Source organism: Aedes albopictus, chromosome 2 (genome assembly GCF_035046485.1).
Source record: "Aedes albopictus strain Foshan chromosome 2, AalbF5, whole genome shotgun sequence".
Lineage (NCBI taxonomy): Eukaryota > Metazoa > Arthropoda > Insecta > Diptera > Culicidae > Aedes > Aedes albopictus.
The window spans coordinates 76,092,884-76,237,062 of record NC_085137.1 but is presented as its reverse complement, the minus strand read 5'-3'; the positions used below and the strand labels follow the sequence as shown (position 1 = coordinate 76,237,062).

The 144,179-nt window shown below is 41.3% G+C and overlaps 4 protein-coding genes and 2 long non-coding RNA genes across 15 annotated transcripts; 2 read left to right on the top strand and 4 right to left on the bottom strand.

The window, feature by feature from the left end:
* Window positions 1-2,173: 2,173 nt before the first annotated feature.
* LOC109430154 (serine/threonine-protein phosphatase PP2A 65 kDa regulatory subunit) lies at window positions 2,174-17,543 on the top strand. Of its 2 annotated transcripts, none has more exons than XM_019706186.3 (6): window positions 2,174-2,374; window positions 2,588-2,703; window positions 15,015-15,662; window positions 15,718-16,483; window positions 16,598-16,867; window positions 16,933-17,543. In XM_019706186.3, exons 2-6 carry the CDS (start codon window positions 2,611-2,613, stop codon window positions 16,938-16,940), a joined length of 1,785 nt encoding a protein of 594 aa, XP_019561731.1. In that variant the 5' UTR covers window positions 2,174-2,374; window positions 2,588-2,610; the 3' UTR covers window positions 16,941-17,543. The 2 variants fall into 2 exon arrangements, with proteins under 2 accessions (XP_019561731.1, XP_019561732.1); XM_019706187.3 differs by having other exon boundaries at window positions 2,208-2,374; window positions 2,593-2,703; window positions 16,933-17,021.
* A 12,821-nt stretch (window positions 17,544-30,364) lies between these two features.
* Window positions 30,365-37,415, bottom strand: LOC109428619 (uncharacterized). 2 transcript variants are annotated; one of them, XM_062849974.1, is made up of 5 exons: window positions 37,275-37,415; window positions 37,138-37,208; window positions 30,779-37,082; window positions 30,642-30,712; window positions 30,365-30,586 (listed from the first exon to the last, which is right to left on the bottom strand). In XM_062849974.1, exon 3 carries the CDS (start codon window positions 36,962-36,964, stop codon window positions 30,983-30,985), a length of 5,982 nt encoding a protein of 1,993 aa, XP_062705958.1. In that variant the 5' UTR covers window positions 36,965-37,082; window positions 37,138-37,208; window positions 37,275-37,415; the 3' UTR covers window positions 30,365-30,586; window positions 30,642-30,712; window positions 30,779-30,982. The 2 variants fall into 2 exon arrangements, with proteins under 2 accessions (XP_062705958.1, XP_062705959.1); XM_062849975.1 differs by lacking the exon at window positions 37,275-37,415 and having other exon boundaries at window positions 30,779-37,249.
* A 14,279-nt stretch (window positions 37,416-51,694) lies between these two features.
* LOC109430157 (lipase member H-A) lies at window positions 51,695-128,973 on the top strand. Of its 8 annotated transcripts, none has more exons than XM_019706194.3 (8): window positions 79,219-79,359; window positions 103,848-104,068; window positions 127,406-127,472; window positions 127,552-127,801; window positions 127,865-128,022; window positions 128,087-128,304; window positions 128,586-128,751; window positions 128,817-128,973. In XM_019706194.3, exons 2-8 carry the CDS (start codon window positions 104,047-104,049, stop codon window positions 128,893-128,895), a joined length of 960 nt encoding a protein of 319 aa, XP_019561739.3. In that variant the 5' UTR covers window positions 79,219-79,359; window positions 103,848-104,046; the 3' UTR covers window positions 128,896-128,973. The 8 variants fall into 8 exon arrangements, with proteins under 8 accessions (XP_029718246.2, XP_019561739.3, XP_019561740.3 ...); XM_019706195.3 differs by having other exon boundaries at window positions 79,254-79,363; XM_019706191.3 differs by having other exon boundaries at window positions 79,284-79,480.
* LOC109407647 (uncharacterized) lies at window positions 60,540-61,275 on the bottom strand. Its single transcript, XR_009998185.1, has 3 exons — window positions 61,208-61,275; window positions 61,038-61,136; window positions 60,540-60,980 (listed from the first exon to the last, which is right to left on the bottom strand). It is a non-coding gene; the product is annotated as an uncharacterized LOC109407647 (long non-coding RNA).
* LOC115255723 (uncharacterized) lies at window positions 67,588-70,993 on the bottom strand. Its single transcript, XM_062849972.1, has 3 exons — window positions 70,910-70,993; window positions 70,740-70,838; window positions 67,588-70,682 (listed from the first exon to the last, which is right to left on the bottom strand). Exon 3 carries the CDS (start codon window positions 69,789-69,791, stop codon window positions 67,599-67,601), a length of 2,193 nt encoding a protein of 730 aa, XP_062705956.1. The 5' UTR covers window positions 69,792-70,682; window positions 70,740-70,838; window positions 70,910-70,993; the 3' UTR covers window positions 67,588-67,598.
* Window positions 122,714-123,421, bottom strand: LOC115265653 (uncharacterized). The gene is made up of 3 exons (XR_003896815.2): window positions 123,212-123,421; window positions 123,027-123,143; window positions 122,714-122,962 (listed from the first exon to the last, which is right to left on the bottom strand). It is a non-coding gene; the product is annotated as an uncharacterized LOC115265653 (long non-coding RNA).
* Window positions 128,974-144,179: the final 15,206 nt, after the last annotated feature.

The window sequence follows — 144,179 nt, the reverse complement described above, 5'->3', positions numbered from 1 at the left end:
TCCACCCAGTACAAACTGCGATGAGGGGTGATTCGACAAATCGCTCCCATACAAACTTCAAATTGATTTTTAAATAGGTTCCCGGGCTCCAAAATTCATGAAAATTTGGATTTCGGCTCAGTTTGACATGCAGATTCAGAATATCGAATTATTTCAACACAGTTAAAGAAGCCAATTGGCTTCTTTAGCGGTGTTGAGATAATTCCATATTCAGAATCTGCATGCAAAACTGAGCCGAAATCCAAATTTTCATGAATTTTGGTGCCTGGAAACCTATTTAAAAATCAGTTTGAAGTTTGCATGGGAGCGATTTCAGGCCAAGCATTTCAATAGGTCCTATCTGCATTTGAGAGGCTCTCTTTGTTCACTTTCTCTTTCAATTATTGCAATGTAATGGTACACTTTTCAACTATTTTTGCAGTACAACTCAAAAGACGATTGGTTTGACTATCGTTCAATGCAAGGAGACAATAATAATACAAATAAACAGCTGAGATATTAACGAAAGAGAGGGAAACCAAAGAGAGCCTCTCTTCTGCAGATAGGACCTTTAGACATGTTTGGCCTGATTTGTCGAATCACCCCTCGACGCATTTTGTACTGGACGGAGCTGTCAAGCAGTTGGCCAGCTGTCAAAAGGTGATTTCGAAAAATCTCTTCGAAAGCGATTTTAGGTACCAAAATGAAGTTCTAAAAATCTGTAAAAAACAAGGTAAAAAATCATAGCGGTTCAGAAAAAGGTGCTCTTTCGTTAAAAATAAAAAAAAAATCAATACATTTTTCTTTATTTAAAAACCCAATTGGCCTTTTAAACGATGTTGAGATAATTCGGGTTCATTCACAAATGTCATAACGCCAAAATTGGCCTGATTTGACACCCACCCACCCCTTCGTAACACTGTTTGTATGGGAAGAAAAAATATTTGTTCGGGTTGTAACACCATGAAGGACACCCACCCACCCCCTCCAGCGTTATGACATTTGTGAACAAGCCCTTCCATATTCTGAATCTGCATGCAAAACTGAGTCGAAATCCAAATTTTCATGAATTTTGGTGCTCGGGAACCTATTTTAAAATCCATTTGAAGTTTGTATGGGAGCGATTTGTCGAATCACCCCTCGTCGCATTTTGTACTGGGCGGAGCTGTCAAGCAGTTGTCTAGCTGTCAAAAGGTGATTTCGAAAAATCTATTTGAAATTGTTTTTAGGTACCAAAATAAAGTTCAAAAAACCTAAAAAAATCATAGTGGTTCAGAAAAAGGTGCTCTTTCGTATAAAATTAAAATTAAAAACCCAATTGATTTTCAAATAGGTTCCCAGGCACCAAAATTCGGATTTCGACACAGTTTGGCATGCAGATTCAGAATATGGAATTGGGTTCTTTAGGGGTATACGGATTATTTCATAATCGGATTCTCCGCCCAAAAATTATTCGAAATCCAAAATTTCATAATTTTTGGAGTCCGGAAACTATTTTTAAAATGCATTCAAAGTTTGTATGGGGAAATTTTTTTGTTCGGGTCGAACTGTCACTTTATCGATTGAACTGTCATTCTATCCACGAAAATTAAAATTGTTTTGTTAATTTAACCATCAAAACAAAGGTATTAAAATCCAATAAAATCACATTATGCTCAGAAAAATGAGCTCTTTCGATTAGGCTATAGAAAATAGCAATATTTTATTCACTAAACAACCCAATTATCTCAACACCGCTATAGAAGCCAATTGATAGGCCTGAGCAATGTGTTTTACACATACTCATATAAACGTAAAATGTTTATAAGGGAACGTTCATAAATTACGTCCAACATTTGGGGGAGGGGGGGGGGGTCTACAAAAGTGTGACAGTACGTGTATTAGGTATAGGGAAAATGCGTGACAAAGGGGGAGGGGGGGGGTCTGAAATCCCGAAAAATGATGGACGTAATATTTGAATCTTCCCTAAGGCCTAGCTCATGAAACGGCATTTGATGGATTTGCAGTAAAATAATTATTAATCGTTCCGGAAAAACGGGAACATCAACATATTTTACCGGTTCCAAAATAACCTTTGCAGAAACCCTGTTCCCCCAGTTGTCAGCGTTCTGTGCTGCCAACCTTGCGGCACAAAAAGTTTATCAAATCTTTTTACGCCTGTGTGTGTGAGATCACAATCTAGTCCGAACCGTTTGTCCATCGAAATCGGCGGACTCGAAAAGTGACATTTTTCATTCATCTCTTGTGTGCGCTGCACCACACACTCCTTTCTATCGGTTGCGCGATTTCAGGGAAGAGCGAAGGCAGGAGAAAAAAGTTTTATCACCGTGTGAAATTCCGTCGGAAAAAGTAGCGGAAACGTTCCGGAACCAGTGCGAAAACCAAACCCCAACAGGTGAGACGGTGCGGGTGGTGTTTTTGAGCCGCGGTGTGCGTTTTTTCGGGTGAAAAAAGTGGAATTTCTGGTGCGATTTTGAGGATTTCTTGCGTGGATTGATTCGGATACGAGGAAGAAGAAGAAGAAACGGCGGTGTCTTGCGTTGCGATTGCTGGCGAAGCAAACGAGAACCTTTTTTCTCATCGACGTTTTCTCGTGTGTATTTTGCAGAACAGCGAGCGCACATACAAAACATGGCTGCCAGTACGAGCGGTGATAAAGCGGCGGATGATTCACTTTACCCGATCGCGGTGCTAATCGATGAGCTCAAGAACGAGGATATTCAGGTGAGTTTTGCTGGGATTTTGGGCAGGAAGCTGCCAGGCGGCGATGCGACCCGAGGGAAGGTCACGGCGGTGGCACGGGTCAAGGTACTTCCGAGGGAGAGACAGATCGAGTGTGCAGAAAGTGCGTTTCGGATGGTGCTGATGATTTATTTTTATTTTCAAACGCAGCAAGGGAATGTCCACAAATTACGTCACGTAAAAATTGTTTATTTCCAACCTCCCTCTCGCCATATGTCCCAGATTTGGAATAAGACCTCTGAACTTTATGTATAGGTCTTTTACTCTGTTGAATCTTTCTGCCACCCCCTCAAAGCAGAGCATTATTTATGGGTGATCCCGAAACGTCGATTCGAAAGGCTACTTCGTTTCTCGGATGAGCTTTCGATTGATTATTGGCGCAGTTAAATTGGTTTAGGTCACGCAATCCATTATGTTGACCGCTTGCTTGCATTCGCACGGGAATTTTCCCTTATCTGTTTTATATGTTGATTCAAATTACAGTATTACATACTTTAAAAGGAGGGTGTACAAATACAAAGTACCCAAGTAACCACGAAGCCGTATATAAGTGCATCAATTTTGCCATATATTGATAATTAAAATTATGAATATAATGCTGCATTACTTTAAACACCCCATTGAAGCAATATTAAAGTCGAAAAGGGCCCCACTAAAATCAAATTAGTGCCACATATTGCAGCACGCTGACAGCCATTGCTAAAGTAATATAAATGCATGTGCTGTACATTTGCATTTGACATGCTTGATACGTGCAACACGAAAAACCAAAACAAAAATCTATTTTTAGCACCGTTTCGTTATCGACGGTACTGATGCCCTCACACATTAATGTTTTAACCATTATTTTTTTGTAGTCGGATCGGGAGTCGAACCAGAAGTGTTGATGACCGCTAGATGAGTTCCATACGCGCTGGCACCTTGGACCGTTTCTGCTGCAGTGATAACAACAGATATTTCATTAACTAAAAGGAAAATGTTCTTCTATCTCAATCATTGTAGTAGAGGGTAAAACGACTATGTCATATGTAATAGAATACAGTAAACTATCACATTCCGATAAATTACTGAAAATTACATAATGCATTTTAGAAGATATTTAATCAACATAAGAAAATAAAAACCTCGACTAAAACACCCTTCGCACATTGCTCATATGCTAATTGTGTTTTCTATCGTTATTGGCATGTGATTGCAGCCTACAGAAAAGAGAAAAATTCATCTCTAAATAGCTTTTGCTGTCGTCGATCGGTGGCTCAAACGGGGATTAAGTTGGTCGGGAGTCGAACCAGAAATGTTGAAGACCGCTAGAGTTGACCGTAAAGTTGTTCAATCTTCTTGATTTCATTTGTTTACCATTAGAGTCAAGCTTTTATAATTGTATTGTTAGAGCAAACTTTGCTAGTTTGTACATTGCATTTATTCAGTTTTTGCAGTGTTGAATTATTGGATTATCTTATATCACCTTTTAATAAACCCGAATGTAAAGAAAAATGCAATGCATCATCACATTGATAATGCCAATCTAAAGGATTATTGCATGACAAGTGTGGAATTACTGCATTTCGCATTGCAAAGGTTGATATTCAGTCTAATTCGTGCAATGTTATAATGCTTGTGGTTACTTGGGTAGTTTGGGTACCTTTGTTTATATTTTTATATCTTTTTGAAAAAAAAACATCGTAGGGTGACGAAGGGTATTATCGGCAGGTTTGTTCTCTTCGTCATAAGGAATTTTTGTAGGCCCAACTGCCTGAAGTTTGGAAATTTAACTCAGCTTGATTGGGAAGCATTTGTTGCCAGCTCTGCTCAACAAGTTTTAAAAACCCCTCCATGACGTGTTCTCTTCGTCGTTACCGCCGAAAATACGTAAGTTCCCCTATAACAATTGAAGATAATGTAGCATGAAAAGGTTTTTGTTAGGCGTTCTCAAACAAGACATTGCATACTGCAATTCTAAAGATCTTCTGCTAATTGTTGGCAGTGATGCTATTGCTAATTTTGAAGAAGCTTGGCCTCTGCGGTCTGTGAAGACCCCAAGGGGAGCCCCTGGATGGAACCTTGGTCTGGCCAAGCTCAAAAAACAATATAGAAAGAGTTGGAACAAACGACGTTCGGCTGGATCGGAGAAAGCTCTTCGGTCTGCTGAACGATCCGGCTGGAAAAACCTTTGTACAAATGTTTGCAGTTTGAGTGAAGTCAGTCCTTTGAACAAAATCCTAATAAAATCTAAGGATTTCCTAGTAAACGAACTTCGTTTGCCAAATGGTTATTTCACTTCCTCTGATGAGGAAGTTATGGAATGCTTATTCAGCACACACATCCCCGGTCCCCGGATGGGTGGATATTACATCTTCGGATGAACCTGAAGTCTTTTCTTGTAGTTATGATTCCCTGGCTTCGGCCCGAAGTAATGTAACCATAGAATCGATTGAGTGGGCACTAAATAACTTTGCTCATTTCAAATGTCCTGGGGCAGATGGGATTTACCTTCAGAAAGGATCTGATTATTTTAAACATATTTTGAAAAAAACTACTCGTTTGCAGTTTTGCTGCAGGGTATGTTCTCAAATCTTGACGGAATATTTATGTAAAGTTTATTCCGAAAGTTGGTCGTGCGTCGTATGAAGAAGAGAAAAGACTTTCAGACCGATCAATTTGGCCTCTTTTCTTCTGAAATGCTTGGGACGCATTGTGGATCATCATATTCGTGATGTTCATCAGGACAACGTGCCTCTTCATGTGAACCAACATGCTTACCAATCTGGAAAGCCCACTGTGACTCTTTTACACAAAGTTAAGTTGTTTACGATATCAAGAAGGCATTCGCTCAAAAGCAATAGGAGTCCTATTATAGGACAGATCGGTGAAGTACTAGATTTGTAGTAATGAGCTGAATTTTAGTATGATGAGAAGGTCAATAGGAGGCAATCAGTGAAGTACTAGATTGAAAGTAGTGAGCTGGATTTTTGTATGGTGAGATGATCAATTCTCCATTTCTGCAATGAAATGGTGCAAACAGCGTGGGTTATATGATTTATTGGCTAATTTGATGCTGTTTGAGCAAAAGTTTGTATAACTGTGTTGCTGTATTATTTTTTCTTGCAACTTCAACAACACAGTTATCCAAACTTTTGCTCAAACAGCATCAAATTAGTCAAGAAATCATATAACCCACGCTGTTTGCACCATTTCATAGCAGAAATGGAGAATTGATCATCTCACCATACAAAAATCCAGCTCACTACTTTCAATCTAGTACTTCACTGATTGCCTCCTATAGGAAGCAATCAGTGAAGTACTAGATTGAAAGTAGTGAGCTGGATTTTTGTATGGCGAGATGATCTGTTCAGTTCTCCGTTTCTGTAATAAAATGGTGCAAACAGCTTGGGTTATATGATTTCTTGCCTAATTTGATGCTGTTTGAGCAAAAGTTTGGGTAACTGTGTTGTTGTATTATTTATTTCTTGCAACTTCAACAACACAGTTACCCAAACTTTTGCTCAAACAACATCAAATTAAGCAAGGAATCATATAACCCACGCTGTTTGCACCATTTCATTGCAGAAACGGAGAACTGATCATCTCACCATACAAAAATCCAGCTCACTACTTTCAATCTAGTACTTCACTGATTGCTTCCTATTCTCCATTTCTAATTTGATGCTGTTTAAACAAAACATTGGGCAACAGCATCAAGTTAGGCAAGATATCATAATACCCACGCTTTTTGTACCATTTCATTGCAGAACCGGAGAATTGACCTTCTCACCATACAAAAATTCAGCTCATTACTACAAATCTAGTACTACACCGAACGTGCCCCATTCTGCTTGGATTTTTCTTTTTAGATATCGAGGATGTTTTCTTTGCCAACGTGCCTTTCGATGCCGTATTGAAAGCCGCACGGAGTCATGATATATCTCCAATGATTGCCAATTGGATTTACCAAATGCTCAGAAACCGATATCTCTTCTCGACATTACGTCAATCAGTAATCATGAAATTGAGTGTTTGTGGTTGCCTCCAAGGGGGAGTTTTGTCACCACTTTTGTGGAATCTCGTAGCAGATACGCCATTGAGGCAACTCAATAATAGCGGTTTTTCCTACTTATGGTTTTGCCGACGACTATCAAACATTGTTAGTTGGTATGTGCATCAGCACTCTTTTCCACCTGATGCAAAGCGCCCTTCAGATAGTTGGAAGGTAGGTGTCGCTAATCTGGCCTTTCCGTTAATCCGAGTAAAACATCTATTGTTTTTTTTACGGAAATGCAAAACCATAATGGCGTTCGACTTTTGCGTCTCTTTGATTCTGAAATCGATGTGATTGAACAGGTAAAGTACGTTGGAGTTATTCTTGATTCCAAGCTTTCCTGGATACCTCACATTGAGTTCAGAATCAAGAAAGCTGGTATGGCCTCCGGGCAATGCCGGCAAACCTTTTATACAACTTGGGGTCTAAAATCCACGTATATCAAATGGATCTACTACACAACTGTTGTTCGGCGAATATTGGCCTATGGATGTCTTGTTTGGTGGCAAAAGGGCGAAGTGAGAACGATCCAATGAAAATTAGTACATATCCAATTGATGGGCTATGCTATGCTATGCTATATCCAATTAATGGGCTTAATGGCGACGTCTGGGGCGTTCATTTCAACTGCCTCGGTAGCTCTCGAAGCTCTCTTTGACGTTTCCCCACTACACATGCATCTCACACAAGAGGCCCTTACCTACGGGTATTCGGATTACTAGAGAGAACTCTTGTGAATCGCAGATCAATACATATGTTTTCATTATTGATGAATTGGGACAAAGTGGTCCTTGCTCCAAGTGATCTTACAATTGCTTGTAATTTTCCATATAGGACATATTCCACGAAATTCCCTCCCCGAGAAGAGTAAACATCTGGTTATCTGGAAATAAGTATTTCGGACGGCATAGCATGTTACACTGATGGCTCTCTACTCGAAGACCGGTGTCTACTCTTGTGAAATAAGGCTTCACTTGGTAGGCACTGTACCGTTTTTCAGGCCGAAATCTTTACTCTTATGTGCAGAGTGCTATCAACACTTCAACAACACGTAATGGGCAAAGCAATATACTTCTGTTAAGATAGCCAGGCTGCTATTAATGCACTTCCCTAATATACCAACACCATACACGAACCGTAATGCAGATGGTTCAACAATAGCGCATACTGTTCGAATTGTATCCCGAATGGGTGGTTAAGCACATCTTATGGTTATCGTTTATGCAGGTGTCTTTGGCCAACTCTAGGTCGAAGTTAGTTATCGCTTGTCGAACTCAAATCAAGGAACTGAATTCAGCAAATGCTGTTTACCTTGTATGGGTACAATTCGTCCACTGCTGGAAATGACATGGCTGTTGAGTTAGCTCGCACTGGAGCATCACATGACTTTATTGGCCCTGAGCCAGCTATTCCGGTACAAGTTCCGGTATCAAAGTGTTGGGTAAAGCTTCAGATTGACACCTGGGCTGCTACTCAACACAAACTCTACTGGAATAGTTTGAGTCGTGTCGTCAAACGAAATTGTATTGTACTGAGCCATCTTCAAGAAGGGTGGCGAAGTATCTTATCAAAGCACAGGCCACTGCCGACTCAGTTATTGTTGTCGTAGTAGCAATCGGTTGCGATACATACCTAGTTACAGCACCTAGTGATCCTAGGTAACCAGTTTGTTTGTTACTGTAAAAAACTTATTCCCTAACCAGAACTCCTACAAGCTAGTCGTATTTTTAATAAAGCTCTTATTACTTGTTCAAGTCTGCCCAAGTTATTCCTGTCCTCAAACCCGAAACTCAACAGGTCATGGGCTCAACACCGAAGGATTTGGCGTTTGGAATTCCACAATTCCGAGGACACGGGGATCAGTACGAGAACTGGAGCTACAGAGTTCGATTATTTCTGGAAGCGGCTGGTGTTTCGGAAGTGCTAACTGGAGTAGCCCCGAGTGTAGCTGCCGAAAAAGCGAAGTTTGAGGAGTTGGACCGAAGAGCGAAATCGATGCTGGTGAGCTGTCTGGCTGATGAATGCCTGGAAGTTGTTCGAGAGCGAAAAACGGCAAGAGAAATGTGGACTAGTCTCGAAACGACATTCGCGAAGAAATCAGTGGTCAACCAGACGCTCGTGAGGAAGCAATTGTCAAGATTAAGAATGGAAGACGGATCAGACATGCGAAATCACCTTTTGGAATTCGACGGGCTGGTGCGCAAGCTAAAGACGGCTGGAGCTACGTTGACAGAGGGGGATTTGGTGTCGCAGTTGTTCCTGACGTTGCCCGAATCATACGACCCGTTAGTCACCGCCTTGGAGAATGTACCGGAAAAGGAACTGACACTGGAAATGGTGAAGCAACGACTATTGTCCGAAGAATCCAAGCGATCCGATCGACAAGGCAGTTTTGGTGAAGACAGTCCCGCGGCCTTCACAGGAAGATTCCAGGAGCTGAAGAAAAAGTTTACTGGAAAATGCCACAAGTGCGGAAGACGTGGACATGTCATGAAGGATTGCTGGAGACGTTCGGAAGAAGATGATGTATATGAAGAAAAGGGAAGTTCAAATGCTGCGGTAAGTTTTGTAGCTGATGCGACCAAAACATGTCTGAAGATGAAGCTTGATTCCGGGTGCAGCGACCACCTAGTGTGTGACAAGTCGGTCTTCACTAGTATCCGCAAGTTGGCAAGACCGGTGGATATCCAGGTAGCGAAAGATGGACAATGTATGAAAGCAAAAATGATTGGAGAAATTACGGGATTGAGAAGCAACAAAGGAATTGAAATGAATTTGAAGAACGTTCTCTACGTGCCAGATCTTCGGGAGAATCTCATCTCAGTGCGCAAAATGACGAAAGCAGGCATCAACGTTGTATTCAAGAAATCCGAGGCCCTGATGGAGAAAGATGGTGTAGTACTAGCGACGGGGAAGCTCAAAGGAGGTCTTTATGAGCTGGAGCTGTCAAAAAGCCAAAACAGAGCCTACTATTGTAAATCGGAAAGCTATGTTCAAGGTAAGTTGGTTCGAACAAAGCCGAATGAAGCAGGTGTACGCAAGAAAAACGTGCCTAAAGTTTCTGGAAAGGTTGTAACGAAAGAACCGCCATCGAAGCCAAGAGAACGCGCAAACACTCAGCGGAACATACGGTGCAGGACAATGCAGGAAGGATGGCGCACAACTACCAAAATGGCGATGCACACCAAAGTTTTGCGGGAAAGGAATCGTGCTGAAGTCGGGTTGCCGGTTCGTAACAAGGTCTCAAGACTTGAAGACAACTTGGAGAAAACCACGGATGCTCGATTGAGAGGGGGTGTTGTCGTAGTAGCAATCGGTTGCGTTACATACCTAGTTACAGCACCTAGTGATCCTAGGTAACCAGTTTGTTTGTTACTGTAAAAAACTTATTCCCTAACCAGAACTCCTACAAGCTAGTCGTATTTTTAATAAAGCTCTTATTACTTGTTCAAGTCTGCCCAAGTTATTCCTGTCCTCAAACCCGAAACTCAACAGTTATCATATGGCAGCAAGCTGATTCATTTGGAAAATAGACGTGTGCGCCGCCGTTCCGATGAGAAATCGGAGTGCGGCTCCCCAAGTCAACCAGAATCAAATACACTATATTTTTTAAACGGGGATTGTTAAAGGGGTGTTATACCCATGTACTGGTGGAAAAAGTTTATGGTTATGTTGTTTGAATCTGATCCAGGAAGCATCGGCGTGTCGGCGTGGCAATCGGCGGCGGCGGCGTGAAAACCACACTCCGATCGGCGTATCCCTTCTCAGAAAGGCTATCATCATCAAAACCAGACAATTTCTGCTGCAGCACATAGCTAGATGTCCACTTGTTGTTATCCAATCATTAGAAAGTAGTTAACTTTGTTCATAATTGTTTAGGAAGCCCCACGCCGAGTTCACGCCGAATATTCGGCGCACACGTCTATTGGAGAATTTACGACTGACAGCATCAGCGATGTTTCTCAGAAGCAGCATTGCTACATCACTTCGGTCGAAGATGTCAACGTATCAGTAGGTCGTCTCCAGAGGCACGTTCTCCTCCATTTGGGGAATTGGTGCCATCGTGATCAACGTGACCGAATTAGATTGGATGGACGAATTTGATCTGTGGTCAAAACCGCTCGCAGCCCATTGCAAAAGGGTGAATTTGACGAAGTTTCCTCGTTACTATCAGCACTTCGTTACGAGGTTTCCGGAAGTCTTCCAGAATGGGTTGGGTAACTGCACGAGAAAACGAAAATCAGTCTAACCCTGAGACCAGATGTACAGCCAGTTTTTCGGCTAAAGCGACCAATACAATTTCATGCCATTCAAAAATCCGAAGAGGAACTCGACAGACTCTATAGCGGCTCAGATTGTTGTAGTCAAGAAGCCTGTCAGAAAGGTCCGTATTTGCGCCGATTATTCCATCGGACTCAATGATGCACTACCACTACCCTCTACCAACCAAACGTGTTTTCAGTATCATCATAGATCGTTCCGACTCCTATCTACAAGTGGAGGTTGCTGATGATTCTAAAAAGCTCCTTACAATCATCACCTATCGTGGATTGTACAGATTCAACCGTTTGGCATTTGGAGACACCTGAAGAGAGACCCCGAATTCATCCGGAGCAAGGAGTATCAGCAAGCGTTTGGGGACATCATACGAAGTTTACAATCAAATCCGCTTCTCACCCATTACAAGCCAGAGTTGGACATCATTGTCGCTGGTGACACGTGCAAGACAGGTATCGGTGCAGTGTTAATGTATCAAAGCGGTTTCACATGCATCCAAATCGCTCAATCAAATTGATCAGAACTTCAGCCAGAGTCACTGCTGAGACGGTCCGAGATGCTTCATCAAAAGATACAGTTTTGTAGAAGTTAATATAGGGTGGGGCGGGGCAAGATGGGTCACCTAAGGATGGATCACCATAACTTTATAAATACAAATCGTATTGGTTTTTATTCGTCCGCTACTCTTTGATACACTAGTTAGCTATGCTAAAAGTCGATAAAAAGTTCATTGAATACAAAATATGATGTTAAACAAGCAGTTTTAAAAAGTGATCGATTTTGAGCCGTGAAAAAAGTGCGGGGCAAGATGGGTCACCTTTTAAGTAATCCACATTTTCTCAACGAAAATCGTCAAAATATAATATTTGTTCCGCATTCATATATGCTCCATATCCATACTGAGTAAACAAGAGGTACTAGTAAACATTTTATAAATTTATTTGGAATATAAAAAACTTTACGATTTGAGTGGTCCTAAAGCGATTTGAAAATCGATGTTTTCACTAAAAAATTATCATAATTTTATGTTATAATTTTGAGCGTTCATTCCGCTTGATTAAAGTCATTTATGAGTTAGTCTTGTAATAAAAAATAAATAACTTTTGAATGCTCCAAAACTACGTTCAAAATTGAAGGTGACCCATCTTGCCCCGCGGCCGTTTATATGGAGATTATATGGAATGTATCGCATAAGAAAAATGGCTAAAAACCACTTTATTTTTTATTTCCAATGAGAGTGAATAATTTTTCCATCAATGCTCCAAACTTTTGTATATTCATGCTGGTCATCTAACAAAATTATTAACATAATCGAAACATGAGTAATGCGCCCGAAAATGGCACTGACCCATCTTGCCCCGCGACCCATCTTGCCCCGCCCCACCCTACTACATCCAAACTTGTCGGTCATTGCGCGCTGAAGCTACCTGTGAAGCTGAAGTTAAACCATTCTACACTCACCAATAATCCATAGTTATGGATATGCGAGATGATGATGGATCGAATGATTATTACAAAATGCCTCCAAAATCGTATTCTGAAGCGAATTCATCAAGGTCATCCTGGAATGGAGATCAAAGGCAATTGCCCGAGGGATTGTTTTCTAGCCAAGTTCCCACCTCAAGCTAAATCTCAACCCTGGCCGAGAGCAAATGGTCAATGACAACGGCTTCATCTGCATTTTACTGGTCCCTTGGAAAGATATCATTACCTGGTTGTGGTGGACTCTTACAAGCAAATGACCAGAAATTCAGCAGACGTGATCACCAACAATTTCCTTCTTTCGTGAATGTTTTGCTCGATTCGATATACCAACGATGATTGTAACAGACAATGGAAGCCGTACTGAGTCGTAAGTACTGAGTTCAGATCATTTTGCGAAAAATCAGGAGTCGTTCTTTTGCGCACTGCGCCATTTCATCCGCAATATAACGAGCAGGCAAAACGGTTTGTAAATATCCTTGAGCGCTCCGAAAATTATTGGGGGTGGAGAAACGTCAAGACTTCAACTGATTTTGAAACGTTCCTGCACATCCGTTCAACACAATCCGCCGTTCTGAACGGAGAATCAGGATGCTCGGGCGTTCTATTCTCTGGATCAGTCAGTTAGTCAGAAACCAAAGCTCAACCGGGATTTCGAAGCTGGATCGTTAGTGTACACTCAGCCAAATACACTTAAGATTTCCATAAGACCTAACTTATGAAACGGCCTTTAAATTATTCATAATGATTAGAATTAATTTCATGAGGTCGTTCTATGACGCAAAATCGTTCCAGAGCTTGGCTTTTATATATGTTTAGCAACATGGTATTCTCAAGCGTCTGTAGCCATGGGGATTTAACACGAGCTTAGTGATTCCGACGTCCATGGATTGAATCAAGTTTGCATCATTTTAAGATTTTTTTTTTGCTTTTTTCAAAAGTGTATCTTATGAAATTTGTCATAAAAAGCACGATCAATTTTCATAAGTTCATAAGTTATGGATGTCATAAGATTCATAAGAATACCTTATAGCAAAAATTCATAAGGTATTTTGATGAATTTCATTAGTTTTTTTCGTTGTGTGTACACCAAAGTTTATTCAAGCAAGAATCTCTGGAAATGGATGCCAGGTGTTGTCCTCCAAACAATCGGAAACGTGAATTACAATATCCTTTTGGATCATCAAATCGGCCAGCAAAAGGTACTCTGATCTTAATCAGTTGAAGATTCGTTCCGACGATGTACCTGTTGTTTCAAAGGAACAAATGCCGTTGAGTATTCTCTTGCAAGATTTTGGTCTGCAGCGACAAACAGTTCCAGAACCACTATACTGTACGGTTAAGTGGCGGAACTACAGCATTTACCGTTCCTGTTCAACAATCATTAGAAACTGTACAGCAGCACGAACTTCCTGGTCCAAATTAACATGCAGTCCTATCAGCAGAGGATAGCAACAGTAATGCCGATGAAGATACTGATAAAACATTTCCAGCAGATGAAGGACCTGCCGTACGATAAACCCTAATATACCAACACCATACACGAACCGTAATGCAGATGGTTCAACAATAGCGCATACTGTTCGAATTGTATCCCGAATGGGTGGTTAAGCACATCTTATGGTTATCGTTTATGCGGGAACATACATAATTTCCTTGCACTCCGCTTCATGCAGGCGGCGTTTTCCCTCGTGAAGGCGGGTCTGCTATTTCCGCTTCTGTTTTCATTCTGTCGGGTTCCTTGCTGTCATGACCTTCATTATTCTTTCGTTATAAGGTCAAACTCTGCACTTTTCTGGTATTTCTACTCCTAGGAAGGATTAGATTTGTTCACCTGCTTACTTCGCTGTCTTTGGCCGTGTCTACAGATTCAAAGGTTTTTGCCGGCTTCATCGCTGTAACGCACCATAGATCCTTGATTTCCATGACATTCCTGTACATCGAACATCCAATCCCAACTATCAAAAATAGCAGCTTTTAAGTAGAGTAAACACTTTTGTATGAGCGCTTTATAAACCCTTGTGCAGCAAAATGTAGCTGGGGTAATCAATTAGAGTACAATAAAAACGATTCGTTGAGACAGTAGGTAGTAGTCGTCGGACTTGATTATCTGTAGGGCATCGTACACAAATTACGTAACGCTATAGGGTGAGGGGGAGAGTCGAGCTTAGCGTTACGATCCATACAAAACATTTTGGCTTTTCATACAAAAAGCAATACATGGGGGGACGGAGGGGGTCTAAAATGGACTGTTTTTGCGTTACGTAATTAGTGTACCATGCCTAGTTAACTGATAAGAAATCAGTCAAAATCTTAGATTTGTGCATCATTCCGATACTATGTAGATATACTTATGTTTGAAAAGTTCCAGAATGCAACTCCGGATAATCGTAATAAATATACTTTTCGATAAAAAAAAACTTTCCTTCGGAGAAACAACCTCAATCAATAATCTGTTATTCGAGGTAATTCTAAAATGTTTTATTCTTCCCTGCAGCTGCGCCTAAACTCCATCAAGAAGCTGTCGACTATTGCCCTGGCCCTGGGCGAAGAGCGCACCCGCACTGAGTTGATCCCGTTCCTGACGGAAACCATCTACGATGAGGATGAAGTGCTTCTGGCGCTGGCGGAGCAGTTGGGCAACTTTACCGCCCTGGTCGGCGGTCCTGACTACGCCATGTATCTGATTCCTCCGCTGGAATCGTTGGCCACCGTTGAGGAAACCGTAGTCCGCGATAAGGCCGTCGAATCGCTGCGGATTGTGGCCGCTCAGCACAGTGCCCAGGATTTGGAAGTGCACGTTGTCCCAACGCTGCAGCGACTGGTTTCGGGAGATTGGTTCACATCCCGCACCTCGGCCTGCGGACTGTTCTCGGTTTGCTACCCAAGGGTGTCGGCCGCGGTCAAAGCCGAACTGAGGAACAACTTCCGGCAGCTGTGCCAGGACGAAACACCCATGGTTCGACGGGCTGCCGCTGGAAAGCTGGGTGAATTCGCCAAGGTCGTCGAGCTGGAGTATCTGAAATCGGACTTGATTCCCATGTTTGTGCAGATGGCCCAGGACGATCAGGATTCAGTTCGTCTGTTGGCCGTGGAGGCTTGCGTCAGCATTGCCCAGCTGCTGCCCCAGGATGATGTTGAACACGTGAGTGGAAGATTGTAATACCGTCGGGACAGTTTATCAATTTATTTTATTTCAGAGCGTCATGCCAACTTTGCGCCAGTGCGTCAATGATTCTTCGTGGCGAGTTCGGTACATGGTGGCGGAGAAGTTCACCGGCTTGCAGAAGGCTGTTGGACCGGAAATCACTAAAACCGATCTTGTTCCGGCATTCCAATACCTGCTGAAGGACACTGAAGCTGAAGTTCGCGCTTCGGCTGCAACCAAGGTGACCGAATTCTGCGCCAACCTGGAGAAGAGCAGCCAAGAGCAGATCATCATGACTTCGATTTTGCCCTACGTCAAAGAGCTGGTGGCCGACCCAAACCAACACGTCAAATCGGCACTCGCTTCGGTCATCATGGGGCTCAGCCCGATTTTGGGCCGCAACAACACCATCGAGCATCTGCTGCAACTGTTCCTGATCCAGCTCAAGGACGAGTGGCCAGAAGTTCGACTTAACATCATTTCCACACTGGACTGCATCAACGATGTCATCGGAATTCAACAATTGTCGCAATCGCTGCTGCCGGCCATCGTCGAGCTGGCCGAGGATTCCAAGTGGCGCGTCAGGCTGGCAATCATCGAGTACATGCCGCTCTTGGCCGGACAGCTCGGGCAGGAATACTTCAATCAGAAACTGCGCGATCTCTGCTTCAACTGGTTGAATGACCACGTGTACGCCATTCGCGAAGCCGCCACACTGAACATGAAGAAGATCGTACAGACGTTCGGGACGCAGTGGGCCGAAACCAACATCATCAACCAGATTTTGGTCATGTACAAGAACAACAACTATCTGCACAGTAAGTTTAGATTTATTGATTTCCGCCCGTTGAGGCCCAAGGCTTCTTACATCTTTAATGACTAGCGCATATCTATACGCATTCAATAAAAAAAATGTGTTGTCCCTCTTCTAGGAATGACCTGCCTGTTCTGCATCAACGCCCTGGCCGACGTCGTCGGAGCGGACATCATCATGCGGCTGTTCCTGCCAACGATCAAGGTCCTCTCGACGGATCCGGTCGCGAACGTGCGCTTCAATGTGGCCAAGACGCTGCAAAAGTTGTCCCCATTCCTGGACCAGGCCGCCATCGATGAGCACGTCAAACCGATCCTGGAGAAGCTGAACACCGACACGGACGTCGATGTCAAGTATTTCGCCTCGGAGGCGATGGTTGGAATTGCTGGTAAGTGTTTGGCGCGTTGACGGCCGTCGGCTATAAGTTACTGACGTTTTTTAATTCCTTTCCAGCCGCCTAAATAGTGAATCCGGGATGAATTTTGTATGCATTGTTAATGTGTAAGCTAGGAGGAAATAAATCCATTATTAATTCAGCGATATACCTTCAGCAGACTACTTATCCAACTAGACAAAGGTGAGAAATCAATTGCAAATTGGAAATTGTGTTTAGATAAAGAAAAACGTCGTACATGGAAAATGAAAATTCTAAACTATTTTGAACCCAAAATGCTTGACATGGGCGTAGTTTTATACTCACATTAAAAATTACACAATGAATCATTTCGCATTGCTGAGAAAACATTGAAACACTGATAGCAGGTAGTATCTGCCATCAAAGTGGACGCATTTTTTGGAATCATCACTAAGTTACGTGGTTATTAAAACATCCTTTTTTCATTTGTCGATTTTCGGGACGAAAGTTTATTGCAAAATACGTGGTAATCCGCTATAAATCAAGCAAATTCAAAAGAAATGAAAATAAAACAAGATAATATGACATACACACAAGAACCGAAAGTATATCCAATTACATTAACTTAGTTTAAGTTTACAATTTAATGGTAAACACACGTAACATTTAAGGAAATAATTTAACAAACAATAAAAGTCCAATAAAGGAATCGGATGTTGTTTTTATCTCTAATGTGAAAAACGGTATTGGAAGTCATCATGACGCTAACAATCAGAATCGATCGGGAAATTCAACGGACACAATTGCACATGCGAGAGACGTTTACTAAGTTTCTGGATCATTCTGATAGTCACACGCATGCCCACTACACTCGACAGTGACAGTAACTGGATCCAGACAAGTGACTGTTATCGTTGGGTTAGCATGCGCCACCGACTTACTACCATACCTACAGCGAAAAAAAAAACTTGATCAAGAAGCTAATTACCGGTTCTCAATGAAATTTTATGTTGCAATAAAGTTCGCCAATGCTTCGACAACAACTGCTTCTGGTAGGTGCATGCGGGAAAATGATAAAAAACTAAGCAAGTAACGTAATAGTTGGCGTATTGACTTTCATTGAACACTGTTACAGTGCATGCATATTGTGTATACTTCTGTGACTTACGCCCTTATCCCCGAGACCACTAGAAAAACATACTTTTCATATCGAAAGTGTGGCTTGTCAAAACAGTGAGCGCTCAGTCTGTTTTTCTAATTCACCATGCGATAATGTTGCCCAGCGAGATCTTTTCTGCCATCGTGATGTTTGTGTCTCTGCTGCTAGAATCAGGTAAGGAATTTCCTAATTATGTTTAAAACACTAAGCTTAATTTCTTCAAAATTCTTCTTGGTGTAACGTCTCAACAGAAACAAAGCCTGCTTCTCGACTTCTATAATTCTATGAGCACTTCCACAGTTATTAAATGACAGCTTTCTCTGTTAATGATCATGTTGCATGTGTATCGTATGACAGGTACGAAAATACTCTATGCTAGGTAAAGGAAATCGAAGAAATTTCTTTCTAAAAATTCCTGGTCCGCCAAGGAATCAATCCCGTCATCCTAAGCATACTTACTTACCTTACCGGTCAGACTCCGGTAATACTTCCTCCTTCGAAATCTTGGTAATGACCCAATGTAAAGCTCTCACCAGTTGATCAGGGTGACCACCCAGTCGGGAAAACCGGGAAAAGCTCGGGAATTTGAAACCACCGGGAAAAAGTCGGGAATTCCTGTTGATCATCGGAAATTTTCATCGTACCTTCTTCCGACGGCTAAAGTATTTACAATGCAAAGGGAAGGGGATATGTGAGATATGCCTTCAACAACTATTACCATACTAGGTAAATACCGATGTAACATAATCAAAATGAACTGAAAAAAAAGGTCGATGAATTTCAGAACAGTGCCCTGGCACAAGCTCTGCAATTTTGATACAGCCTTTGGATGAATTTCTGCTTAAGTTCCTGTGAATGTGTAATGGGATGCTGATTAAATTTCTGATTGGTTTCTTGATTGATTGCGTAAAATTGATGTGATGTGATGTGATGTCTGAGTTCATAAAAATTTGGAGTATTTTTTTAAATTTTAAATGTCTAAAAAAATCTTGTAATTTATTAGTTGCTGGTAGAATTCCTCAAAATACGCTCATTATAATTTTGATAAATTCCTGCCGTTTTTTTCTGGAGTTTTAAGATGAATCTTTGTTAAAAAGTTTTTGATTGATAATAAAACTACACTTGAAAAGTAAACAAATTGAATTGTTGAGAGAATCCCTTACTCAAATAAATACAAATATGGAGGATTGGTAGAATAAGTTTTTTGATAGATTAAAACTAATCGAAAATCTCGCTGAAATTCCATGGGGTCTTCAAAAGCATCTGGATCAATCCTGGAAAATATTTGGTAGAATTTCTGATACAGGTCGGACTCGATTATCCGGAGTCGGGTTCTGGCGCTTCATGATATCTCGGTAACAGAATGCTGTAAGAAGCTGATTTTTTTACTGATAACTAATCGAAGTTGGCTTGACAAAATGTCAATATTTCAGCTTTATACAGCAGAAGCATCAGAATCTCACTCCGGATAATCGAGTCCGACCTGTATTCGATTTTTTTTAATAATTTGAGGAATGCCTGGGGAAATTCCTGCAAAAAATATCTGACAGTGTCATCTAAAACGCCTCTGAAAATTTCATATTGCAATCTTGAATCTTGAAATTTTTTGGATCTAAGAAATGGCTCCTGAAGTTTTCTTTGGGATTTCATACTTAGAAACCTACCGGTCTTCCTCGAGTAAGCATAAAGTTAATCCTTGATTCGACTAACAATTTCGTAGAAATGTCTTAAGAACGACCACGGAAATTGGACTAGGGTTTAGCCAGACGTTCCCAGAGATTTTCTGCAAAATTCATTCACGAGTAATCTTTCCAGACATTCCACCATAAAGCCCCTCATTTGTTATTGCTCTATTAGCTTCGAATCGGCAAACGAATTTGTCAAGAGTCTTTTAAGAAAGACTGATGGAATTTCACTTTGCTGTCAATAGCTGTTTAGTAATATTGCAAAGATTCAAACAACATATGCTATAGTGTTTTCTCTAGGGTTTTCGACGAATGTCTTCTTATATTGTTCCATAAATAACTGCATGACTTCTACTGGTTTGTTATCTATGAATTCTACGAATCTCATTTAAAAATGTGATAACCTTGATGATGAAATTTATCAGTTTTCTCTATTATACGATATGAGACGAACAAGGTGGAGCCTCGTAGCCGTGCGGTTAGGGTCACCAAGCTTCTAATCGCACCATGCTATGGGGTGAGGGTTCGATTCCTGCTCCGGGCGATGAAACTTCTCGTGAGAATAGTTTCTTCTCCGTATCCACTGGTGCATGCTCCGTGTGTCCCTTGTCTAGCGTTTAAGTTTCATTCAGTCTGTGCAGTCTCTGGCTGAAGACGGTGTCCGCGTCTTTTTTTTTTTTTAAGACCAACAACATAAGACTTAGCAAAATGTTTGGGTTCGTCTGCACGGTGCTCCATTTACCGTTATTATAAAATAAAATATACCATCAAAACCTGAAACGCCATTCTCTTTATTTATCTATCCTACACCTCTGGGCAAATTTTTAAAATCATCGTTGGGCGAAATTTTGAGTTACGCCCTTTTAAAGGGCCTAACCTCTAAAAAATCGTGTTTTCTATAGAATAACGCCACATTTCATAACAGAATCATGAATTAAAGGCATCAATAACAAAAATTATCATGAATAATATTGAAATTTGGTAGTATGCATCCATATAAATATCGGTGGAGTGCATTTCTATCAAAATTGGCCATTACGCCAATATACGGTAGGTGTTCTTAGGGCCTGTAGAAAACAAATATTTCATCGGTGTAACAAATTCAATTAAAAGTATATTGTATTGTGATTCCATATGGCTATAGATGTTCATATTACTCTTAGTCAAGACGATAGTATGCACATGCATACAGCACCAACATTTCAAAAGGACGTAACTGATCCTCAACACTATATTTTCTCCCATAGCTGTAGATCGTATCTCATCTTTCCCAGGACACCAACAACCACTATCGGAAAGAATTGCATTTTCTCCGTCTAGTAGTGGTTGTACATTGCGTCGGAGAGATAAATGTTTGGTTTCGGCAAGCAGTTTCGCCTTTTTGAAATGTTACCACCGATATATTAAGAGCGTACACTCTCTATACAGCAAATCTGCTTTGAAAACAATAGTCAAAAATATGGGCAACCATAAATTAAACAAAAAGAAATATGTCTGTGTGCCAAATATCTTAAGTTATAAGAATAGATAACCAAAATATGGAAAGGCCAAAAGACAAAAAGTCGTAACAGGCAACAAATGATCAAGCATAATTTGCAGGGTGAAAATTTTTTCTTCTTTCAAAATATGTAGGCAAGACCTTTTGTCCCTACTAATTCGACCTTTTGTCTTTCATTTTTTTTCATTTGTACGTTTTGTTTTCATCAGCTTCAGCATTTCAGAAGGGCGTTACTGCTTTTTGATACGGCACTTTCTTTTATGGATGTAGATTGCATGTCACCCCTCTAATGTAAGCCATCGAAAGAGGAGCATTCTTTTCGTTTAGAAGTACCATGCCACAGCTTTGAAAAAAGGTGTTGTTTTGGAAAGTTGTTACGCCTTTTTGAAATGCTGAGGCTGAGAAGACAAGAATAAAAACAATAACGAAAGACAATATTGCGCGTTTAATCGTAGATGATCACGCAAAAATGTTCAAAATCGCTAAGGGGTTGTCCATACACCACGTGGTCATTTTTTTGGGACTTTTCAACCCAAAACTTTGCGCGATATTTTCTCTTGTAGGTCAATAGCTTGAGCTTGAGCTTGAGCTTGATTGACCGCCCGTAGATGCTACTCCGTTATTGCTAGATCAGCTGAATTTACAGAGAACCAACAGATAATATTTGGGATTAATATTTATCATCAATGTGTAACTTCTGGTGATCTGACATATTAAGCAATACCGGCGCCGGCCACGTCCGAATGCAGGTCAATTTAGGGAACGGGGAGGAACTGCTGTTGTGATACTCGCGCATCACCGCCCATCCGACCCAAATAGAACAGAGTGTACGATTCGGGTCGACGCGACAGTAATGCAAAAGGACGGCCAGAGAAGCCGAATATACCTCTGAACTTCCACGAGTATCACGGAGTTTGGAATGATATAGGAAAGGATTTTATGATCTGGATGCACTTTGGTAAGTGATTTCGACCGGCGGATAGGGTAGCACACTCGCGACGAAAACACTCGAACACACGAACGATACTCTGCGCGAATAGTTTCTTTCTCGTTTATCCAGGGCGTAACACAATACCGAACAAGACTGCGACACCCAATCCACCTACGCGGCATTCTGTTTCTATAGGCAATAACTAGACCTTTGTCTTCCCGTGATGTTTGGTGCACTTAAGAGCCTTCCGACCGTTTATTATTCACCATAAAAATATCAAGAAATACTGTAATTTACAATCTGGAAAAAAGACGGCATTTCGACTTCGGCTCCAAAAACACACTAAACCGCCCCGTACGAAGATGAGCACTATGAAATAGACAACGACGACGACGACGCGCTCGCGGCCGATTCGAATGAAAAAAGCGGCATTTCGGTTTTGCCTCCAAAGACACACTCCGAGTCGGAAATCATGTTGACGAACTATACAAATTCACAAGAATAAATGATAAACAATTAGAAGTCAAATTCAAACTAATGCTTAAGCCGACCCTTATAGTGACGGACCTTTCAATATTAGATGATTAAATTCTTGTAAATATTGTATATATCTAAACACGAATTGTTAACAATAATATGAAACGAGCTCACCCATTTGCGTCCGTCCTGTCGGGTCGAGCCTAACTCCGACCCTGGTAGAGATAAGAATAAATATGTGGGATAGTTGACTGCCCTGACATGTAAGATGACAGCTCGGGGATTTCCGGGAACAGAAGAGTAGAGAATTACACGCGGGCAAGAGTCGTACGTTCGAGGGAGAATAAATACCTTTTATATCGGAATACGTGCGTAGTGAGTTAATGTTTTATTTCCGAAATACGACATAATTGGCGACGCAGGATTAAATAAAAGTAACGGCCGGTTTGTTCGGTTAATTTTTGCTGCGAAGGTGGAAGTTTTTGCGTTGTGGAAGGAAGAAATAGCGGAGCGTTTTTTCGAAGCTGGACAGTGAGGTTGGGTGCTGCAAAGTGTGACGTAAGTAGCAATATAAAAAAGTGAGAGCTCTGTGACGTGTCTGAAAAAAATAAACGCATTCCTACACCGCTTTCCCAAAATTTGATGAGCTGTTTGAAAAAAGAAAGAAACTTAGTGAAAAGTGATGGTCGAGAAGAAATCAAGAGAGAAAAAAATGGCGAAGCGCGGGGAAAAAGCGAAGTGTATATGTATTGGTTGGATGACTGAGATGTGCCATCCGAGATAGTGGTAATCGCGTTCAAATGGTCGCTGTTGGTTAGTGGTCGCTGTGTATACGTGGGTATGTGTGCACCAAACATCACTCATCTCTAAAGGCGAAATCGATGACGATGATCGATGATGATTGGAGTCAAATGTTGTAGTGGTGATTATCCGAGAGTGAAGACAAAACGGAAAGTGCAAAGGAAACGTTTTGCAGTTTATCGGGGTATGTACTTTTGACGAATTGACGAAGAGATTTTTCGAAGACGGTGAATAACAATAATGATGAAGAAAATATGTCTGTGTGCCACCGAGAGAATATTTATGTAGCGAAGCAAAACAAGAAAAGAAAAAGATAAAACGTATATTTTGAAGGTGTTGGTTATGTACCAAGTGGTCGGTTATGCTGAACGGATAGTGTATGTAAACATGAATGCATTGGATGTTGGTTTTGGGGTGAGATAGTGCAATTATTTGGTTAGGTACCAAGTTTTCAAGCATGTGACGGATCGAAAAAGGAGCAAAGAATGGTTACGTACCACAATGCGGAAAAATTTTATAAGGAGAAGAGGAAAGTTTCGGATGTGTCCCACAGTAAAGAAAAAAAACCTTTATTTTACTAACAGGCGTAAGGTAGGTGGGGTTGTGTACCCAAGTATGCATGTGTTAATAAATTGAAGAACGATTGATCAACCGACGTGTAAAGTGAAGAAGGGTTGTGTGCTTGGTTGTGTACCAATATCAAACGGTAGCGCAGGGGTTTCGAAGGAAGAATAGGGTTGTGTACCCATATAAGCAAAAAAAAAAAAATTGAGAAAGGTTGTGTACCCATACAAGCAGAGTCTTAAATTTGTGTGTATAATTTAACATTTCAAGTACGGTGAAGGTGAGTTTTCGATCATAGACGTCGACTAAGGTAAGTGAATATTTTTTAAATTTCTGAAAGGATATGGGATGCACGAAGAACAATCGGGAATTTTGAAGGACTGATAGTGAACAAGAAAATATATGTATTTTGTTTGAGCATATGCAGACACGTCAACAAAGTTCTTTCTTTGTAATTGAAGTTTTGGTAAAACAGTAAAATCACAGTATTTGTTTTGTTCTTGATTCTTACTTTTTAAATAGAATGAACAGCTCAAGTCGAATCAAACCTTTTGACGTGACGATTGACGCAAGCCTTCTACCAACTGAATGGGAAACATGGAAATATGATCTGGAGTCGTTTTTTGTGGCTCAAAGGATCGAAAAACAATTTGAAAAGCGTGCCCAATTGGCCTATCTTGGTGGCCCTGGGCTCCAAGGTCTACTGAGACACCTTCCTGGAGTAGATAATGTACCACACGTTACTGTTGACCCTCCATATTACGACGTGGCAGTTAAGTGCCTCGATGATTATTTTGAACCGTTTCGTCGTAAGACGTTCGAGCGCCATTTGTTCCACCAAATCAAACAAAGTCCAGGAGAAAGATTCACTGATTTTGTGATGCGCCTTAGGAAACAGATCTCTAGGTGTTGTTATGACCCCTTGGTGGTAGAAGAGCTCATTACTGATCGTATCACACAAGGATGTACCTCTGAGGAATTACGTCTGAAACTTCTTCAGAAGAACAGAACCTTGGAAGAAGCTATTGCACTGGGAACAAGCTTGGCAGAGTCCTCGCAGAGAGCCACGGACCTGAGCAAACAACCATCATGGAAGAAAGACCACCAAGAGATCAACGCAATACGGCAATCTCGTCCAGGAAGATATACAGAAGGACAACGGAACATTCGGTCTGATGCGCGATTCAAAAGTGGATCTCAACAACGTTTCCAACGAGGTCCACCAAATGACCGATTCATCTGCTACAGTTGTGGCAAACGTGGCCATATCCAAGGAAGTAATGAATGTCCAGCTAGGAATACGAAATGCGCTTGCTGCGGCAGAGTTGGACACTGGGCTAAACGATGCTACAGTCGAGGACAAACAATCAAGCGGGGGCATGAAGTGGTTTCAACGGTAGATGAGCCCAAACCCAAACGTATCCGTGCAGTTGTCGAACAATCGGAAAATGATCAGGAGCAGTACATCTTTTACGCAATGGGGCGCAACGTATTCGTATTCAAGGTCGGTGGAGTGGAGGTACCGATGACCATCGACTCGGGCGCGGACGCCAATATCATTAATCGTGAGGTATGGGACCAGATGAAGGAAGCCGGCGTGCGTGTGGAAAACATGTCCACGAAGATTGATCGAAGCCTGGTTGCGTACGCAACAGCAGAGCCCATGAATGTTGCGGGAATGTTTATGGCAGAAATCGAGGCAGGGGGCAACAAGGATTTCGCAAAGTTCTACATCGTTGAAAACGGTCAGCAGTGCCTACTCGGTGACAACACGGCCAAAAGCCTTAAGGTTTTGAAAGTTGGGTTCGACGTGGGATCCGTGCAGGATCAACAGCTGACGCCTTTCCCGAAGTTTCGGAATGTAGTGGTTGAAATACCCATCGACGTAGATGTGCAACCTGTCCAGCAGCCGTATAGGCGGCCCCCGATCGCTCTGGAACAACAAATCGAAGATAAGCTGCGCTGTCTTCTCCAACAGGACATAATTGAACGCGTTAATGGCCCATCTCCTTGGGTTTCTCCAATGGTCCCAGTTACCAAAGATTCTGGGGAGATTCGACTCTGCATCGATATGCGTCAGGCGAACAGGGCGGTTTTGAGGGAGACTCACCCGTTTCCACTAGTTGATGAATTATTAAGCTCGATGACTGGTGCGGTACGTTTTTCGAAGATCGACGTAAAGGATGCTTACCACCAAGTGGAAATCTCCGAAAAGTCACGGCCGATTACTACTTTCATTACGAAGCGTGGCCTATTCAGGTAGATTCAGTTGAGATGATTCATTATTGACCACAAATAAACTTGCTCATTTCTTATAAATAAATTAACAACATTTATTGTATTTTCGCTTCCTTTCTACTTTGGCTTGTGTACAAAACTATAAAACAGGTACAAACGGTTAATGTTTGGTGTAAGTTGTGCACCTGAATTGTTTCAGAAGGTGATGGAATCGGTACTTGCTGGACTGGACGGTGTGATTGTCTACCTTGACGACGCTGTTGTTCATGGAAAAACCCAGAAGGAACATGATGAGAGGTTGAATGCGGTTTTACAAAGGTTGTCTGACTATGGAGTACTCCTGAACGACCAGAAAAGTGTGTATAACGTTAGCTCTCTGGAATTCCTTGGTCATGTAATTTCCGTCGATGGTGTCCGCCCAACGGAAAGCAGAATTGACGCAATCCAGAGATTTAGAGAGCCACAAAATGTGACCGAATTAAGAAGCTTTCTGGGTCTAGTTTGTTACGTTGGGCGTTTCATCCCCGATCTTGCAACCAGGACAGATTCTTTAAGGCAGCTTCTTCGAACGGGAGTTCGATTCAAATGGACAGAGAAAGAAATGATGGACTTCGAAACAATCAAAACCGCTATTTGTAATATTGAGTACCTGGGATTCTTCAACCCTCAAGACTGCACAAAACTCATCGCCGATGCCAGCCCAACTGGAGTTGGTGCCGTTCTTCTGCAGGAGGATTGTAACGGAAAAACCAGAGTGATTTCCTACGCCAGCAAGGCCCTCACGGAGGTAGAAAAGAAATATTTTCAAACGGAGAGGGAGGCTCTGTCACTGGTATGGAGCGTGGAGAAATTCAAACTGTACCTTCAGGGGATAAAGTTTAAATTGCTGACTGATTGTAAGGCACTTGAGTTTTTGTTCAGTCCAAGATCACGTCCATGCGCTCGTATAGAACGATGGGTCTTACGTTTGCAAGCGTACAACTACGAAATTGAACACATACCTGGATCGGCGAACATCGCGGATGCTCTTTCTCGGCTAACCACATTCCCCGCAGAACAGTTCGATACAGCCACTCAGGAATATGTTCGCAGTGTAGTGGAACAGGCTGTACCAGTTGCACTGACTTTTGAAGAAATCGTGAAGGAGACTGAGACGGACGAAACTATCCAAGCAGTGATTGAGGCGCTGGATGTAGGACAGTATGAAGCATATCCAAAGGAATATAAGCCCTACGAGACTGAACTATGTAGTATCGACGGAATACTTCTCAGAGGAACACGTATAGTCATTCCAACGAAATTGAGAGATCGCGTTTTAAAGCTGGCCCACGAAGCACATCCAGGAATTTCAGCAATGAAGCGTCGCTTACGGCAAAAGGTATGGTGGCCGCAAATAGATAAAGCCGTGGAAAACTTGGTGAAACGATGTAAAGAGTGCATAATGGTTTCTGCGTTGGGAGTTCCAGAACCACTACAACGAACTAAAATGCCAGCACATCCGTGGGTCGACATTGCTGTAGACTTCATGGGCCCGTTGCCGTCTGGTCACAATCTTCTGGTCATTGTCGACTATTTTAGCAGGTTCACTGAAGTTGTAGTGATGAAGCAAATTACTGCTAAATACACTATCCAGGCTCTCCATGAAACTTTCTGTAGGTTCGGTGTACCTGAAACAATGAGGGCAGACAACGGTCCACAATTTGTCAGCGAAGAACTTGCAGCCTACTGCAAGGAATATGGCATCAAGCTTCGTCGAACAACGCCGTATTGGCCCCAGGCAAATGGGGAAGTCGAACGAGCTAATAAAACGATTCTCAAACACCTGAAGATAAGTCAGGAATCAGGTAGCGCGGACTGGGTTTGGGATCTACGAACGTTTCTACTAATGTACAACTCTACTCCGCATTCTACAACTGGTGTCGCACCATCCGTTCTTATGTTTGGACGAGTCTTACGCGATAAGCTACCAAGTATCGATCACAGACGAACTCGAATGGATGAGGAGGAGATTCGGGATAAAGATTGGACGAACAAAATCAAGGATGCAGAGTACAGCGATGGCCGTCGTCGTGCAAAACCATCAATACTCAAAGAAGGCGACATCGTGGTTGCTAAGCGAATGTCTAAGACGAATAAGCTGTCAACGACATTTTCTCCGGAAGAGTTTGAGATCACCAAATTGACCGGCTCGGACGCAACGTTACGCTCTACAGATTCAGATCGCACGATTCACCGCAACGTTGCTCACCTGAAGCCCCTGATGAAGAACGCGGAAGTTGAGGAACAAAACACAAATACAACAGAAGCTGAAGATGGTACGGAGACGTCACAGCAACCTAGGGACATTGATCTTTCAGAACCATCCCGAGCCGGGCTCTCAGAACAACGTCCAACAAGATCGCTACGGGTACCTGCATATTTAAATGATTATCAAACTAACGCTGTATACGACGATTGTGTAGAGGAGGGGTGTCGGGTCGAGCCTAACTCCGACCCTGGTAGAGATAAGAATAAATATGTGGGATAGTTGACTGCCCTGACATGTAAGATGACAGCTCGGGGATTTCCGGGAACAGAAGAGTAGAGAATTACACGCGGGCAAGAGTCGTACGTTCGAGGGAGAATAAATACCTTTTATATCGGAATACGTGCGTAGTGAGTTAATGTTTTATTTCCGAAATACGACACGTCCAATCGTCCACCAGCGACAACTACACCAGCGCTTCCGACAAAATAACAGTCATCATGATGACCAGTCAATGCCGCAGAAATATCTACACGACCTCACAAACATAACTGATTTTTCCATTGATGACGACACAACCCATTGACGACGACGATACCGCGGAACGCGATATTTTCTCTTGCAGGTCAATAAACGGTCTTACCTTCATATTAAAAAAAAGAGAATTTTCATTCAGCATATTTTGTTCGATTATTTGAAGCCTGTTTCGATTTTTTTTTCTTTTAGCCTTAAAATGCTTTTGGTTTTCTATTCTTATAAGTTATAACTTAAGATATTTGGCACACAGACATATTTCTTTTTGTTTAATTTATGGTTGCCCATATTTGACTATTGTTTTTAAAAGCAGATTTGCTATATAGAGAGTGTACGCTCTTTAGACCAACAGGTGAAAAGGGCGGAACAACCGTTGAACGCCTCAACTTTTTTCGTCTCTCCTAGGCGTGTTTCAATTCATTCATGAAAATTTATCCTGTTAACAGATAGAAGGGAGACTGATCTACCTGTTACTGGTTAGAGTTTACGTGAATAATGCGAAATACGCTCAGGAGGATTTGAAGAAGCAGAAATTGGCAATGGTTGTTAAGCACTTTTTAAATATTAGTATAATCTAGATTGAGCAGTCGCGTCTTCGGCTACCTACAACGACACTACGTTCACACTGTGTATCATAAGCGTGCATTTTTCATGGTGCGTGTACTCAATACACGACGCGACCGCTCCCGGGTTAAATAAGGGCGAAAGTAACATGAGCGTGTTCTCTTCATCGACTCTCTCTTTTTCAAATTAAAGTGACAAGATGCAAGTGTGGTTGCACTTTTTGGTCATAAATCGCTAGATTGCGATGCAGAAGCAGTCAGTAGTGTGCGGTAGTTCGGCAGCAGCAAAGTTTTGCGCGCTCGCTTTACTAGATTTTTGCGATTTTTTTTCCTCTTCCCTCTGCGGGGCTCCGACGACGGGACGCCAAGCAGTCAGTAGTGTGCGGTAGTTCGGCAGCAGCAAAGTTTCGCGCGCTCGCTTTGCTAGATTTTTGCGATTTTTTTCCTCTTCCCTCTGCGGGGCTCCGACGACGGGACGCCAAGCAGTCAGTAGTGTGCGGTAGTTCGGCAGCAGCAAAGTTTCGCGCGCTCGCTTTGCTAGATTTTTGCGAGAGTGAGTTTTTGGAGGCAAAGTGTACAGGCCGCGTTTTGAGTGAAAAGTGTTAGCTCGGGCTCGCCGGTTGGAGAAAAAAAGTGCCGATTAGTGTGTGGGTTTTGGGTTCGCGCGAAAACGGCATTCTGGCTGGTGATGCTACGGCGAAACATCACCAGTGAAAAGGGTTAGTCGGGCTCGCCGGTTGGGGAAAAAAAGGCCTGCCGCGTCGTCGTCGTCGCCGATTTGGCTGTGCTCATTTTCGTACGGGCGGTTTAGTGTGATTTTGGAGGCAAAGTGTTGCATATACAACGAATTTGTTTCCGATTTTTTAACCTCACTTTATTGATTACTGTAGGGTTAGAAATTTCCTGCATAAATTGCATTAATATTAGCTTGGAATACATCTTTAGCGATATTTTTTTTATATAATTGTCTTATATCTCGTACTTACGTTTAGTATTTCCGTGTATTAACGTAATTAGAATAGATGTATGTCCACAACGTGGGATGTCGTGCTATTGACTGTAATAGTAGTTCATTAAGTTCACAAATTGTCAATATATGATTGCAAATGTACCTGTCGTAGTATATTAATTTGTCTAACTCCGGTCGAATTCAATTTAGGATCAACGCTAAACTATTTTTAAGCTAGTAAATAGGAAAATAACAAATTCAGGAACCTTATAAAATAATATTTCACAAACTTTTTCTCACCTAGCATGTGCGTCTTGCTATTTCACTATGGCTTTTGACAAACATTCTGCATGACGTTGTCAAAAATGTTTGCGATCAGAAGTGTACCTATGCTAGTGTATATATGAAACCTCTTCAGTCTGGGTGAACATAAATGAAGATAGGTATTTTTAATGTAGGAGGTTCGTTGCGTGCGCAACACTCCGCCCCAGTAGGTCGCGATCTTTAATCCGAACTACTAACGATTGAACCGACTTCGATTACTGCCATGTTAGCCGCCGATCTTTCGAAGATACCACCAGCTGTTTGTACCGATGCTCGACGAACTTGACCATCTTTGGACCTAGTAACTCCAATTATGCGTCCCTTCGGCCAGCAATTCCTAGGTAGTTTTTCGTCGACTACTACCACGATGTTTCCTATTTCCAGCGGCTTAACGGGTTGAAACCACTTAGTCCGTTTGGTCAAGGTTGGGAGGTACTCAGCGACCCAGCGTCGCCAGAATTGATCTGCGCATATCATCGACATCGTTCTGGAGTATGTGACGGAAACTGCACTGTCGTTAAACGCGATCGGGGGCTTAGAACCATTGGATGACCCAATTAGAAAATGGTTCGGGGTTAGCGGTGAGGCTTCGTCGTTTTCGATTGGTAGTTCTGTTAGCGGTCTAGAATTTATAACAAATTCAATTTCGGTGAGCAAATTGCGAAGTAACTCGTCAGTTGGGGTACGGTTGGGTTTTATGAGGTTTAGACACTTTTTTACCGACTGTATGAGTCTTTCCCAACATCCTCCGAAATGTGGGGTTGCGGGCGGGTTGAAAGACCATTTTGTGTTGGCACTTACGAAACTTTCTATCAACCTATTCTGATCCATTTTCTGTAATGTTTCTTTCAGTTCGCGGCTAGCTCCGACGAAGTTGGTCCCGCGGTCGCTGATTATTTCTAGCGGCATCCCTCGTCGAGCGACAAAATTTCTGATGGCGATGATACACGATTCTGTGGACAGTGAATGAGCTACCTCAATGTGTACTGCTCGGATAGTCATGCACGTTATCAGTACGCCCCATCGTTTTTCGACCCGGCGGCCGACCATCACTGTTAGAGGTCCGAAATAGTCGATTCCTACATACGAGAAGGGTTTGATGAACGGCTTAAAGCGCATAGACGGCAGCTTTCCCATCATTGGTTGTTGGGGCATCGCATTCCGTACCTTACAGAACTGACACCGACTCCGGACACTCCTATAGACGGATCGAAGACTTGGGACGTAAAACATTTGGCGAACTTCGTTGAGGATGGTTTGATGATTCTGATGGAAGTATCGCTGATGAACATCTAACAGTATTAATTCAGTCACATGATGACGCTTTGGAAGCAAAATTGGTCGTTTCACTCCGTTACTCACGTGTTCACACGCGTCGATACGACCATCCATTCGAATTATAGCATCATCGTCGATAAATGGGCTGAGTTTGTACAGAGAGCTGTGCTTCATAAGCTTTCGCTTATTCTTCCATGGTTGTTCTGGATCAGAATCTTGCAATATGCGGATTTCTTCGGCAAAACATTCAGATTGAGCTTTCCTGTACAGATAATTCTCAGCTTCCTTCAGCTCGTCCTTGGTTAAAGGACCGGTGAATCGCTCTTGGCCTGCAATCTTTCGACGAATGTTCGTTGGAAACCGTCTAACGAAAGCAGTGTGCCGGACCAAACGTTTCCATTGAGTAAATTTGCTGACATTGATTACAACCTCGTGTATTGAGTGGTGTTGAACATGAGCTCGCAGTTCTAGGGTGGTAGTGCCAGGACACCTTTGGACGACGGGCCATCTGTCTTGGGGTTCCCAGAGAAATGGAGGTCCTCGGAACCACCGACCTCTCGAAGACAAGTTCGGCAGACTTTGCCACTTTGTGGCGTCGTCTGCGACGTTCGTTTTCGTGGAGATCCAGCGCCATTCTGATGCTTCAGTTAACTCTAATATCTCTCCAACCCGACAGCCGACGAATTGGCTGTATTTGCGATTGTCCGAGTTCAGCCAGCAAATCACATCACGTGAGTCGGACCAGAAAAACTTACTGGTCGGCTTCAACTTAAGTGTGTCTAGTATATGGCTCGCAAGACGAGCTCCTATCACTGCGGCCTGCAATTCCAGACGTGGGATCGAGACGAATCGTAATGGAGCAACTCGGGTTTTTGATCCAACTAGCGCACATTCTATGGTCCCACCTTCTTCGAAACGCAGGTACGCTACAGCTGCATATCCGTTTTCAGAAGCGTCGACGAAAACATGAAGTTGGATGTTGTTCCTTTCAGAAACTGTAGTTTGTGTCCTGTAGCACCTGGGAATTCGCACTGACTCGATCCTAGGAAGAACCTTTAGCCACTGCTTCCATTTCTCCAATTGCTTAGGACCTATTGGCTCATCCCAAGCCACACCGGATCGCCAGATTTCCTGAAGTAAAATCTTCAAAAACATCAGGAAGTTTCCGAGCAGGCCGAGCGGGTCGTAAATTGTCATTAGGGTGCTAAGTACCTGCCTTTTTGTAGGAATAGAGCGTCCCGACAGTAGATCGGAGTCGTATCGCGGAGAGACCTTGAACGTCAGCTCATCGGAGGTGGTACACCACCACATCCCTAACACTTTATCGGACGCGTGCTCGGCTGTAGTGTTTAGACTCTTCTCTCTCATGCCTTCTGCTCCCATAGCTTCCAAGACACTTCTGGAGTTCGACAACCAGTTGTGAATCTTAAATCCTGCTTGTCCGTGTATGTGTTCTACCTGCTTGACCAATTCTTGCGCTTCAGTTTCTGATTCAACACTGGTCAGCATGTCATCCACATAATGCTCATCAACGACCGCTTCCACCGCTCGTGGGAATTGACTTGTAAAACGTTGCGCGTTCATGTTTTTAATGAATTGCGCGCAGCATGGAGAACACGATGCACCGAAGATCATAACAACCATAGTATATACATCTGGATCCCTGGACTCATCACAGCCTCTCCAAAGAAACTTTAACGAATGTTGGTCCACTGGATTCATCAGCACTTGGTGAAACATTTCGACGATGTCACCTGCCACGGCTATTTTGAATTCTCTAAATTTGCAGAGTACGGCTACGATTGATTTTAGCAGATCGGGTCCCTTGAGCAGAACCGAATTTAGCGATAACCCGTTAACCCTTGCAGCTGCATCCCAAACTATACGAAGTTTTCCGGGTTTGTTGGGATTCTGGACCGGAAATATTGGTAGGTACCACGAACGAGGGTGGTTGTCGTCGACCTCGGATGGCAACATCTTTCTAATGTATCCCTTTTCCTGGTACTCTCGCAGCTTCTCGTTGAAAGCCTTGGACAATGTTGGATCCTTTCCCAACTTCTTTTCCAAGCACACCAATCTCTTCATCGCCATTTGCTTGCTCGGAGGTAACTTGATGTTTTCGTATCTCCAGATTAATCCGGTTTCGTACCTGGTCCCATTGAACTTCGTTTGTGACTCCAGTAGTTGAACCGCTCGTTCGTCTTCTTTTGACAACATAGGTTTTTCTGGTCGTTTAACTCCTATATTCTCTAATGCAAAGTAGTCTTTTACCGACTTATGCAGCTCGGCATCATGTTCCTCACTGCATGGGCAGATATGATAGCTGTGATGTGCTGAATATGTGATGTTTGACTCCTCGGTTGCTCCTGTGCAAGGACCATATACTACCCAACCAAGGCGCGTTCGGCTAGCAACTGGTTCACCATCAGATCCTTCCCGACTGTTCAAGGCGTAACTTAGACGACAGCTGTCTACTCCAAGCAGTATCCTTGGGGCAACATTCTGATACGCGGCAATAGGCAATCCATCGAGGTGCTTGTATTTCTGTGCTAGCGTTTCTACTTCAACAGTTTGTTTTGGCAAAGCGAGACGTCGGACTGTGTGCACCTTGGGAAGCTCATATCGCTTGCTACTTTCTGTCACACCAGAAATTTCCAGGGAAAGTTTCACTGACTCTTTTTCTTCTCGGTGCTGGTCAGCTGTCCATCCTAAGCATAAGGGTGTCGGTTTTCCATCCAGCTTCAGTTCTTCAAGCAAACTGTGTTCCATGAAGGTCGCTGAAGAACCGTCATCCATAAACGCGTACGTCTTGACCGTGACACCACGACCGTGTAAGATAACTGGTACATAGCGAAACAGAATTTTCCCGTCCTGGTTAACATGAGTGTTGCAGCTCTGAGATGAATTATTGTCGGGATTATCGCTTCCTCGAGTTTTTTGTGAAATCATCTTTGTTTGGTAACGTGTGTCATCGTGCAGCATTGCATGATGCATGTATGAGCAGCCGTTCTTACCACAAGGATTCTTCACTTCGCATGCTCCAAAGTGCTTCTTCAGGCACTTTCGACATAGTTTATGTTGCTTTAGACTCTCCCAACGAGCGCTGATTTCGAGAAGTTGAAATTTCTTACAGGTGGCAACACTGCTACAGCTTCCGTGACAGATGGGACACCCTTTGGTAGCCTGTTTCATCAACGGCTTTGACGTAGCGTTCTCCTCAGGATCGCATTCGACGTGAATGTTCAGATCTTCTCGCCGACTGCGCTTCTCCGATCTTGCTGGATTAAAAGACGAACTGGTAGGGATGGTAACCGCGCATGCTGCTTCCACTAACATCTCTAACCAATCTGCAAAATTTGACAGCGTAGCCGATTGAAGCGTCTGTCGGTGTAACGCCCAGTTGAGTTTTATAGTTGATGGCAGTCTATCAACTAGTTCTTGGAGTAGAGCTACGTTGTATAGCTGTTCATCGAGTCCACAAGCTTTGATCGTAGCACACATATTTTGAACGGCAACACCGAAGTCAATGAGCGTCGACAGCTTTTCTGTTTTTGGCGAAGGCATGTTGCGAATCTTGTATACCAGAGAATGGATTATCACCTCCGGTCGTCCGAACAAGGTTCGCAATGTTTGAAGCACGCCTGGTAATCCAGCTGGGTACAGCAAACGACTGCGAACAGCTTCTAGAGCTTTACCTTTAAGACTGCGTTGCAAACGAAGCAGATTTTCTTCATCGCTGTATCCGCACATTCTGGTTGTATTCTCGTAGGTTGCTATGAAGAGCGGCCACTCCTCCGGTGCGCCCGAGAATAACGGTAGCTCCTTTGCCACAGCTTGGCGTGCGGCAAGCTGACTCCGACTCAACTCAGCGTGTGGTTGTGATAACTGGAAAAGGTCTGCTGTTGGTGTGAATTCCTGAGCTTCTGGATCTAGACCTGTATCTTCACCGACCTGATCTGGATCATCGCCTGCATCATCGTTGAATTGCATAAGCCGCAAGCGTTCTTCTAGATGCTTCATCTCAAGCGCCTGCTTTTTGGCTAACAGTGCCAACTGCCGTTCGATTCCCGCTGCTCCGTGCCCCGACGTAGTTCGACGAGGTCCTGTAACTCGACTCGTCCCGGCAATTGTTGTTGAGTTTGCACTCGGTTGGATTTGAATGCTTGGTGCCCTCAGTCCCGACGAACGCTGGAACATGGGACTCGGTTGGTTTCTGGAGTTAGGAGTCTGATCATCGGCCGTATTTTGCTGTTCGGTACGCTTCGATAGAGTTTCGAAATAAATCCTTTGTCTTTCCAGTGCCCTTCTTTGGTCCTCCTCTTTCGCCTTTAGTAGGCGCTCGAAGTTTTTCTGCTGTTCTGCCATCATCTGCTGCATGCTCTCCATCTGTCTCTGCAACACCTGGTAATCTGCAGACTGACTTGATGTTGTAATCGTTGCCGTGGTTCTGGTCCCTGGTGCCGTTGACGGGATAGCGCTCGCTACGCCCGGATCCGCTATGCACTTGCTGCAGCTCCAATCCACGTTAGCTATGCTTTCATCCACGCCCACACACTCAAAGTGATACCACTCTCCACAGACATCGCAACATACCATTCGACTGTTTTCCCCGGAGTCACAGATTTTGCAATTTGTGAACAACCCCGCAACGTCTTGCCCGATACCATTCTCTGGATCATCGGTTTGCTCGAACCGCACATTTGAACGTTTACTTGACCCCTTCCTCATATTGAGATTGACAGCACTTCCCGATCGCGTAAACGAAATTTCTAATTTGTTGCATATACAACGAATTTGTTTCCGATTTTTTAACCTCACTTTATTGATTACTGTAGGGTTAGAAATTTCCTGCATAAATTGCATTAATATTAGCTTGGAATACATCTTTAGCGATATTTTTTTTATATAATTGTCTTATATCTCGTACTTACGTTTAGTATTTCCGTGTATTAACGTAATTAGAATAGATGTATGTCCACAACGTGGGATGTCGTGCTATTGACTGTAATAGTAGTTCATTAAGTTCACAAATTGTCAATATATGATTGCAAATGTACCTGTCGTAGTATATTAATTTGTCTAACTCCGGTCGAATTCAATTTAGGATCAACGCTAAACTATTTTTAAGCTAGTAAATAGGAAAATAACAAATTCAGGAACCTTATAAAATAATATTTCACAAACTTTTTCTCACCTAGCATGTGCGTCTTGCTATTTCACTATGGCTTTTGACAAACATTCTGCATGACGTTGTCAAAAATGTTTGCGATCAGAAGTGTACCTATGCTAGTGTATATATGAAACCTCTTCAGTCTGGGTGAACATAAATGAAGATAGGTATTTTTAATGTAGGAGGTTCGTTGCGTGCGCAACACAAAGTGAAAAAGCCGCTTTTTTTATTCGGACCGGCTGCGTCGTCGTCGTCGTCAATTTGAATGTCCACATCGTCGTACCCGTGTGTAGTTGTAGCGGTTCAGTGTGATTTCGGAGAAGAGGCCAGTTAGTGGAAGATGCTGTAGCACCAGGGTACGAAAAACGAATCACGCCGAAAAACAAACGCTTTGTCCTAAGCTTTGTATGTTGGTAACAAAAGCGCTCCGCAACAAGCGCATGTCAGGCGATGAGAGCAATAAAACAAACATCGCTTGCCTTACGTGTTCTGATATTCCGGCTTTTCTGCAGAAATTTTCGACCCACATCATCGAATTCATACGCATTTGGACGGATTAAGACTCTTGCAAACCTTAAATTCGAGTTTCAGTTGTAAAACAATGCGAAAATCACGATGTGAACAGAACGAGACAAATATTCCTACCGTATTTGTTTCAAACAAACTCGGGAGCGATCTTTGTCATTATCTGCTAACGAAAAAACAAAGCGTTGTTGCCGTGCTTTCTTTGTTGCCTATTTTTCGCTTGCGGTGCCATTTTCTGCGTACACTGTGTAGCACATACGCACTGGACACTTCGAAGGATGTTTATTGGTGAGCTCTTTCCATTTTATCATAATAATTAATGCTAAAGGATTTATACAATTCTGCTCTGGTTTTTGTGTATTTATCTAACAAATATTGAAAAGTTCGTCACGTCATGTGTCGGCGTTAGTACCCAATGCACATCTAGTTGATAATAAATATGTTTCTTTCATTTTTTGCATTTACATAAAAATTTGAATGGTTTGTCATCTTCGGTGTCGACATTTGTAATATTTTAGTCAAAATGAATAAATGTTTTGACTCAAGTCAGAGCGTTGATGATTGATCATAAGTTTAATCATGATTGGTGATTATTGATTAAGATTAATCAAAATCATTATTCATTATCACAAAAAAATCTCATTTAATCTTTAATCATTAATCCTAATCACACTGTTTTTGCAATCTAACCATTAATCAGTAATCATAATCATAAGAAAAAATATCAATCAATCATTAATCATTCATCACCAAAAATGATTCATCATATAAAATATATGATCCAATTTAAAGTGGTTCAAATGCTGTTCTAAATAATATAATTTATGATTCTGTTTTCAAAAATCTCCCGGACAGAGTGATTAATCATGATTTTTAATCAATGACTCATTTTTAATCATTTATCATAATCAATAATCACAGATAAAACCAGTTTTAATCATTAATCATAATCTTTAATCATCCTAAAAATCAAATTAATCATCATCAATCATCAATGATTAGTCATGATTAGAATTTTTGTTAGTCATGAACGCTCTGAAGTAAAGGTTGCATGAGAGTCCGTCTTGGTTCGTCGTTACATCGCGCTGCCGTTCTGTGTGCGTGCTTTAAAAAAAAAAAAAAAAAAAACTAGTTTTTGTGCGAGTCGGTCGTGTGATGCCAGTAGCGGATGACATTTCAGCCCGTCTTGGTTCGTCGTTGCATCGCGTCGTCGTCCTGTGTGCATGCTCATCTTCGTACGAGGCGGTTTAGTGTGTTTTTGGAGGCAAAGGAAGTGCCGCTTTTTTCATTCGGATCGGCCGCGTTGTCGTCGACAATTTGAATGTGCACATCGTCGTACCCGTGTGTTGCTGTAGCAGTTCAGTGTAATTTCGAGGCCAGTTAGTGGAAGATGCTGCAGCTCTGGTTTTTGTGTATTTATCTAACAAATATTGAAAAGTTCGTCACGTCATGTGTCGGCGCTAGCTCCAAATGCACATTTAGTTGATAATAAATAAATTCCTTTCATTTTTTGCATGAGCACAAAAATTTGAATGGTTCGTCATCTTCGGTGTCGACACTTGTAATATTTTAGTCCAAATGAATAAATGTTTTGACTCATATAAAGGTTGCATGAATTTCTGGAAAAAGAGAGGGTCGGTAAAAGATAGACGGCAAACCATGCGGTAAGATCTTTCTGATTTATTTATCACGTGTTATTTTGTTAATACTTGTGAATTGATCACGTTCAGCATTGTCTCGCGCGGAAACGCAAACTACAGATGCGTCGGTATTTAGCATTGTGTTCTTCTTAGTTGCGAATGAATAACTTATGTAGGGTGAGTTTTGAGGCACGAAAGATCGCGTTCGTCGTCCAAGGTTTAGAGGTTTAGAAGGGTATTTCTTCGCGAGCGCATTATTAATCGCGAATCAAAACATTACACTCGTTTACCACGACAAAATCCTCAACACATCTCCATTTCCCCTGTCCAAACTCCTAGTGATTTCTCGTAGTAACGCAGAGAATTCCTCGGTTATTGGCCTAAGCGAGAATCACGTCATCACTTCCTTCCCTATCCTCAATTGACCTGCATTCGGACGCGGCCGGCGCTGGTATTGCTTATTGAAAAGTATTGGGATTCCAGCATTTACACAATGAAGAGAAGCTAATCCCAAGCATCATTTGTTGGTTCTTTGTGTAAATGCAGTTGTCCTTGCAATAACAGAGGAGCAACCGCGGGCGGTCAATCATGCTCATGCTCATGCTCATGCTCATGCTCATAAATCGCTAGATTGCGATGCAATCTAGCGTCTAAGTGTGAGAAAAATCGATTGAATTTGCATCTTGTCACTTTAATTTGCAGAAGAGAGAGTCGATGAAGAGAAATCGATCATGTTACTTTCGCCCTTCTTTAATCTTAATCGGTGATAACATTTCAAAAAGGCGAAACTGCTTGCCGAAACCAAACCTTTATCCCTCCGACGCAATGTACAACCATTACTGTACGGGGAAAATGCAATTCTTTCGTATACTGGTTGTTGGTGTCCTGGGAAAGATGAGATATGATCTACAGCTATGGGAGAAGATATTGTGTTGACGATCAGTTACGTCCTTTTGAAATGTTGGTGCTGGATGCATGTGAATACTATCGCCTTGACTGAGAGTAATATGAACATCTATAGACATATGGAATCACAATACAATATACTTTTATTATTTGAATTGTTATACCGATGAAAAGTTTGTTTTCTATGGGCCCTAAGAACACCTACCGTATATTGACGTAATGACCAATTTTGATAGAAAATGCACTCCACTAATATTTATAAGGATGCAGACTACCAAATTTCAATATTATTCATGATAATTTTTGTTATTGATGCCTTTAATTCATGATTATGTTATGAAATGTGGTGTTATTCACTCAGGAAAATTGCCTCATACTTAATGGCAAATATCCATGTGTCAAACCACATCCAAAGTATATGCAACCAATACCCGATTACGCAGGCAAATTAGCACATGAATAGTATGTGCTCTAAATTGTATGAGTCGCTGCTGTATGGTGCCTCATCAAAAGTATTAGTCGCACTAATGGAAAACATTTGTTTACCCCCATTGCAAAAATCCATGTCCCGGACACATAGAAGGAATGAAGATTTTTTTCCCAGTGTTCTATATAAAACACGATTTTTCAGAGGTTAGGCCCTTTAAAAGGGCGTAACTCAAAATTTCGCCCAACGATGATTTTAAAAATTTGTCCAGAGGTGTAGGACAGATAAATAAAGAGAATGGTGTTTCAGGTTTTGATGGTATATTTTATTTTATAATAACGGTAAATCGAGCACCGTGGTCTGAAGATAAAGTTTTAAAAATATCCATTCTCGTAAATGTTTCTGAGTAGGTTGCAATAAATTTCCATTTTAAACTACAGGGGGTGGCCAAAATGTTTGGGATAGGCCATAGGCAACTTTTTTTCTCTCACGAAAAAGTTCAACATGCTGTAACTTTCATGGAGTGCATAAAAAATTCTCAAATTTTGACTGTTTGTCAGCCTATTATATGTGCATCATTGGTACAAATTTGAGCTAGATTGGTTAATCTTTCGCGAAGCTAGAACCGTTCTCGTAAAACAATATTTTGTAGAGAACTTATCTTTGAGCTGTCATATTTCGGAAACCAGTGAACCCAATTGAATGAAATTTTGAACGTTTATCAATGTTAATGCTTAAGAGGGCTTCAATACATAGGTACTTTTTAAACGTTGAAACAGGTTGTGATAGATTTAAACTTTTTGGATCTTTCTCGAAAAACTATTTTTTACATCAATGTCATTAAATTTTAGTTTCGATAACCAAAGGTTTTCTACTTCTATTCTCAAGATATCTATAATAAGATATATTAGAGCCTATTTAGATTAAAGGAAGAACACATTTAGTTATTTTTGTGTGATATTGTAAATTTGGGTTATTTTCCTCTATATGGGTGAAAATGTCAAACCGGTATAACTTTATTCGTCGTGAGAAAATATTACATTTTATAACGTCGTAATAAGTAGGTATTAATATATTATTGATAAGTTGTCTAAAAAATAGTGTTTTGCGAGAATTGTTCTAGCTTCGCGAAAGACTAATCAATCGAGCTCAAATTTGTACCAATGATACACTATAATAGGTTGACAAGCAGTCAAAATTTGAGAATTTTTGATGCACTCTATGAAAAGTTACAGCTTGTTCAACATTTTTGGAAGAGAAAAAAAAATCATCGAAAAGTTTTCAACGAATAACAACTATTTTACAAATTAAATGTGGGCCGAATATTTTTTTCACTATGTACCCAAATCTTGGGTCATTAATAAAGTGACATCAACAACATTGCTTGCGTATGAACCAGAAAGAATGAACAAGAAGAAAGATTTTGTGTGCGGTGACTGTAAAAATATAACACAGTTATTGGGTTGTGTTGTTTTCGTTACCAAATTAAGAAATAACTGTATTTTAAGTGGTTTATTTATAATTTTGTAAAAAATTGGCTCCGAAAATATAATTTGAAAGTAAGATTGGCGAACAAACAGTGATATCAAATACTTAAGCAGAAATATTGAAAAAAATGAGAGAATTGTGGTTCTAGCACTTGGAAAGCAATAGGGCAACGTTGTATCCACTAATAGGCCAATTTTTGTACCATAGACCAACATTGTATACCATCGCATCGAATCTTTTCAACGTAATTAAGCAAGTTCTTGAACATTTACGTTAAGGTCCCATTAGACATGACAAATATTTGACCAAACAAGCCCGACAAAAAGCCAACATAACGTAAATCATGGCAACCTCGGATGAATGTCGAACTATACAACGACAAATATTTGTCATAATGACAAACAGTCTAATGGCCCCTTTAGTTTACTTCCAAGTGGTGAAACATGTATTGTCTAGAGTGCGTAATAGGGTCAAAATATTATTTCTAGTACTATTAATTCACAAGTTATGGTCAAAATTGGCAAATATGCTTGCATATTAGGCCAAGGTATGGTACATAATATGGTACTACCAGAGCGTTCATGATTAACAAATATTTTAATCATGATTAATCATTGGTGATTAAAATTCAAATTTCGGTGATTATTGATTATGAATAATGATTAATTTGATTTTTGGGATGATTAATGATTATGATTAATGATTAAAATTGATTTTATCTGTGATTATTGATTATGATTAATGATTAAAAATGGCTCATTGATTAAAAATCATGATTAATCATGATTAATCAATCACAAAAAACAGGAAATGATTAAAATATAATTATTGCTTAAAATATTTTTGAAGTTCCAAAAGTAAAAAGTAACTCTGTCTGGGAGATTATTGAAAAATTAATCAAGAAGAACAGCATTTGAACCAATTCAAATTGGATCATATATTTTATATGGTGAAAAATTTTTGGTGATGAATGATTAATGATTGATTAATTTTTTTTCTTATGATTATGATTACTGATTAATGATTAAATTGCAAAATCAGTGTGATTAAGATTAATGATTAATGATTAATGATTAAATGAGAAATTTTGGTGATTATGATTACTGATTTTTGATTAATCTTAATCATTAATCATTAATCATGATTAAATTTATGATTAATCATTAACGCTCTGACTGGTACATATACCCTATGAGTTGCATATATGACTCCGATAAGCTTTATGCCGACTGAGCCTAGAAAATTAAAAAAAGCTGGACTACAGCTCTGATAAGAATTTCCAATAAAATTACCATAAACGATGGTCGAAAAAAGTCGAAAAATCAACTTATGTACCTATTTCGATTCAAAGGTATATTTTCCATTTTTTCTTAACTTTTGAATAATCTATTTTTAAAATTTGGTGTTAATTGGACGAAAATTGTTTTTTTTTTACAGAACTTCAAAGGGTGTGTCCGTCATGTTTGAAGTTTTAAGCTCCCATTTAAAACGTATGGGAAAACAAAAACAATCTTCCACTGTGTTCTCAAATATGAACACACATTTGTACACATTTCACGCTATATTATAAAAGTAGTCGACGGAACTTTCTCAAGTACAAACTTCATGAGAAGTTAGAAAACAATTTTTTTTACTAAGTAAGCACAGTCAGATGAAAAATATGGAGGGAAATCGTTGTCCGAAGTTTAAATCGTTCCATGCCCAGTATGTTAAACTTTTGTTTCAAATGGGTGAATCTAAAAACTTCCATTGACTGGCAGGTGGTTCAAATGAATACGTTCGTAAATTAAATTCATCCAATAAATTAGTCGACAGAGAATCATCAGAGCTGCTCAATGAAGTCATACGCAAATAAGGACAGAATTAGACAAGCAGAAAATAGATTGATAAAAATTTCCAGGCATTATGGGGCATAATAATCTGAAAGAATTATATTGTCATGCCTGTTAGGCACCAATGCTGTAATAAACGAGCTTTGTGAACGAAGTTTGAACCACCTTAATTTTAATTTTGAAGCCCATTGGGTGTTGAAATATAAAAAAAAAAATTGCTAGCCAACTGTAATTGTCTCTTCGTTAAGACGGGTTTTTGTCGGCCTAAAACTTGGTCATACAATTAATTTTGATTGGGAAAGAATTAAGGTCAATTTTGAGTTTAACATTTTTCAAAAAAACCGCCCTAGAAACCGCCCATGACGAGGGAAACAAAACGGCCGAAAATACGTCAGTTCCCCTAAATAAAATAATAAAAATATGTGTGCGAGCTCACGATTTCACCTTACTATGCATCATCCCAAAATAAAAATGTCCCGCGTTAGAGCTCTGATCATCTGGTCACTTTAAATTGCTTAGCATACATCTCTTAGCTGATGGATGTATGAGGCCAGAGATATGTTGAAAGCTCTCTGTCGTCTCACCATTTTGCAGCCCGACCCTGATGCATTTTTCTATGAATTACAAATGTTGTTTAAAATTCCGTAATCACGTGAAGTAAAAATTTGAAGTTAAATAAATTCGAGAAAGTTTTTCATTCAATATTTAGGCAGTTTTAGGTATCTCATCAAAACTAACTAGACTTCAATTTGTTGCTTGAAATAAAAAAAAAAATCATTGGATATAATTCCTGACCGTGCCTTGACTTATAATAGATGTTGATATACAGTGCCGGGACATGTTTACACAAGTAATGGCAGATGAACATGTAGTGGTAAAGCAGAAGACCGTGACTCTCAAGATCCTGGTATCGAATCTGGGTGCTGCGGGAATACTGCAAACTTTATCGTCCTTCTCACCAGCCGATAGTTCATCCCACTCGCCAGTTCATCATTCCACTTCAGTCGTCTTCAAGGCTGATTAATAGACGAGTGCACCGATGAACATTGAGTTCACTGAGCCTGAAAATTTTTGACAGCACAGCGGGGTCGACTCTCAACAACGTCTACTCAGAGATGCATTACCAAAATGTACTGATAATTTTTTTCTTTGATTTCTTGCATGACATTTTATTTAAAGTGATGCATATGCATATAGTTAATGCACTAGCCCATATTCTTGCAACTTCATCGCGAAAAGGGAAGATTCAAATATTACGTCCATGGTTTTTCGGGATTTCTAGACCCCCCCCCCTCCCCCCTCTGTCACGCAATTTTCCTATACCCAATACACGTACTGTCACACTTTTCTAGACACCCCCCCCCCTCCCTCAAATGTTGGACGTAATTTTTGAACGTTCCCAAACTAGATGCAATAAATTAAACAAATTTTCAGCTGGGTAGAAGTTGTTGAGAGTCGACTCCGCTGTGGTGTCAAAATTCGCGGCCTTTCAGCGGGCGGTGCACTCGTCTATTGATTGACAAATGTAAAGGCAAACGGTCACAGCAGCAGAGCAGTAGCAGCAGCAAAATGCTAAGATACTTTGAAAGAAGCCATCTCCGACGATGAACAAGCGGGTGGCATCGCTCTCTATTCGTCGGAGCACGAAGAAATATTTCCGGATGGAACGATTGTACGGCTAACGAGGGCTGTGCGAGAAGAAACATTCCCTCTGGTCACGACAGAACCCATAGATTTTTTTTCTAATTTTTCAATGCAAATTGACAACTTTCAGGTTGCCTTGCTTGATTTAACCTTCCTTTTGCGTTAGGGTCATTTTAGACGTATACTACGTCAGTGAACTGTTCCCAAAGTAATGCAATAGGAAGGGGTGTTATGTCGATTTGTTTGTCAACCATGTATTTCCAAGGAGATTGAATGCCTAACATGTGGAGGCGCAGGGTTGTTGATACCTATTTTACCCATAAAAAGTGACTTCTTATCGTTCGTATCCCATCGTAAATGGCTTCTATGCAATTCGGTAACATATTTTTTTATTTTATACAACTCAATTCGACATCATAATGACTAATTTTCCGCACTGCTTCATTATGCAACTGAAATGAGTCGCATAATATTCATTATGCAATTCATTTGAGTTGCATTATGGTCTTTATGCAACCCAAATGAGTTGCATTATAAAAAAAAACATTTCAAATTGTGTATGTTACTCGTTGCAAAACTCGATTTTTCAGCACTCTTCGTATTTATCCAACTCGGCAAGCCTCTTTGGATAATCGTAATTATGTACGACTCGTGCTGAAAAAATCAACTTTTTGCAACTCGTTAAATAACTGTTATGCTACATCCGTTTTACGAACCATTTTATGAAATTGTTCCCACTGCAGTATCAAGCAAACATGGTTCAGAAACTGTTAACAAAACCGAAACTCTCAAACGTTCCCCACTTGACGGTAACGCCAAATTATCGATTCCGATTTGGCGGTACGTGTATCGTTTACCTACAGCTGATAATATCGCGCTTCCCAGGTTGGATTTAGTAGTGGATAAGCACGAACAAAAACAACCATGTGATAATGGGATTTTCAGCAAATACTTCTGCTAATGCTATCTGTCTACTCTACACATTTATCCAATCCAGTAGTGCTTCACTATATATAGCTATGCTAGCTTTTAGGAGTATGCGTATATATTCTTGACCTCCTACCTCTCACTGCACTGGTTGAACGTTGCAAACCAACGTGCTATTCACAGGACATTATGAATTGAATATTCTTCTATGCTTCGATACGTCATATATTTAGTCTTTAGATATACAGGAAAAACTAACAATATGTGTAGATGGACTGACTCCCTCTGGGCATGTGCATACATAAGTGTTGAGTTTTCCTCTATGCGATAATAATGAACTGGTTTTCCTCAAGGTAGACCGAGTGAAATGATGAACAAACCGGGTGAGTGGACGACATTTACTAGGTACAGTGACGACGACGACGACAACGTCACGGATTGCTACTTTGACCCCATTTAATACGCAGATATGTAGCTATAGTTTGCAACGCTACCGGGCGACTTTACTGTTCGAAACTACATGGTGGGAAATGGAGTGGAATCCGCCGTTTTTATTGAAACAGTAAATAAATTTTAAATTCGAATTTGTTGAGTAGATTTGCTTACTCAGTTATGTTACCAAGACGTTAAGTGCTCTTAAGCTATCGTCAACTGCAAACTCTGCAAAACGGTGAGTCGATAAGGAGAGCGTCCAACATAGCTCGGATCATCACAAGTTCTTACCACATGCTTCCACGGGTCAAGCGATGACAAAGACCGCCAGCTAAGAGTTGTGTGCTTAGCTGGTAGTGCAGCCTGGGCACTGTTGTCCTTCTGACTTCAGCTAGATTGAGGAGGTACGGCCCGAGCGTCTGTTCACCAAAAAGGTGCGACTCAAACAGCGTCTGTTCTGGCATCCAGCGGTTGAGTAATAAATGCTGCATCACGCCCAGCTAGATCCAAGCCAAGGTGTTAGCTTCATCAGCGCGGTCGTCCCAGTGTTGGTTGGGACGTTAAACAGAACTGGCACGATGGCCCTCCGGCGTTAGCGTGTTGGCATAGGCCCAATAAGCGACCCGTAAAAAAAAACCATTACGAATAACACAAATACGACTAGATACAATCGACAGAGACCCACGCAGCGAAAAAAGGTCTACAATTGGAAACTTGGAGCATGGAATTGCAAGTCACTTGGTATAACAGGATAATTTACGACGAATTAAATACATCCCCGCAACTTCGACATCGTGGCGTTGCAGGAACTTTGTTGGACGGAACAGAAAGTGCGGAAAAGCGGGCATCAAGTGGCTACCTTCTACCAAAGCTGTGGCACCCCCAATGAACTGAGAACAGGGTTTATAGTGTTGGGCAAGATGCGACAACGTGTTATCGGGTGGCAGTCATTCAACGTAAGCACGTGCATGTTGAGAGTTAAGGGTCGCCCGTTTCTTCAACTACAGTATCATCAACGTGCACTGCCCACACGAAGGGAGACCTGATGATGAGAAAGAAGCGTTCTACGCGCATCATATGGAGCAAACATATGATGGTTGCTCGCCGCGTGACGTGAAAATCGTTGTCGGCGACATGAATTCGCAGGTAGGAAGCGAGGAAATGTACAGAACGGTAATCGGGCGAAACAGCTTGCACGCTGTATCGCATAACGGCCAGCGATGCGTAAACTTTGCAGCCTCCCGTGCTATGGTAGTCCGAAGCACCTTCTTCCCCCGCAAAAATATCCACAAAGCCACCTGGAACTCACCTGACCATCAAACAGAAAACCAAATCGTCCACGTTCTTATCGACGGTAAATTCTTTTCGGATATAACCCATGTCCGCACATACTGCCGTGCGAATATAGATTCGGCGGATCATTACTAAGTCTTAGTCGCTGTATGCATGCGCTCAAAACTTTCAAGTGTTATTACCACCCGTCAAAGCCGAACGCCACGGCTCAACATCGAGTAACTGCGTAACGTAGAAGTGGCTCAAGACTACGCGCAGCAGTTAGCAGTGGCCCTACCAACGGAAGAGCAGCTTGGTGCAGCTACACTTGAAGATGGCTGGAGGGACATCCGATTTGCCAAAGGTAGTACCTCGGCTGCAGCATTAGGCTTCGCGACTTCGAATCACAGAAACGACTGGTACGACGGTGAATGTGAACAGTTGAAAAACGAGGGCAGAATGAGGCACGTTATAAGCAGGCGTTGAACAGGCAGAACTAAGTCTTCCGGAAGAAGAAGCGTCAGCAGGAAGAACGAGATTGCGAAGCGATGGAAGAGATGTGTCCAGTGCTGAAAAATTCATTTCGTCATATCTAAATTCAATCACCTACAGCTCATTTTAGAAGCCGAACCTGAGAATATGGTATATGAAAAACTTGTGCGGCTAGACCAGTTCTGCAAGAAAGTCACGGAAAAAGCACTAATTTTCGAATATTTAAGGTAAATGTCACGGACTACCTTTGAAAAATGCCAAATGATATTCACCGTGAATATCATCGGCATTTTTCAAAGGCAGTCCGTGACATTTACCTTAAATATTTGACAGATAGGGGTTTTTCTGTGACTTTCTTGTAGAACTGGTCTAGCCGCACAAGTTTTTCATATACCATATTCTCAGGTTCAGCTTCTAAAATGAGCTGTAGGTGATTGAATTTAGTTATGACGAAATGAATTTTTCAGCACTGGATGTGTCACGCTAAGGACACACGGAAGTTTCACGAACAGCTGAACCGCTCGCGGAGAGGCTTTGTGTCACAAGCCGACATGTGCCGAGGCAATCACGGGAATCTTTTCACGAGCGAGCTTGCAGGTGGTCGAGTGGTGGCGGCAGCAAGCAACGAAGGTGGCGTGGTAACAGATCTAGGAGTACGTACGCAGGACGAAAGACTTCCGGCCCCTAACCTCCAAGAGATTGAGGAGGAGGTTGACCGGTTGAAAAACAACAAAGCCGCTGGAGCAGATCAACTGCCAAGCGAGCTTCTACAATACGGTGGAGAAGCACTAGTGAGTATTACCGGAGGAATGCATGGAAGGTATAGTGTGCCTCATCCACAAAAAGGGCAACAAGTCGGATTGCGGGAACTGTCGCGCGATCACACTACTTAGCGCTGCCTACAAGATACTCTCTCAAATTTTATGCCACCATCAATTATCGATTGAAAGGGAGTTCGTGGGGCATTATCATGGGCTGGATTCATGGGTGAACGCGCTACAACGAACCTAATGTTCGCCATCCGCCAGGTGTTGCAGAAATGCCGCGAATACAACGTGCCCACCCATCACTTGTTCATCGATTTTAAATCGGCGTATGCTAAAATCGATCGAGACCAGCTATGATAGACTATGCACGAATACGGATTCTCGGATATACTGATACGATTGATCAAGGGGACGATGGATCGAGTGATATGCGTAGTTCGAGTATCAGGGACACTCTCGAGTCCCTTCGAATCTCGCAGAGAGTTACAAGATGGGCTTTCGTGCTTGCGGTTTAACTTGCTTTAGAGGGTGTAATAAGGAGAGCGGGAATAAACACGAGTGGAACGGTTGTCACGAAGTCCGTTCAGCTGTTTGGTTCCGCTGATGATATTGATATTATAGCTTAAAAATTTGAGATAATGGCGGAAGCGTTCATCCGACTAAAGAGTGAAGCCAGGTGAATCGGATTAGTGAATAATGTGTCGAAGACAAAGTACATGATGGCAAAGGGCTCCAGGGAGCAATTACCGTGCCCACCATCCCGAATTTCTTTCGGCGGTGATGAAATCGAGGTGGTTGAAGAATTCGGTGGTTGAGAAATTCAGAGACGCATTGTGGCAAGAAATCGGGCTTACTTTGGACTCCGCAGAACTCTACGATTGAACAAAGTTCGCCGTCACACGAGGTTAACCAACTACAAAACGCTGATTAGACCGGTAGTCCTCTGTGGACACGAAACATGGCCTCTACGGGCAGAGGACCAACACGCCGTTGGAGTTTTCGAACGGAAGGTGTTGCGTGCCATCTACGGCGGAGTGCAAATGATAGACAGGACTTAGTGAGGGCGAATGGACCACGAGCTGTATCAGCTACTGAGAGAACCGGTGGGCGGGTAACGTCATCAGGATGTCGGATAGCAACCCGACTAAAATGGATCTCGAGAGCCATTCGACCGGTACAAGAAGACGCGGTGCGCAGTGAGCTAGGTGGGTCGATCAAGTGGAGGACAATTTACGGACGCACAGCCATGGACCGAGTAGAATGGAGACGACTCCTACGTACAGCAGAGGACCGGTATCAGTAGGTCGGCCCCAGAGGCACGTTCTCCTCAATTTGGGAAATTTGTGCTATCATCTGACCGGTAAGGTAAACAAGTAAGACGAGGTGTTAAGGTTCGAAGAATCGATCGAAGAAGTGAACTATTAACTACTGAGTAATTGTGTATTGTTTTTTTCTGGCAGTAATCTTCTCCGTCATAGAACATGGCGAGCAGCGGCGCTGTTTTTCTCCGCATGTCATTAACAGTTTCGTAAAGTTTCCGCATGCCATTTAGTTCCATACTATTTTGCGCTTCAGTGATCACATTATCCTCGTTACTCTATTTCTACGGTGAATGCTTTTCTCGACTGGCATCAGCTTCCTTGCATCACCATTCACGACGTGCTCTATTTTAATAGTAAAATAGCCCTAACTAACAAAAAGATGATGTTCGGAATCGATATTTATGTAGATATGGTTCTCTAAGAAAAAAAATCAAAGCAGTTAATGAAAAAGTTATGTGTTATCTTAGCACCCCAATACCCTCATGACTAATTCACAGCTAAACCCACTTATTGGCAAAAACTTAAAAGTTGTGCCTCTACTTTCTGGAACAATTTCTCTTACATCAGCGTGGACTAGGCCAATCAAAGCACCGTATAAAATTAAATCGATAATGTATCGACGCAAGTTCACATTCACCTGCAAGGTGAACTGCCCCGAACCAGCGGAGGACGATTTTGCTCTATCACTGTTTCTTTTTTTGCACACATCGACCGTTGTTGTTGTTCGGTCGAGTGATAACAGTTGGTACAGCGGCGGCGGCAGCTTATGCGGCGGATTGGCGGCCAGTGTGCGCGATGATGGTATCAAATCGAGAGACGCGAGATTTCGACCAAACCTGAATTCAGTCAGTAGTCGGCGAGATTCGGTAGCGCGCCCAGCAGAGCTACGACGACCACGCGCGTGAGGTATAGGTACCCCTAATTTCGGGTTTCGGCTGCTGGTGATCCAACAACGCGGAGTGATTGGTCAAGTGGAATTTAGTGAATGATCCTATCGAAGTGTATTGCGTTCGCGTTGAGTGATCTGGAGCTGTGCAGAGTTTCGCGCCTCGCGACGTAAAAAGCTTACAGTCTACGCCGGTGGTGGACCGATATGGGTGTCACCAAGAAAATAGTCGTCGTTACATCGACGCTAGTTTTAGCTTTAGGTTAGTGAAATATGTTGTTTGTTGTCTATTATGTAAGGTTGTAGCTAGGAGAGTTGATTTCGTTTTATTTTTATGTGTTTAATTAATGAGATGGAAAAGTTTGTTTTCAGTCCGGCACAAGTTCTGAAGTGATTCGTTATCATTTTATTGAAAAGCAACGTATTAAATTCTACATACAATTGCTATTGCCCCGAACAACTGAATCGAAAATCTCGTTATTTGATAGTCGCACTGTAACAGCGTCACTGTTATATTCAAGTTGTTATTGAATGAGTGGAAGTGCAGACCCTCTACGGTTCATGCTTAAGGTTGAATTTCCATATTTGTAGAGATCGTCTGGTGAATTAAATTTTTTATCGATTTTTTTTATCATATCACTGATAATCTCTCGTAATGAGCATGATTTTCCGTGATGATAGGTAGCCCTTTCGAGTTAGGGGAGACTGGGGAGACTTGATCCCTTTTTCTTAATTTGCCTGTAACTTTAAGAAAAACCACAAAACTAGATCCATTTTTCGTACAGAATGGCAGGTAAACATGTATTGCAAGCTTACACACAACAGAAGGACTTTAAATTATTGTTAAAGTTTTCAAAACTGAGTTTTTATGGAGGCATGTCTTATGATGTATTTTTCAAAAATGGGTTACAATTGATCCCCGTTTGAGCACATGGTTATTTTAAAGGGAAAATAACTCCAGAAGCTTCCTATTCATTTTCTTTTCAAGTTTTCTTGCATTTTTGATGAATACGGTGTATTTGAAATTATAAGATTTACTTAAATTGTTAAGGATATGCCGTGTTTTGAAAATGGGGAGACTTGATCCCCCTTTTGATGGTGTGTAATAAAATAATAATTATCTGACACGTTTTATCATTGAATATACTAGAATTCCGAGTAAATAGAGGCTTCCAAATAGAATTTTATTTTTCACATGTATAATGTGTGTGTAATCCTCGAGGGATCAAGTTTCCCCATGTCACTGTTGAGTATACTAAGCTGAATTAATTAAAATGTGTTAACAACAGCCTTATTTGGATAAATAAGTTTGAAAGTATTTTATTCAAACTATGTGCTGTGAAATTTTGACACGATTTGGTTCAATTTTCACAAAGTTATTGAGATTTTTCGGAATCGCCTAGAAGATTTCTGAAGGACTGAAAACAAACCATCAGCCATTAAAAAATAATGCAATACATAATTAAAATCAATTTTGGCCAAAAAGTTGTCGTCTGTCCAGATGTTGTTTTAAAAAAATTATGCTAGAAGAAAACTGTTTTTGATTCCGAGAAAATATGGGGGGAACAAGTCTCCCCAGGGATCAAGTCTCCTCAGTCTCCCCTAATGACCAACCTTGTTTGTCAGTTGCTAGCAAGGACAACGATGTCATCCACCCACCACTTAGAACCTATATCCATATCGACTATCGTAACACTACTTTTCAAGAGAACTCAACTCTCAGTTCAGTGTTGTCAACTCGGTCAACTATTCTAATATGTAGTTGGCTACGATGCGAAGCACACAATTTGACTGAACCAGTTGAAAATCGTACTCTTACACACCGCCTACAACCAGCTTTCTTCATGGCATATCCATGCTGAACAATTCGCAAGAAAGTTCGTCGGAATAATCCCTGTCGTCGAAAGCCAAATGAACTGAATTGTTATTCTGAAGTCATCATGCTGCTTTGAATGTCGTCCATCGTTATTTCTATATCAGTGTTGTGGGCTTCCCGGGAAACATGGGATTTTTAATAACACTCTGTGGTTTATGAACGTTATGCCGGTTTGAAGTCGTTAAACAGGCGATGCATTGCATTTCGAAACAATTCACCATACGATACAGATACAGGTCCTTTTGAGTGGCTGTTGACGAATCCAGTTCGATATTCTTTGCGCTTTTTTTTCGGGAATTCCCCAAACAAGTCCACCGGATTTTATCAAGGTTTCATAAGGATATTCCTACATGTTCAGATTATTTCGATATATGTAGCGTACCTCGTACATTTTGCTTCGATATAGAGGATACAATTGAAAAGTTCTAATTTTCTTAGTAATAATTTACAGATAAACTGCGAAATCAATTATAACAAAAGCCAAGTTATTATATTAGCCAAGTTAAAATAATCATAATAATAATAAAAAAAAATTGGTTAAGTTCTAGGCATTTGAACAAATTCAAACAAAAACCGATAAGGCTTTTTCGTGAAAACTCATGTTTTGCATTATTTTTTATGTAAATTTCACCAAAATCATAATTTGTGATTAATTTCCAATCTAGCTCATCAAAACTAACATAAAAGTATTTTTTTCTGTTTCGATATAAGGTACAAACAGAAAATTTATTAGTACGTTACATCGAAAAATACCGCTACTCCTTCGGAATCTCAGGCGGTAGGGGGATTAGGAGCATAATGGACACCCGGGGCGAAATGGACACCCCTGTTTTTGCCGAAACCGTTGGCTTTTATCTAAGACTTTTAACCCTTCAATACCCAATCCCGCCTTTAGACGGGGTATAGTTTGAGCGTTTTTGTAATTTTTGTTTCGTGGACAATCATTTTTTTTTATTTTTGGCTGATATTTGGGACTATTTTGTATATCTCAAAATGGTTTTTGGTGTCTTTTAAATCATATTAACATTTTTCAAAAATCATTGTAAAATTGATGTTTTAGTCACCTTTCAGAAGTCATTGTATATTTTGTATTGAATCGCAACCAGGGCTGAAAATCGTCGCCGTACGACCAAAAAAGTCGACGACGAGAACGAAAACTAGATCGTCTACGTTGCTCGTTCCACATCGGATGACTCATTCAAGCCAGCGAATCGTCGTGAAGGGCTTGCGTCGTGACGAAAACAAAATCTTCATTCGGTTTGTTTCGATCTTCGTCCAAGTGCGTCTAGCCGACGGAGTCAATGTTGCCACCAGCAACACACACAAAAAAAGATTTTGGTAAAAAGATAATTGCACCTGGAATCAAACAACGAGCCTTTAGATTGCCAATCCAGCACTCTTACCAACTGAGCTAGTGAGGTTTCACACCACCGTAAGTGCTGAAACGCCAATAAAAGCTATTCCCAGTTTGCGTTCGCTTGGCCCGTCGTCGCTCGTTTCCAGAGAACAAAGAGGACGACGAAAAAGTTGGTGGGTGACTATTTATGATTGAGCTTCGTCGTGAAGCCCGCAGTCGGCGACGAAAAGGCAAATCGTCACCGTTGTTCTTTCGGACGAAGATTGTTTTATTGTTATCTTCACGCAGTGGTGACGAGAAGGACGATTGTCAACCCTGATCGCAACAATTAACATATTTTAAATTTTTTCCAAATCATACTTTCGTAGTAAAATAGTTTAAGGGAGTCGAATACACTCTTAAATTATTTTCCTTAAAATTACAGGAAAAATAAAATTTCCTATGAAAAAAAATAAAATAAAAATATTTCAACAATAATAATAAAATCTCAAAATGTTTTCGTCTCAAAAAATCCGTCTCCCAAATAGGCTTCCAGGAAAAATATAAAAATGTGGGGATGTTCAAAAATAAAAATTAGTAAAATCAAAAACCGAAATTCACATAATCGAGAATTAAAAAGAATCAATTTCCAAAACATGTTTAAAACGATTTAAGATGACGAAAAATAATATTTAGATCAAAATCAAAAATTTGGGTGTGGAGCGGATCTGGTTGGATGGTTAGAACACTTGACTATCACGCCGAGGACCTGGGATCGAATCCCACTCCCGACAAACTCACAAATGTGAGTTCTTCCTTCGGAAGGGAAGTAAAGCGTGGGTCTCGAGATGAACTAGCCAAGGGCTAAAAATCTCGTTAGATAAAAAAAAATTGGGTATTAGAGGGTTAATGGACAAGTGTAAAGGAACAAGTCATGGTTCTATTTTTCAAAAGTACCATTTATATTCCTCCAAAATAACCAAAATGTTATTAAAATTGAAATATGTTTTTCAAATGGTGAAATTCTTATAACTTCGAAGCAGCATCAAATAAGGTATTACGAGTGTTGGAGTTTGTCCACCATAAAAACATGTGAATTGTTACCTTATCTACATGTATACGAAGATTTAGCAATGGATGAATTATTTTATTTTTGATCAGAATTTACTTAAAATAGCAATTTTAATGTTGTAGTCGATTCGGGGCGAAATGAACACTGGCAATTACAAATGGATGTACGCGCATTGCCTACTGTAAGGCGTTTTGAAGAGTTTGAAAAAAAAAATCAATCCGATTATGTTACCCTAAAGTTTATTTAATTGGGTTGTTTAGTGAACAAAATATTGCTATTTTCTATATCCTAACAGAAAGAGCTCATTTTTCTGAGCATAGCGTGATTTTATTGCATTCCAATACCTTTGTTTTGACGGTTAAATAAACAAAACAGTTTTCATTTTTGTGGATAGAATGACAGTTCAATCGATAAAATGACAGTTCATCCCGAACAAAAAAAAATCCCCATACAAACTTTAAATGCATTTTAAAAATAGTTCCCGGGCACCAAAAATGATGAAATTTTGGATTTCGACTATTTTTTGGACGGAGATTCCGATTATGGAATAATCTGGATACCCCTAAAGAACCCAATTAACTTTGATGTTATGTAAACTCGTCTAAGATGGAGTATTATATCTGTGGTATTGATCTCCGTAGGCAAATTACTTGACTGATCGATGTAACCAAAGAATTAGCATAAAATACGCAGGGGTGTCCATTAGGCCCCGATGGGTGTCTATTTCGCCCCGTATCTTTCCTGCCAGCCTTTAAAAACACATGATTTACAATTCATTATTTCTTCACAATAAAGACATTCTACCTGCTGTAAATGATTGAAAGACGTAGGAAACAAGTTAAAGTTGTAAGACAACTGATAATATGTTAAGTTTAACTCTGTTATACAGGCCTAACGTACTCATTTGCTTAGGGTGTCCATTATGCCCCTAATCCCCCTATTTCATCCAGAAAATAATTGAAATTTCCTCCAGGGATTTCATCCATTTTTTATGTATTCCCTACAAGAAATAATTTCAGATTTTTTCAAGGATTCGAAAATTTATACCGAACCGAGGTCTTTTTGGGAGCTACAGCTAGGGATTCGAGCGGCGGAAAATAAAACAATAGAGACGCGGGTGTTTAGTTTTGTGTTGTTTCTTGTTGTGCATATGGTTTGGATCTTTGGTTTGTCCTTAGTCACGTTCAGTTCATTCCTGTGTGGAATGGGCTTAAAGCTTCTGCTCCCTAATGGGGTGGAGACGCGCGATAGATTTTTTTTTATTTATTAGACATGTTTTCGTATAGAAAAGTGGTCGGTTGCGCGCGAAAGTTAGTGTTTATTGATCCATTGTCAGATCACATCACCAACCATAGGTGACTCCTAGACCTGACAATGAATCCTACCCTACTAAACAAATTCCTTCCCAAGACAACCGTGGAGATTCTGGGATTTCCGGTCTCTATAACAACGGTTGTCTTACTAACAATCCCTTCCCTCCTCGATGACCGTAAGGACGTGGCCAGCACCGTTATTGACAATACTTGTGAGTTCTAGAACTGTGCACATTGAGAATAGTAAGCTAGTCCCATGCCCTATTCATTGGTTCCTTGTGCAATTTCGATTGCTCTGGTCAATCACGGTGTACATCAACTACGAATTGTGCGGTCATCTATGCTCATGCTCATGCTTCGGCTAGGGATTCCAGCGGAAATTTGCATTTAGAACTTCCTCAAAAATTCCATCTGGGATTTCCTCGGCGATTTTCTGGAAATTTTTTCTCAGGAAACTTTGTGGAATTTCTCAAGGAATTCATTATGTTATTCTCCAAAAACAATCTCTCTGGAATTCTCCTAGGGATTCGATTGGAATATTCATCAAGTATTTTATTGAATACTCCTACAGGTACCGGATTCCTTCAGGATTTTTTTGCAGGGATTCATTGAAAAGTTCTTCCAGAAATTCTTTTAGTAACTCATTCAGAAATTCCATACGTACTAGCAGTCGCCTATAAAAGGCGACTGTGCAATCTATATCTGTAGTGTATTCTCGTCATATCACCACAGAGTAGGAGCACTGCCTCTCAGTGGTGGGATTAAATCGTTGTCAGTAGTCTAGTAGTATTTCTTCTCCGCCGCCCGGAGTCCAGTAATCAAATCAATCACAACGTGGGGCAAGACATCCTGGCCGAAACAATCTTCTATTTTTAGACGACAATGCCGCCTGCCACGTCAGGTTGCAGGTCAATGTACCGAAAGGGAAGGAAGTGATGATTGCAATCGTTTGTATCCACAGCAGACCGAATATACCTCTGCGTCTGCACAAATTCATGCGGATGTCGGAATGTTGGTGAGATGTGGTTGGCAGAGGATTCACACATTGGTGCGTGGATTGCCAAGCGTAATAAGGTGGAAGAATAGTGTGTGTTTATTACTCTGAAGATAATGAAGATAATGGGGTCTCCAGTTAGCTTAGTGGTTAAGGCTATCCAAGTAACCACAAGCATTATATTATAACATTAATTCAATCGTATTATAGTATCGCTAATGCAAGATAACATTTATTCTACAGCTGTCAAGTAATGAAGCATTTAATCTACATTATGGATGCATTGAATCATTACGGGTTTTTGACAGTTCAATTTAGTTCTATATGGCCGTTGTTTAATGCTTCATTGCATTATCATATTAAAAGCTTTATAGCAAACTATAGTGCAAGCATCTCATGCTCTATATGTACCATTACTTAAGTTGGCATCATTTGCTTCCATTGTAAACAAAATGAACTCTCTGTTCGAGAAAAATGAAGATAAGAAACACATGGACCCCAATTCATAGGGATTGCGACACACTTAGATCATCATGCTCAGATGTTGCTGTATGAATAGTGATAATTACATGTAGGATGTAGGACGTCAAAGTAATCACGCGCCGAGAACATTAAAACGATTCAGCACAACTTTTTTATAAGATTTTGAAACCACAACTCCGTAAGGTTTGAGCAGAGTATACGTTACTTAATATTGCGCATTTTTTCACATGAAAATACATAGCAATTGTAGCACACAGCGTTAGCGCGTCCGGGTTTCATCATGATACAGCATCAGCGATTTAGGTTCAACTCCCGATATAGAAAAAAACTCATCAAAGCGATAGGGTTGGAACAGGTAGATGTAGATTTTTTTCTTTCTTTTTCTCATGATGCCTTAGGTATACATTCTGTACGATTTCATTGCATTAGCTATATTTGACGTTTCTGGTACAAGCATTTTAAATACTTTAGCAATGACTATAGTAAAGCTTGTTGATGAAGCTTTATATTCACAAAAGTAGCGCCACTTTCGATTTTAAACCTACTTTAATGGTACCCATTGGCGGAGCCAGCATTTTCTTTTCTCTCACTCACTCTCCTAAACATGCACGAGAAAGAGAAAGATAGAAGAGGGGGCAGCTTGCCTCCTCTTTCATCCCTCTCTTTCTCGTATATGTTTAGGAGAGTGAGTAAGAAAAAAGAAAAAGCTGGCTCCGCCAATGATGGTACCTATATGACAAAACAACTTTATATCGCATGTCATATAATACACTAAAGCCACTAAAGCCATATTAATGCTCCATATATGGCTCCATGGTTACTTGGGTATGGATCGCCAATCCGGAGATGGCAGGTTCGATTCCCGTTCCGGTTGGGAAAAATTTTTCGACATCCTGGGCGTAGTGTATCATTGTACTTGTCTCACAATATACAAATTCATGCAATGGCAGGCAAAGAAAGCCCTTCAATTGAGGCTTTCCACGAAGCAGCACGAAAAAAATCCACTTTTTTTAATTTTGCATTTTTGATTTGCATATAATTTTGCACAGCTGTTCTTATCAATATAAATAACCATTTTTTCATATTGAAACTTTTTATGGAGTCTCGACTAACTGTCAAATAGGGCCTATGAAAAAATGGAACACATGCGAATGAAAAATCATCTCTGAAACTGCTTGTTTGATCGGAAAATTGTCTTCGGCAAAGTTGTAGAATCATAAATGGTGGCCTCAGAAAAATACACATTGAAAAATTTATTTAGTTTTTCTTCCGTAAAAACTGAATTTTGATACTAAAAATTAAATATCTCAAAAAGCTATTTCTTTACCTTCGTGTGTTGCAAGTTCCCCGGTAGCGGTAGAGCCGAACTACCTTGGCGAAAGGATCAAAGACCGGAATCACAAACACTGATGGGCAAAAGGCTCAACTTCAAATCAACCAAAACAGAATTTTAGTTACGATGCATGTATTAGGTGTTTTCTTACATTTCTCTAGCCAACTTGGCTTCTTCGTCTTATTACTATAGGCATGATCTACTTAGAACTTATTCTAATTTCCTACTCACGGGCCCGTGGTCTAATACCACCCTTGCTGCAGTCGTTCGCTCAGGCATCTCGTTGGCCGACTCGGTGCGCCGCGCCATTTTCCTCCGGTCATCATCCGCCCTCCGTCGGTGGTCGATTGTTCCGACCCAGTTGCCTGCCTGCAACGTGTCGCCGGTGTCGCGGGCGTAGGGCCCTAGATGAACACGCCGTGCGTGGTCTTCTGGAGGAAGTGGTCCTCGCAATTCCTCCCTGGGAATTGTTGGCGGATTTCTGCTCGATTGTCTGAGCTGCTGACCACCGTTGAGCGGCCGGATCTTTCCTCGATCGGCGCCTGGCTGTGCCGCTGACGATTGCCTTCTCGTTGCACCGAGTGGACGCGCCCGACGATCGTCGATCTTGTTCCGCCTGCCTCTCGCTGGCCTTGGCTTGCCCGGAAGATTCGATCCAGACAAACGCTCACCGTGCCGTCCTCTAGCTGCCGGGAGAATGATGGAACCCGCTCCGAATACCGTGTACGCCTGATTACCTGCCAATGAGACCAAAAACAAAGCCCTGAGGCCGCCTAGGTGTCATCTTTTGACCGGATGATCGAATCATGTTCATTCTTACCCTTTACGGGGCTTGTTCGACACTCGTGCCTCTCCTTTCACCCAGACGACCTCCGATCGTAGCTCGGGATGATTTGACGGTGGCTATTGCGTCACGTGTCTGTCGGAAGGGGAATCACACGACACATGGGTTAAATGAACTGTTCCCCAAAATACGCTTTTGATTCTCACCTTCCAGAACGGTGTTCTCCGATTCCATCCGCGTTCCCTGACCTCGGGATTCACGAGTTCCGGCTGATCTTGTCGTCAGCAATGTGTTCCAACTCGACCTACACGTGCGAGATTAGGGTTATGCCGGTTGCTCTGCTCGTGGGTACGGCTGCAAGAAGAAGGTACACGGTTTTAATCTTCGCGGCTTTGACAATCCGCCACTCACTCACCTATCAAATCGGCCTGCCGAGTGTGTTGCGTGGCCACACTCCTTCCGCCGTAATCCGTCGTGTTGTTCCGGCCGGTTTCACGGATGTGAGGTTGAGGTTGACAGTGGCTTCTCGCTTGCGGTTAGCCAAGCGCGGTCCTTTAAGACCGGGTTAATTGTTCCTTGTCGCACAGTCCCCAAAAACGTGTCACGAAAACTCCTCCGGCTGGATTTCACCCAACCAACGTGTCGCAGTCAAATTACCGGCACTTAACTTTTTACACACGCGGGGTTTTGCCTTCGATGATGGCGGCAGCTAAAGAACGAATGACCGTGACTGAGCTGCTTTTCTTCCCGTCGTTTGCTCGGGCCTGGCTGCGAGTGTGTGAGTGTGCTTTCCACCTTTTCTGCCGCGCGTTCATTCGGAAGCGTCGCTTTGCGTTTGATTGATGGGGGGTACGGCAATTTGATTTGGCGGTTGGCTGTGAGTCAAACTGCACTGAGCGAAACGTGTTTGCCTTTTTGCGCTTATATCTAATTTCACATGATTTTATTTCTGACTAATGCGAATTCGTAACTCAAACGTAACACAACTCTACCGTAGCGGAAGAATTTTTCATAAATCGGTGATCAAACGATTTATGAAAAATTCACAAAATCTTCACTCATCCTTCTAGGATGATGGTCAGAGACAAGTCGGTCAACCTAACTCTTGAGCAGACCTCAAGTTACATGGTATTCCTTAACTAATCCAAACTCATATGCAAGCCTCGGCTGCTTGCCAAATCTTCTCTATCCTCCAAACTGCAGAATCTTAATGCTAGACTAAACTTCACGCCAGCTGCGCCTGGCAAAATCTTCGACCTCTCAAATCGTCTCTGACCAAAGTCCATGTCCAACTTCCACGAATCCTACGGCAAAACTTTCAAATCGGATTCTAGCCTATGGTATCTGCTAAAATCGGCTTAACTTCACACTAAGCATAAGGAAGCTTTATTTATCGACTATATCTATGGACAAAATTGGTTTGTATTGGTTTGTGCGTATTTTCTGAGAAAAGAAACATTTACTAATCTAAATCGTCATGAGCCCGGGAAATAGGGTTTTACCGCGCCCCTGGTCGCGTTACTTTTGGGATGAAGATTTCATGACGACCCCCAGATCTTTAACCCTTGGCCACGCATTCGAATTGACTGGAAACACTTGAGGGTTTGTGTGCACCATCCAGTCGTGGATGTGCTTGGATTGCCGAGATCGTATTTTGTTCCTTCGTATTGGTGCCACTCATAGCTCTGTGTTAGTGAGGGTGGTCGAATATTGATGATGGGCTCGATTTGTCTCGATCGGCTAACGGCATGACCACTTGGTGTTTCGGTGTAAGGGTTCCTCGGATGTCGTTGCGCTTCACTCGATGTCCTGTTTGTTTGGTAACTGGAGCCTCCCTACTCAACGATGGTTTTCAGGGTCCCAGTCTCCCTCGCCCGCCGTAGGCTGTATGCTGCGCTCTTCGTGGTGGTATTTGGAGCCTCCCTACTCACTGCTGTTTTCAGGGTCCCAATCTCCCTCGCCCGCCGTAGGCTGCCTGCTACGTCCTCCTGCTCTCTCAATGCCCTCCAGTTGCTGTCTCACTGCGCCTGATAGTGGCCGTAAGCTTCGACTCCGCGCCGAACCGATGTTTGGTCGTCGATCTCCGGGTCTCCACTCCTCCTATCAGAGAATACACCTGGTGCGTTGACGAGATCCCTGCGTCCCGTTTCCAGAATCACAGGGTTGCCATTTCTCTCGATTGGCGAACGGCTCACGGTACACCTCCTGGCGCGATGGAAGTGTTTAGGTACCGCATGTTGATCGCTCTTTGTAGTCTGTCGATTCGCTGGGTTGTTCGTAGTGGTGTTTGGAGCCTCCCTACTCACTGCTGTTTTCTGGGTCCCAATCTCCCTCGCCCGCTGTAGGCTGATGACTGCTGTGCTCTCTGTACTGGTATCTGGAGCCTCCCTACTCACTACTGTTTTCAGGGTCCCAGTCTCCCTTGCCCGCTGTAGGCTGATGGTTGCGGCGCTCTTTGACATGGTATCTGGAGCCTCCCTACTCACTGCTGTTTTCAGGGTCCCAGTCTCCCTCGCCTTCAGTAGGCTGTCGATTCGTCCTGGTGTTTGGCGTGTCTTCGTCCTGGTATTTGGAGCCTCCTTACTCGCATCGCTTTCAGGGTTCCAATTTCCCGCGCCCACTGTAGGCTTTTCTACATCCTCCTGCTCTCCCAAAGCTCTCCAGTTGCTGTCTCCCTGCGCCTGATAGTGGCCGTAAGCTTCAACTTCGCGCCGAACCGATGTTTGGTCGTCGAACTCCGGGTCTCCACTCCTCCTATCAGAGAATACATCTGGTGCCTTGACGAGAAACCTGCGTTCCGTTTCCAGAATCACAGGGTGCCATTTCTCTCGCTTGGCGAACGGCTCACGGTACACCTCCTGGCGCGATGGAAGTGTTTGGGTACCGCATGTTGATTCTCCACTTGCTACTGTTCGGCCTTCTGACGGATCAGGTGATGGAATCGCAAATCGTTTATTGTTCCTGGCGAAGATCGTGGTCTACTACAAAGCTGGCTGATTTGTCGAGGTGGAGAGGTAGTCGTAAAGAAGTTATTGCTCATCACACCTGACTTTTTACCATTTTCCCGTTTGTTACGTATTTTTGGAGCGTGGTACTCATGGTTGATAGGCATAGCCTGCGGACATAGCTTTAACATTGTGGAACCTCGTACGGCTGTACGGAAATCCTTGCTGTCGACTCACAATCGGTGTTGCTGTGGTGGAGCAGTATTGCGACGGCTTCTCACCCTCAGCCCTCGTGGTCAAATCTCCCAGTGATTGGTGTTTCTGCTAGCTTGACTGCTTCGTGGTTGACAGGCACCGCCTGTGTACATAGCTTGAACAGCCCGGAATCTCGCTGCTGGGAACGAAGATTCCAGTAGATGTAGTCGCCAAATCGGTGTAACGGAAGTGCAGAATCCGGTTAAAGCTTCTCTGCCTTCCTGTTCGCTGTAATAATGCCCAATTATGGTGTTTTCTTCAGCGTTCGCTTTTTCGTTGACAGGCACCGCCTGTTTGCATAGCTTGCACAAGTTCGTTTAGTCCGCCTTGATGTCCTTCGCGTGGAACCTTCCCTTCTTGCCGCTCAGAACATCCTCTAGCACGTACAGGTTCGTCCCGATGATCTCCTTGACGATGGCCGGAACGAATTTCGGCTCAAGCTTGCTGTTGATTTGGTCCGCCTTCGAGGAGAGTACGAACGATCGCCGCCAAACCAAGTCTCCGACTTTGAACGCTACTGATCTTGTGCGAAGATTGTATCGCTGCATCGCCCGTTGGTGGCTGTTCTTGATCCGCTCGATGATTAGCTTCTGGATTCGACGAATCGCCGAGAGTCGTAGGTCCTGCGCTACCTTCGGGTCTTCTGGTGTGTTGAGCTCCTGCTGCGTGTACAGATCCGTGTGCAACAACAGGTTTCGTCCAAAGTTGGCTTCGTGTGGACTGACGCCCGTCGCTTCGTGCCGAGCAGCATTTATAGCCGCCGTGATCGCCGGTAGCTTTTCGTCCCACTCTCTATGATCGCCGTCCAACAATGCCCGGATGCAGGTTACTACGACGCGGTTGACGCGTTCGGCGTTATTGACCTGCGGACAGTAGAACGCTGTCTTCATGTGACCGATCTTGTGTTTCGCTAGCCAGGATTTGAAGACCATCGATTCGAACTGCTTCCCGTTATCGGACAGTATCAGCCGCGGCCGAGAGAACTTCAGACAAACTTCTTCTTCCAGGAACTCCACCATCTTCTGCGAATCCGCTGTACGCATCGGCTTGACGATCACATACTTGCTGACCCAGTCTACTACTACCAACAAAACCGTATTTCCTCGTTTGGAACGAGTGAGCGGACCGACAAAGTCTACTGATATCATTTCCCAAGGAGTCTTCGCCGGCTTCGGATTTCCCATCTGCGGCATCATCTTCGATCCCGGTGCTTTACACGCTTTGCAGGTTGCACAGTTTCGGACGTAGTCGTGAATCTCCTGCTGCATCTGTGGCCAGTAATAATGGGCTTGTAGCTTGTGCCAGGTTTTGTAGAAACCAAGATGCGCTGCTGCCGGTTCGTCGTGGTATCTGCGGATCAGTTGGAATCGCTCTTTTTTCGGAACGACTTGCTTCCACTTGTGGTAAACCGCTCCAACTTCATCCTTGCAGCGGCAGTTCTTGAACAAGGTGTCGTTCGCTATGCGGAAGTCCGGGAACTTGTCTCCTTCGCTCTTCACTCTGTCCACCAGCTTTCTGTACCACGGATCCTGAACTTGGTCTACCGTGAAGACTGCTTCAGCTACTGTTCTCGAGAGCGCATCTGGAACGACGTTGATCGAACCCTTTCTATAGCGGATCTCGAAGTCGAACGCGTTTAGACGCAACAGCCACCGGCTCATCAAAGCCGTCGGGTTCTTCATCGATTTCAGGTAGCTGAGTGCTGCATGGTCACAGTGGACAATGAATCGGATTCCTTCCACGTAGCCTCTAAACTTCTCGATCGCTCGGATCACTGCGAGGCACTCCCGCTCCGTGACCGAGTACTTTCTCTCCGACGCTGACAACTTCTGCGAGAAGTAGCTGATGGGATGTTCCTCGCCGTTGATCTCCTGCGTTAGCACTGCTCCGATTGCTGTGTCGCTGGCATCGCACGCTATGGCGAACGGTTTGCTGTAGTCCGGCATCGCTAGCACCGGTGCCGAAACCAAAGCAGCTTTTAGCTTCAGAAACGCTTCTTCGGCGATCGGATTCCAACGGAACTTGGTCTTTCCTGATGTTAAATTCGTTAGAGGAGCTGCTAGCTGCGAGAAACCGGCGATGAAGCGTCGGTACCAGTTGCAAACACCGAGAAATCGCTGCACCTCTTTGCGCGTTGTTGGAGTCGGGAATTGTACGATCGCTTGGATCTTCTCGTCGTCTACACGCCAACCTTGCTCGTCGATTACGTATCCGAGGTACTTCATGCTCTTCCGGCAGAACTTGGACTTCTCCGATGAAATCGTGAGATTCGCTTGGCGTAGCCGGCGGGCTACTTCTTCGAGCAGAGCGATATGCTCTTCGAACGTTTCGGAGCAGATGATGATGTCGTCCAGGTAATGGAATACCAGCGGTTCTAGATCGGCGAATAGGTGGGTCATAAGTCGCGCTAGGGCTTGGCTTGCCGTACACAGCCCGAAAGGCACTACCTTGAATTGGAAATGGCCTCTGGATGGAACGGTGAAGGCTGTCAGTTGTCTCGAACCTGGATGGAGTGGTAGCTGCCAGAAGGCATCCTTGAGATCGATCGAAGAAATGTATTTGCTGCTTCTGAGGTTGTTGGTGATCGCTGCAATCTGGGGAATCGGATAGCCCTCGTTCACCATGATAGAGTTGAGGTGACGCGCGTCCAAACAGACGCGATACTGCCCAGTCTTCTTCTTGACGGCGACCAGCGGATTGTTCCATGGCGAGAACTGCGCCTCTTCAATGACGTCCAGCGCTATCATCCGGTCGATCTCCTTGTTGACCTCCTGCAGAACATACGGCGACATAGGGTAATGCCGTTGTTTACGGGGCGGTGCATTCCCCACATCGATCCGATGCTCGTACAGCTTCGTGCGTCCTAGTCTTCCCTCTACCGCTTTCGGAAACTTCTGGATCGCCTGCTCTAGGCGCCGTTGCTGTTCGGGGCTGAGCTGCTTCATCTCCTGGTCTTCGATGATCTGGTCTTCCTGCTTCGCTTCTAGTGTGCAACACACCGCTTTGACGCCAAATTTTTCCCAGAAGTTCATTCCTAGGATGACGCAGTCTGGAATCGAAGGTACCAAAAGCACTGGAAGAACTTCGTTGCGGTTGTTGTACACTATTGGGAGATAGACGAAATGCGAAATGTTGTGTCTTGTGCCGTCCGCCGTTTTTATTCCGCCGCTGACGGTTCCTTTCTGCAAACCGCAGTCTTCCGCCAGCTCGACTCTTTTTCCTCCTAGTAGGGAGCAGTTTGCTCCGCTATCCAGCAAAGCTGTTAACTCCTTGCCCAGCACTGATATGACGGCGTGCGGTCTATTGTCACTTCCGGGGTTGATAATGATCGAGTTGAGGTTTTGAAATTCCGGGATGTCGGAGGGGTCTCCGAGATTTTGCGGAGAGCTGCTCCCCTCTATTGCTGGTTCTCCGCTGGGTAGTTTAACGCGTCCGTGCGACACGTGAAGCAACTGCGCAACGAGTAGCCCTTCCGTCCACACCGGTAGCAGAAGAGAATGGCTTGCGGTTTCGGACAGTCCGTGAATCTGTGGCCTTCCTCGTCGCAGTTCCAGCAGAGCATTGCTGGTCGTTGATCGTTCGGAGCTTCTTCCTGTTGTATGTGGCGATCTTCCCGTTGCCTGCCTGGTTCTGGCAGCAGACGTTGGCTTCTTCGGTTGTTGTCGCTCTGATCCGAACTTGGCATCCACTGTCGTACTTGCCAGCCCTGTGCTCTTTGCGGCTGTTCTTGCTGCTGTTGTGGTGGCCGAGTCAGGAACGATGCGGCTTGTGGCCGTTGCTGCTGTGCCGGAGCTTGCGCTTCTCTTGTGTACTGTCGCGCTGTTCGCAGAACATCAGCTTCTGTTCGGTTGTACCTGTCCGTCGACCTGGACTGCTTCGCGTCGCGTGCGGCCAAGATTGGCCTCGCAGATTTCCGCTCCAGGTTCATCTTCAGCGCGTTGACTTGCTCAACCAGTTCGTCGATTGTGTACTGCCAATCGTCTTCTGGTCCTTCCTCTATCGCTTCGTGCTCATAAGCGCCTTCTACTTCCACGGCGTGAACCCTGTTGAACCGCTGTGGCTGTTGATGATGCTGAACCGGTGGTGTTCTGCTGGTTACTACTGGCGTAGCGAAGTTCGGTTCCCGAAGCGCGCTGTGCGGAATCGGAATCCTGCGTTGTCTGTTCAGAAGCATTCTCGTCTCATCGTATCCGGTGCAGACTTCCACCATTTCTTCCAGTGAACGAGGCCTCGCTGCTGTGACGATGGCTGCGTAGTTCTCGTTCATGTTCTTCTTCACCAGGAAGAACTTCTCGTCGTCTGGTATGGGTGGATCGACGAAGCGAAAAAGCGCTGAAATGTCGCGATAGAATTTTGCGAAGGATTCCTCCCTTCCTTGGAATCGGAAGCTAGCTTCCAGACGGAGAATTTGGGAGTAGCCGCTGGGCAGGAATTCTCTTCGAATCTCTCGCTTGAACTGGTCCCAAGTCCGCAACAAGTTTTGCGACGTTGCTCGTGAGTACCAGTCGATTGCGTCCTCCTGGAGTAGATGCTTGATCGAACTCAGGAGTGTAGCATCGCTCATGCCTTCCGATCTCGCGAATGTCTCCACGCGATCTAGGAACACGTTGAGTGATGTCGTGTCCTTCTCGCCGCGAAATTTGAAAGGCCAGTTGTGCACCGCCTTCTGTATTCGGCGATCGTCCGCTCGTTCCGGTGCTGGTCGCTCTCGACGGATCAACCGCTCCAGGTCGTCTCGCATTCTGTAGTACTCCTCACGCATGTGTTGTTCTCTCTCCTGCATCTCCCTGATTCTTGCTTGCAATTCGCGGTTTTCCCGTGATTGTTGTTCCCTGGTCGACGGGTTCCATGTTTCCCGATCTCGCGGCAGGTAGGGAGGGGGAGGTGAGGTGTTTTGGTGCCTCGTATCTGCTTGTTCTGCTTCTTCGCTGTCTCGCGTTTGGAACGAACTCGAGAACAACAATCCTCTGCCTTGTCCACCCGAGAATGACGTCACGAGCGGTGGCTGCGCTGCTGGTGGTGGTGTAGTGTCTTGTCTCGAAGTGCTTTCCGCTGGCATCGTGGTTTCTCCTCCGACTGCTCCTTCATCTCCGCCGTTGTTCCTCCTTATGGCTCCAGTCGAAGTTGCTTGACTCACAACACTCTCACTTCGCGGTACACCATTCACTACACTTGTTCCGTTCACCTTATCTAGTAAAACGTTTACGTGCACCGATAACATTGCATGAGTTTCCCGCAGTTCGGTTGGAGGATGAATCAACTGCAAGCGATCGCGGTAATGGTACAGACGAGTCCGGATTTGACTTAAGGCTGCGCTGTTAGCCGTCCGAATGGCAGCTTCGGCGCTAATATGCAGCTGGTGAACTTGCGATTCACATTGTTCTAGATTGGATTGGGAACTCATGACATGTTCCGAGCTAGTGGGCTTACTGTCTTTCAAGGATTCCTCTTGCATGAGCGCCTTGAGTCGAAGAACCTTCCCTCTGTGGGTGGTTGGCCCTAGGTTGACTACGTGGCGTAAAGCCAACTCATAGGTCACTTCTTCGTCAGTCAATTGTGTATAGTCCATGTTGTTTCGAATCTTATACATAAAGGGCTAAAATTGTATTGACTATCAAGGCCGGATAGTCAAAATGCACAAAACCAAATATATCAAACCCAAAACCAAAAAATCGCTGACGGTAGTCTCAAATTTTGTGGATTTTCAGTTGGGCGCCAGTGTTGCAAGTTCCCCGGTAGCGGTAGAGCCGAACTACCTTGGCGAAAGGATCAAAGACCGGAATCACAAACACTGATGGGCAAAAGGCTCAACTTCAAATCAACCAAAACAGAATTTTAGTTACGATGCATGTATTAGGTGTTTTCTTACATTTCTCTAGCCAACTTGGCTTCTTCGTCTTATTACTATAGGCATGATCTACTTAGAACTTATTCTAATTTCCTACTCACGGGCCCGTGGTCTAATACCACCCTTGCTGCAGTCGTTCGCTCAGGCATCTCGTTGGCCGACTCGGTGCGCCGCGCCATTTTCCTCCGGTCATCATCCGCCCTCCGTCGGTGGTCGATTGTTCCGACCCAGTTGCCTGCCTGCAACGTGTCGCCGGTGTCGCGGGCGTAGGGCCCTAGATGAACACGCCGTGCGTGGTCTTCTGGAGGAAGTGGTCCTCGCAATTCCTCCCTGGGAATTGTTGGCGGATTTCTGCTCGATTGTCTGAGCTGCTGACCACCGTTGAGCGGCCGGATCTTTCCTCGATCGGCGCCTGGCTGTGCCGCTGACGATTGCCTTCTCGTTGCACCGAGTGGACGCGCCCGACGATCGTCGATCTTGTTCCGCCTGCCTCTCGCTGGCCTTGGCTTGCCCGGAAGATTCGATCCAGACAAACGCTCACCGTGCCGTCCTCTAGCTGCCGGGAGAATGATGGAACCCGCTCCGAATACCGTGTACGCCTGATTACCTGCCAATGAGACCAAAAACAAAGCCCTGAGGCCGCCTAGGTGTCATCTTTTGACCGGATGATCGAATCATGTTCATTCTTACCCTTTACGGGGCTTGTTCGACACTCGTGCCTCTCCTTTCACCCAGACGACCTCCGATCGTAGCTCGGGATGATTTGACGGTGGCTATTGCGTCACGTGTCTGTCGGAAGGGGAATCACACGACACATGGGTTAAATGAACTGTTCCCCAAAATACGCTTTTGATTCTCACCTTCCAGAACGGTGTTCTCCGATTCCATCCGCGTTCCCTGACCTCGGGATTCACGAGTTCCGGCTGATCTTGTCGTCAGCAATGTGTTCCAACTCGACCTACACGTGCGAGATTAGGGTTATGCCGGTTGCTCTGCTCGTGGGTACGGCTGCAAGAAGAAGGTGCACGGTTTTAATCTTCGCGGCTTTGACAATCCGCCACTCACTCACCTATCAAATCGGCCTGCTGAGTGTGTTGCGTGGCCACACTCCTTCCGCCGTAATCCGTCGTGTTGTTCCGGCCGGTTTCACGGATGTGAGGTTGAGGTTGACAGTGGCTTCTCGCTTGCGGTTAGCCAAGCGCGGTCCTTTAAGACCGGGTTAATTGTTCCTTGTCGCACAGTCCCCAAAAACGTGTCACGAAAACTCCTCCGGCTGGATTTCACCCAACCAACGTGTCGCAGTCAAATTACCGGCACTTAACTTTTTACACACGCGGGGTTTTGCCTTCGATGATGGCGGCAGCTAAAGAACGAATGACCGTGACTGAGCTGCTTTTCTTCCCGTCGTTTGCTCGGGCCTGGCTGCGAGTGTGTGAGTGTGCTTTCCACCTTTTCTGCCGCGCGTTCATTCGGAAGCGTCGCTTTGCGTTTGATTGATGGGGGGTACGGCAATTTGATTTGGCGGTTGGCTGTGAGTCAAACTGCACTGAGCGAAACGTGTTTGCCTTTTTGCGCTTATATCTAATTTCACATGATTTTATTTCTGACTAATGCGAATTCGTAACTCAAACGTAACACGTGATATTTTGTGAGAATAAAGTTCATTCTGTTAGCTACCATCTATAGAAATTTCATAATGGTAAAAAAATGTAAAAAAAAGTTAGGGCACTTTGAACATTTTCGGTTGTGTGTTTTTTAGAGTGTATGACGAATTCACGCAAACTCGCCGTAGGGGTTTGGCAAAACTGTCTCAGAATCCGATGGAATTTCTTAGGTTTAAAGACTATGTATTTTAAAGCAAGATTGCATACGTTGTTTTTTTTATTTATCTAGACTAATATTTGAAAAGGGCTAAAGTATTTGACCGTTTTTTAATCAATATAACTTAAAAATGACATTACCTGCAATAAAGTTATGTATGGGTGACTTTTAGATAATCATGTGAACTTTTATAACATTGAAAAATGTCAATAAGCTTTAAAAGTCAAAAAAATGCAAATAAGAAAAATTATATCAATTTGCAAAACATGACATTTTTGTTATTATTGAAAATTTTGCCATGTATCGCAAGATGGGCACTTTTGAAGAAAAGCATTTTTGAGGTACCGTGATTTCGGGTGAAATTGATCAGTGGGGTGAAATTGATCGACGTGAGGGTCATTTTCATTTGTTAAAAATATTGCTTTAAACTTAAAACAATTGGTATAAAATGACCATCATCTGGCTATTGATGATGAGTTACATGTTTTACAGTCAATTAGTCACATATTTCTGTATGAAATTAAATATTTTCCATAATTGCGTGATTGGCACCCTTTCAAACTTTTGTTACCGTGGCTGTATCGCACATGTAATGAATATTCGAATGGATGCTTTTAGCTGCCAAGTATTTGCTGAACACGATTTCATCATCAAAAATTTTATAAATATTCGAATTTATACATAACATTGCACTTTTCCGGAAGTTATCACTTTTTCAGTATGAAAAGTGCATACTTTAAGGCGTTTTCATAAAATTTACTAAATTTAAAACTTGAATAATTAAAAATTGAGAAAACTCGTAAAAGTTTTGCGTAGCATTTCGCATACTGGGGTGGTTAATTCAGGTGGAAAACATATTTTTGGCACATGCAAAGGTATTTCATTTACTGATCAATTTCATCCCGAAAGCAAAATTATTGATTTTTTATTTTAAATGATAGTTGCCTATTGCAATAAAATGATTTGTAGTAAAAGTTTCAAACTCGTTGGCTGATGAGAATCGTGATCGTACTTGTTTTATTGCTTTGAGTTTGACTTTCTTTGGGTGATCGACTGTACGTTGGATGATATCTTTAATTGGCATTTCAGTCTAATTTGGTCAATCAAAAAGAACTATATGTTTTCTTAACCCGACGTTTCGGTCCTTATTGGACCTTTTTCAAGGATTTCGTAATGTTTGAGTTTGACCATATCGCTGCATTTGAAATCACGGTAGCATAAGTGGAAAATTTTTGACAGCTCCTCCCCTCTTTATATTTATTTATAATTAAAACAAATTAAAACAAATATAGCTATGTTTAATATTAATATGTGAAAATCCACGTATAAAAATACCCAAAAATTGGTTTGAAAAAAAAAACATTTTGTGTTGGGTTGGATTCAGATAATAGCAATTTAATTACTTTGATCCATTTTGAATTTTATTCTTAACGGTTGGTGTGGGGTTTGGTTCTCCGAAATAGGATTAATTTCATTTCGCAAATGGGCATGTATTCCAAGTTGACTTCAATTTATTTTTTAACTTTTTTAGCGTGATCGTTTTTTTCAATATTTCAATTTTTTACTTGAAAGTTCACACAAATTCCTTAAAGTCACACATACCACACTTTTTTGTAGGTCATGTTATTTTTAAGTTACATTGGTATAAAAAAATGGTCACGCTGCTGTGAAAGTTGGAAGAAATGGGAACGGCTTTTCAACCCGTTTCTGTTCCTTCGATGGCTATGAGCATGAGTTGTATATGTAGATGTAGATGTAGAGGATGTAGAGGATGGAGAAACTATATGGCCGGGGTTCTGCTAAACCGAACTAAGCGCTAAAAAGTTTATTCCGAGATAATTAAGCTTAAAGTTCAACCACTCAGAAATAAACAACAGCTAAGATTATTTTAAACTCTTTCGCATACATGTAACTTACAAGCCTTTAATAACCATCAGAGATGAAGAATACATGTAAATTATTTAAAATCATTGATATAATAACATTTAATTTCTCAGTACATTGCACTCAGTTCACTCTGGCTGAACAAAAACATTGGAATATGGTTTATAGTTCAGTGTGGCTGACTGTGTTTCTTTGTTTCAGAGAAAACCAGTCGGAATGTGATAAAAAATCTCGATTTTTCAGTGTCTATCAAGTTCGAATCGATATCACTCACAATTCTTTACATGAATCAGAGAGGACGCGTAGTATGGTAGCACAGAGGTCTCAAAATAGTGTGTAATGTAAGCCCTCCCAGCTCATCCATCCCTTCCCACCCATGATTTTATTTTATAGGCGGTGCATGTGTATTGTGCAGGCACAGAGCAAGAGTGATTATACCAAATGATGTCCGTGCATGTTCTGAGATCCTGAGATGTGAAGGTGGAGCAATTAATGTACTTCAAATTTATGCTGGTCGAAGGAAACCATGAAAATTTTCTGCCAATGTGAACTAAGTACAAAAAAGTTTTCAAAAATGTGAAAGAGATTCGAACTTGGATCATTTAAGTGATTACCAAGCACGTTACCTCTAGGTCATTTTACCTTGCTGAAGGTGAGTCGTTAAGTATGCATCAAGTTCTAAACATTCTTCTCAAGGATAATTTTCGCGAAAACGCCATTTTTCGATCAGCCAAAGTGAACTAAGTGTTTGAGTTTTTCCAAGCTTTATTATTCTCATTGGCCTTGTTGTTCAATGACGGCTCCTGAGTTGAATAATCAGTATGAGGTGTATCGACATAACGCATGTATTCAAAACCAGTTCATTTTTGTATTGTTGAGAATAAATTGATTTTTAAATGCAATGGATTTGGTTCGGTCTGGCTGAATGTGATTTGGAAAATTAGCGATCAATGCCATCGAAACATAATTGGATCCTCCAACACCCGTATTTTTAATTACGTGTTAAATTCTCTTACAGCTTGTTACTATGAGTCGGTTAGAAGTTAGAAATCTGACGGCGATGAGGAAAACTTGAAATGTTCATCATTTGGACCAAAACTAAAATATTTCGCTGATTCTGTGGAATGGTTTACAGTTCACTCTGGTTGGATGCAATTTTATTTTTTGTATGTTCTGCCAAACAGAAATTTTGAATTTACTCCACGAAGAGCTGTCAGAATTACTGGATTTTTACACGGAAAGAAGATCATCATATTCTTCATCTAATGGTTAAGAAATTCAATTTTTCAAAAAAATGGTCTTTGGTTCGGTTTAGCAGAACCCCGACCATATAGAAAGATAAAGAGAGAATGAAAGGGACGGGCCAGGGATTGAACCCAGAACCTTCTGTACGAATCAGAAGAGGAATCAGGAATTCATTTGGATAATTCCGATTTTTTAGCAGGATTTTATTTTATCATACGAAAATCTTTCAGAATTTCTTAAAATGCCACATCCGGAAATCGTTTTGGGATTCATTGAAGTATTTCTCCAGAGAATCCTGAAAGATCTGCTAAAAAGAGTCGTTGAAGAAATTTCCGGATATTCTCTCCAGAGATTCCTTTGGATTTTTTTTTCCTGTTCAGGAATTTCCTTAGAGATTTCATTCTGGGTTATTTTCCAGGAAACCTTAAGCATTTCCAATGTAATTTCTACATAAAATTGCTTCGAGGATACCTTGGAGAATTTTGCTAAAGGATTTGTAGCAGAATTTCTCCAGAGACATCTAGGAATTCCATCGGTAATACTCCCATGATTTTCATTGTGAATTTCTTCACATTCTTCTTTAAGAGAATTCTCCAATTATCATCCTGAAGGAGAGACTCCTTCGGCAATTCATCTAAGAATTTCATCGGAAGCTTCTTCAATTTAATTCATCAAGATCTTTTTTGGACATTTCTTCAGGGATTCATTGATTGATTATTCCAGGACGTTCTTAGGAAGTTCCTCCAAGCGGATTTTAATGAATCCCTTTAGAAAATTATTGGACATTTATCCAGGAATTCCATAGAAGAGTATTGTGTTGTTCTTTGCTGTGCATGCATCGCTTCTGTAAGGCGTGAGTATGGCAGCATAATCGATCGCGTTCGCCATTGTCTCGCGTCAAAATCAGAACAATAGATGCGCGGGTGTTTAGTGTTCAGTATTGTGTTGTTCTTTGCTGAGTATTGTGTTGTTCTTTGCAGAGAAGAACATTAATCAAGACAATTAGATGATCGGCATTGAATCACAAAAACCACAGAATAATTGGTGAGATCTTTCCAATATTATTTATTTATAAATAATTCTACTTCAGTATATATTTGCTGGGAATGCATTATTTCTCTGAGGCAATTGGCCAGTAGGAACGAGGTAACTTTATACTGGGTGCCCGGTCATTGTGGAATTCTGGGAAATGAAAACGCCGACAATTTAGCCAGACAGGGTGCGGCATCAAGCTTTGTAGGCCCTGAACCTTTCTGTGGAGTTCCTGAGTGTGCTCTACGGATGAAACTAAAAACTTGGGAAATGTCCACGGTAGAATCTAATTGGAATGCCACGGATACATCCATGGAAGCGAAAAGGTTCATAAAACCCAGTGCAGAAAAAGCCAGGTCCATATTGTATCTAAACAAAAGAAATCTCAGGGTAATTACTGGTCTGATGACTGGTCACTGCCCGAGTAATTATCATCTAAATAAGATTGGAAAAATCCAATCCTCCGAGTGTCGTTTCTGTCAAGCGGAAAACGAAACTGCTGAACATTTACTCTGCAACTGTGGAGTACTATCCAATCAGAGATTGGCGGTATTTGGTAAAGGGTTTCTAGAGCCCTTGGAAATTTGGCGAAGTAATCCCAACAGGGTAATAAACTTCATAAAACGAGTTGTGCCTAGTTGGGATCAGGTGTTTCATCAACCATTGTCCATCGCAGCTCAATTGTGACAGGATATTTGACTAGCACCAAATTAAATATGGGTCATACCACAATATTCCTAAATAATGGACGCAGTGGTTAAAAAGGCTCTACAGATGAGGATGAAAAAAAAGAATATATTTGCTATATAACTCCATATAAGTTGAAAATTCGCTATTTTCAACATCCTTTCATCTATTGGAAGCTGCTTCAGTTTTGGGCTCTTTCTAAGTTGATGAAGGGATTTATAAATGCTTGCAAGGACTTGGCCAGGTGTGTGGAGCTGAGTGAATCTATGACCTTGTAGATAGTAGCGACATCAGCAATGTCAATGGATATATTCAACTTTGCAACTCCATCCAAGATTTGTGCAAGTATTCATGCTATGCTATGCTATGCTATTTATCCAGGAATTCCATAGAAAATTTATCAACGTGTTCTTAAGGACGTCTTAAAATCCCGCAACAGTGCATCAGAACTTCAAACGCATAAATCTCAAGAAGCAAGCTCGAAATCGTGATTAGGTGCCAAAGCCAGCCATTGTGGCGGCCATTTTGGGATCCTAACACTATTCCTTGCATAATTTCTCCATCAGCATTTCTTACAGAGATTCCTTCCATAAAATATGTTTAAATTGTTTGAACACTTTCTGTAGGGATTCCTAGTGGAATTTTATGAGAAATGCTTTAGGCCTGTTCATAAACCACGTAGATAAAAATATGGCCATCTCAGACCCCCCCCCCCCTCCTCGTAGATTTTTCTCCATAAAAAAATTTTGAAATGTGTATGAAGCGTAGACCCCTCTTCCCCCCGAAAAGTCTACGTGGCTTATGAACGGCCCCTTTGAACCTTTTAGAGCTTCTTTTATGATTCATTTGGCAATTTTTACAGAAAAAATGTGACAATTTTTTAGGAATCCCTTCTGCAATCTCTTCATGCATGCTTTTAGGAATTCCTTCAAAAAATCACTAAACTAATTTTTACGTAGACTATACGGAAACTTTTTGAGAATTTCATTCAAAAATGCGGACAGGTTTTTTCTTAACACGCGTCGCTCGAAGACTCCGAGTCCTCCTCGAGCACGGTCCATATCTCGTGCCCGTAGAGGACCACCGGTCTTATTAGCGTTTTGTACATGGTGCATTTGGTGCGTGGGTGAATCGTTTTCGACCGCAGTTTCTTCTGGAGCCCGTAGTAGGCCCGACTACCGCTGATGATGCGCCTCCGAATTTCACGGCTCACGTTGTTGTCAGCCGTCAGTAAGGATCCGAGGTAGACGAATTCCTCCACCACCTCGAAAGTATCCCCGTCTATCGTAACATTACTACCCAGACGGATCCGGTCGTGTTCGTTTCCGCCTACCAGCATGTAGGGTATCGCGCCACTTGGGCGGTGGCTTCTATATTCGTCTGTTTGCCACTATAACTCAGTCAATTTTGAACTAATTGACTTGAAATGTTGTACACGGGTAGATACTATACCTATCTCACCACATTCCAAAAGTTGTGTCAATTGGTTCAAATTTGACTGAGTTATAGTGGAAAACAGACGAATATAGAAGCCACCGCCCAAGTGGCGCGATTCCCTACTTTGTTTTTGAGGCATTCAACACCAGTCCGACCTTTGCTGCTTCGCGTACAGCTCTGCCACCGTTCCAAATGTTCTAGCGATAATGTCCATGTCGTCCGCAAAGCACACAAATTAACCAGATTTTGTGAACATCGTTCCCCGGCTGTTGAGCCCGGCTTGTCGCATCACACCTTCCAGAGCGATGTTGAAGAGTAGGCATGAGAGTCCGTCCCCTTGTCGCAGTCCCCGGGTTTAGAGATTCAAATGAACTGGATAGTTCACCCGAAACCCTTACGCAGTTTTGATAGATGCTGCTTTTATATAAGGCCCTAGTAACATGCAGATTTCAACCATAAAATATCCAACCAATTGTGGTCTGTTAATGGTAATCAGTTACCCGAACAACTGATGTGCTCAAAATTCCTTGCAAACCCTATACTTGGTGACAGTATTAAACTTTGATGAGTAATTATTCATAGACTGTAATGCTTTTTTGGCACACAAGTCATTAAGCTTCAAACGGCAGATTTATTCATCAGAAATACTCAACCCACACCTTCATACAGTTGGGACGATATGCGAAATGAAAACCATGCTGCCAACAGTAACAGTTCGATTTTGAAGCCATTCAATCGTTGATTCTATTATGCAGCTTCCACACATATCACATACAGATGATCAGACGCTGCCATAAACGATGAACCTCGCATACTAACTGCTGTGTTTGCGCATCTACTACCACGCTACCACAGGGTATCGCGAATTTATCGCGCTTCAAAACCACACACCATCACCACTGCGCGCTCGCTCAATTGCGAACGACGAAGCTTGTTGAATTAGCTATAGTTTCGCTGCTATCTAACAACGCGCAAATGATGACGGTGTTTGCGGTTGGCTGGCTGGTTGCTCGTTAATGAACACAACACCTTGACCACACACAGCTGGTCAGCGCTATGAATGGCTGAGTAGGTTCGAAGCCGATCGGTCGTCGAGAGATGAAGTGAGTGCGCCATCCATTCAGCTTTAGTTATCCGGATCACGTTGTGCCGATCGGTTCTTTTCTGGGTGTTCGGTTCGGGTTCAGCATCTTTGAGTGACAACGTGCGTGCGTGTAGCTTTAGATACATACAATATTGTGCAGTGTAGTGTTCTGAAATTGCGTGTAAAATTAACAGCGAGCTGTAAAGAGAGACCTTATTGCATCATTACTGGAAGACCAAAAGTGCGAGAATTGGACGAATTTGCTTACCCTTCCCAGCAGTAGTGTTGTCGTTGAGCGTATTTGGTCTCCGCGCATTACTGTGTGCAATCCGGTTGTAAAGTGGTGTAATTCCGGAGACATAGACACATCGTGAGAAACAGCTATTGCCTGTATTTGTTTACGATATGTTGACCGATGGCCGATTTGGAGCTATTTTTGCATCGTTTCGTTTGGGATTTTGCAACGTACTTGTCTAGTAGTGCTCTGGTAGATAATAGGTGTCATTTAGGTGCTGATACAGGGCACTGAGAATGGGCTTTAATTGTAATCGGAATATTAGTTTCGATAGTGATGCGTCTTTATCATTCACGTTTATTGTTCGTTAACAAAAATCTCTCATCGTTCCAAAGGTCCCACTGATAATTCAAGAAGGCATGCCTTCATATTTTATCCGCGTAGCAAACAAATTGACAGGAGCTATGAGCCGGGAATGCCATATATAACATGGGACAACTATGCATAAAACAGTATAGGGCACTGTATGCCGTGCATGCTAAGATAGAAAGATAAGAAAGTCTTTGACGTTTCGTGGCCTAGTTATTTACGATTGAGACTCAAAAACATTTCATCAACCTTTGGACAAAATGTGGGTTTCACGTGCGTGGGAAAGTGTGCTCGTGCTGATACATGACTTGATGATCATCGTGGAACCCCTCCAGAAGGTCCATCGGGGATTTCTCCAAGAAATCCTTCGCGGTTTCACCACAAACTCGTTCCAAGACTCCTCCAGTAGTTTCTTCTGGAATTACCAGGGAGTTCTTGGTGAGATTCTTCAGGGGATTCATTTAGGATTCCTTCAGAAGTCCCCCCTGGGTCTGGGGCTCTACCAGGAGTTTCTTTTGAGATTCTGGTGAGGTTCTGCCTGGGATTCCTTCAAGTTTTCTTGCAAGGATTTCTCCCGAGATTCTTCTAGAGATTTTTCCTGGGATGTTTTAAGGCATACCTTCTGAGATTACTTCAGGAGTTTCTAGATTCATTCAATGTTGTTTCCGAAATTACTTTTGAGGCTTCTAAAAGGTTCTTCTACGAACTCAATCCAGGCATCCTTCCAGGATTCCTTATGGGACTTCAGGATTTTTTTTCCGGGATTGCTCAAAGAGGTCGGAAACCTCAAGAAATTCCATCCTAGATTCTCCTGATAGTTTCTTTTGGATTGTTTTCAGAAGTTTTTATTTAGACTTCCAGAAGGTATTCTTGGACATTCCAGCAAAATCATCCAGGATTTCTTCCGGGATTCCTCCTGGAGTTCTCTCGGGAATTGCTTCAGGAATTTCTTCTGAGATTGCTTCCAAAATTCCGTGAGGGTCGTTCCAGGATTTCCATGCGAGATTCCTCCGGGATTCCTGGGGTTTCTCCAGGAAGTCTTCCTGATATCCATTTAGAAATCCTACAAGAACTTCTTTCAGTATTCATTCAAAAACTTCTCCAGGATTCTTCGAGCAGCTCTTTCCGGGATTCTTCCAGGTACTACTTCTGGAATTGATTCAAGAATTTCTTCAGGATTCCTACGATAATTCCAACGGGAACACCTTCTGGCATTCCTCTAGGAATTACTTACAGGATTCTTATGTGAACCCCTTTCGCGATTCCTCTGAGAACTCATGGAATTTCTTCAGTAACTCATTCGTGGATTTCTTTGGGAACTCTTTCCGGGGTTCCTCTTCGGGAACTTATTCTGGAATTATTTAAGAAACTGCTTCCGGGATTTCCAGTAATCAACAAGGAACCCTTTTCTGGTTTCCTGCAAGAGTTCCGTTTAGAATTCATGCAAATCCTTTTGGAATTCCTCCGGAAGTTTGCCCTGTAATTCTTTAAGGTGTTTTGAATGGAAGTTCTCCGGGAGTTAATTAGAGAATTCCTTCAGGAGTATTTTGAGGAATTCCTCCAGCAGTTTTTATTTATAAAACTGTTCATAAAGTTTCTATAGGATATCCTTGAGAAAATACTCCAGCAAGTTCCTTCTGGTTTTCCTCCAATAGTTTCTTCCGAGATTTCATTTTCCCAACAACACCTTCTGGAAGTCAAAAGAAAAACTTTTGAAGACATTCCTAAAGAGCTATTTGCTATTAGAAGAATCTTGGATGCAATTCCAGGAGGTTTCCCGGAACTCCTTGAAAAATCCTCGAAGAAATCTCTTGAAGTCCCAGAAGGAGTTTCAGAAAAATCCCAGGGGAACTTCTGAAGCAAACTCAAAAAGGATCCCAAATATAGCTCCTTGAGGTATCACAGAAGGAAAGCCTAGACTTCTGACTTCTAGAGGAATTCTCGAATGAACCCTCAAATGGATACCTGGGGTCCATTGGACCCCAGAGCCACTTTGAAGTTGTCGCAAACAAGTTTGGATTGACATATCGACCCCATTTTTACAGTACCTTCAAACTACACCGCGATGAGTTATTTGTGCAAAAATACCAATAGTTTCAAGCAAGGATGGGAACACTCACTTGGAAAGAGTTACACTCACTTGTAGTTTTCTCAACTCAGAAGCGTGCAATCAAGAAACGACTTTCACCTTGTGATTTCGTCTAAAACTTTGCCGAATAGAGTAGGGGTCGCACACGCATACCGAACTCGTGAGGGAGCTGCGAAGCCAACTCTCCACGAGGTGAATGTAAACTACACTTACCTCATAGAGAGTCGCTTTTACAGCTCTGTCACGACCTTGGGATTCGTGTGCGACCCCTACTCTATTTGACAAAGTTTTAGACGAAATCACAAGGCAAAAGTCGCCCATACATCGTTTCTTGATTGCACGCTTCTGAGCTGAGAAAATAGCAAGTGAATGTAACTCGTTGCAAGTGAGTGTTCCCATCCCTGGTTTCATGGCGTACTATGGATTATTTTCGATGTCAAAGTTGAACCTGCCTGGGGTCCATTGGAGCCCACAGCACAAATGATTACAAGTATCTTACGATCATGACTTCCTAGAATAATGCTGTCTTCGACAAAATTGTTCTGCAGACCAAGGGCAATCCTGATAAATCAATTGAATAGATAGCGCTAGTGTGTATTCAAATTACGGATTGAAAGCTTGAATATCTTGATATTCCAAATGCATAGAATGTTCGTGTCTTCGGCAAAAGTGTTTAATACATCAAAATCTATTTCCATTTGATAATAAAAATTATGCAAATGTTGTTCTGCAAGCTGGCGCTAATATATACATATTCGCTCAGCATTCTAGACATCCTGAGCGACAAACGTCCTCAAAAAAGTAAACTTCTTTTGAGGTGAATGTTTTGATGCAATATAATGACATACAATACCAATACTTCTTATTTGATGGATAATTTACTTCAGAATTGACTCACCAGGTGGCGAAAGTATAGCTTCAGAGATTACATGTGGATAATACTTTCGAACCAAATCCAAAAATGTAATAAACATTTGTTAGGTACTTGATATCTCGATCTACAGAAAATATTCTCAGTTGATGACTTCGGCAGATTTATTTATATTCATCCTATTGATTGGGAGCACTTTGGAATGCTATCTAGCGCCACCTAGCAATAATTTCTTGTACTAAATTGTTTATCACTAGATAGGCCTTGACATACCTAACATTTTTGCTGGAAACATCACCGTTTTAAAAAGTAAGGATCACGAGATATACGAGAATATATGTTGGGGTCCAATGGACGCCAGGGTCCCAAAACGGACCGTTTGAGAGTTAATGTGTGGAAATACCACGGAAGGAGTTCTTGGAAAAATCTCAGGAAAAATTGCAGGAGTAATCCTTGAAGGAGGAATCCTAGTCTCGGGGGTGTTTGAGAGAAGCTCTGGGGCGTTTTATTGAGTCCCATAAGGTTTCAGAGGAGCACATGGAGGTCTCAGGGGCGTTTCAGAGGAATTGAGAGGTACTAGGTGGTCTCAGGGGCGTTTCAGGGATTCTCTATCGGAGTGGCATTGAAGATTCCTGAGACCCGCTGAAACGCTCCTGAGGACCATGGGAATCTTTTTCGTTTGGGCTCTCTAGGAACTACCTGGAAACGTCCTTGGTTCAACTCAAACCAGTGGCGTAGTCACGGGGGGGGGGTGTTTAGGGTTAAACCCCCCCCCCCCCCCAGAGCCAAAATTTCTGGAACAAATTTCCAGTATAAACCGCCTTGTGGCGAAAAAAATTTTCGGCTGCGCCGCTATTTTCAACCTACGGCTCAAATTTACTGTATATATTTACAAAATGTGAGTGTCGAACAAAATAACCTATTATTGAACATCGAAAACCCCTCCCAGAGCAAATTTCTGGCTACGCTAGTGACTCAAACGTCCAGGAGCAAAACCAGTTCTAGCGAACTAAGTTCCCTGAGTAACGCCGGGACTTAACTTTGTGCAGAAACTTCCCTCTTTTAATGCATTTCTTAATTTAAGCACAATTTTAATTTATGCATTCCCAAGCTGTGGCATAAAAAGACGTTCTAGTGCTTCTGGCTCACAGGGTAGATAACTATCTAGTTAGCCAAATTAACTAAGTCAAATTTCATTTGATTTCCGCACTTCCACCAGAGGCGCTAGTGTTCGATCGCTTTGACGTTTGCCAGTGTACACGTTTCGTTGCTGAATGATGCAAACGAAAATTACAGGCGATTTGTGTAGTAGTGTGCGTGTTAGACAAACGTCAAATCGAAATCCATCATGGCTGACAGTGTCTCGCGCGGTTATACCAACAGGTGGCAGTGTGCTCACAAAAACTACACCGGGCAAAAGTTTTTGATGAATTTCCTCTCAGATTTACGCCTGTTTGTCTGTGGGTTAGGGTCCAATTTTGGCCGCATTCTATTTATAACTCATTCATTTCTATACGAATTGACTTGATTTTTGTACGTAGTGCATCTGGTATCTTGTACATTATCTAACCGTGCACAAGAATTCAAGTCAATCCTAGCCAACACGCAGTCGTATATTATGTAGAATATGATGCTAAATTGGAGGCCATATGCGTACATGCTTCCATTTAACCGCGTGTAAAGTGTACGCATATCGCCTCCACTTTTACATGCTATTCAACAGCATATGCGATCGTGTCTTGGCTGAGATTGTTATAAAATTGGCTAAGTTTTAAGCGCAAAGTGCCTAACTGATCACAAGCCTTTAAGAAAAATCTCGAATTCGTTGAAAAAGCCCACATTACAGCATCTCACAAGCGGCCCATTTCTGAAGGCCTTAAGATGTTTATTCTTGTTGTTACAACTCCACAATTACGAATCTAATGGCCGAAGAGCTATGCGTCAATCTGAAGCGGCATACCTACCTGGTGGTAATTGTACCCATAATTAAGTGAAGGTGTTCTCTGCTTCGTTCCAACACACGCCTTAAAGTGCCAAGCGCCAAGTTCCACTACGTCGCCGCACTGCAACTGCAAGTTAAAATAGCTAACCGCCACCAGAAGACTATAAAATTGATGGTCGCAAATCATGTTTTGATCTATACCACCTCAACCTAGTGCGCGGTGCGGTTAATGCTGCTGCATCAATCAAGGTCATTAGTGTGCTCGGCGAGTCTAGAACATGCTCGTTTGTGCTAGCTAGCGTTCTAGTTAAGCGGCGGTTATAGCCAACTATAAGATCTCTGAATTCTGATTGATTAGATTTAAAGCGCATGCGAATGGGCGCGTGAATCCGTTTGAAAGTCTTTAGCTTGCATTGCTGCCAGCGGCGGAGGAAATGTTGACGAGGTGGATTGCAAAATTCGATGCCTTTTTGCAGTGCTGCATTTTTCTGCTCTGCTGATTCGTCGCGACGTCGATGACGACGAACAGGTTCAGCTTAAGTCAATTCTTGGGCTGTAGAATGCCATGCAAAGAATGGTGTTGGCCTTGGTATAATGTTGGAGTTTTTTTTATTGGTTGATAAATTGAAGAAATTAGCTGTATTTTTTGCTAACGTGTTTAGAAATTATTTGACAAACAATATTCTTATTATGCAAGGCATTGCTTGACATTATGTTTTACAAATGTTGTGGTACAATAAGAAAAACATCGTTCATTCACACTAAATTTATGCATACAGTCAGGTCTTTTTTACGGGGCTGCGTAAATGAAAACTCCATACACTATTTTTTGTCATCGTCTCATTTTGCACGATTCATCGAGAAATTGTGAGACTTTTTTACGTGAATTTAGAACAGAGTTCAAATATAGTGCGGTTCGTATAACGTGCGTTGATTATATACTTGTTTAGTATACTTACCTTACCGATCAGGCTAAGGCCGGGGTGGCCTCTGCTGTACATAGTAGCCGCCTCCATTCCACTCGGTCCATGGCTGTTTGTCTCCAGTTCCGCACTCTGCGTAGGGTCCGCAGATCGTCCTCCACTTGGTCGACCCACCTTGCTCGCTGCGCTCCACGTCTTCTTGTACCGGTCGGATGATTCTCGAGAACCATTTTAGTCGGGTTGCTATCCGACATCCTGATGACGTGACCCGCCCACCGTAGCCTACCGATTTTCACGGTATGGACGATGGTTGGTTCTCTCAGCAGCTGATGCAGCTCGTGGTTCATTCGCCTTCTCCAAGTCGCCGTAGATGGTACGCAACACCTTCCGTTCGAAAACTCCAAGGGCGCGTTGGTCCTCTGCACGTAGGGTCCATGTTTCGTGCCCATAGAGGACGACCGGTCTAATCAGCGTTTTGTAGATGGTTAACTTCGTGTTACGGCGAACTTTATTCGATCGTAGAGTTCTGCGGAGTCCAAAGTAAGAACGATTTCCTGCCACAATGCGCCTCTGAATTTCTCTGCTGGTGTCGTTGTCGGCGGTCACCAGTGAGCCCAAATACACGAATTCTTCAACCGCTTCGATTTCATCACCGTCGATATGAATTCGGGCTGGCAGGCGCGGTGATTCCTCCCTGGAGCCCTTTGCCATCATGTACTTTGTCTTCGATACATTATTGACTAATCCGATTCGCCTGGCTTCACTCTTTAGTCGGATGTACGTTTCCGCCATCGTCTCAAATTTACGAACAATAATATCAATATCATCGGCGAAACCAAGCAGCTGAACGGACTTCGTGAAAATCGTTCCACTCGTGTTTATCCCCGCTCTCCTTATTACACCCTCTAACGCAATGTTGAACAGCAAGCACGAAAGACCATCACCTTGCCGTACAGGCTTGTCCGCACTGAGCGCATGGAGATTCTGCTCTTTGGACTTACACCATCAAGCACATAATAAATTATAAATCTTTTCATCTTATCAGATAGAAGGATGTTGAAATATTATAAATGTCATTTCGAACTGTTAAAAAACCACACCGCAGCACCGCACAGGCCGTTCAAAGTGAAATTCACTAGGGTGTTTTCACCGGGTGAAAATCTCTTTGCGCGCTCCGTGTGGCTCTGCGGTGTCGTTTTTTTGACAGTTCGAAATGACATTTATAATATTTCATCATCCTTCTATTTGATAAGATGAAAAGATTTCTAATTTATGATGTGCTTGATGGTGTAAATCCAAAGAGCAGAATTTTCATGCGCTCAGTGCGGACAAGCCTGGCCGTAATCCTCTGCGAGATTCGAAGGGACTCGAGAGTGTCCCTGATACTCGAACTACGCACATCACTCGATCCATCGTCGCCTTGATCAATCGTATCAGTTTATTCGGGAATCCGTACTCGTGCATAATCTGCCATAGCTGTTCTCGATCGATTGTATCATACGCCGATATGAAATCGATGAACAAGTGATGTGTGGGCACGTTGTATTCGCGGCATTTCTGCAACACCTGGTGGATGGCGAACATCTGGTCCGTTGTAGCGCGTTCACCCATAAATCCAGCCTGATATTGCCCCACGAACTCTCTTGCAATCGGTGATAGACGGCGGCAAAAAATTTGAGAGAGTATCTTGTAGGCAGCGCTCAGTAGTGTGATTGCGCGGTAGTTCCCGCAATCCAACTTGTCGCCCTTTTTGTAGATGGAACACACGATACCTTCCATCCATTCCTCCGGTAATACTTCCTCCTCCCAAATCTTGGTAATGACCCAGTGTAGTGCTTTCACCAGTGTTTCTCCACCGTATTTTAGAAGCTCGCTTGGTAGTTGATCTGCTCCAGCAGCTTTGTTGTTTTTTAACCGGTCAACCTTCTCCTCAATCTCTTGGAGGTCAGGGGTCGGAAGTCTTTCGTCCCACAGAGGTCCAATTTTGAGAAAAGTTGGCAGAAACTCAATTTTCGAACATGTGTTATATGGGATACCGTATGTTGAGCATTCATCCATAATACCAGGAGCATTAACTGGCATTTAAAGAATTTGGAAATATTGATTTTGTCTCTTGTTACAGCACTGAATAGCTGATGATGGAAAAAGCACTGAATTTTTGATAAAGAACATAAACAAGTTTAACCACTACAAAAGCCTATTGATATGAGTAATACAATTGCTTTCAAAAGTTTATTTGTAAGTTCTTGTGTATATCAGACATCTGCAATGGAGCAAGAGATCAAAATAACACTTGTGGCTTCAAAATTGACATAACATGTCATTAGTACGAGAAATTCTTACAGTTCGACATTAAACTGTCTTACAAATCGCTCCCCGCTACTCCCCGTGGAAAGATTCCGTTCAAATGCTCATTTATGTATGCAGAATCAGTTAAAGAAAAACTGCCAAGAGCTGCCAAAACAATAGCGCCATGATGATATGTGTATAGTAAAATTGTATGAAAAACATCAATTTTGTTCGGATTTTGGTCGAAGAAACCGACAAACAATGAAAATGCCTTTAAAATGAAATTGAGCGCTAAAACATATTCCCATACATCCATATAGGCTAAAACTAGCAGGCTTCTTTGATTTGGCAATTTTTGCCAGGTATTTTCAAATCTGGACCACTGTGCGTCCTGTGCACATACTCCAAGATCTGTTACCACGCCTCCTTCGGTACTTGCAACGTCGCCATTGAGGTGCTCATCGTAATGCTGCCGCCACCTCTCGACCACCTCACGCTCGCTCGTGAGAATATTCCCGTGATTATCTCGGCACATGTCGGCTTGTGGGACAAAGCCCCTGCGCGAGCGGTTCAGCTTCTCGTAGAACTTTCGTGTGTCCTTAGCGCGGTACAGCTCTTCCATCGCTTCGCGATCTCGTTCTTCCTGCTGGCGCTTCTTCATCCGGAAGACTGAGTTCAGCCTGTTCCGCGCCTGTTTGTAACGTGCCTCATTCGCTCTTGTACGGTATTGCAGCATTCTCGCCCATGCTGCGTTCTTCTCGTTTTTCAACTGTTCACATTCGCTGTCGTACCAGTCGTTTCTGTGATTCGGAGTCGCGAAGCCTAGTGCTGTAGCCGAGGTACTACCTATGGCGGATCGGATGTCCCTCCAGCCATCTTCAAGTGTAGCTGCGCCAAGCTGCTCTTCCGTTGGTAGGGCCACTGCTAACTGCTGCGCGTAGTCTTGAGCCACTTCTACGTTACGAAGTTGCTCGATGTTGAGCCGCGGCGTTCGACTTTGACGCGTGGTGATAACTGTCGAAAGTTTTGAGCGCATGCATACAGCGACTAAGTAGTGATCCGAATCTATATTCGCACTGCGGTATGTGCCGACATTGATTATATCCGAGAAGAATTTACCGTCGGTTAGAACGTGGTCGATTTGGTTTTCTGTTTGATGGTCGGGTGATCTCCAGGTGGCTTTGTGGATATCTTTGCGGGAGAAGAAGGTGCTTCGGACTACCATCCCACGGGAGGCTGCAAAGTTTACGCATCGCTGGCCGTTATCATTCGATACGGCGTGCAGGCTGTTTCGCCCGATTACCGGTCTGTACATTTCCTCCCTTCCTACCTGCGCGTTCATGTCGCCGACAACGATTTTCACGTCACGCGGCGAGCAACCATCGTATGTTTGCTCTAACTGCGCGTAGAACGCTTTTTTCTCGTCATAGGGTCTCCTTTCGTGTGGGCAGTGGACGTTGATGATGCTGTAGTTGAAGAAACGGCCCTTAACTCTCAACATGCACATCCTTGCGTTGATCGGCTGCCACCCGATCACACGTTGTCGCATCTTGCCCAGCACTATAAATCCTGTTCCCAGTTCATTGGTGGTGCCACAGCTTTGGTAGAAGGTAGCCGCTCGATGCCCGCTTTTCCACACTTTCTGTCCAGTCCAACAAAGTTCCTGCAACGCCACGATGTCGAAGTTGCGGGGATGTAGTTCGTCTTAGATTATCCTGTCACATCCTGCGTAACCTAGTGACTTGCAATTCCATGTTCCAAGTTTCCAATCGTAGTCCTTATTTCGTCGCGTGGGTCTTTGCCGATTGTATCGAGTCGTGTTTTCTCCTATGTTATTCGCAATGGGGATTTTTACGGGTGGCTTATTGGGCCTACGCCAACACTCCTGTCTCGCCGGAGGGCCATCGTGCCAGTTCTATTTAACGTCCCAACCAACACGGGGACGGCCACGCTGATGGGGCTACCACCTTGGATCTAGCTGGGCGTGGTGCAGCGTTTCTTACTCAGCCGCTGGATGCCAGGACTGACGCTGTTTGAGCCGCACCTCCTTGGTGAACAGACGCCCGGATCGTACCTCCTCAATCTAGCTGAAGTCAGAAGGACAACAGTGCCCAGGCTGTACTACCAGCTAAGCACACAACTCTTACCTGGCGGTCTTTATCATCGCTTGACCCGTGGAAGCATGAGGTAGGAACTTGTGAGGACCAGAGCTATATTGGACGATCTCCTTATCGACTCACCGTTTTGCAGCCCACTTGTTTAGTATATGTTTATCAATTTATAAAACAGTATTCTAGCATTTTTTTTTTATTTAGAGAAAACACTAGTAGGTATACTACAGCTTACATACATGAATCATGAATAAGTTCTTCTAGATTTCATCTTGTAATTGCTCCCCAAACAACGCGACTTGTTTCAAAGCCAGTAACAGCAACCTTAGTGCAATTGCTTCTTCTTCTTTTTCTTCTTTGAAACCCAAAAAGCGCAGATTCTGAATCGTTATACAACTTGAATGAGAGCGAGAGGGAATGATAAAAAAAATGGAATAAAAATTCACACGACTCGCACCATGAACTACTCACCTAACATACTACACCTAACGCTTTGTGAGAGAATTATAACGGACTTGGTGGTCTAGTGGCTACCGCTTCTGATTCGTATGCAGAAGGTCATGGGTTCAATCCCTGGCCTGTCCCTTTCATCCTACTTTGTATATTTCTATCAACTTTCTCTCTCTCTCTTCTCTACATATACAACTCATCTATATTCATATGTTCATAGCCATCGCTAGAACCAGAAACGAATTGAAAAAAAAGAGTCGTTTCCCTCTCTTCCAACCACTCACAGCACAGTGTCTATAACGCCTACAAGTTATGCAACCAAAGCGTGCTGTGCCGCTTGACCTTATTCACCTTATTCACCATACATTCTATCACCATACGAACACTAAAAATCAGGCCCCTGACACGGCCTATATCAATGCATTGGAATCATGGTAGACAGGATGTCCTGGGCGCTAATAAATAGCGCCCACTGTCAAATGCGAAAACATAAACAATTTTTTGTTTAACTTTTATTTTGGTTTGTTGATCAGTTTTTGGAATCATTTTTTCCACCTGTTATGATCACAAAACAATTCAAACTCGTTTTAATATTAATGTACGGTAAGAGGAGCATGCGATTAGTTGAATAAAGCAACCCAACAAACACGCATTGTAAATGTGATTTCGTGTGTGGCTCACAACATCAAACAAAAGCTGCGTTTGTTGATTACACGCTCATTTCAATTTGCACGAATATGAGTATAAGGCAGTTAGATGTTGGCTACGATATATTTCATTGATGCCAGGGGCCTGCTAAAAATAACCCCCTATCCATGGATCGCATCACCGACCCAACGGTGACTCGCAGATCTACCATCCATTCCGTCTAACAAATACCCCAGTCCGTGCTGGTTGTGGGGATGCAGAGGTGCTCTTGGTCTTTAGTAGAAACAACCAGCACACTCTAACATTCCTTTCCCTTCCCAACTGACTATAAGGACGTGGCCGGCGCTGTTATTGATCCAAAATGTATGAGTTGCTTAAATTGCACTTTGAGAATAAGTGGAGTATCCCAGCCCTTATTCATTTGGATCTCAGTGCAATTGTTACCAGCTCAGATCAATGACGGAGGAGCAACCATTGACATGTATAGTCAGATTTGATCGTTTTGATCGAATTGCTGCTTAACACACCATAAAAGCTCCTAAAGTTACTTCCCAAGTAACAGAACTAGCTGAATAACTGTTTCTTAAGCTAAAGTTTGCTTAAGCGTGGTTTGTTCCACTCTTGTACAGAAACAATGGTTGTTGGGTTGTTACTTCATTGCACTTTCTTTGTCACGAGTTAGAGAACTGTCAAAATGAAAAGACGTGCAATTTTTTCGCAACACATTTGGAACATAATCTGAACAAAGTTAGATATAGCACAGCAATGCGCCTCCCCTAATCGATGTCAAACACGAGGTATTTGGTGGTTTCTAAGAAACAAAGCCGAAACTTCACGAAATTCGGAGTTTAAATGCAACTCAATTGACAAGTTGCGGATGTTGCGTGTGCTTTCAGTGCAACTCATTTAGACCAAAGCATAGAAAGCCACATTTTGGATGATGTTGCAGGTGCTGCTTGGGTCCAACAATCCTGTAGGGATTCGTCGCAGGATTTATCATGGAATTCTTCCCAGGATTCCCCCTAGAATTCCTTTAAGCATTCTCCAGGAATTCTACCCGAGATTCCTTCAGGGATTTTCTCCGTTATTCATTTAGTAATTTCTGCCATGCTTTCTTTAAAAATGTCTTCTGGGTATCGATCAAGAACTTCTCGTAGAATACATTCATGGTTTCTTCCCAGAATTTCATCACTGATTGCTCCCGGGATTCTTTCAGGTTTTTTTTTTTCTAGTGTTTTTTTCCGGGATTTCCGATTTTTCCTGGGATTTATTCCTGGGTTCAGAGATTTCAGGATTCCTGGATTTTTTCAGCTATTCTTCCAGGAATCTATCGAGGTAGTCTGCTATCTCTACCGGGAACGGGATTGAGTTACCTCACTACAACTCGACACAAATCTATACCAAAGATACTGTGTGATAGATATATCCTCTGCATTCCCGGGATGTGTTCAGGGTTATTTTCCGGCATTACAGCAGGGATTCTTCCGTGATGCCCTCAAGGATTTCACCTGGGAATCCTTTAGGATTCTTTAAAGGATTTTTCAAGATTATCTATCAACGATTCCTTTTGGGATATCTATTCTGTTTTTTTCCCTGAAATTCCCCTGGGAATATCGCCCGGGCTTCATTATGGAATTCCTTCAGGAGTTTCGTCCAGGATTCCTTCATTGAACCTCCCGGGATATCTCTATTATTTTTCCTCGGGATTCCTTAAAAGATTCCATCCAAGATTCATTTAAGGATTCTTTCTAGGATGCTCCCGGGATTTGTTTAGAAATTTCTTCCGCGATTCCATCTGATATTCTTTCATTGATTTTTGCCGGCATTTCATTAAGGATTCTTCCCGGTACTCCTTCCAGCATGCTTTTTTGTCACAAGATTTATTTAGGATTCCTTTTGGGATCCCTCCTAGTTTTTTTAAGGATATCTTCAAAGTTTTCTGCTGTGATTCCTTCAGGAGTTTATCCTACAATTAATTTTGAATTTTCATCTATGTTTTTGTCAAAGATTTGTCCAGGGATGCCATCATTGATTTCTCCTGAAATTGTTTTGTGCTTTTCTTCCTTTCGAGAATCCTTTCGGTATCAATGTCGGGGTTTTTTTAGGGATTTTTTCTGTTATTGATATGGGAATACTACCAGTATTTTATCTAGGATTTCTCCAATATTTTTTTTCTGGAATTTCGTCAGTAATTCCTCCCGGGATTCCTTCATCGATTCCTTTCCGATTTCCTATAGAGATGTCTAGCAGGATTACTTCAGAGAATTCTTTCGGCATTTCTTCCGGGATACTTTCGAAGTTATTTTCCGGAATTCTATCAGGATTTGTTTTTGGAAATTATCCTGCAATTCCTTCTGGATTTTTTCACGGATTATTCCCGAGATGGCATCAGGAACCCCTTTTGGGATTTCTCCCGAGGTGCCTAATTTTGGGATTTTATCATTGATTCCTTGAATCATTTCTCTCGGGATTTCTGCTGGCTAAATTAAGGATTTTTTCGAGGATATCTCCTGGATTCTTTCAAGTATTCCTTCAGAGATGTCCTCCATGGATTTCTTCATTGATTCCTTCCGGCTTTTCCTTTAGAAATTTCTCCCAGAATTCCACCAGGGGTTTCTCCCAAGAATCTATAAGGGCATGCTTCCGATTTTTTTATGATTTCTCCAGAAATAATTTTGGGATTCCTTCCTAGATTTCTGCAGGGATTATTTGTTCTAACTTGGATGTCTGTTCTCTGTGTATGCGCTACCGTTTCCTCTCACACACAACACGAGCGGTAAGACGAAGATCAATAAACTTAAACAAGGGTCAAATCAATGTCGTCTGACACGATGACATTTGTCTAATTCTAGCTTTTCGCATGGATTTCAGCCAATTACGATTATGAATGTTAATATGTATTAGTTTATGCTTGCTTGTTGAATTGAATTCGACACACATATGGCTAACATTGCTCATTGTGGAAGAAGACAGGAATAACAAAAGCCGAACCGTCTCCCGAAGGCGCAATCGTGGTCATGTGCATTTGTTTGACATTTTTGTTTCGTAGGGTATCGGGATGCTTCGTTGGCATAGTCCTCTCGTTCGGCCTATCTCAAAATAAACCAAAAACTCAAACAAACACGCATAACTGGATATCGGAAAAGCTATGCGCCAAACAACAGTAACATTTCGTTTCAATTTTAGCCCTTTGGAGCATTAAAATTGAATGAAAATGTCACTTTGTTTAGCTTTTGTAGACGCCATGATTCTTCGGCTTAAAGGGTAGTCTATACACATGATAATAAATGGCATGATTCTGGAACATTTCGAATTGACTTTTCAATAACTGAACATTTAATGCGACGGTCAAATACGCTATTTTGAACTTGTGTATTTGTTTTCAACGAATAATAACTATTTTACAAATTGAATGTGGGCCGAAATATTGAGGACATTTTTTTACTATGTACCCAAATCTTGGCCCATCAGTAAAGTGACGTCAAAAACACCGATAAGAAGACGTCAACAACATTTCTTGCGTAAGAACCAGAAAGAACGCATAGGAAAAAAGATTTTATGGGCGGTGACTGTCAAAATATAATACAATAATAGGGTTGCGTTGTTTTCGTTATTAAATTAAAGAAGAACTTTAGTTTAAATGATTTATTTAGATTTTTTTGAAAATTTGGCTCCGAAAATGTAATTTAAAAGTAAGATTGGTGAACAAACAGAGATAATACTTCAGCAGAAATATTGAAAAAATGAGATATTAGTGGTTCTAGTGCATGAAAAGCAATAGGCCAACGTTGTATCCACTAATAGGCCAATTTTTGTACCATAGACCAACGTTGCATACCATCGCATCGAATCTTTTTAACTTAATTAAGTAAATTCTTGAATATTTACGTTAGTTTACTACCAATTGGTGAAACATGCATTGCCTTGAGTGTGTAATAGGGTCAACAATTTATTTCTAGTGCTATTGATTCATGAGTTATGGTCTAAATTGTCAAGGCGGCTTGCAAATTAGGCCAAGGAATGGTACATATACCCTACGATAATTTGATTGCTTGTGTTGTGAATGTCGGAGACAAAGGCAGCCGAATATAGACGAATGTTTTTACGAAATATTTTGTGTCGCAGGTTAAAAAACATTTGAACTAGACAAATAATTGTCCTCTATTTGAACCTTTTTGATATGCAAAACGACTGAAAATCATTATTCCGAAAAAAGGATGTAAACCTAGCTTCTTGTAAAACTAAATTTGTCATTTAAAAGCACCCTTTTCACCCACTGTCGCAATTCAGTTAAAATTAAGATTACATGCCCTGCCGTCTCCAGGGTCTCCAGTTAGCCTAGTGGTTAAGGCTATGGATCGCCACTCCGGAGACGGCGGGCTCGATTCCCGTTCTGGTCGGGAAAATTTTCGCGACTCCCTGGACATAGTGTATCATTGTACTTGCCTCACAATATCCAAATTCATGCAAAGGCACGCAAAGAAAGCCCATCAATTAATAACTGTGGAAATGTTCAAAGAACACTAAGTTGAAGCGAGGCAGGCCAAGTTCCAGTGAGAACGTCTAGCCATAAAGAAGAAGAAGAACCCTACCGTCTCATAGCATTGGTTCATAGCACAAAGAACAGTTTGCGTCGAGCAAAATTTACCATGCGGAAGGCAGTGTGAATCATGCTCATGACTTATGCGATGATACTAATCAATTCATATGAGCATGATAGTTTACAACAAATTCTAATCTAACCCACCCACATATGAAATCAAAGTCAAGTTTATTGGGCCGTCGCTTCCTACATCGGTCTAGAAACGCATGGCTGAGTTTCACGTCAAAAGAAAACGTTCTATACCAACTCAGTAAAGCTGAAAGTAGCTACATCAATGTCAAGAACATTAAATTCAAATATGTTTTCTTGAACTTAATTTTATACTTCATGGTCATGGGTGGACTAGAGGAAGCTACCCATTGTTTCATTCTGCTGAAGCCGCCAAACAACATACGACTGATAAACGATGAATGTTTTTGTTTTTCACTTTCAACTGAAAAAAAATCGTGCAGCATGCTACCGTAGCTCTAGCCAACTGATTTTCTAAACACTAAGCCGCTTGCTGCACCTTCGGAAATTTTTCACCCATCAGCTGTGGCTATGCTGTGGTCAGCTGTGGTGGGCAGTATCCACGACGCCGCGCCGCGGCAGCGGTATACCGGTTCCGATGTTTTACGACCAAAACTGAGTGGACCAAACAGCTTTTCCGATAACGTTTCAATTCGATGCAGGCAGGCAGGCAAACAGCATTCTTGGGCTGCGCGCGACTGTCGGTGGTGGCTGGCTACATGAGTTGCATTCTAACATCAGGCAGTTTTAGGCTGTACAAGGTCGTTCTTTGGTCTCAGAGCACTCAGGCTGCCGTCTGCATCGGTGTAACTAGGGTTTTTTTTTCTTTCTAAGGGTGTGTCCAGTGACTGGCTTTTTTGATGAAAGCATAATGGCGAAACGTCTACGTCATGGGATCCCCACTGGTACAAAGCTTGCTCTTCATCTTAGTGTTCTATGAGCCTTTTCGCGGTTATTAACTGAGAGCTTCCTCTGATAATGATCATTTTGCATGTGGGGTCTGCCCCAGCACGTCACAATTTTGAGCTATATGTATGAGTATTTTTAGGGAATATCTCCAGGGAAGTTTAGAATGAGTTAAAGAAGGAAAGTAATGCAATAAAATTACGAAATCCACATTTGGATTTATTTTTATGGAATTTTTAAATGGGAGCAATTTTCACGTTTCACTTGTTGTACCGTCTATTCTCCTGTTTTGATGGGATTGCAAATAATTAATTCACAAATTCGGAAAAGAAATACAGGTATATCTCGATTTAGTGGACCCTCGGTTATATAGTCCCTTGATTTCATGTACATTTTACCTCGATTTTATGCACATTTTTTAATGGTAAAAATTTTAATATCCAATCAGTTTAAATGATGACTCATAACGCAAGGGTTCCCATTTTTCATTTCAACACTTTTAAGTCAAATATACTAGAAGAGGTTTTTAAAACCATCACAAAACTAAAATAAAAAGCATGAGGTTTTATGACGGTTCTCAAAACCTCTACAAGATTAATTCGCCATCAAAATATTACTTGGGAGGTCATTGTAATACTTTGGAAGATTACTGACAAGATGCGTGATAAATTATTTCCAACGATGTCATGGTAAAATCAGATCTAGTTAGTCAAGGTTCTCCGATTTTAGCGCCCTTACACTGGTACATTCCCACCATGGATAAATTACTGGAGGAATCCCTGAAGGAACCGCTAAAACAATTACTGAAAGAACTGCTGGAACCACTTCTGAAAGAATCCACGGAACAACTTGTGAAGAAATCCCTTCTGAAGATTTTGAAGTAAATCCAGCCATATTGAAGAAGTCTCTAAAGATATTTCTGAAGGTATTGCTGAAAAAATTACAGGAGGAATACCTGAAGAAACACTTGAAAAACCTTGGCGAAATACCTAACAAAACCTCATGAGATATTTTTGGAAATAAATCCTTGAGAAATCCCCTAATAAAATTCTAAACATTTTTTTAAATGAATTTCTGGAGTAATCAATAGAGAAATTCTTAGAGATACGCTTGGAGGAAATAATGGAAGAATTTTTGAGAAAATACATAGAAGAATACCCGGCGGAATTTCTAATAAAATGTCTGCAGGAATCTCTGCAAAATATCTTTCGGCTTTTCCGTAAGAATCCTTACAAAAATCGCTGAAAGACCCTGAAAAAAAATCTGAAGGAATCCTTGAAGGATTTTTATAGACTTTCTTAAGAAATCCTTGGAGCAATTTCTGGAAGAGAAATGTCTTGAGGGGGTATTTAAAGGAATGTGAAAGAATCATGTAAATTTTTCTTAATAATCACTGGTGGAATTTCTAAAGCAATACTTAAAGAAATTTTTTCCTCAAACTTTTGAGGAAAATTTTGAAGAAGTTCTGAGTTTCTGATTCTTAATGTATCCGTGAAACCGTTGATGAATTTTTGGAACAATTTATGCAGGATGGTTTGAAAGGAATTCTTGCAGTATTTTCCGAAGGAATACATGCAACATTTTTGGAAGCTATCCGTGCAAGACTTCCTTTAGGAGTTCTTGAAGAATTTTATGGAGGACATTCTAAAGTCTAAAGGACTCCCAAAAAGATTTTGTGAAAGAGTTTCTGACTGAATTTGTTTAGCATTTTATGGATGATTTCCTGGATGAGTCCCTAAAGAATTTCTTTAATAATGCGTGAGAGATTTTTTTCAGGAATTCATGAAAGATTTGTAATCCTAGGATGTGTTAAGAAATTTTTACTCCGATAACTGTCATAGCGAACAGTAATCAAGCCAGCAATGTTTTCAAGCGGGTTTCTGCATTTAAAATTGCATTATTCATAATTTCGCCTACATACTTTTTTTTTAATTTTCACTATTGTGTATTTTAACTTATGCTAATTCTACACTTCTCGCCTACATACATTGAAAACATTGTTTATTTCACTGTTGAAAATGATTTGACATCCATGTGCACAACATGTGCTCGATGAACAAATTGAGATTTGAATTATGAAAAGAAATCCACGTACTCCGGTGAGACTCGAACTCACGACTCCCAATTCGCTAGACGGGCGCTTCTATTCCTTCAAGCTACGGAGTCACTCGACTATCTCCGTCGTCAGTAGGTCTAGAACTGAACTCGATTCTGTTGGCCGACCTCCGATATCTGGTCAAATTACACGATCACAAAAGAAACACACGGAATACTTCTACGGATCACAGAACATTCATTCGTTGTTTCTACAGACACAGTTGACTTATAACTAAAAGGCATTGCATAAAAAACAACAACACAAGCCCCGATCTTGTTTGGTTCGTCAGCGGCAGTGCTGCCAGTATTCCTTCAAACTACTTATGAGCAGAGCACAGACAAACAGACGTAACACGTTGAACAATTTTCGTGAAAATCCATCGCCCAGCTCACACTACCATCACCTGGTGAAAATGTTTCACGATTCACTCAGTTGTGCATTATCGTCAACAGAAGGCGTTAGTGTGAAACGTCAAACGCGAAGAAAAACGATGCGCGCGCCTCTGGTTGTGAGGGCCAAAACTATGAAGATTCAAAGTTATCGTTAAAAGCGTGGTCGATGGAAATTTGGCAAGTGTTACGTCTGTTTGTCTGTGATGAGGAGCGAACATTGACTATTCAACAGATTCCACAGTCGCACATGGTTATCTTCTTTTCACAATCCAAACCTCCTTTGGATGGGATTAGATGAACATCTAACACATACACTGTTGTGCACATGTGTGTACAACATGTGATAAAATACAACAGTGTGATAAGAGCTTCAGTTCTAGGCCTACTGGCGACGGAGATAGTCGAGTGACTCCGTAGCTTGAAGGAGTAGAAGCGCCCGTCTAGCGAATTGAGAGTCGTGAGTTCGAGTCTTACCGGAGTACGAGGATTTCTTTTCATAATTCAAATCTCAATTTGTTCATCGAGCACATGTTCTGTTGTGCACGTGGATGTCAAAGCATTTTCAGCAGTGTAATTTCCCACATGGCTTGGTCAGCCTAAGCAAAATCAAGAAATTGACAATGTTTATTTAATATTTTCATACCTTTTTGTTTTACAAATGAATTTCATTTAAAAAAAATCGAGTCCTACTTACAGCTTTCATATCTCAACAACCATTATTCCGATAAGGTTTATTTTTTGCCAGAATACTTTTCTCTTATGCCGATTTAGTATAGCACACACTTTTATGAAATCGAAAATGTTCTACTTATGTTTAAGAGTGATTTAATTTAGTTTTTATTTTTTGGCAATCAAAAAATGTTCGTCTTTTTTCACATTGCCACATTTTCATAAGATATTTATTAAATGTAAATATAATATACTAAACAACAAACCAAAATCGATTAAATTTGAACTACGTGTTTTCTTTTTATTACCTTGCAAATTTGTCGTTTTATAAAATGAACAGTCTGCAGGAACCATTGCAGATTTAACAATTTTTTTTGTTAAAATGTTTGTGAAAAAAAATTAAAGTGACATCGGAGAAATTTCTAAAGAAAACCCAAGAATATTTTTGACAGACATTGTGAAACTTCTGGAAGTTAATGTGGGAAATCCTTAGAAGAATTTCCAAAGTGAACTTTTGAAGTGTTTTCTGAAAAACTCTGGAATATTTTCTGAAGACATCGCTGAAAGTTTTATTAAAGGAATAGGGTAGGTAATCAAAATTTGAACGAAATTGCGGCTTTCTGAAGCAGTGCAAATTTTATGTGATTTTTCCTCCCACATGAAAATAATTTACTACGACAAAATCGTATGTACATGAAAGCCATGTTAAATGGTAAAAAGTTTGTATTTGCACCGAATTTCATTGAATTATTTGATATTTCATCAACAATGATTTTAATCTTAATTTGAACCACCGTAATCATAATTTGAACCAATTTTAATCTTAATTTGAACTACTGGCGGCAGCAGCTCGAGCAACTCACAAAACAGCCAATTCCATGCTAAACAATGAAAAATCACATGAATCTACTAATTCTCATACCTATTTGTCATTAGGCAGTGGAATCTCAACTCAGAATGTTCGAAATTCTTTAGGAATTTGGAAACTAAATTTGGATGTTTTCATCCCCCAAGAGTAAACAAAACAACCACTAGCGCAATCTACAGGCCAACACTAGAAGCTCACCCCCGTTTACTAGTTCAAATTTAGATTACAAATGGTTCAACTTAAGATAACATTCTCCAAGTAAGGATCACTTAAATTTGATAATTTTATGACAAATAATGCGGAATATTATTCGGTTGGTCGATTCTACGATAAATAAGCTTTCATTTGACGTGTTCACATATTGCGTGTGATACAATGCATGAGCTGTACGAGTGCACCGAAAATGTGCTTTCTCTTGGGGGGAAATGGGTGAAATCACAGTGATTTTTCTATTGCCTGTTTTCCATGACAAAATAGTTATTTATGCAACAAGTTGCAAAATGATGATTTTTTCAGTACGAGTCATACATTTATCCAACGAGGCTTGCCGAGTTGGATAAATATGACGAGTGCTGAAAAAATCGAGTTTTGCAACGAGTTGCATACAACATTTTTTGCAATTATAAAAAATCCATTGAGTTGGATCATTTCTAGCACCATGTTGCAAGAGATACCACGTGTGAGCATCCATGCCGCGCTGGAGCACGTTTTTCGATCAGGTAGGCTGTGCTACAGTTGGGTGTCAGAAGTTTTCGGGCAGCCGTTGGAAATCAGTGCGACAAACCTTCGTGAAAGAATTTGGATTTTCCGGTAGTAGGTCAACGATAACAATTTCTTCCGCTGCTCAATGAACGTGGAAGTACCATCAGTAGAATCTGGTCCCGGCGTAATGTTAACTTAGAAATCCCAAGAATTTCACGGAAGCTTGACAAAAGTGTATACGAACAAAAGTGCCGAAAAGTGGTACTTTTCGGCACTTTTAAGGGTGCCGAAAAGTAGAACTTTTCGGCACACTTGTTTTAGTATCGAAAAATCTACCATTTTAGTGTTATTCTCACGTGTGAAAAGTTAGCTTTTTTGCAACTTAATTGCAAAAACGCCTTTTTTCAATGCTTTCAAAGTCCATGTTATCAGGTTTTATTACGGAAAGCTGTTTAACATCTTTTTCGGGACAATACTTGCCTGAAAAGTACGTCGTTTTAATGAATTTTGAAATGGTTCAAATTAAGATTACAATTTTACTAGTTCAAAGTTTGGTTTCTTACCCTATCTGTAGCAATTTCTGAAAAAAAATCTAAAGATTTTTTTTAAAGAATCTCCGAACGAATTTTGGAAAGAATCCCTGGAGGAATTTCTTCCAATTTCTTGGATAAAAATAAAGTAATTTAAGAAGTAAATCGTGCTAGTTGCTTTAGAAGAATATTTTTGTGGAATTTGTAAATAGGAGGAATTTCTACAAAAATTTCTGAAGAAAGTTGCCGAATGACGAACGTTTTATTTTTTGTAAGAATCCGTGGTTTTTGGATTTTTTTTCGAAATATTTTCTAGAAGAATGTCTGAAGAAAGTTTTGGAAGTTTTTCTAACGCAATCTCCAATATATTCCCCAAACGAATGTCTAGATAAATATCCAGAGAACTTTTTGATTTTTTATACATTTATGCATATAATTTTATATGTATGTCCATTGCTTAAAATGCTGGCTTTTGAATTAACCATACATATGTTTGAAGACAAAAGACTTCGATCGTAACAAGCTAGCGAGATAGTGGTTTATTCGTTATTTAGTGAGAATGACTAATATATGCTTAAAACTTTGAACCTTTTATCGAAAACTGAGTTTTCATGCAGTTTTTATATGTTTTGGTACGTTTAAATAAAAATATGGCATACAATTTAAATAATATAAAAAATTCTGCTTCGATTGTATGTAAAACTCGAATTACAAAGTGAAGAAATACTTCTGCCATTACACCTGGGAGTTTCACCAGACATAGTTCCAAGGGAGAGCGATTAGAGGGACTAGAGGAAATTTCAGCAATTCCGCAATTTATCTGAAAATTTATTTGAAATGGAAATTGCCGGAATAACTCAATTGGGTTTTTAAATTTAGAAAAAATCAATGATTTTATATTTTTAAACCAAAGAGCATCTTTTTCTGAGCCACTCTGATTTTTTTCAGATTTTTATAACTTTATTTTGATACCTAAAATCAATTTCAAAAAGATTTTTTGAAATCACCTTTTGACAGTTAGGCAACTGTTTGACAGCTCCGCCCAGTATAAAATCCGACGAGAAGTGATTCATAAAATCGCTCCCATACAAACTTCAAATTGAATTTTAAATAGGTTCCCGGGCATCAAAATTCATGAAAATTTGGATTTCGTCTCAGTTTGGCGTGCAGATTCAGAATATGGAATTATCTCAACACCGCTAAAGAAACCAATTACCGCATATGCATTGAAAAGATTACACAGGCAGAATAATAATTTCCTGTATGTGGATTTCAAAGCTTTTAGTTTAAAATTTCTGTCTTTGAATTCTAGGGGGTACCTATAACATCCCTGGCACTAGCTATACCAATGGTCCTCAGCTGGCGGTTTACATTTCATCGAAACCAAAAAGACTTCTATGGGCCACTACTGCTAAAGGCGCAGTAGCATCAGATGTATCAATTTTTACCACTTTGGCCTAGATGGAATTGACTGCTCGAACCGGTCATCGTAGCATTAGACATTACTAATTACCACCGACCTCCACCGACGACTTCGACGTCGACGACGACGACAACCAAGACGGACGGACGACGGACGTTAGCGAATGATTTGATATTGCAACACTTCGCGAATCCATTCCGGTTCATCGAAGGTGGCAAAGGTTTAAAGTTGGGGGCTGGCCATTGCAAACCGCGTATAGGTTCGAGAAACGATGCGAAAATAAATCCAATCGGCTTGGCGGGCATCAGATCGCGCGCGCGCCTCAATAACACCGTTCTGGTAGTGTGGGGAAGGGTAGCACACGGTCAGGCAGTGGTGGTGCCACGCGAGCGAGAGCACTGAACGAATGCAATAGTGCATCAGTGCACCGGAGCCCGTTTGTGCGGGGTAGTTCTAGTTCAAACGTCGGTCTATTCGGTAGCTTGTTGCGGTCGGGTGCTGCTGGTTGACCGTTCTCAACTGGTGTAGTGTTGTCCGGTGCAGTGTGCAGTGTGCTGGAAGCTCAGAAGTTGTTGTTAGATATCTGGATACCTGGAGGCGGTAATGATAGTGATCAGTGTTGTACTGTGATTCATGATTAAATTGAGCGACAGAAGAAGCAGCTGCAGTTGTCAACAAGGATGAAGAAGATGAAGAATCCACGTAAGATATTGCTTTTTAAGATTGTGATCGAGCTGGTATACAGTGGTAATTAGAAGTATGATCACAAAATTTATGACTAAGGAAATTGCTCTTGCGTGCTTTGCGGATAATTGAAATCGTGGAGGAAAATTCAAAGTGCATATTATTTGAATCACAGGTGTGCAGTATGGAAAATTCCCGCTAATTTAACAGTGATCTTACACCCCCGGATGATGCAGACATGTAAATAAGAACATTTATAAGGAAATTGTATGAGGATTTAATATACGAAGAATATGTTAGATGCTCTACTCAATAGATGCTGGAATTTTATGGTAGGATACTAGTGATGAGGCCTCATATAGCCAATGCGCATGGGTGGTAAGCGCACGGGTATTTAGCATGACCATGCTGAGGGTGACGGGTACGATTCCTGACCAGTCCAGTATCTTTTCGTTAAGAAATTTTCCTTGACTTCTGACGTGTTTAGGCATAGTGGTAAACAGTAGAAGATGACTAGAGGTGAAGAAAATTATGATCAACAAATTGTGTACAACTAGTGACAAAACCTTTCTAAAAATAAACAATAAGATTGCGTGGTAAGGATAAAATACGATTCACATCAGATTCTTTGAAAGGACGTGTAATATCCAAAATCAGTTCAACCTTTTGAAATGTTAGTGCTGAATAATCAAACGGTCCATTAGTAACTTTTAATATAATATGCCATAAGATAAAAAAGAGTTTCAGAAACTGTTCCAAGAAATGAATAAAACGATCTAAATTTGAATCTTGATCAGCGATCTTTGAAAATAGAAAATTATCCAATAAATATAAAATTTCTATCCATGCAAATATAAAAAAAACGAATAATAATAATAACGAAAATATAGGACATGATTAATAAAAACGAACTTAGTGTTCTGGATCATTGCCTATCTTTACAGATCACTTTCCTATATTTCATGGATAATGTTTTATATTTTATTGATCATATAGTACTTTTTTTGAGGATCATTTCCAATCTTTAATGAAAAATTTCTTATATCACAGTATAGACCAGGGAAAAAAGCGAAAGTGTTTTTCATCTTCAAACTTCATATTTATCCATTGAACGTTAACCAATGTTATAACGTTCATGATATCTAACATGTTGTGAAAAGTGGTTAAAAGTTTGTTTTTTCTTTTAAATTTTAGTCACTAACCTTTAAAAGGCAGCGCCTGAAGCTGGATTTTCGAACCACTGAAAAGTACAGGTCGCTAAATTGCGGATCTGATAAAATTATTTATTTAATTTTCTCTATAAAATTAAATGTATGTACTGATATCATCTAGTATGTTTACACATAGCTCTGGATCATACTGATCCAGGCCTGGCTTTTCATTGAATTATATTTAAACATTTTACTATTCATTTCATTTACTATGTCATTTTATCTTACGAACATTGGGCACGCAGTTTATTGATACTCACTTTTGCAGCTAACATTATCCCAAGATAAATATCATGTATATAAATTTTTATTTTGAAGTGCTAGAATACGAAAATCTAAAAAAATACGATAGAAGATTAACAATTATCAATATAGACGAGCGGTATCTATGGTAGTAATATGAATAGACTGGTGAACTCTCTCATGGAAATAGGAAGATATTATGATTATCCTAACTCTTCTCATAGTCCACCTGGCAGAATCACCCGACGAAAACGAACAAAACATGACTGTCGTCTGGAAAATGCAGCCCATTTTTTTTTAAATTTCTCCGGACATTTGTTTAATGATTTACTTAGACTTCCAGAATTCGTTCCGAAGTTATTCTGAGGACTTCTCTCGAAATTCAATCCAGGGTTTTTTTTCATAAAAGCTTTCCATATTCTTTTGCAGTTTCTTACACAATTTCTCCCGGTATTTTGCTTGAATTCTGAGGTTTATTTGCCAAAATTTCTTAACCCTTTGGGTACGGATGGGTCATATGTGCCGAGCCGAGAAAATCGACCATCACAAACGACTTCTAGACCAGCGATGTTGCACCCAGAAAGGTGAAAATTCCGTCTCCAAAGGGTTAAAAGATTTCTCCGGAAGTTTCTCTTAACATTTCATTCAGGGGTTTCGCAGGAGTTGCTCATTGACTTTCTATGTTTTCTCCAGGAATGTTATAACAGGATTTCTTCAGATGTTTCGGAGTTCTCAAGAGAATCGCACTATGTATTTCCGGAGTTCTTGAAGCTGGAAATATTTTTATTAGTTTTTGGATAATATAAAGTTTGCGATTTGCTATTCAAAAACTGGTCTACTTTGTATTTTACCCCAACAGATTGATTTCAGCCTTCAAGCTTTACTTCACAGGAATACAGAAACTATATTAAATTAAAAGAAAGACTATGTTAATTGGATTTGGGCACAAATTCACGAATCTACATAGTACTAACAAACAGTGGTGGTTTGCGATCATCACGATTTGGTAAAACGAAATATTTTGCATGAGCAGGGCTGTCACAAAATTTTGAAAATATCATCCGCGAAATTCGCGACTTCTGAAAACAAATCCGCGACATGAACGTAAACATTCGAATCTATTTATATAAAAATGCAGTGGCATACGTGGGACCGCGCATAACTTGCGAACGGAGGGTCCAATTTGGGTCGTCTTAGTTTTGTTCTGATAGTTTTCACCCAAGGAAGGTTTATCAGCCATAAAACATGTGAAAATTGAGAGTTTTTGAAAATCCATTCTTCATACATTTTGAACGGAGACTTGGACTTGGCTATAGACTTGAAACGTTGAAAAACGCAGTAGGCAAGATAAAGTTTGCCGGGGTCATCTAGTTTCATATAAAACCAGATTTTGAGCAGAAAAACTACCCGTGTAAAAAAAGACCTTAGTGTAAAGTCAACCACGTTTTTGGGGGATAAGATCCTTATGTCAGCAGATCATAATAAGGGCTTGCAAAGAACTTTGAGTAAACTGCAATAGAAGACCATGTGTTCTGATGTTTCTGCCTCCTCGTCTCGTCACAGAAGCGATAATTTGAGGTTTGGATTGTTCTGATCATGCGTAGATGGTATCAGCAGGGGCATTGGCCGGTGTAGATGTTAAGCTCCCTTTTGTTGAGATTTAATAGTTGTTGGCCGAAGTAGATTCTAGATTGATGTGATTTAACTGACCATGTATTTGTTCAGATCTATTACTCTGAGATCCCGCAGAAGAAACAACCATACCTTGTTCCAGAAGCAAAAAGCACTAAATATGATTTGGTTTAATTTGGTCAAGTTAAGAAAAATAAGAGAAAGGACGCGTAGCATTTCCAGATCTGTGCTCGGGAAAATTCAAGTAAGTTGAAAGCAGGCCAGTTTAAAACTCCTCTTTGTGATCTTATTCTTACTAAAGTATTGACAGTTTGAATAAGGATAACGTTTTCTATCCTTGGTTAACCAGAAATGAATAATGATGTTGCTGGACAAGAAGAACTATTTCCAACAAAAAGGGATTTGGAGCCGAGCAATTTTAGTCAGAGGAGGAAATATACTTTTAAAGTTGAATTGAAACAGACCATCAAATTTTTGCTTTTTTACTTCTACGCATATCAAAGTGTGATTTTTTGATAATAAACTTCTTGTGAAATAACAATGAAAGATTACTTTAGGAAATAATTATGTTAATTAGATTCTTTCAGCATTCAAAAATTAGGAGTCTTTGGAAAATGATTTATGAAAAAGTTTTGGAGAAATTATATTGAATACATTAAATTTTACTTGCGTTGTGCATGTTTTGAATATTAAATCTGACAAAATATATTATTCTATTGTTACTAAAATTACAAAATTGAACTGAATGATGAATATTCTATAAATTGATATGGGAGAAGACATTTTGAAATCGCTCGACTTCTGCTTTGCAAAATGATCTGTTCGGTATAACTCATTATTTTCAAAATTTAAATGTCTTAGAGCAAAGTTTTTTTTTAAATTGTTTTAGACTGAAAGCCCGATATTTCACGAAACATTTCTGTATCGAAGATGTTATGAGCCTATATAGGGTGTCCCAGAAAGTATGGGCACAACTTTGTATAGCAAAAATACAATCATTTTCTTAACAAACAACAATTTTTATATTTTTGTATTATTATTCAGAGTATTTTAATTGATACCTGTGAAGAGTTTATACATTAAAAAGGGTTTCTATATGCAGAATGATTCAAATGAAAAAACATCTTTTGAAACTTCTGCACAAACTACTTTTTTACGGTTTTGCCAAATATCCAAATTCGAAACACTTTTTTTTGATTTTTTTTTCACATGATACATTCGAAAACATGTTTCCTCAGATAGTTGATTGAATTTTTTTTATAAAAATATGTTTTGATTGTGCAAACGGATAAATCATAATTTCAAGAAAACTGAAAAATTCGCCTTTTCTATTTCTGGATAAGACATGCCCACAGACATTCGAGTTTTAAAACATGTTGTGATGAGAATAAAAACAATTCAATCTATACTTTATAAAGCTGGAGCATTTATTCAACTTATAGTAAAATTAAAAAGTAATTTTCTGCATGTTGTGGTATGCATTCAGAAGCTTGTTTACAACTATTAGAAAAACGAGTTTTCAAAAATACCGATTTTGGTGTTTCAATTTATTTTTCAGGTTCAAAAGTATATGTTTTCAATTCGAACTAAGGGTTGTACAATAGATACGCATGTAGAAATACACGGATATATTTTTTGAAATGTGTGAAAATAAAGTTTGTTTATGCATCCATTCTCAAATGGCAGAGCTGCCAAGTTGTGCCCATACTTTCTGGGACACCCTATACCTTCTTTCAGCCCTAAACACCCATGGTGGAGCAGGAAGCCCCATTCAAAGATCTCTATCTTCGAAATGAGCTTATAAGTATGTACAAAACAAAAAACTGGACTCACAGATGCCATATATTTTTGGAGAATTTCATCTAACTGTTCGAGTATATTAAGACAATGATTTCTGGTAAATACCATTTCGGGGAATGGTAGAGATACCACTAATCTATTCATATTGTTTTTCCTTCTAAGCCATAAGATAGTTTCTATCAAATTACGTTACCTTTTCTTCGCAAAACTTTGCGATATCTGCTGTAACTCAATTTATAATACTTTTGACTTTTTGGAGAAATTTGCATTAAATTGCTACTTCCAATTTATTTTGTAGTTTCGAAAAAAATCCTTAAACAGAAACAATATAGAAACTGCAAAAGATAACGTCCGACAGAAGCTTCGAAGTAAATAAGATTGAGAGAAACTAAAAGCAGCTCTCAAGTAAATTACAACTACATTAGGTGGAACACAACTGCAATGCGGAATAAAATTTAAATTATTTAAATTATTTAAAGGCGTCCGGGAAATGCGCGACTTAATTCAGACAAATCCGCGAAAGTCGCGACCAAATTTGAAGGATCCGCGAAATCCGCATCGTGGCACATAAAGCCGCGGCAAATCCGCGAAAATCGCGATTTTCGCGAAAACCGCGAAATCCGCGACTGTTGTAACAGCCCTGCATGAGTCGTTAATTTAGATGTTAATTGACCAATTTACCTTTTGATTGCTTAAAAAAATATTTCCATTCTTAATGGCTGGAAGTCGAAAAACCCCAAAATCGCATATTTTGCCCTATAAATTGAGGTATAGCTCAAAATTGTGACGTGCTGGAGAAAATCTGAGCCCGTATTCGGATTCAGCGGCCCAAAATCTGTCAGAGACACATAAGTTTGCTCTTGAGACAGATCAAAAGCTAATTTTTGTTACGCTGTGTTATGCACCATCCCTAGTTGTTATGCACCATCCGTAGTTTCTCTTAAGATTTTTCTTTAAGGTGTTCAGAAGTCCGCCCGGAATTTACCTGATATTTCTTCCCAAAATTACTATCAAAAGTAAAGTTCCTTTTGGAATTTCATCTATAGTTTTTTCGGAGTTCTTAGCGAGATTCTACCAGGATGTTTTTTGATATTTTTTAGGGAATTTCTCACAAGGAATCCCAGGAGGCATTCCGAGAAAAACTTTTGGATAAATTTCGACAAGAGCTTTCGAAATAGATATTAGAGGAACCTAGTAAGATCTGGTGTCCAGAACCTAGGCAGGTCTTGGGGTTCATAAATTCCATTGCACGTCGCGGCAAAAGCTGATTACTTGGCACATGATAATTAGCTAGCTAGAAGCGAATATCAAAACAGGACATGCCTCAAAAGTTCAGCTTAATGGACACAGCGACATAATTTCCCCAACTGGGGAGGAAAAAACTTCCAAAAGTTTAACCCAGAGGGGCAATTTTCGGTAGTGATTCAAAAAAAAAATCCCTGAGAAAACATTAAAAGATCTCTGAAAGATATGACGGGACTAGTCGCAAGTAGAACAGCGTTATAGAAATATCAGCATTAACTGCTGCATATATTTAAAAAGAAACTGCGAAAAAATCTTAGATTAACCCTAAAGATTTCCGAGAAGCATTCTGGTAGCAACAGTAGATAAATTCTGCTACAAAATCCCGTCAAAGGCTCTGAGAAAAATCTCAAGTGAAACTCGGGAAAACCTCTGAAAGAAATTCCGAGGGAAATTTGTGCGGAAAATCCGTGTAAACCTGCTGAAGAAATTATGGGAGTAAGAACTAGTATCCATTATGGGAAATATACCACTGACAAATTTTCTTGTTAGAAATCCCAGGAATAAATCGTTAGGAATTGTGGAAAATATTTCATAAGGAATTCCGGGAGTGACTCATAAAGAAATTTCGCAACAACAGCTGAGAAACTCGTTCAGAAATCCCGGAATAAACCCTAGAAGAAATTCCACTTTCGTGACAAATCTCAGGAGAAACTTCGGCAGAAATCTCGCGAGGAACTCTGAACAATACCTTATCTCTGAAAGGAATCCTGCAAGATCCCCGTGAATAACTCCAGAAAAAATCGGTCTGAATTGATGAATCCTGCCTGGAAAATTCTGAAGGAGATATGCCGGGCATTGCTGGAATCATACAAAAAAAAAGGCGAGGAGTCCAGGAGATTCTCCAGGTGGAATTCAAGAAACAATACTAAGAAAAGTACTGTAAAAAATAAAGGAAGGAAACTTGCGATAAATCCTGAAATGCGAGAGGCAAGGCTAGAGGTATCTCTTAAGGAATTACAACTCCCTGATTCATCCACCTCCCCTTGAAATTTGCAGTATCTTATCGAAATTGTCAGATTGGCGGAACCCTTCGGCTTGATCCAAAAATGCTTCGCTTGTTCCTCTAGATATGACTGATATGATATGATTTCCTAGGTCCAGTGTCATTTTGTGGGGCCGCAGAATGCTTTTACACAATCATCAGATGCATGGATGACTGCTCCTAGTAAGATTATACATTTCATTCGATATGTTATACCGTACTGGGATAATGCCTACAGTCAGCAAGTGGAGATCACTCAAACTCATAGTGATATGACACACTGATATGGGCAAAAACATTAAAACGGGGTCGTCTACAATAGACCAAAAAACTGGTCGCAGTGGAAAATGTATCCAACAGGAAAAAAAAATCAACTCACATGTGTTTGAACAACTTTATAGAAAAGAACAAAAACTGGCCCAAACCTAATATCAGCTACCATCAAGATTCGCAAATCCATGCGGCCTATCTAAAGGTCAATTTCCGCATAAACTAATCTCATAAAGCAACCAAGCCAGGAAATGAAGCCCGATTCGTAATTAATCTTTCACTTTTATTTTTTATTCGTACGAATGTTCCCCTCGTGAATATGCCATAGATGGACGGACACTCCACGGCACTAGTTAGTCGAGTTTTTAACGCTTACACTGTACTAGCACCCCAGAATCGATTAAAGGCTTGTTTCCTGTTTGATCACTAGGTTTCATTCGTAGGCTGCTTCTTTGGATACCGGCAGCAGAAAAACAAACACCGTTATGTGTTCGGACATATCAATTTGAAACTGGTCATCATCATCACATGTTTGGGATGGGATGGTGGCTCCGAGAGTCGGACAAGTGTGCTTGAGTAGAAAATGAAAGGAGTTCTCTGCTACATGGATGGGAAAATAATGTCACTTCAAGGAGTTCCACTATTGCACGTTGCTCGCACGCTAGCTAATTGAATTCTAGTAAAGCGGAAAGCGAAAATGCAAATCTACTGCTTCGATAGTCAACGAGCTCGTGTATTTATTCAGTAATGAGCTAATACATTGAGGACCCTCGTAGTGAAGTGTTTAATCAGACAAACAAATGCATCAAACAGATTAATTGCTCTTTTCACTACTCAAATCTGGTGACAACGAAATCATCGGTACCCTCGGGTCATTGCCACTCGGTTAATGATAACGACTCATAGAACATCAGAAATTAAACTCCTGCCTCCTAATATGTAAAACGCGTTTTTTACCTTCATGCCCTAAGCACAACAATCACTGAATTATCTTATCTAAAAATAGAATGTATTATTGTGCTGGGTTATGGATGACAATGATTGTTCACATCGTACTGGATGGAACATATACATAAGTGACCCGATTTTGTCAGCCCCTTTTCGGAACACATTATTTGCTCTCCTCGAAAACCTAAACAATTTTTTAAACTTTTTATCCCTATATGTTCTGCTCTTTAGCTGTAGTTTGATAATAAACATGGATGAATTGGTTAAAGTTTGACCGTAAGATAAACAGAGCAAAAAGTTTGTCGTAAAATGGGGCTGACAAAATCGGGTCCTTACTGTAGTACCCAGTATATACCTATGTTTGTCGCTGTCGTTTTGGTCAGTAGATAATGCATGCCCCGTGATGTGCATTATAAACAACAGTGTCGGCTGAAAATGTGGATCCTCGAATAATTTTAAAGTAGTGGAAATGATGTCCAAAAGTTTGAATAGCGAAAGAAGTTAAAGGCTGAAATTTTTTAGAACATTGTTTACTTTAACAGAAAAACAATATTTTCGTTTTTTATGATCGTGATACTCAGAAGCAAGTTTTTTTTTTCAAAAATCTGAATATACAAAAATTAAACATTTTTTATTTGAGTGAGTTTAAACACAAAAAAACTTGTGAAAGTTAACTCACAATTTAGTATGCCCGTGAATACCCATAATATTTCACTCGTAACTGTACTGCGCTGGGCGCCCATGTGAGATAGCGGTACTCGTTGTAATCTGCGCAGCTTGTGGTTTAAAAAAATCCCATCCGTATCTCACCGGCACGGAGATGGAGAGCAAAGCGGCTGCCCTATGGTTAATCGGATTCGTGCAGCGCAACAACAAAGAGCAAGGGAGAATTGATCATTCTCTGTTTACGGAGATCTACAACTGTACTGTGTACTATACTGCTGAGAACATCACACTTGTTGGTACCTTCACCACTGTCCGCACCCTCCGTCCCGGGGAGATTGGTGTCAAGTGTTAATCGACCTTATGAGTTTCTACACATTCAACCAACAGTCATCGTCAAGGTCGCTGGAAACATAGCTACTACATTTACGTACATTGGCCAAAATATGAAAGTTGGCCCTGTGGTCCAAAACATTTAAATTGCGAATCATGATCACGCAACGGCGGTGATCGCATTAACCTGAAATGTTGGTAGCCATTGGGCAAGTTTACGTTTTTGGTTTTATGAGCGCGAATTTACTTACGATCACAACAGCTAAGTTTGGTTGATCATTTGGTGAAATTTGATCTGATGATCATAATCAGGTTTACAAAAAGATGTGAGCGGAGAATTCAACGCTCAAAGAGGGGAAAGGCTAAGGTTCTCAAAGTTCGCTGCACTCAGCACGATCAGTAGGAAAGTTCACCATTAAATTCCATTTGGCCAATGATACCAAATAATTCATAAACTTGGTAGTAATAAGAGGTAAAACAACAAAAACTCTACTTCCTGTTGGTCGGCCCGCCGGCCGGGAAGTAACCGGGTCCCACTTGTCCGCAGCACATCCTTTCTTAACAATGTTGTCTGAAGAAATATCACTAGCGCATATCTCGTTCATACTCGACCTTTGCTCCAGTCTTCCACGTAAATTGCGTGCGCTGCTGTCAGCTCCACTTCGTTTATCGACTCGCCGTATATCGTAATATCATCGACAAAGCCAACCAACATTACGGCCGGTGATCTCAATATGCCATCATACGCCACCTTCCATAATACCTGGCCCATGATGGACCCCTGAGGTATCCCTGCAGTGATCCTTTCTCCTCGGTGTCATAGATTAGCACCCTACTCCGAGAAAGTAGCTCTCCAGTGTCCGGTATAGGCTTTCCGGGGCTCCTAAATAGGTAATGTATAGATCACTCAATAGCGGCCTAGCTGACGCTGTTGAACGCATTCTTCACGTCCAGCGAGACGACCGCACAGCAGCGGATTCCCCTTCGCTTCTTTTGAAGTGCTATCTTGGTCGTTTTGGGGATAGTCGTCCACCATCGATCGACCCTTTCGTAAGACAAAATGGTTATCTGGAATCATCTAGTTTCTCAGTATAGACCGTCAGTCTCGACAGAATAATCCGCTCCAACAGTTTTTCGGCGGTGTCCAGTAGACAGATAGGTCTGTATGCCAACGGGTGATCACAAGGTGGCATCCCGGGATTGGTCAGTAGAACCAATCTTTGTCTTTTCCACCTCTCCGAAAATTCGCTTCTGTTCAAGGCTAGCTTCCCAAGTAACACATATGTCATGTAAGAGTTACGGCAGCGGATGTGTTGGTTGTTTAAAAGCTAAATTGAAGTAATTCTCACACAATGCTAGCATTACGCCAAATTAGCTTCTATACAACAAAAACTTGTACTGTCGTAACTCTTATATAACATGTGTCTTGTTTGGGTTCAATGACCGCCTTTATGGTTACTAACTGTTGGAATACCATCCGGACCCGGCACCCGGGGCCTTGTACAACTTGAGTAACTCCGCTATTGTGAGAAGTTCGCTTTTCGTCACCGGGTCAACCTTGCATTGATCGGTTTGGCTATAGGGGAACGGGGCCCATGGTCTTATGTAGTGGTGCGCATCCTCCTAGCCCTGAGGCAGAATGCGCGGAGTTCTGCGATTTTTGAACACCACCAGTATACCAGTTTACCTATACCTATCATCAACCCTCCAGTCTGAGCTAGGTTTCGACCCCAGCTCCAGAAGGTCACATCGATGATAAGCTCTGCACTGCACCATTCTGTGAGTTTTTGTCGCCTTCGTTCGCGACGTTCAGTCTAGCCATAGCTTCGAGTAGAGCCCAGCCTGTCACGTTAGCCAAGCGGCTACCCCACTCAATCGCCCAGACGTTGAAGTCTCCACCGATGACCACGGGACTCAATCCCACTGGAGCATAACAACAGCAGTAGTACACTTCACTGATCTTCGCTGTTGCGAAGCCTTCGTTCGACGTGTAGCTTAGCTTTATCTGCTGTCATGTTCCTTCTGTTGGGAGTGATGCGATATGGATCCGATAGTAAGGCGACATCTGTTGTGCGGCCTCACAGTGGTTGAGGTTCAGCTGTGTAACCTACACTATCGTCAGCTATTTCGTCCTCCACGCGTTCCTGGACTTTTAGGCCCACCCGTCGTATGTCCCTTTTTCACCGTGCAAATTAGGCATTGTGGTGTCGATTTACACTTCCCTGGTGATGTGGCCTTCTACTCCGAACTTCCAGCAGAGATAGTTCCTATCGAGGCCTCTAACACGCTCACGAACTGTGTCCTTGCTCGAACCCTCCCTCCCATACAGCAATGAAAACGTAAAATATAAACTCACCAGGTATTACGCCTAAATTCCTCCAATAAACCTTTTGAACCAATTATGTTGGGATGAAGAGTAACACGACGACTCGTCAGGAATCATTAGTATCAGGATGTTAATAAAAAAAAAGAAAATCGCGTTAAGTACTGTTCCTTTGAATTCCACTAAGAATTTGCATCCTTTGACAGATACGTATTTCGACCTCAACTGTAAGGTCGTCTTCAGTGTCTTGTACTTGACTCGACTCCGTCGAGGATGTTGCCGTCTATAACTCTTCCAGTATATTCCGTTCATTTTTCTCCGATCTTAAGTTAACTGAGTGGATGATCGCCATTCCGAAGACGGCTGATTCGATTCCCGTTCTTATCGGGAACTTTTCTCAGCTGCCCTGGGCATGCATCATTGTTCTTGCCTCACAATATGGCAATGGCAGGCAAAGAAAGCCATACAATTAAAAACTGTGAACTTGGAATCTATCATGTCACGTGTAGTCTTCTGAAAGTTCAAAAGACAGTATCAGATCAGTCGGGATATACTAAGTCATCGAAACTGTTCTTGAGCTTAGCTCCTAAAGTCTACGCGTGTAGTGGAAACTTTTTTCATTATACAAAGCTACGATTTGTGATCAATCATGTCCAGTAAGTCTACTGAAAGTTCAAAAAAACAGTATCAGATCAATCGGGACATCCTAGGTAATCCACAATATTCTTGAGTTCAGATGCTAGAGTCTTCAGATGTAACAGTAGCTTCTTTCATTATACAAGGCTACGATTTGTAATCCACAGGGGGTGGCCAAAATGTTTGGGATAGACAACTTTTTTTTCTCTCACAGAAAAAATCAACATTCAAAGCTGTAACTTTTCATAGAGTGCATCAAAAAATCTCAAATTTTGAGTGTTTGTCAACCTATTATATGTGCATCATTGGTACAAATTTGAGCTCGATTGGTGAATCTATCGCGAAGCTAGAACCGTTCTAGTAAAACACTATTTTTAAGGCAACTAGTTTTTGAGCTGTCATATCTCGAAGACCAATTAACCGAATTAAATGAAATTTTGATCGTTCATCTACAATGCATTGATGCTTGAAAATTCTTTAAAACATAGGGACTTTTTGAACGTTGGAAAAAGTTATGATGGATTGACACTTTTAGTATCGTTCTCGAAAAAATGTAAATTTTTCACAGCTATGCCATTAAATTTTATTTTTGATATCCAAAGATTTTCTACTTCAGTTCTTACGATAGATATCTATAATAATATATATTAGAGCCCTTCTCCATAGCTCTGCGTGGTCGATACTGTTATATGCCGATGAACAAGTGATGCGTTGGGACCAGGTATTCACGGCATTTCTGGAGGATTTGCCGTACGGTGAAGATCTGTTCCGTTTTCGAGGCCGTCGATGAAGCCGATGAAGCGATGAAGGTGACAGACGACGGAAGATGATCTGGGATAGCACTTTGTAGGCAGCATTCAAAATAGTGATCGCCCTGAAGTTCTCACAATCCAAATGGTCGCCTTTCTTGTGAATGCGGCAGATTACCCCTTCCTTCCACTCCTTCGGTAGCTGTTTGGTTTCCCAGATCCTGACTATCAGCCGATGCAGACAGGTGGCCATCTGACCCATTTTGAAGAGTTCTGTTGCGATACCATCCTTACCAGCTGATTTGCTGGCTTTGAGCTGGTGAATGGTATCCTTAACTTTCCTCAGCGTGAGAGTTGGTTCATTTCTGTCCTCCACTGGCGTCGTCGTTTCCTCCGTTGCCGTGGTCTCCCATGCCTACATTCTCCACACCATTCAGGTGCTGATCGCAGTGCTGCTTTCACCTTTCGATCACTTCACGTACGTCTGCAAAGAGACCTCTGTCTTTATTCCTGCATATTTCGGCTCGCGGCACGAAGCCGTTGCGGGATGCGTTGAGCTTCTGATAGAACTTCCGTGTTTCTTGGGAACGGCACAGCAGTTCCATTTCTTTGCACTCCGCCTCTTGCAGGCGGCGTTTTTCTCCCGAAAGAGGCGAGTCTCCTGTTTTCGCTTCTGCTTGTAACGTTCCACGTTCTGTCGGGTCCCTTGCTGCAGCATTATCGTCTTCACTGCGTTCTTCTCCTCCAAAACCGTTCTGCACTCTTCGACGAACCATTCGTTCCGTCGATTCCGTTCCTCGTATCCGAAGGTGCTCTCGGCTGCGTCGTTGATGGCTGCTTTCATTGTTCTCATTGAGTTCGTCCTCGCCCGGCAACGCGGCCTAGAGTTTCTGCGCGTATGCTGAGGCAACATTCGGTTGCTTCAGTCGCTCTAGGTTGTACCGTGGCGGTCGCCGATACCGTACATTGTTGATGACGGAGAGTTTTTGGCGCAGTTTGACCATCACTAGATAGCGGTCGGAATCGGTGTTGGCGCCACGATAGGTCCTGACGTCAATAATGTCGGAGAAGTACCGTCCGTCAATCAGAACGTGGTCGATTTGAGATTCCATCTGCTGTGGGGATCTCCAGGTGTAACGATAAGGAAGGCTGTATTGGAAAATGGTGCTACGAATGGCCATATTTTTGGAGGCGGCGAAATCGATGAGTCGTAGGCCGTTTTCATTCGTCTGCTGGTATGGGCGCTGAACTTATCAATCGTTGGTCTGAATTCCTTCTACTGGCCTTCCTGAACATTTCAATCACCTAAGATGATCTTGACGTCGTGGCTTGGGCAGCGATCATACTCGCGTTCGAGCTGCGCGAAATGCAAAGAAATGCGTCCTTGTGTGTCCGGAGTGTGGTCTGTGCACGTTAATTACGCTGAAGTTGGGGAATCGGCCCTTGATCCTCAACCTGCACATTCTTTCGTTGATCGGCCACCAACCGATCACACGCCTCTGCATATCACCGAAGACGGCTAATAACAAGACAGACATGTCTCGAATCACCCCATATACACGGTAAACTTCATGTATTGTGGCGCCCCCGAACGACTTCCAGGAACATTACCTTGAAAATGTGTGTGTACAGCAATGTAGGCTGCGACGAGTGTATGTGTGTTTTCATATGCGCGAGAGAAACGTCAAGCATCAAAACAAACATTTACCGCACAAGTTTTACGATTAGCATTTTGTTTGAATTAGCAACATATTTTACCTGGTAAATAAAGTTCTTTTGATAAAATAGTTACCGATTAACCAAAACTACTTTGTGGTAAAAGTGCTTGGTTGTGAGTGCAAAAATTCCACCGTAAACTACTGCCAATAAACGAAGACAGCTGCTGGCTGGATGTGTGGCAAGGATTCGCATGTTTTTCGGTAGTTTGGTTGTACTTAGTAGCTGGCAAAAAGTGATTAATCAAAAAAGTGATTTGCATTACAGATGCAGATGTGCTCCGAATACCGTTATCAACACAGTCGAACGGGACCAAGACGCTGATAGAGCGAGTGAAGCAGCTAAAAATCCACACATGATGTCTCCAGAATGAAACCACGATAAGAAACACCGTTTTGGAAGTTGAACCATCGACGTTTGCACAGGATCCGGTCGTAGATGGATACCTCCTGATGACGTGGAATTGTACCTATGAAGCATCATCATCCATACCAAACCAAGAGTGCGCAAAAACACCGAGGAGTCGATAGTTTGTCCCAGAAAGTGCACCACCGAAACCGTGATACCTGAAATGGGGGAAACTGCACAAAGGGGTCTTTCATAAACCACGTAGACGTTTCAGAAGGATGGGGTCTGTCAAAAGAATATACGCTACATACAAATTTCAAATTTGTGTATGGAGAGAAGCCTTTTGTATGGGGTGGGGGGGGGGGGTGCGTGGGTGGTGGTTGATGGTTTGTATGAAATGGTCAAAATTTGATCTATGTGGTTTATGAATGGCCCTAAGAGGCTCTAAGCAGATCGAGGACAATTGGTCATATACGATGATTATGATGATTGTAGAATTAAAATAAGTTAGATAGATATTTAGCATGCTTAATGGGATTTGTGAACGGTTGCTTTTATTATCTAGGGTGACTTTGGGTATTATCGGCAGGTTTGTTCTCTTCGACATGGGGGGCTTTTTATCGGCCAAATTGCCTGAAACTTGGTCGTATAATTCAGCTTGGTTGAGAAAGATTTGAGATCAGCATTGAGTTCAACAGGTTTCAAAAAAACCATGGCGAAGAGAACAAAACGGCCGAGAATACGGAAAGTTCCCATATATCACTGTTACATCTTTCATTGTAAAACGAGAAATCACACGCAAAGAGAAATTTTCAAGATCAATAATGATGTATTTATATGAATGGAAATTATTAAAAAAAATTCATATGCTTGTTTGTATTTCAAATGTGAACAATGATTTGCCAAGAAGATGTTTTTCGGGAGAAACAATTCGCATTACAGCTGTGTAGATCATACTATACCTACTTCTGCAAATAAACATGAGTGAGTATTTCTCTAAATATTAATTAATTATTTTACCTTTTTCAAACCCGTTTTCTTTTTAACATCTTTTCCCGCGTTATTTGATGCCATTAGTGTAGACAATTTAGCAATATTTAGTTTTTTCGCTTTCTCACTTTTCTTTGTTTTTCTTTTCAATTTGCTCTCGCTTTTGAATGAGTTGTTCATGGCCCCAAGTCTGCATGCAATGAGCATATTAATATACTTATTCGTAATAATCAGGGCACAAGACTCGCATAACACATCCATTATGAGTTTTTGATGCTCTTCGATGTCACAGTTTTCGTCGATCATTTCGTATGCTACAACGCTTGGGAAATCAAACAGAGCCTGAATGATATCGATCAGTTCTCTTTTCACACCTCGTACATCAAGAGAAAGTAGGTCCATGAAGTGTGTTTCGAATACTTTACAAACTCCTTTAAAGTATTCCAAAACTTTTTCGCCAGGCATTACGAGTCTTGAAGAAGCACGATATTTTTTCAACTGGGTGACGAAGGATACATCAGCCTGGTCATCCACTGGATCGTTAACTGCCGAAGTGACCCGTTCAATGCAAGCTTTGTGGTTTAGCTTACTGCACACCCACCCTGTCGTATAATGAATGTTCGCAAGTTTATTCATATCAAACGTTTCAAGCGGATCGATAGGTTCGTCGGAAACTTTTTCCAGATATTCTGGTCGTTTATACTCTGGTTTTACGACCTGAATTTTTGATAGCTCCTCTCGGTTTACTATGTATTTGCTCAAGTCCGCTTGAACATTTCCGACTTTATCCGGTAGTATGAGGTGGTTGATGATTAGAGATTTATATGCTGAGCTGAAGAACGAGGCGTCTGGGTGGTTATTGTTTCCATTTTTCCACCTGATAACGGAGAAAAAATGCTCTAAGCAATCTTGCGACAGATTGCGTGTTCGAAGAAACGCAAACCCATGAATAGTGACCAATTCTTCGAACAACTGCTTCAGAGCTGATATGTAGAGTACCCAGCCTTCAATAAAATAGGGTGTACGTGAAGGTTTCGGTAATGCTTTAAAATCCTTTTCCTGAAACGAATTTATAGTTGATTTGAAGTTCTTTTTTTAAATAAACCGCATACTACCGATGACAAATCACTGCATTCCCTGTCAATGAACCGCATTGCTTTGAGACGCAGGACCATTTGGTCTAAAAAGCTCCAATGTACCGAATCAACCTGCAATGGTCGCATGTATGCCTAGGATGAAAAAAAAACATGATAAATTATTGAAAAAGTATTGAATTTATTCAGATTTACCTTTTTCGAATTGAAGTTGGAAGCATTTGCACAATCAAACAATTTATCAAAATCTTCGCAATATGCGGCGGTAGCTAACGATGATTCCGGAAGTTTTTCAGTATGCACGTAGGCTCTGATTCCAACTGCTACAGACCAGCTTAGTGTCTGCGCAGCTAAGCTCACATTCATCTCCGAGAATTGCGACAAATTGATGTGATTATACGTTAAATTTGGTACAGTGCGAGGTGTGTGCTGGATGTCTTCCCAATAAAGTTTTACGACGTCATCAAAACTGCAGACTTGACCATCGTAAACTGCGTTGTGCTTCAGAAGATTATTTCTGGCGGATTTATACAGATGTGGTGCATCATACATGCAGTATATGCGATAGCTTTTCTCCTTGACTGTTCTATTGAAATAGGGCTGTTCCTCCGTTATTCCGTATTCCTTAAGAAACAAAGCGCGATTAACGGAGTTCTGATCACAGACCAATACTTTAGGGACAAGTCCAGCTTCAAATACCAATTTGATTGATTCATCGATAATAGTTTTGAGGTCATTGCTTTTCAGATCATGGCAAAAAAAATAACCAATGGCCTGCTTAAAGCCCGATTTTATGGATTTTACCATCAAAACCAAAACTGATTTGGCCCGTGAACTGATATCTACCTGATTTGCACCAGGTAACCTCGTTTTAAATCCTGTGAAATAGTCCGGTTGGGCATTCCCAAAGTAGGAAATTCTCTCCGTGATAGCCATTTCGTCGAAAAATATCGAAACGAGCTTCTCGTCTTCCGGAAGGGATTTTGCTTTTATCTTCAATAGATTAAGCACAGTCGTGGAGAAGCCTTCGTGAACATCTACTCTAGCCAGCCAGTTCCGCAATGTACTGATGGACGGCAAAGCAAACACCTGACGCATTTGTTTATATGCCTTTTTTGAACAGTACTGCAATACGAGAGCCAAATTTTTCATATTGTCCGAATATCGAGCACCTCCGCGTTTCCTCAACTTATTTGCCTGAATTTCCAGGAGAACAGGATCCACTAAACCATCCTCCTTATTTTGACAGAAAGCACTTTTAAGTTTCTTCAGCTCATTTCGAAGGTTCCGGATTATCGACTTCTGTTTCGACATTCCTTGGTTTTTCTTCCGCAGTTCCTTTTTCAGCCTGATGATTTCTTCCTCTTGATCTAGCATTTTTTCAGCTACCATTATGCATCGTCCTGGATTATGGAGGTAATCGTGATCGTTATTGACAGCATGTGTGACCGCCAGGTAAACCTTATCAGTCGATACAGTCTTTTGACGCAGATCGGGCGAACAGCTCGACTCAATTTCTAGCTCCGCTGCCACTTCCATAGCATCTCCTGTTTCAGAAAAGCTATCATTTTCTTGCGCGTAACAATTGCTTTCGAAGTCCATTGAATCATTTTCAGTGACATCCGCGAGACAAACTCCTCGGAGGCGCGGTACAGCATTCCGTCGTAACCTATAACAATAATGGAAATTGCATTGTCGAATCGTCTGCATAAATTATTGGATTTTCTAGTTACCCCTGGCTTTTGTTCGATGCGTTGATGAAGTCCTCGATTGCAAAATGATCTTCACAAATAACACTGCTTTCCGGTAGGTTTGCGGCATTGCAAAATCGTTTCCAGGCAGCCGTATCTCTGTTTTGAAATATTATAGGTTACATGATAAGTTGTTGAGTTGAATAATATAATAACGGGGCGATTACCTGTGTGTTTCTACGATTTGAAAAAAAAGACTTCCTTCCGGCGGTGGAAGTGCTGAAACATCCCGGCACACAACAAGTTTTACGTCCCATTTTTATCACCGCACGATCAAATAGCCAACCAGCAGAATCAATTTCTGTTTATATTTACAGATGATCGACCACGAGTGCAACCAGTGCATGCGCTGTCAAAACAAACACGGCAAAACACACTCACACATTCGTTTTTAATGTTTCCGGAACTCGCTGAGGGCGCTTCGACCTTGTCGCTCGTTCCAGGGTGGGAGCTGTCTGTCTTGTTATTAGCCGTCTTCGATATCACCCATCACGATGAAAGCTGTTCTCATCTCGCGTGTGTTGCCGCAGCTCTGGTAGATGATCGGATTACTTCTAAACTTTCGCAGTTTCGCACCATGTATCCTGTCCAACACACCTCCTGCAGCGCTACGATGCCGAACCCGCGGTCCTTCAGTAGATCGGCGAGTATGCGGGTGCTCCCAATGAAGTTGAGAGATCGGCAGTTCCACGTACTGAGTTTCCAATCGCAAGTCCTTTTTGTTCGCTGGGGCGTTGCCGTTGGTCCCGATTCATATTATCCTGTTGCTGATTTTCCGCTACAATGCGTTTTTACGGCTGGCTCGTAGGGCCTGACACCAACCCCCTACTTTCCGGAGGACCATAATGCACAGTTGACCTTACAGTCCTTCCATGGCACTCGGACGTGGATCAGCCGCCTCTAACATGGGGATCAGACGCTGTTGTGAGCCGCTCCTCCTGGAGAACAGACGCTCAGGTTTGCCGAAGCAAACCCCACCTTCCCTGTCAGCCTAAGACCAAAGTTCCCACCGGGGTTGATTACCAGATCTTCCCTAAGGTTGCTCGTAGTTTCCGGCCGGTATCATGAGGAGGTAGGGATAGGAGTTGCTGGGCAGAGACTAGTGGATAACAATGGGATCTGAATTGTACAGCATACCCAGCCTTTACCGTGTCAGTGAAGTCTCAAATATAAATATTCCCATTTTTTCTTAATAGAGGATTCAATTTGTGCAAAGTTGTTTGCAAGACAGTATATGTTTTATTGAGTGTGGGAATTTATACAGCCGTTTCTATGTTGGGGCCAAAGGGTTAAAAACGCATAAAAGATTCGGTATGAAATTAAGTTAGAAATTTCCTAAGAACCTCTTCATGGTTATGCGGAAATTTCTTTAACAGTTTCCATTAAAATTTTCACTATAAATATACCTTATCATAGAATTTGAGTTCCTCCATAAACATTCGTCAGAACATAATTTCAGAATTTTATTGGAAATTCTTTCGGGTATCGCTTGAAACTATCAATTACATTTGAATTATTATGCTTAACCCTCGAGCAGTCGTGTCTTCGGACACTCTCAGCGACATCACGCTTACGCTGTGTACCAGAAGCGTGCTTTTTCATTGTGCGTACAAGACCTCAGTACAGGACCGGATCGCTCCTGGGTTAATGTTCCTCAAAATATCATGGAAATTGCGCTAGTTATAAATTGTGCTATTTGTCACAATTTTCAATAAAATCTGTAGGTTAGAATCTCATCAGCACACTTCCCAAGTAATATTTTAATTCACCGGTTTTATGATGGTTCCAAGAACCTCTTCTAGTCTTTTTGATCAAAAAAAAATTTACAATGAATTGTTTCTGGGTAAATTTACATAAATTTACCCACAAACAATTCCAATTCTAGTTTTGTATCGAATCATTTATATTGAAGACCAAATTTTCTCCTCGCTACGGAATTCTTAGAAAGTAAAAGCGAAAATTTCCCGAAACATTGATGAATATTTTTCCTATTTTTTTATCTATATTAAAAAAAAATATATCATCAAGACCAGTGGTGCTCAGGCTGGAGGATACCGTGGGCCAAATTTGCAATTTGAGATCGACCTGCGGGCCGCATAAAACATCAGTGCACAAAAACAACAACAACAACAATTCTAAAGCATATTTATTAAAAATCTGAACTGTTCAATTTAGATTTATAAGTTTGGTTGAGAAAAACGTTTGAGCTTCAAATTGAAATTCAAACAAACAATTGAGAAGTTGCCCCTAGAATTGCCTTGAAGCCACTTCAAGAACTGGCCAAGCAGCTTTTATAAGAATTTCTTTTGAATCGCTCCAAAAAGGTTCGCTGGATTTTCTCCTGAAATTTCTCGTGGAGCTGCTTCAGAAGGTTTTCGAGAAATTTCTTGAAGTTTCTTTTAGTTTTTGTAGAATTCTCTTGGAACACCTCCAAGAACTCCTCTTAGATTTGCCTTTGGAACTGCCCTGAAGTTTCTTCAGGAATTCCTCATTAATCGTTTCGAAGAATTTCTCCTAGAATAGCTTCCGGATTTTTCCGAAAATTTTCCAGGAGTTTCTTGAAGATTTTAGTAAATTGATTTTCCTCAGGCGTTCTAGGCATCTGTATTGTGTCTTGATGCAGTTGGTCCTGGAATCTTGTTTGTAGTTACTCCTGAAAATTCTTTTCTTGTTGCTCGAGAAATTTATTCTAAATTGTTTAAGAAATTTCTGTTAGAGTGGCACCAGTACATTTTTCTAGGAGATGCTCCTATAATTTCCATTCGCCGCAACTTTCTCATTGAGTTTCTTCAGGTTTATTTTCTCCAGGATGATTTGAGTTTCTCCATATGTTTTGCTTAGAGTTGCTTTAAAAATTTCTCCAATAATGTTTCCTAGAGTTTCTCCAAAAATATATCCAAAAGTTTCTCCAAAAGGGCACAGGAGACGCTTTATGAATCTCGCCTGAGATTTTTTTTTCTTTAAGTTCGTTCAGGAGTTTCGCTTGGACAATTCAAATTGTATTCATAAGTTTTGTTTCGAAAATTGTGTGAGTCTTATAATAGAAATTTAAACAAACAGTGAAAAATAAACAATATCTATTGGCAACCAAGTTGAGATTTGTTGAGAATTTTGTCAAAAACTTCGTGTTTTGTGTTTTTATGTTCTCCGGAAAGGCGAAATGTGAAATATTTGCTCAGCGTTGCATTGACTGCGCCTAAAAACTGAAACTAAATTTTAAATGATTCAAGATCACATTTTTGACAAACTTTCATTTGATTCGTACCACTTATAAATCACTATAAGCTGGCATCGTGACTTAGCTGAAATGCCGAAATATTTCGGAGTTGCGATTTCGAATCTTACCAGAACGGATTGTTCTTTTTGTTTATTTATCATTTAATTTGTGTTCAACACTGTGAAAATTGATCAGTATTTTTTTTGTTTGATTTCTTAATATATTTAACGAGTTATTTCAAATAATCGTTCAAAAATTTCGATTCGTCTTAAAGTACTCCGCGGGCCGCATCTTAAGGCTTGGAGGGCCACATGCGGCCCGCGGGCCGCAGGATGAGCACCACTGATCAAGACAGAGGGCCCCTCAACATTGTGGCACTCAAGCCCCCACATTTGTAAATCTGGCCCTGCAAATATGCACCTATTCTACCTACTTGAACAAACTGTATTATAACCTTTTATAAATCGAATAAGTTTCTATAATCTACTTATAGTGACAATTTTACTTGAGTTTTACAAAATGGTCACAGTTCTCAATAAAACTGTGTACATATTTTTCATAAAATTAATCAAATCAATAGATATGAAACAGTCTCGGGCTGCAAATCTAACCTTCGGGTCGAACCAAGTGCGACAACTGAAGTCAACTTTACAGTTGAGGTCGAAATATGTATTTGGGATTAACCCTAAAAGGGATACCTTCATGGTCTCAGTTTCGTCACCTCGCTGAGTGTGTTCCATCAAAGACGAGCTCTGAAAGGCGCCTGGGGTCCAATGGACCCCAGGTATCCATTTTAAGGTTAAAAGTAACGTTTAACTCGATTTCCTTATACTTACCTAACCTAAAAAAAATCGGTAAATCGATTAAAATTTCACTCAAGAACCACTTCTGGATTTTTTTTTATTTCATCAATTTTGTAAGAACATACCAATTCATTCAAGTGGTACGTCAATCTAATCTCAAGAATGTATTCTTCAATGCATTCAGTATGGGCAGTCATCAATTTGCTCAATTGCTTGCTCTTTTTCAGATTCTGTTTACTTCAATAAATATTGTTCGCCACTCGTTGTTATGTGTTGTATATACCTACCGACCGCCACTAATTGATGTCCAACTGTTTACCTTCTCCGTTTCTCCCACACAGGACTATGGGTCGGCATGAAACCAATCAAAGCCAAACTGAACACGGCAAAGTTTATGTTTTTCTACGGGTGAGGCGATGGAATTTCGAGCAAACAAACATTTTTTTTTTGGAAATTACAACTTGTTTTTATTTCTTATTCGATGCAGGTCCAAATTCGAAGATCATGAAGTGTTCGAACTTGACCGGGCGGAGGACATTGTTCGGCACCCCAAATTCGATCCCACCAAGAAAACGGCAATGTATTTCCACGGGTATATCGAATCACCGGAAGTCGAAAGCGTACACGTGATCGTGGATGCCTACCAGAAGCGAAACGACCACAATCTGATCATTCTGGACTGGACACAACTGGTCGATGGGAACTACCTGTTGGAGGCGGTGCCAAACTGCAAAAAGGTAAGACAATAATGATTTATGTAACGACAAAATTCTTCAAATTAACTCTATTACGTCAAACAGCTAGGACACAAGCTCGGGTCCGTCATACTGGCGATGATCAACTCGGGATTAGACGTCGATAAGCTGCATCTCGTGGGACATTCACTTGGCGGGCAGCTAGCGGGCTTCATAGGTCGAACTGTGATATCACTGTCTGATAAGAAGATTAAGCTTAAGAGGTATTTAGCTCAACGTTGTGTCTGTTGTTTTTCGCTTGGACAAGTTGGCTAATCTTCGCTTCAGAATTTCAGCTCTGGATCCAGCCTTCCCACCGTTTTATCCGGGCGTGCTGGTGGCACACTTGAGCGAAAAAGATGCAGAGTTCGTGGATGTCATCCACACCGACGCGTGGTTGTACGGGGCTCCCGTTAGTACGGGTACGGCCGACTTTTGGCCCAACAATGGTAAAACCTTGCAGCCAGGCTGTCCCAAAAGGAACTACAAGCCGCTGACGGACAATGGTAATGTTGATTACAGTTTGAAATGTGGTGAATGGTTGAACTTTTGATGCATTATTCCATAATAACATTTGTTTGATTTTACGCCTTTTTTATTGCTGTGTGGACCTTTTCCCATCTAACCAACTAATCCATCCCAATGTCCAGTCGTGCCATACAAGTTGGATTCCCCTGAAGCCCATGCCTGTAGCTATGCATGTTTGTAGCCCTAGTTTGAACTGATTTTACCTAACCGACTCATTTCCCAAAAAAGAAAAACACTAACATGGACCCATTCCCCACAGATCTCTGCAGCCACCGGCGGTCGTGGTGGTTCTGGGCGGAAAGCGTGGCCGAGGGTCCCAATCCTTGCTTCCACTCGATCCGGTGCAAATCCTGGAGCGATTTTAAGGAGGGCAAGGTGGACCGATCCGGTCAGATTGTACACATGGGTATCGACTGTAGTCCAGAGTAAGTATACTAAATATTTTCCCGTTAAATAGTGAGGGAAGATAATCAAATCTTTATACTTTTAGTGCCAAAGGTGATTACTACTTACAGACGAACGGAAGCCCACCGTATTCCAAAGGTGTCGCGGGAGCGAAGTTTGAATAGCACACCAGTGCTTTGTACCATAGCATTACCGGTTTTAGACTAGTACAAATTGTTTCTAAATATATCTTTTGGAATGAATGGCATGATTTTATATTAACCCTTTGGAGCCGGAGGGGCCAATATGACCCCGGAAATGAAATCAAACATAAGGAACATGTTTGGGACCAGCGAGGTTGCAGTAGTGAAGGCAAAACAATCCGGCTTCAAAGGGTTAAGAAAGAAATTGTTGTAATTATTTTTATTATTTTAGAAGACGTTGACAGGGAGAACAATGAGAAAAAAATAGGTATAAAATATACATAAATTCAATATTTTTGCTCGTTCTGGATGGATTTGAATGAATTTTCGACACAATCTACAACAATCTCTATAGTGTCAGATAAGGGAGGCTGTCATTCACCGCACGATGCTGGAAATCAGTGTATTGGCCCCTGCTACTCTGCTCGCTCCTACTCATACACTTTTTTGAGAAAAGCATCATGCATCCCCAACTGGAGTGCAAAATAAATGATTTATTTAACTCGTGTTTGCGTAAAAGCTTCCGCAGTCGGCTGGTTTGGCTCACCCCACGGTCTTAAAAATGGAAATATTTTCAAATAGCCCCGATATTCCCTATTTCTTTGAAGCTTTCACATGTATATCCGCACAAAGTGGAACGCAATCGATAAGGGTAGGACCAGCCTTGTGTAAATCGGCCGATATTACGGAAGCTTTTACACAACTACGAGTTATTTAAGTAATTTATTTTCACCGCCAGTCGGGAATAGATGAGGATTTATTCAAAAGGCGAGAGAGGGCAGGATAAAACGAGCATAATACACTAGGGGGATTCACTTAACAGCTTAAACTGTATGGTCCACTGCACGAATTTATGCTGGCATGCTCACTTTTACAGGAAATTTGACGTTTCAGCGGTGCCGACACCGCTCAAACATCAAATTTCGTGTGAGAGGTAAGCAGGCCAGAATAAATTCGTGCAGTAATCCATAAACCTAGGATAGGATGCGTCACGTAGTCAGCCGATTTGAGACCAATTTGCTGTCAAACGGAGACCAGTCACTGATTGGTCGAAATTAAGGAGAAACTTCAGAGAGTACAAACATGGCTGCCACAATGGCCGACCTGGTCCCCTACTCACGTTTTCAAGAGCACCGATCTTGAAAATTCGTAAACAAATGCTCTCGATTTGGAAAAACTGCATTTTTTTGAAAGTGAGCAAAGCCAGGAAAATCAAGTGCAACTTGGTTCAATGCTTCGTTCGTCAGATTTGTGCCTCTAAAGTTTGTATGGAAAGTTGCAATGGGATTTCTTGATGTTTCACCTTTATATCCGTTTGCTGCGATCAGATGGCTTTGTTATTGGTTTGGCCGTGTTGCTAGTTTGTAGGTTTAGCATGTGATACCAATATTCATATTTTCTATCCATGTTTTATCGACTTAAAAATGTCAGCATGCAAATGTAAATCATTCTAAAGTGGCTCCTATGTCTGAACATTGATAAATCCCATTGATTTGTTGCAAAATCAATTGAATGTTTGATATGTTTCACTATAAATGAAATAACCATTCGTTTGATATGAATTTTTCTTGCAAGTTATGCTCAGGCATTGCACTTGCGAGCGAGCTCAACGAGCATGAGCCTAACGTGATCGCAGTGTCCCGGTGCTGTGAGCGATCTGTTATGCTCAACTCCTTTAAACTTAGCGATCACGATGGGTCACTTCTGCAATAAACAATGAGCTAGAGTTTGCTTGACGACGCTTTTCTACTTGGTCGATTATGTGCTAGTCGAAAATCATAGCAAACCATCACTATTTTCATGCAGCCAATTCTGTCATAACCTGCATTTGTAGAAGTTGATACTAACTGATGCTGAGAAACTGTTCAATAGGGCCAGCGTATGAACTACGACTCCCGGTTTAAAAGTTCAGCAGTATGAAACGATTGGCACAGTCAGTCACAAGGCCAGCATGTTGCTGGGTAATCCGGAGGGGCAACGCAAAAAAAAAGGGTGGGAAACTGTGAAGTTCTTATTGACTGTCCTAGTGGATTGGTATTAGCACACCTCAATGGTGGCGGTGCCGCTTGATTGGGCGATGGCGTATTGCTACGAAAGTGGCCTGGGGTGGTCCTTTGTTGATGCAATCGATGGTCCACGGACGAGATCGTATTCTGTTTGTAGATTAGGACTCTACGATCCGAGGAATAATAGTATGACAGCTCGACACTGACTACGGACCGACTGGGACCATCAATTAATGACGTAGTATTTTGGGGTGGAGGGGGAACCCCTGATTTTACTACTAACCATGTATTAGGATTGGGAAAAAAGGTTACGATGAGGGAGGAAGTGTCAAAGATCTTCCAAAAATACAACATTATGGATGCTTCCTCATGATAAACATTTAGTGGTCAGCTCACAATTCAGCTCACTTTCCTCCTAGGTAGTTGATTGGGCGTATACATTCATTTTTTTTTAAACTCAAGCTTGATGAGTTTTACCACAAAATACTATCTTGAGCCCTTTGGAGACGGTTCTGGTCTAACCTTAGCCTGTCAAAGGCTACTCAGAATGAGAGAAACATCGAAAAACAACAGTTATTTATATTGGTAAAGGTTTCATACACGAAAAATGCGATCGAAAATGTTACATTTTTTCCATAATAAATCCAAGCTCAACTTGTTTAGGTACAGTGAGCTGCGGTGCTCGATGCTCATTTAACTGATGAGCGTCCTAGTTCAATGAGCTTGAACGCTCATGGCCTATCTTTCTGATGAGCATCAAGTTAGCATAAAATTGGCTGAGTTTTGCTCGTGAGCCGAGCTTTTTCAATGCCTGGTTATGCTATTCCAGACGCAATTATTGATTTACGGTGCGAAATATGAATCCAAATTTCAATCGTTAAATTTAAATCGTTTGAATGATTTAGAATAAATAAAAGTAGCAGCACTGGATTTCCATCGTCGACGAAATCGAACGAAAAAATAACAAGGCAAGCGAGTTTCTGTTGTCACATCCTATCTGTGAGATATAAGATGTACTGCATAAAGCTGTGGAAAGGAGATTGATCACAGCAGGCGATATAGAGCATTTGAATGTGATGCGAACTGTCAAGCAGACAATGTTAGCATCCTTGCTTGCGTAGCAACAACTCCAGGCGTCACCCAACCGCGTTCACTCTTGCCACTTGTGAACCGACGTCAGCCTGGGTAAGTTGTGTGTGCTGCACGTGAGGGGTGATTCCTTCCCAGTGAAATACCAAACTCCACATTGGCGAATTCCTGCCAGTTTTTTCGTTTAAATTGAGGAAATGGAACCTATATTTTTGCTGGGAGGAATCACCCTTCAATGTGCATGCATTAGTGAACAAGTGAGGGAAACACAAAACCCATATGAGAAAAGTGGAAGTTCGGTGTGATATTTTTCGGGGACGTAGCTCCCGCTGGAGCATGCGTGCGGAAAACTGTTTGTGCATGGGCAATTATTGACGGGAAACAGTGTGAAAGTGCAACAAAAGAACAAATTCCAGCAGCTCTAGAGTGATCGAATTGTTTTGTTTTGTGCTTACAGCGTGTTGTTTGTCATGGAGGAAGACTCCCGGCAATGTCCGCTTACGAAAAGCTAGGTTAGAAAGATCCTGTTGTTTTGCTTCGCGCAAATGTCGGATCGGAAGCTTACAGCGTGTTGTTTGTCGTGGAGGAAGACTCCCGGCAATGTCCGCTTACGAAAAGCTAGGTTAGAAAGATCCTGTTGTTTTGCTTCGCGCAAATGTCGGATCGGAAGCTTACAGCGTGTTGTTTGTCGTGGAGGAAGACTCCCGGCAATGTCCGCTTACGAAAAGCTAGGTTAGAAAGATCCTGTTGTTTTGCTTCGCGCAAATGTCGGATCGGAAGCTTACAGCGTGTTGTTTGTCGTGGAGGAAGACTCCCGGCAATGTCCGCTTACGAAAAGCTAGGTTAGAAAGATCCTGTTGTTTTGCTTCGCGCAAATGTCGGATCGAAAGCTTACAGCGTGTTGTTTGTCGTGGAGGAAGACTCCCGGCAATGTCCGCTTACGAAAAGCTAGGTTAGAAAGATCCCGTTGTTTTGCTTCGCGCAAATATCGGATCGGAAGTTTGCATCGTGTTGTTTGTCATGACAGATAAACATTGGCAATGTACGAAAAAAATATTAGAAAAATCACGTAGTTTTGATTCGTGCAAATGTGGTATCGAATGGTTACAATATATTATTTATCAAAGAGTTTCGTCAATGTTGGCTGGACAGAAGAAGGATTATGGTCATGCAGTTTGTTTTCTGTGACTAGTGTTCCAATGAATGGCAAGGCAATAAACTTTATCTATAATGTATTTTATAAGATATCTCGAATTTGAACAACGGAGCAATGGGATAAATTTGGGTATAAGATTAAATAAAGACTCGAAGAATAAGATTTTTTTCTGGATCACCCAGTACCAAAACGGTAATTTCTTTTAAATACTACAAGTATAGAGGCTTGCATTACCAACATAACTAACGAAATGAGATACAATTTGTAAGCATTGCCCTCAAAATTATTTCGCGAGCAAGGACGGCTGTATCGAGCGACCCCGAACGAGAAAAAGAGAAAGAGAGAGAGAGAGATGATGACGTCACTGTGCAAGCTCTTATTGCTCGTCGGAAAATATCACTCCCACAATTAAGCACTAAAATGTTCGAGCTATTTTGAAAAAGTAGCGGCAGCATAGTCAGAATGGTACCTCACAATGAAACTGTATTCGGTAGCTTCATGGCAGCAATTGCAACGTATGCGATGATGTAATATAACAGTAACTTATTGCCCGTTGTGATGCTTTATAGATTCCGACGCAAATGATTAGGCTCATTTTCAGCGTAGGTGCGTTATAAATGTTTGCTTACAATGCAAAACTATCACCAAATCTCGGATACTTTTTCAAAACGACGTATCAACATAGGATTTGCATGTATTATACGTCGTTTTGAAAAAGTATCCGAGAAATGTGTACCTAGCAACACAGCGTAAACTATTCACCTGGACGCGGTCTGGTTTTATATCTGTGGGCCCACGCAACTAATTTTCGCGCAGAAGTCTAAACAGGTGGAATCTCCGCAATATGTTAAATCGTTGTAAGTAAACACTCCAAATTGAGATACGGAAATTCATTTTTTTTGTTAAAAATGTGTAAAACTTCTTTAGAGTAGAAGGAGGATGTGAGATATAAAATGTACTGCATAAAGCTGTGGAAAGGAGATTGATCACAGCAGGCGATATAGAGCATTTGAATGCGATGCGAACTGTCAAGCAGACAATGTTAGCATCCTTGCTTGCGTAGCAACAACTCCAGGCGTCACCCAACCGCGTTCACTCTTGCCACTTGTGAACCGACGTCAGCCTGGGTAAGTTGTGTGTGCTGCACGTGAGGGGTGATTCCTTCCCAGTGAAATACCAAACTCCACACTATCCTAGCCATAAACTAATTAAACATCGCGATCACCAAGACAATCTTTGATTATTTCATATGCAACATCATGAACATTTCAAATAAGCAGAAATCATGGCTTACGCAGCAATTTAATAGGGGTACTCACTAAACAGATTAAGTAGCTGCGTAAGCCATGATTTTCTGCTTATTTGAAATGTTTCATGATTTTGCGAATGAAATAATCAAAGATTGCCTTGGTGATCGCAACGTTTAATCAGTTTAATCAGTTTACGCTGTTAAGTGAATCCCCCTAATATGTTTAGTGAGTACCCCTACTGATATCCAGCATTGTGCGGTGAATGGCGCTCTTTTTATCTGAAACTGTAGAGATTTATGCAATTTGTGTCTAAAAATCATTCAAATCCATCCACTCCGAGATGAGATAGGCTCAGTGTACCAGTTATGGCAATAGTACCTCAAATTCGCCATAGTTGATTTTCAACCTTTAAAGATACAAATCAACAAGAAAAAAATCGTGAACAACAGATCACGATCACAAAAGATGATTGCAATCATTCAAACTTCACAATTTGCTCAAATTATGGTAGAAATAAATAATTTTCCTTAACTTTTCGGCCTCCTTGCACCCTATTTCGCCATAGTGTACCAGTTATGGCAACTCCCATAAGGAATGCATGTAAATAGAGCGAAGTGGAACCCAAATTAACAAATGTGTCCATAACTGGTACAGGGTTCCTATCATTGGCACACGCCGTAATAAATACTAAAAGTAGTTTTGGCTCCATTTCTATATTTTTCCTATAAAGTATTGAAACAAATCAATCATTTGACTTATTGTTTACATTCGTCGGTATTCTTCTTATTTTTGTAGAAATTGTTTTTCTTAGGTAGTGCGATAACTGGTACAGGCACCCTATTGAATTATTTTACGTCTATTTTTACCCAATGTGGGGCGGCCCAGCCACCCAGCTTATTACAAGTGAGCAAGAGCAAAATAAAAATTACACTGTTGTTCGAAGCTTGCTGCATGAGATTTGTGCATTTGAAGTTCTGGTGCACCGGTGAACCGGGATTTCAAGATGTTTGTCCTTAATTACAAGCAAGAAATACCGGAAGTTTCCAATTATCCATGAGTTAGCCTGTCTGGCTTCCAGAAGGATGTTTCATGCACACTAGGGCAGTTCAAACTTTAAACATGTCAAAAATTAAAAGCTCCCATATGTTCATTACAATCCTTGGTGCAAAACTAGAGTCCTGTCGAATTTTCAGCCATTTCGGTGGTGATTTAATGGTGGCCCAAAAGCAAAATAGGTTTATATGGGAATTACTATGGAGAATTTTCGTAAAAAGTTCTCCTCGTTGTAGAGCTTCACCACATGGATAAAGTCATAGGGTCAAAGCCGAATTGAATTCTTCAGACCTCAATGATGAATGTTGCCGAAGACCGCAACTCGTTTCGACTCACGAGACAGATGTTATTAATCGATATTCATCCATGCATGCATGAACAGAAGACCACAGCTCGATCAACATGCTTGACACGCAATCATAGTATGCGTGATACCTTCTTGCACACCTTGAAGGGAATCGTGTATGAAGATGTGCATGCGAGTGAGAATTTGTTTAATAACTTTTTATCCGATTGTCGGAATGAGTTCCGGTCTTCGGCAACATTCATCATTGAAACCTGAAGAATTCAATTCGGCTTTGACCCTATGACTTTATCCATGTGGTAATGCTCTACAACGAGAAGAACCTTTTTCGAAAATCCTCCATAATAATTCCCATATAAACCTATTTTGCTTTTGGGCCACCATTAAAAAATCACCACCGAAATGGCTGAAAATTTGACAGGACTCTAGTTTTGCACCAAGGATTGTAATGAACATATGGGAGCATTGAATTTTTGACATGTTTAAAGTCTGAACTGCCCTAATGCACACATATCATGGCACCAGTTACCTACATGTAGTAATGATCAAATCACATTCAGGAATGATTTTATAAGTTTAGCCATTTAACCCCATCAGTGTATTTTGGGCCGCGTTCCCCTACATTAACCCCCTTGCTAACACCCGACAGTGATATGGATTACTAGAACAGTATCAGGAATGTTTGGACCCCAAAATTGACAAAACTTACGTCAACATAAATTTCAATTGTGAAAAACAATAGCAAAACACCAAGAAACAAAACGTGTGAAAATTAGATGAATTTTAAAGCTTTATAATTAACTAGCTGTCCCCGGCAAACTTTGTCTTGCCTACTGCGTTTTTTGACGTTGCTAGTTCCTAGCCGAGCCCAAGTCCCCGTTCAAAATGTATGAAAACCCGATTTTTAAAAACTCTCAATTTTTCCATGTTTTTTGCCTCATAAACCTTCCTTGGGTGAAAACTAACCGAACAAAACTTAGATGACCCAAATCGGACCATCCGTTCGCAAGTTATGTGCGGCCCCACGTATGCCACTGCATTTTTATATATATAGATTAGTAAGTGGACCTTTTCTTTGGTCATTACCTAATTTTTATGCAACTTTCTCAATCTTATCAGAAATCACAGTATTTCCTAAAATGATTGATCTTTTTTGTGCCGGTCACTGTAGCTGCACAGATAAAAATAATGATATATACATGTCATGTAAATTTCATTTTAGTCATGTAAACTTAGTGATATTATGGTTTGCATGATATATCATGTAAATTTGTGTTATATGTGATGTAAATACTCAGAGTCATGCTGAATTACATGACATATAATGGAAGTTTACATGATATTTTTTTGTGGCCTCGTGGTCGTGCGGCTAAGGTCACCAAGCCTTTAGTCACATCGTGCTAAGGAGCATGGGTTCGATTCCCGCCGCAGCTGTCAGGAAAAGTTTTCGGCTGTGCCACTGGGCGTTGCATGCTAGTCCGTTGTCTAGTGTCGTGCTTCCTTCAAAGAGCAAATAAGCTCACTGGAAGCAATAAACGTGTCTGTCTTTTATTTTATGACTTTTACATGATATGTCATTTAAACTTCTGTGATATCCATATCATGGACATCATATGCCACAGAATTTTACACTCTTTTTTCGATCTGTGTGGCCACACTAAGGTTGTTCGATGTCTAGTATATTTTTTTTGTATCACAAGCATCGGATCACTTTGCTGTTTTTAACAAAGTTGTTGTGCATGTAGTCGACTTTGCCTACTAGGGAGCATCCATTAAGTACGTCACGGTAAAATTGAGAATTTTCAACCCCCCTCCCCCATTCGTACGGGTTTTTCCTATACCTAATACATTGCTTATCACACATTCACAAACCCCACCCCCCTTCCCCCTCTAAACGTGACGTACTTAATGGATGTCCCCCTACATACTGTATAGAGTTTAAAAATCGTCCAAATGTTCTTATTGTAATTTTACTAATCATTGTAAAACAATCTTAACCCAAGAGCGATCGCTCTGTTGTATTTTGTACAACACGTTGCAAAAGTCTCGCTTTTTGTTCTCAGCATAAGCGTGGTGCTGATGGTGGTGGCCAACCGCGCGAGTAACGGAACGGTAAAAAAAAGTCCTGAAAGCTTGAAATCTGAAGATTTTTTTTATATGCTCTGCTCAAAATAGACAAAATGGACACTTCAGGCCTGTTCAGGACTGTTAAGTTCTGGTAATTCAAAGACCACGTGAATTCTAATTGTAGAGCACATTCTCTAAATTGACAGAATTTGGAACTAACCTAAAGTCCGGGATTTTTGTTTGTGGTTCTGGGACAATACTAGAAGCAAGATATGAATGGGGCTAGAGTTCCGATGCACGGAACAATAGTAGTATGTACCATCGTTTTGCTTTTCTCAGAAATCATTTCGATTATGTTTATTAGGGGATGTTAATCTCTTAAAAACGGGACCTTTGCATTGTATTCGATTTCTTGAATCTTGAGATAACAAAACAAGCACTGTACAGAATCGATGCTTCATTGCCTCTCAATGACAATGGAGTAATACGACATGTACTACTAAACACTAAGGATACGAGTATTGCCACAAAAGGTCAAAATTACTGGTCGCCGTGGTTCACCCGAACAGAAAATAAAATAGATGGATTTGGGGCACTCTAGTGCACATTTCAATTTGCATTGGAAAGCAATCAAGAGCTCTGAAAGTTGCATACATATCAGGCGCAACCACGCAATGCGGCGCAAGCAGCAGTACGGAAGCTGTTTTGAACGAAGCATTTGAGCGAATCGTGAACCTTTTGCTGATTTATGGACACTATGTTATTGAATGTTATTTACAGTAGGCAGCCTATTGTTTGCGCCGTTTAGCTTTTAAAATGATCCATGAAACATTGCCAATTGATTCAATGATAACTTTTCATAATTCCATAGAAGCATACCAGAAAACCATAAAGCAGTCATTTGGATCCATGGAAAATTTCGAATGGCCCCTTCATTTCTGAAAATTTAGCAATATTAAATTCCCGAATTTCATAAACTGTTCCACGAAATGGTTGAAACGATCCCTAGAATGTCTCATAAAAATTGGAAACGATCAATAAAAACTTAGAAAATGATCCCCAGAAAATAGGAAAATGATCCTTAGAAAATATGAGAACGATCCATAAAACATAGGAAATGATCCATCAAATTTTGGAAACGAACCGTAAAATTTTAGAAGAGATCCATAAATTCGAGAATTGATCCATGTATTAAAATTTTACATAAAGGTCCTTCATGGTTTTATGGGATCCATGTTTTAAGGACAGACTTGTTAGATTCCCAAAATGGCCGCCACAATGGCCGACTTTGGCACCTACTCGCGATTTCTAGTACACAAATCTCTTCGTAAACAAAACCAGCGTACCTGATCTTTTTAGTTTAAGCTTATTGCAAGTGAGCAAGAACAGAATAATAAAATGCACTGTTGTTTGAAGCTTGATTCTTGAGATGTGTGCGTCTGAAGTTCTGATGCACTGTTGAAGCGGGATTTCAAGACGTTTGCCCTTATGCAGGGGTTTTCAGATCGTGCACCGCGCTGTACTTGGTGCACCGCGAAGCCTTGACAAGTGCACCGCGGCAGTTTTAAAATTCTGCCTCCATTTCAAAATTCTGCTTTCAATGCTATAAATGTTCGCAGCATCAAACATCCTACAAAAATATAATATATTATTATATTATCTCCAAAGCCTTCGTTGAAGTTCTTGGAAATAATCCAACTAGTAGTATCCCCGTTGGTTTGAACTACATCTCATGCAAACCAACGGGGTTCGTTTCTAATTTGAACTTCTGGTAGCCCTATGGACATCGAAAAACACATTGCTAAAGCCTGTATCCGCAATAATCGGGACACAGAAATACAGCTGTAACTCTGCAATAGATTCAATACAATTGCTCAAATTCGGCCCGATAACATCTTAAGATGTGTTCATTTCACCTGCAAAATTTCATGTGAATCGGTCCAGTACTTTTTGTTATAGCAATGAAACAGTAGAACGCGTGCAATTCAATTTCGTACAGACCCTAGTTTAACTTCTCAGCGCTGTAACTTTTGAATCTGGCAAAGTAAATGCCTATAACTTTGAACACAAACGACTTAATCTACTTGTTTTGCATAGGCAAAATATCAAACAAATCGATGCACTATCAATAATTCTATAGTCAAAACATGTATTTGGACTGACCGTGATTTTAGCCCCTCAGACATTTTCACTAACACTAACATTTTCACTAACACTCACCCCTATCTCCACCAGTGACTTTCAAACCAATTGATCAAAGTTGATGAAATTTTGCAAGAAAGTGTCTCTATAAGTGTCATAACTACTTACGAAATTTCATGATTATCCTCACAGAACTTTGAATTAGAGTGAAAAAAAAACCATCTACTATGTGAATGGAAATTGGGCGTGATTGTACAAAATACTTAAAACCACGTTTGCTTGTTTTTCATCCAAAGTTAAAACTAATGCATCAATTTTTATGAGATTTGGAACACATAATAAACATACACCAAAGAGTTCTCAGTCAATTTTTTGGCAAATTTTACCGATTCATTATAAACTTACTGTGTCCCGATTATTGCGGATACAGGCTTTAGTAACCTTTTTTACTGTTTTGATTAAATTCGGCGTTTCAACTCGTTCCATGAGCAGAATGACGTTTGAACCATTTTTGGTTTGAACGATGTACAGAGTAGCGGGAGTCAAATTAAAGAGTGATCAGATTAGTAGCGGTTAAGATGGTATTTTATAGGACCTGAGAAATTATGTATCAATGATTTCAAAAAGTTTTCCACGATTTTTTTTGAAAGTGTGTTATTGACTTCAAATGAATTTTATTTGGATCTCGTGATTTGGTCAGAAAACCATGAAGAAATTTACCAAAAACCTTGTCAGAAATATGCAAAAATTCTGAAAGAGAAGCTTCCAAGGGTCTTGTAGAGTTTTATTTTTGTATAGAATTCTTCAGAAATCCAGTAATGTTTTAAGGAAAAACAAAAGTAATCATGCAGAGGTCAAGCAGGAGTACGTCGAGGTTCTAAGAACTCGTCAAAATCTTTTTAATGTGGCAAGAATTTCACAATGAACCTGTTTAGGATCTCACACAAAAATTTCCAGAAAACCCAGCATGAAAACATTCTATGTCGAACAACTGTGTCAATCGAACGAATCTCCGACAACAAAATGCAAGTGAATGTCATATTCACATTTGTGTGGGAAAACCTATTTAAAAAATGAGTGCATGCACTTGAGAGTCTTTGAAAAAATGCGACAAATTTTTTAACAAACTCGATATTGCACTCTTTGGACAATAATGACCAGGTGCATCGCGTAGAGCAGCGGTTTTCAGATCGTGCACAGCCATGACAAGTGCACCGCAACGCTTCAGAAAAGTGCATGTTAAAGTTTAAATTTAAATTCATGAAATAGTTCATGAAAAATAATTCGACTTAATTAGAATAACTGAATTATTGTAAGGTGCTCCAAGAGATTGAGAGTAATATTTACATTATTCCAGCCGGCGAGTTAACCTTTAATCTAGCAAAAACCGTCTCAGATATTTGCGAAGAATCATGGAACAAGTCTGCCAAAACTTTCCTAATAAATATCATATTTTTCCAAGAACTCGTAATGGATGTTCACAAGTACTGACCCTACAAGGCATCTGCAATGTATCTTCAATAAATGCGCTAAAAAGATCTGAGAAGAAATCTTACTAATATTGTGTAGCTTTGCTTAATACCAGAGAAGGAATCTATCAATGATCTCGAAATCAGGTGAACGTGAACACACAACTCCTTCTGAATTGACTGGAGTGCCTGGAAGGAATTTATCAAAAATATTGTCATTATATGCCAAAGTTTTGAAAACAAAGCAGCCAAGTGTCTTGCTATATTTTTTTTTAGAAATCTAGTGAAAGTCTTGGAAAAACGTCTATCAAAAATTTTCTGGTGGCGATTTCCTAACCTCAAACCTACCTGTCTAACGCACGTAAATTCTTGAATTTTGTCATCAAATTAGGTCGTAGTTTGTAGAAAATAACGAGAGTTGTCATTTCCGTCCATTTTTAATTTGATTCAGATCCTGAATTCTCCGCAAATTCCAGTTTTAGAGTCGTTGAAGAGGTAAAAAGAGGTTACGAGACGCTACTGCTAGAAATAATTCAGTTGTCTTGGAAGGAGTTCACCGAGGTTTGTAAAAACAAAACACCACCAATTCGGCTCAAGTTCATTCAGTATTTATAAAGATCTTGTCTGAAAGTTTCCAGAAACATTCTGAGCAAGAAATATTCTAAGTCGAATAACTGTGTCACTCCACTATGCCCCGATAAGTGATGAAAAAAACGAATGACAGTGTCATGTCATAATTGGTGGGGGAAAAACTAATGACGAGTGTATGTACCTTGGAATTGCTATGAAAGATTCGACAGCATTTTTGACGAATTTGGATTTTTTTAACAATAATGAACATGTGCACCGCGGAGCGATTTATTTCCAACAAGTGCACCGCGAACCAATAGGTCTGAAAACCCCTGTTTTAATGGATCTTTTTCCTAATTTTATGAATCATTTCAAAATAATTATGGATCATTTTTCAAAATTTTCTGATTTTTTAAACGAAATCGAGCAAGTCGACAGAAATTGAACTTGCCACAGATCAAGGTAATGTCTGGCAATCGCCGAGGATGGAAATCTTTCAATTCGGCCCTCTGCACCACCGTGGATGCCCAGGACTGAAAGTAAGTATTTTCAAAAATTTATGGAACGTTTCGAGAATTGTATGGATTACTTCTTATGTTTTATGGATCGTTCTCCTATTTTTAATGGATCATTTGTATTTTTTTCGGGTTCGTTTCCTTCGTGGATATTTATATGAAAAAAATCCCTTTACAGTACAAACCCGAACAGTACCACTTAACAGTTATTGCGACATTTTGGCCTAACACTGTTGAATATTAGCGTTTGTCGATTTCACTTCAGAAAACGTTCACTTTCGGATGCTGCAGAAATTCCGAATACCTCACTCAAGTTACGAACAGCGATTTCTTATTCACTCCGCTTTCCGTTGTGGTTATACTTCTACCGCACAAGTTAGCATTTAATGCGACTGCAGCTCCTAACTATGCTTTTTTATCAATGGGTACGTCAATAGTGTTTATATACACTACAATTTTCAATTTTTATATTCAATCAGAGTGGCCCAAGTACAACAGTTTCAATCTCATGAATGATAGTCAATAAATGGCGTATTCAAGAACTCTTTACAAGAACATGTAATGACTAACAAGTTCTGATTTTATTTCATAGTTCGGCTAAATTTTGTTATATTGTAGTTACGCAGTTAATAATAATTTATTTGGAGGACTGGCGTTTTTCAAAAACTCGTTCAGTCGGAGTGAACCAAGTACAGGTCTTAAATTACCAGTAAAATAAACTCCTTCAATTAAACATGCACTTGCACATTTCAATTGGATGTCCAACAGATATTAAACAAACATATTTTGATGTAGATAACATTGTAAAGAATAGGTAATTTAAACTTTTTATTCTCAGAAACACATTGTTCACTCTGTCTGCATGTAAAATGCCGTAACATGCTTCAACACAACGATCTGTAAAATACACTAGTTGACAGAATAAAATGAGGTTTCACGTGCTTACTTGAACTACAATCTTTTAAAATTGCGATATGGAGCCATTCGATGCGCAAAATATTACATTTTGTTGATGAATTATTTTGATGATTGCTTTTTAACCAAAACATACTTTCAATTCGCTTGACATCAAGCATTTGTTACAATCTGACTGCACGCACACTATTATCGATTTCTGTGGATTAATTCAAATAAAATTGTGCTATATCAATAATTAATTGTAACATTTGCTAATCGGGAACATGTGTCATATAGCTAAAGTATTTCTTGATCGATATTCGAGCGTCTTCAAAGACACGTACGTATTTGAAGGTTTTGTCTATATTCATTCAAAGAAGTAATACCATGCCCATGCGTATACAGTTAATTTATTCACTATATCAGATTCATCCAACCGCGTGCACAATATGGCCATAAACGCGCCTTTTCCTACAAAAACTCACTTCACACCTGCATTTTCCCATCACAGCCATCATTGCCCTGTCACGCGTGAAACGTATGGAATTTTCACCGTCCGCTTTTGTTCTTTGTCCCTTCCGTATATGTTCGGCACCGATCGTAGGTACGTAAAGGTACTCGCTCTTCACGTGCGCTCGGTTCGGGTTCAAGCCCTTCAGTTCCTATTCCGGAGACGCACGTAACTTTTTCTCAAAGCTTTGCTCGGATTTCGCGAATGGCGCCGCCAGTAGGTTGGTAGCTAGATTTA

Bases quoted from the DNA above. Each gene is read 5' to 3' on its own strand.
- LOC109430154 (XM_019706186.3), top strand. From the start codon at position 2,611: ATGGCTGCCAGTACGAGCGGTGATAAAGCGGCGGATGATTCACTTTAC. The intron at 15,663-15,717 runs GTGAGTGGAAGA...ATTTTATTTCAG, and splicing joins CCCAGGATGATGTTGAACAC to AGCGTCATGCCAACTTTGCG. The intron at 16,484-16,597 runs GTAAGTTTAGAT...TCCCTCTTCTAG, and splicing joins GAACAACAACTATCTGCACA to GAATGACCTGCCTGTTCTGC.
- LOC109428619 (XM_062849974.1), bottom strand. From the start codon at position 36,964: ATGTATTCCAAGCTAATATTAATGCAATTTATGCAGGAAATTTCTAAC.
- LOC109430157 (XM_029862386.2), top strand. From the start codon at position 52,018: ATGGGTGTCACCAAGAAAATAGTCGTCGTTACATCGACGCTAGTTTTA. The intron at 127,473-127,551 runs GTGAGGCGATGG...TATTCGATGCAG, and splicing joins AAGTTTATGTTTTTCTACGG to GTCCAAATTCGAAGATCATG. The intron at 127,802-127,864 runs GTAAGACAATAA...TACGTCAAACAG, and splicing joins CGGTGCCAAACTGCAAAAAG to CTAGGACACAAGCTCGGGTC.
- LOC115255723 (XM_062849972.1), bottom strand. From the start codon at position 69,791: ATGTATAAGATTCGAAACAACATGGACTATACACAATTGACTGACGAA.